At 38.5% G+C, this 144,179-nt stretch overlaps 2 protein-coding genes across 2 annotated transcripts; one reads left to right on the plus strand and one right to left on the minus strand.

The window, feature by feature from the left end:
- The first annotated feature begins 53,836 nt into the window (after positions 1-53,836).
- GALNT5 (polypeptide N-acetylgalactosaminyltransferase 5) lies at positions 53,837-98,941 on the plus strand. Its single transcript, XM_046659638.1, has 10 exons — positions 53,837-55,473; positions 73,055-73,221; positions 74,916-75,035; positions 83,496-83,631; positions 84,210-84,329; positions 86,791-86,908; positions 87,922-88,245; positions 92,865-92,945; positions 95,843-96,004; positions 98,801-98,941. The coding sequence occupies exons 1-10, from the start codon at positions 54,020-54,022 to the stop codon at positions 98,939-98,941; spliced, it is 2,823 nt and encodes a 940-aa protein (XP_046515594.1). The 5' UTR covers positions 53,837-54,019.
- An 8,821-nt stretch (positions 98,942-107,762) lies between these two features.
- On the minus strand, positions 107,763-112,166 carry ERMN (ermin). Its single transcript, XM_046657893.1, has 3 exons — positions 111,926-112,166; positions 111,185-111,277; positions 107,763-108,283 (listed from the first exon to the last, which is right to left on the minus strand). Exons 1-3 carry the CDS (start codon positions 112,164-112,166, stop codon positions 107,763-107,765), a joined length of 855 nt encoding a protein of 284 aa, XP_046513849.1.
- Positions 112,167-144,179: the final 32,013 nt, after the last annotated feature.

The raw sequence follows: 144,179 nt of genomic DNA on the forward strand, positions 1-144,179 counted from the left end.
TAAAGAGGAAAAATCACATGATCATATCAATAGAGGCAGAAAAAGCATTTGACAAAATCCCACATCCATCCATGATAAAAACTCTCACCAAACTAGGAATACAGGAGAACTTCCCCAACTTGATAAAGAACATCTACAAAAATCCTACAGCTAACATCATATCCAACAGTGAGAAACTCAAAACTTTCTTATTAAGATCAGGAACAAGGCAAGGACATCTCTTCTTGCCACTGCTTTTCAACATTACTGGAAGTCCCAGCTAACACAACTAATAGCATAAGACAGGAAAAGCAAATAAAAGATATACAAATTGGGAAGGAAAAAGTCAGTCTCTTTGTTCACAGATGACATGATCATCTATGTAGAAACTCAGAAAGAATTGATGAAAAAACTCCTAGAACTGAGAAGCAATAATAGCAAGATTGCAGAATACGAGGTTAACATAGAAAAGTCAGTCACTTTCCTATACTAGCAAAGAACAATTGGAATTTGAAATTAAAAACACATTAATTTACATTAGCACCCCCCCAAAAAATATATAGAAGACCTATATGAAGAAAACTACAAAACTCTGATGAAAGATATCAAAGAACTAAATAAATGGAGAGATATCCCATGTATGTGGGTAGGAAGACTCAGTAATGTCAAGATGTGAGTTCTTCCCAAATTGATCTATAGAGTCAATGTAATTCCAATCAAAATACCAGCAAGTGATTTTGTGGATATTAACAAACTGATTCTAAAGTTTATATGGAGAGGCAAAAGACCCAGAGTAGCCAACTCAATATTGAAGGAGAAGAATAAAGTCAGAAAACTGACAATACGTGACTTCAAGACTTACTATAACGCTATCGTAATCAAGACCACATGGTATTGGAGAAAGAATAGACACAAAGATCAATGGAACAAAGCAGAGAGCCCCAAAATAGACTCACATGAATATAGTCAACTGATCTTTGACAAAGGAGCAAAGGTAATACAATGGGGAAAAGAAAGTCTTTTCAAGAAATGGTGCTGGAACAACTGAACTTCCATATTCCCCCAAAATAAATCTAAACACAGACCTTACACCCTCAACAAAAATTAACTCAAAGTGGATGACAGATCTAAATGTAAAATGCAAAACTGTAAAACTCCTATAAGATAACATAAGAGAAAACCTAGATGATCTTGAATATGGCAGTGAGGTTTCAGATACAACACCAGAGGCACAATCCATAAAAGAAACAATTACAAGCTAGACTTCATTAAAGTTAAAAACTTGTGCTCCGTGAAAGGCAAGGTCAAAAGAATGAGAGAAAAAAACCCAGACTGGGAAAAAATATTTGCAAAAGACACATCTGATAAAGGACTGTTACCCGAAATATACAAAGAACTCTTGAAACTTAACAATGAGAAAATGAACAACCCAATTAAAAACTGGGCAAGAAACCTGAACAGATACCTCACCAAAGATATCAAGTAAGTATATGAAAAGCTATTCAACATCATATGTCATTAGGGAAATAGAAATTGAAAGGGCAATGAAATACCACAACATACCTGTTAGAATGGGTAAAATCCAAAATAGTGAGAACACCAAATGCTGAAGAGGATACAGAGCAAGAGGAAATCTCGTTTCTTGCTGTAGGGAATGCAAAACAATACAGCTTCTTTGGAAGACAGTTTGGCAGTGTCTTACAGAACTAAACATATTCTTATGATACAATCCAGCAATCGTGTTTCTTGATATTTACCCAAAGTAGTTAAAAAAATTTACGTCCTCACAAAAACCTGCACACAAATATTTACAGAAGCTTTATTCATAATTGCCAAAACTTGGAAGCAAGCAAGATGTCCTTCAGTAGGTGGATGGATAAATAAACTTTAGTACATCCAGACAACAGAATAGTATTCAACGCTAAAAGGAAATGAACTCTTAAGCCATGAAAAGACGTGGAGGAACTTTAAATGTGTATTACGAAGTGAAAGACGCCAATCTGAAAGGACTACATACTGTATGATTCCAACTACATGACATTCTTAAAAGACAAAACTATGGAGACAATAAAAATAGATCCGTGGTTGCCAGGGGTTAGGGAGAAGGGAGGCATAACTAGGCAGAGCACAGAGGACATTTTAGTGAAGTGAAACTATTCTGTATAATATTACAGCAGTAGTTAAGTGTCATTATACATTTGTCAAAACGCACAGATGGTACTATACCAAGAGTGACCCCTAATGTAACTGTGAACTTTGGGTGATGAGGTGCCAATGTAGGTTTATTGATTGAAATAAGTGTACCACTGTGGTGCAGGGTGCCAATAGTGGGAAAGGTTTCAGGGAGTGAGCGGGGGCCTGTAACGGAAACTTTCTGTACTTTCCACTCAATTTTGCTGTGAATCTAAAACTGCTCTAAAAACTAAAGTTTATCAGTTAAAAAAAAGACATATACCAAAAAAAAAAGGAAAACCTCCCTTCATCAACTTCTCAGTTACCCTGAGATGGAATTCATGCAAAGAGCGAAGATAAACCTACATTCTTTCCCTTTATGTACCAGTTAGAATGGTGAGATGTTCTCTTGCATTTTCCAAAGGTTCGCTGATCTTTAAATACTAATTTGAAAGACAAAAGCAATAATATATATTAGATACAGTCCATGTCCTTACTTTGAAACAGGCACATAAAATTTTTTTAAACTCATAATCATCTTTCAATATTATATCTTTTTTTTGAGGAAGATTAGTCCTGAGCTAACATCTGTGCCATCTTCCTCTACTTTGTATGTGGGACGCCTGCCACAGCATGGCTTGGTAAGCAGGGCATCGGTCTGCACCTGGGATCTGAACTGGCAAACCCCACATCACCGAAGCAGAACGTGCAAACTTAACTGCTGCGCCACCAGGCCAGCCCCTCATTATTGTATCTTTAGAACAATTTGTTATGTGTGTGCAAAGCAGTTGACAGAAGGATGCAGTGAGACAGAACTCGTTAGGAGTCAAAACACCTATATTCATAATGCTAGTGATGCTACCTAGTCAGGTAACGTCTTAATCTCTCTTCACTTCACTTTCTCTACATGTAAATGGGCATAATAATATCTTCTCTACTATGAAGAGTAGACAGAGTGTATCCAAAATGTTGATACTTGACAAAAAAATTATATTATCAAGTAAGACTTCAATTTATGATACAAAATCATAGGACAATCTACTTCCTTTTTCCTGCCTTTGGAAATACAACTTTTGGAACAACTTAAGAGAAAAGTATCTATCTAATGTTTACAGATAGTCGAGATGTTTAAATAACTTTTCCTGAAAATACTGCTCTTAATTGGTTAGAAATATTCTGTTATTATATAGGACAAATCCCACACGCACTTATGCTTTAAAGAAGAATAAATTATCAGAGCCTATAAAGAAGGGTTTTTCAACCCCGGCATTATTGGTACTTTGGGCCAGATAACTGTCACGTTGTGAGGGGTTGTCCTGTGCGTCGTAGGGTGATAGCAGCATCCCTGTCCTCTACCCACTGGATGCCAGTAGCAAACCTCCCTACTCAGTTGTGACAAACATAAATGTCCTTTGGACATTGTCAAATGTCCTGAGGTCAGGTGAGGAAGGCAAAATCACTCCCGGCTCTAGAGTAATAGTGACCTTCAAAAATGTAAAAGATGAAATCATCTTGACCTTTTTCTGGAATAACCACCCTCTTACTTGGAACTTTTTCTGACAGGCTGTTTTGACCAGAACTGTCTTTGTGGTCTTTCTCTGAAACTTCCCCTAATTTTCGATTATCTGGAAGTACAAGGATCAAGGATAGGTATTAAGTTCCTTTGAACTTTTATATTCACATTTCATTTCCTTACTGTTCTACTTTTAGCAATTTGTTACAGTCATAATGATGCTAACTGTGCAGAGCAAATACACTCCAATCTGATACTTTCTCCAAACATTGAATATAATCATTAAAAATAACATTATGATGCAAAATCTCTCAAATAATCACTTTAAGTAGCAGATTATAGAACTTTTATACTGTATTCTGACAAATTTTTAAGGGATAGCTTGAAGATCACAAAAATTCATCAGTTCCCCATAGGACATCAACAAACACACTGATTCTTCAAACAAGGATCTTCTAGCAGCCCTACAAACAAATACCCCTTCTTTTGGTCTAGCCTCACCTCCAAGTCCCCATAAAGGCCTCTATCTATTGTCACCTCATATACAGAGAGTGACAAGCTTGGTCTGAATAAAAAGTTGTTTTGATTAAACTTGCAGCAAGCTGTTCACCAGAATTTCTAACAAATAAGCCCTTCTGTTCACTTGTTAGAGTTGTAATCAACAAGGAGCCAAACTGAAAAAGCTGTTAGTTCATTAGGTCCTTTAATCACTGAAAAAAGAAAGATTGGTTCCTGATCTGGCAAAGTGTTCACCAATGGAGTAGATGGGACATATGACAAAAAACAAAAATACTTCTCTAAGAGTTCATTTCTAACATCATGCTAGCTGGTTATACATTTTAACGTCCATGTCAAAGGTAAACCTATAAGCTGTTGTTCCAGGATTTGTCGTAACAAGAGGATGACTTCTAGTTCTAGGAAAAAACACATTTAAATTAGTATTTTCCATAAATCTGTTTGTGAGAAACTATTAGTATTTACTCAGCATAAATCAATCTTCATTGACCAACTACAAGAAAGCATCAAAGCAAACTTAAGTGATCCATTTGATAGATCTGAGAAAGTCAGAGAGAGAAGAAAAAAGACGGGAAAAAATGGATTTAAAATTCACTTTGACTCATTTTCCTATATGGCTATAAGTAAAAAGGAAGAAAAAGTCTAATACTAAGTTCTAGAATAAATTTTCCTTCTGATCTTCGTGGGAACTGTTTAGATATTTGTAAGTATATCCTATTGAAAAGATAAAGCTTTACAAGCAAGAAAATCCTTGAAGAGCATCATCTTGCTTTGGATGTCACTACTAATATTACTGCTAATAAAAATAATTACAAATAGATACCACTAATTTGAACAGCTGCCATATGCTTTACATATTTAATCTTCACTACAAACTTATGAAGGTGGGATTATTATCTCTGTTTATAGATAAGAAAAATTATGGCCATATTAAACAAGCAACTTTTTCAGTCACATAGCCAGTATTATCAGTTTGTTTTCCTCTGACGATTTATGTTTTTGTACGTGTCCTATCTGAGGAATTTCTGCCAAATTTGAGATGGAAAAGACTTTCCCTATGTTTTCTTATGGAAATTATTTTAGTTTTAGATCTTACATTTGGGTCTATGATCCATTTTGAGTTCATTTTCTTAATGTGGTCTGACATAAGTGTTGAATTTCATTATCTTGCATGTAGATCAAAATGTTTTCAATCTCATATATTAAAAAAACTCTTCTTTCTCTGTTAAATTACCTTAGCACATTTAGCACAAATCAGTTGTGTGAGTCTATTTCTAGACTCAGTTCCATTTCTTTGTTTAATGTGTCTTTCCTTAAATCAATACTACACTGTTTTGTTTAGAGTAACTTTATAGTAAGTTTAGAAATCAGGTAGTGAGAGTCCTCCAAAATTTGGACATTTTAAATTGTTTTGGATAATCTAGGTCCCTTTGATTTCCATATAAATTTTGGAATTGGCTTGTCAATTTCTACCCAAGAAAAACCGGATAAGATTTTGATGAGAATTGACATTTTATCAATACTGAGCCTCCTGATCCAAAAACACAGTATTGCTCTCCAGTTATTTATGTCTTCCTTAATTTCTCTCAATAATGTTTTGTCATTTTCAATATAATAGTCTTGCATATATTTTTTAAATTTTATTCCTGTGTATTTGATGGATTTTTGTATTATTACAAGTGGTATTTTTTCAATTCAATTTCCAGTTGTTTGCTGCTCATATGTGGAAATACAATTGATTCTTATATGCTGATTTTGCATCCTTTTCCATATCCATTAATATAATGTTATGACCATGTTTTTTCAGTCTTTTAATAAAGTATATCAATTGCTGTTTAAATGTTCAACCAACCTTGCATTCCTGGGATAAATCCAGATTGGTAATTAGGTACTATTATTTTTTCTTATTGCTAGATTTGATTTACTAATATTTTGTTAGTCATTTGTCTGTCTTTATTTATGACACAAATTGTTCTGTAGTATCTTATCTTGTAATGTCTTTGTAACATTTTTGTATCAAGGGATCAGGGTAATTCACTTGAAAAAATGAATTCAGAAGTCTATCCTCTCTTGTTTTTCTGGAATAATTTGTAAAACGTTGGTATGATTTCTTCTTTAAATGTTTAACAGAATTTACCAGTGAAGTGAAGTGGGCCTAGAACTTTCTTTGTTGAGAGATTTTTAACTACAAATACAACAAATTTAATGTCTTTAATGAGTATAAGACTATTCAGATTATATATTTCTTTTTGAGTGACTTTTGGCAGTCTCTATTTTTTTTTTTTTTTTTTTTGAGGAAGATCAGCCCTGAACTAACATCCACCACCAATCCTCATCTTTTTGCTGAGGAAGACTGGCCCTGAGCTAACATCCGTGCCCATCTTCCCCCACTTTATATGTGGGACGCCTGCCACAGCATGGCTTGACAAGTGGTGCATACACCCACACCCGGGATCCGAACCGGTGAACCTGGGCTGCCAAAGTGGAACGTGCAAACTTAACCACTGCTCCACTGGGCTGGCCTCGGCAGTCTCTAATTTTTAAGAAATTTTTTCCCTTTCATAAGTCATCAAACTTATGACCATAAAATTGGTCATAATATTTCCTTATTATCTATTTTATAGGGTCTGTAATAATGTAAACTTTTTTATTCCTGATATTGATGATTTCTACCTCTTCTCCTTTTTCCTTAGTCTAGCTAAACACTTATTTATTTTATTTATGTTTTCAAAGAACCAGCTTTTGGTTTTATCAATGTCCTCTATTAGCTTTCTTTTTTTATATTTTATTGATTTTGCTCTTATCTTTATTATCTCCTTCCTTCTTTTTGTTTATATTTAATTTACTCTTGTTTTTATAGAGTCAAGTGAAAACTTAAACCTTTGGATTTAGCCCTTTCTTTTCTTTTTTAATCCAGCTTTGTGGAGATATAATGGAATACAACATTGTGTAATTTTAAGGTATGCAATGTGATGATTAGATACAAATGTATACTATGAAATGCTTAGCACAGTAAGGTTTGTCAACAGGTCCTTTACCTCACGTAATTAACATTTTTTTATTGTTGTTATGGTGTGAACATTAAAGCTCTACTCTCATAACTTTCAAATATATAATACAGTATTGTTAACCATAGTCACTATGCTTTATGCTACCTCCTTGGAAATTATTCATCTTATTACTGAAAGTTTATATTTTTTGACCAACATCTCCCTATTTCCTCCATACCTCAGTCCCTGGCAACCACCATTATACTCTCCGTTTCTATGAGTTTGAAATTTTTAGATTCCACATATAAGTGAGATCATACAGTATTTGCCTTTCTCTGCCTGGCTTATTTCACTCAGCATAAGGCCCTCAAGATCCACCCATGTTGTTGCAAGTGACAGGATTTCCTTTTTCTTTACGGTTGAATAGTTTTCCATTACATATACATATATATCACATTTTCTTTATCCATTCATCTGTCAATGGACAGGTTGTTTCCATCTCTTGGTTGCAGTGAATAATGCTGCAATAAATATGGTTATACAGATATCTCTCCAAGATAGTGATTTCATCTTCTTTAGATAGATACCCAGAAGTAGGATTGTTGGGTCGTATGGTAGTTCTATTTTTAATTTTTTGAGGAAACTTTATAATGTTTTCCACATTTACTTTCCCACCAACAGGGCACAAGAGTTCACTTTTCTTCACATCCTTGCCAGCATTAATCTCTTGTCTTTTTGATACTAGCCATTCTAATAGAAGTGAGATGATATCTCATTGTGGTTTTGATTTGCACCTCCCAGATGATTAGTGAGAGTCAGCACCATTTCATGTACTAGTTGGCCATCTGTATATCTTCTTTGGAAAAATGTCTATTCAAATCCTCTGCTGATTTTTAGTTGGATTTTTTTTATTTTTTGTTATTGAGTTGTGTGAATTCTTTATATACTTTGGATATTAACCCCTCATCAAATGCATGATTTGCAAATATTTTCTCCCATTTTATAGATTGGCTTTTCATTTGTTGATTGTTCCTTTTGCGGTACAGAAGCTTTTTAGTTTGATGTAGTCCCAGTTGTTGATTTTTTGCTTTTGTTGCTTGTGCTTTGGGGATCATATCCAAAAATATCACTGTCCTTTTTATTTTCTGATATAAGCATTTGGTGCTATATGTTTACAATTTAGCAGGTCTTTGGCTGCATCCCCCCAAATTTAATATGTCATATTTTCATTTTCATTCAGTTTTAAGTATTTTCTAATTTCTCTTTTATATTTTTTGACCTATGAGATATTTAGATGTGTATTGTTTAATTTCCAAATATTTAGGGATTTTCCAGTTATCTTTCTGATATTAAATTCTAATTTGATTTTATTTTGGTCTTAACATCATAATTTGTATGATTTCCACTCTATATCATTTGTGGCATTTTTAACGGCCCAGAAATTGTTCCATCTTCATTAATGTTTCATGTAAACTTAAAACAATATGTGTTTTGGTATTTTTTTGTGGAAACATTCTATAAATGTCAGTGTGGTAAACATGGTTAATAGTTTTATCCAAGTTTTTTTACTAATTTTTTGTCTACATGAGCTATTTATAAGGAGAGGAACACTGAGTTCTCTAACTATGCTTGTGGATTTGTCTGTTTATTCTTTCAGTTCTGTCACGGTCTCTTCTTTACATATTTTGAAGCTCTATTTTTGAAGAATACATATTTAGGATTCTTAAAGTTCCTGAATTAAATGACCCCTTTATCATTTTGTACCGTCCCTTTATATCTCTTGTAATGTTTCTTGTTCTGAAGTTTGCTTTGTCTAATGCTGCCTGCTTGAGTTTCATTTGATTAGTGTTCACATGGTATATCTTTCTCCACGATTTAACTTTGAATCTACCCTTCTCTCTATATTTAAAGTGAGTTTCTTGCAGACAGATGTAGTTGGATCTTGCTCTTGTTAATCCAATTTGACAATACTTAGCTTTTAACTGACATATTTACGGCATTTACAGTAAATACAATTACTAATATGGTTGTATTTAAATCTACCTTTTTACTATCTGTTTTCTAAATGTGCTACATATTCTTTGTTCTTTTTGCCCTCTTGCTTCTGCCCTCTTTTTAGGTTAAATGAATATTTTTCTGACTTAATTTTATGTCTACAATTGGCCTATTAGTTATAGCTTCTTGTTTTACTTTTCAGTGTTTTCTCTAGGGTTTACAATATGCATCTTTAACTTCTCTCAACCTACCTTCCAAAAATGCATCACTTTAATATGTTGTAAAAACCACATAATATCATTTCCTTCTACTAATTCCTTGCTATTGCTTTCACATGTCTTACTCCTAATTATGCTATAAATCCCACAATACAGTGTTACTATTTTTACTGTAGACACTCAATTATCTTTTTAGTGTTTTAAAAAAATAAAACATGTTTTATATTCCCACATTTTTAACAGCATTATTTAACCTTGTAGATGCAAATATTCATCTTGTATTATATTCCTTTTGCCTAAAATACTTCCTTTAACATTGTCATAGTGTAAATTCACTACTAATGAATTTTCTCATCTTTGCTGAACAAGTCCTCTATTTTACTTTCATTATTAAAGGCTGTGTTTGCTTGGTATAAAATTATGGGTTAACAGCTTTTTTTTTTCTTTTACTACGTTTAAAAATATTCATCCATTACCTTCTGCCTTATTTAGTCTCTGACAAGAAGTCTGCCTTTATTGTTACCTTTGGTCTTCTATTTATAATGTTTCTTTTTCCTTTGGATGCTTTCAAGATTTCTCTTCATATTTGATTTTCAGAAGTTTGGCTATGATGTGCCTAAGTGTGTTTTCTCTTTTAATTTATCATGCTTGAGAGTCTTTTAGCTTCTTTGATCTTCTGTTTGTTGTCATTCATTTATTTTGGAAAATAATTGACCATTATCTCAATATTCATTCTGTGCTCTTTCTCATTAAACAGTATTCATAGATATGTTAAGTTATTTTATATTATCCCATAGCTATTGGATATCTTATTCTGTCGTTGTTATTTCTTCTTCTTTTTTTCTCTTGTTTCAGCTTGGTTAATTTCTATTAATCTAATTTAAAGTTCACCAATTCTTTTCACTCTTATAACCAGATTCCTGATAAGCCCATCAATTGAAATTTTCTTCTCTGTTAGCATGTTTTTCTTTTCCAGCATTCTCATTGGATTCTTTTTTTCAATCTCCATATGCCTGCTGAAATTTCCCATCTGTTCATGCATGTGTTCTTCTTTTCTACTATGCCCTTTAACATATTTAACATAGTTATTTTGAAGTACTTCATCTAATGTTCAATAATCAGGGTCACTTCTTGGTTTGATTCTGTTGACTGTTTATCTCTTGCTAATTGGTTATTTTTGTTGTTGTTGTTTTTGTTGCTGCTTTTTTATGTATTATATAATATTTGATCAAATGCAGACTTCGTGGATAAAAGAAAAATAATGGTATAAATTTACAACAAGAAATGGGCACATTTCTTCTTGTGTCAGTCTGTTAGCATGGGAGTTGGATCAATCTCAGCAGTAGCTGAACTCCATTGGATTTGACCTTTGCTCTAATTACCTTTAGTTCACCACAGACTTCAAATTCCTCCAGTGGTGGACTGTTACTACTTTGTGCTTGGTGGGAGACCTAGAGTGCTGGAGAATTTTTGTCAGTATTTCTATCCCATTCTCACCTTTCAGAAGACTCTACATGCTCCTGCCACAGAGGGAATCTCCCTCCAGAACAGTTCTGCTTGCCCAGAGATAGACTACCTGCTTTAGCTTGTTACTAACTGCAAGGCTTATGTGAGACCTGGGGATTTTCAGTCTCTTGTCCTAGCTTTCTCAGCATTTCTCTTCCTCTCGTCATGGCAGACAAACTCTGCCTTGTATCAGTGGAGTATCTTGTGCAAAACTGAGTTTCATGGTCCTATCTGATAATAGAACTCTGCTTGTTATCAGCGCAAGATCCTGTGCTCAAGTAAATTTCCTATTTGATTCCCTAGTAGAAGACAATTTTTTTCTTCTACTTCTATCCCAATGGCAACCAAACTTTGCGTGATATCAGGGGTGAGAGACTATGAAAGGTTACCTACCCTTCTCCCAGGGGAAGATCATTTTTTTCATGTAAGAAAAGGATTAAAAACAGGACCTGCCCCATGCCATTGTGGTTAAGTTCTGCATGCTCTGCTTTGGTGGCCCAGGTTTGCAGGTTTGGATCCTGGGCACAGACCCACAACGCTTGTCAGCCATGCTGTGGTGGCAATCCACACACAAAATGGAGGAAGATTGGCACAGATGTAATCTTCCTCAAGCAAAGGAAGAGGAAGATTGGTGACAGATGTTAGCTCAGGGTGCATCTTCCTCAGCAAAAAAAAAAAAAACGGACAGAGCCAGACAGTGCACTTTTCCCTCAGTAGCAGCCAGTCACCATCCACATGCTTGCTCTACTAAAGAATTTCTCTCAAGTCTCCTGCCATGCCTCCAATTGTACTCATGAGCACCTGGACTCACAGACAAGCATTGGTGAATGCTTGCAGGCTCCTTGTTGTCTGGGGCTTTCAAGGGTTCTAAACTGTCATGCAGGCTGGTATTTGGCTTTTAAGAATTTGTTAAATTTTTAGTTTGTATTAGTCAGAGTTCTTCAGAGAAACAGAACTAATAAGATGTATGTGTCTGTGTGCCTGTGAAGAAATTTATCATAAGGAATTGGCTCATGTGATTGTGGAGGCTGAGAAGTCTAGACCCAGGAGGGCTGTTGGTCTACCTCCAGTTTGAGTCTGAAGGCCTGAGAAGCAGGAGAGCTGATGGTATAAATTCCAATCCAAATCTGAACACCGGAGAAAAAGGAGAGCCAATGTATAAGTTCTAGTCCAAACCCAAGTCTGAAGGCAGGGAAATGACCAATGCCCAGCTCGAACACAGTCCAGAAGAGAGAAAGGGTACTTTCTTAATCAGCGTTTTATTCTATTCAGGCCTTCACGGATTGAATGAGGCCGACCCACATCAGGGAGGCCAATCTGTTTACTCAGTTACTGATTCAAATGTTAGTCTCATCCAAAAACATCCTCACAGACACATCCAATAATGTTAATAATAATAAAACCCAATAATAATAAATAATATTTAACCAAATATCTGGGCATCCTGTGGCCCAGTCAAGTTGACACATAAAATTAACCATCACACATTTGTTTTCTTCCTCCCTGATTTTATGGCTGCCTCCTCTTTTTACTGTGCTCTATCAGGGGTAAATTTCCCGTGGCCCTCCTCTCATTGTAGTGGTTTGCCATCCTCTGGAAGTCAGTGGTCCTAGTTGCTTTGCAGTCTCAGATCTCTGAGGGGTACAAATAAGTTAGGGTTTTGTAGATCATCTCGTATTTTTGTTGTTAGACTAAGAGCAATCTGTATCCGAAGTAGAAGCAGCTTTCCTGAAGCGCTCCTAATACTCGGAATCAAAAGTTTTTGAACCAAGACGTGTTCACTGAACACCTGTCAGTTTTGGTTGTTTTTTTAAAATGACGGGAAAGATAAGCAATGATGCAATGTCTCTACTCTTAAGGAACTACAAATCTAGTGCATGGGAATGATGGGTGTGTAAGAAATAATACTAATAGCGCAGTGAGAGTAATTTAATAATAATATTCTTTAAGCTAAAACCTAGGTCACCAAGGGATTTTGTAATGTACAAAAACAGCTACGCTGACTCATATTTTGCTTAGAGCCAGTTCTATGTTGCTCAATCTTAAAAATAATGACACCCCTCGGGGCCCGTCCAGTGATGTAGTGGTTCAGTTTGTGCGCTCGGCTGTGGCCACCAAGAGTATGCTGGTTCAGAACCCCGGGCACAGACCTACACTCTGATTATCAAGCTATGCTGTGGCAGGCATCCCACATATAAAATAGAGGTGGGTGGGCACAGATGTTAGCTCAGGGGCAATCTTCCTCAGCAAAAAGAGGAGGATTGGTGGCGGATGTTAGCTCATGGCTAATCTTCCTCAAAAGAATAAATAAATAAATAATAATAATAATAATGGCACCACTGATCTGATTACTCGGTTTATGGTGTACTTTTATATCTAGATTTTTCACATGCAGATTTCACATGCAGAGTATTTGTAATAACATGTTTCGTCTCATCTGTTATTTGTAAGAAGAAAGTTAAGCTTCTTAATTTTTTGAATGATCATTCTAGGCTCCCTAAATTTCATTCCTAAATTCTAACAAGCTAGCATCATGCCTAATATCTTCTTGTCTTTTATGAAGAGTATCAAATTGAGAGCTAAAATGCAATGGTTTTAAACAAGTGGTAAAGATGCACCTTGTTTTCTTTGCTGAAGACAAGCATGGAAATAGTAAAGTAGTTTCACAGAGATTGACTACATTTTATATTAAAGCTTTCTTCACAGCAAACACATAAAAAGTGGACCCACTTCCAACAATAAATGTTATATATCACTATCTGAGTTTAGAAAAGTAGCAATTGGTTATTTTTTTTAATTACATGTTGTAGATATGTCAAAACTTATTATCTTAAACTTTTCATTTTGGGGTTATAAATTATAAAGATGATTGATTAAAAGTTCAAGATGCAAACATCCTCTGGGACTTTGAAAAGTTGAAAGGTTCTTGGCACAGGGCCTATAAATATATTATGAGTAAAATGATCTTACTCCTATTTTCTTCCCCAAGTCCAAGGGTGATGATAAAGGCAGAGAAGATGACAAAGACCAAACCACTAATAGCATCAGTTTTATAGTTCCTAGATCAAACAATTTATAAACTAACACCTTCAGAAAGAACCCCACTACACATCCTAATAGGGCAATGGGTAGCTGTATCATTAATGGATCATACACGTCTGTAGCTGTCATTCAGACTCACATGGGGAAATACACAATCACCCAAAGCTCACTTCTAATATGTTTTAAAACGATAGATGAAGACTTTATCGTTGGAAACATTTATATACTGATAGACTATTTCTCTACTTCTGCTACAAAGCATACTGTGTCTTAAAAAGAAAATTCAGAAAAAGATTCCTGTGGGAGAGGATAATAAACTGTTCCAAACCTACAGAAACCTCAGTAGGTATAAACTACATAATAGTCACCCAAACTTTGGAGAATTCCATTACACAAGTTAGAATATCATCATACTTTCTCCCAAATATGAACCATGTTTCCACCAAAATCTCCACCATCTTTGACTATTTGTTGTTCATGCTATGGGTTCTGGTGCCCATATTCAAATTCAAATCTATAAGAATTAACCAAAGATAAGGACCTGAAAAATTAACTACCCCACTCTCATCCCCAGTAATATAGCCAAAAATGGCCTGAGCATGAAAATTAATAAAATTTTGATGCCTTAGAATTTTCTGGCATCTCACTGAAGATGAAACTCTCATGAAATAGTTGTTTCAAAAATCTATTTCAGGTTTTCTAAGGATTAATCAAGAATTATTCACTAAGTAACAGCATCGAGGAAATTTTGTGGGCACTGGCCAACTTCCCCTTGCTCTTCTCTCTCTGTTTTCCACGTTACAGGCAGTGGAAAGATGTCAGTGCAGTTGGTATTCCCTAACGGGAAAATTTCCCACTCATTCTGAACAGTTTAGCCAACTCAACACAGGATAAACTAATGGTCCTGGGTCAACACCCACAGCTCTTTGCTGTTCGTCTTGTTATTTTTTTAAATATGATATATGATGATTATCCCTTGAGTTTCAATTCTCTGAAGACAATATAACAAATTTATTTCAATGATTCTGATGTAGAAAGCTAATTAAGTAAACTAGTTCAGCAACTGATCACGTTTCACTAATTTCAACCATCTGCCTCAACATTTGTTCCTATGTGTACCAGCTTTCATAGCTTCTTTCCTCTAATAGCAATTAATGAAACTGTTAATAAGCTACATATATCATACAATGTTGTAACGATTTACCAAAGGATAACATTATGAGATAAATTATATTTAATAATTGTAGAAAAATGACTCTGATTATCAAATGTTGTACAATATCGACTAGTTTTCTTCTTAAGTTATGCTACTCAATTAATTCTCTAATTAATTTAGAAAACATTTTATGTATAATTTGCAATTTTAAACTCTTGGTCAGATTTGCCATCTATTTTTGCATGCTGACTGCTTCTATGAGACACATATTAATGAAACACAACCTCCATGCAAATTACTGAGCCTTGCTTTTATTTTCATTCACATTCTGAAGTTCACTGTGCTTTCTCATAAGGACTATTTTTAATTCTGGTGGGATGTATAAAGAGGCAAACTATACTATTTCCTAGTTTTTGTGCTATATTCAAAGAATAGTACATGCAGAAACACACATTTATATCATAATTTTAATTTTTAAAAAATTAAATTAATTTGTAAATACCTTGAATAAAACAGTGACCAAAAAGCAAAACACAAATGGCTTTCAAAAGATTAAGTCCTCCTGAACAAATTTAATCTTTTACAATAGCTTGATGAATCTGGTAACACTCATACAAATGAAAAATATAAAATATTATTTGACTTTGCCAAGGATGCGGGGTTTATTTTCATGGCAGTTGAGGAAAAACAATAAGGAAAAATGTATCAACATCTCTTTAATATATGTTTTCATAAAATACACAGTAAATGCTAAACGTTCATCTCATCACATCAATACTAAGTAGCCCTCTGTTTAGCCACTGTTCCTGTCCAAATGTACACCCGTGTACATGCGCTCACTCATACCCGAACCTGTACTCTTCTCTATGTGACCACCACCCTCTGTTTCCACACTCAAGATTATAATACTGTTATGGAGGAGAGAAATCCTGGATGTCATGACACACCCAGGATATCTCTACAAAGCTGCAAGATATAGATGACCCTACAAGTTTCTCCTCCAATGACTTGTTTGGATAGCATGGATGTAAGCTAAGAATTTTCAAAATGTTGTTACCGATTTAGAGCCAATGATATGAACAAGAAAATATATCTGAAATTATAATAGTAGAAACATATACCAAGTTTTCAAATGAATTGAGTAAAACATCAGTTTTGAATCTTAAAGAATCACAAAATGAACATTTATAGTATTATTCCCATCCTGAACTAAGCTGTGCTCACCCCATGACTCAGCGACATCAAGACTGGACATGACTGAAGGATCAATTAAATAGTAAAATTTACCAAAATAGACTTAAATACACTAAATTTACCAAAAGTCTGTTTACAAGAAGAACATCAGAGCATGTTGAGAAGCAACTTTTTCTTTTTTTTTTTTTTATTAATGTTATGATAGATTACAACCTTGTGAGATTTCAGTTGTACATTTTTGTTAGTCATGTTGTGGGTACACCACTTCCCCCTCCGTACCCTCCCCCCACCCCCCCTTTTCCCTGGTAACCACCGATCAGATCTCCTTCTCAATATACTAATTTCCACCTATGAGTGGAGTCATATAGAGTTCGTCTTTCTCTGACTGACTTATTTCGCTTAACATAATGCCCTCGAGGTCCATCCATGTTGTTGTGAATGGGCCAATTTTGTCTTTTTTTTTGGCTGAGTAGTATTCCATTGTGTATATATACCACATCTTCTTTATCCAATCATCAGTTTCTGGGCATGTAGGCTGGTTCCATGTCTTGGCTATTGTAAATAATGCTTCGATGAACATAGGGGTGCAACGGACTCTTGAGATATCTGATATCAGGTTCTTAGGATAGATACCCAGTAATGGGATGGCTGGGTCATAGGGTATTTCTATTTTTAACTTTTTGAGAAATCTCCATACTGTTTTCCATAGTGGCTGTACCAGTTTGCATTCCCACCAACAGTGTATGAGGGTTCCTCTTTCTCCACAACCTCTCCAACATTTGTCGTTCTTGGTTTTGGATGTTTTTGCCAATCTAACGGGGGTAAGGTGATATCTTAGTGTAGTTTTGATTTGCATTTCCCTGATGATTAGCGATGATGAACATCTTTTCATGTGTCTATTGGCCATATTCATATCTTCTTTTGAGAAATGTCTGTTCATGTCCTCTGCCCATTTTTTGATCGGGTTGTTTGTTTTTTTGTTGTTAAGCAGTGTGAGTTCTTTGTATATTATGGAGATTAACCTTTTGTCAGATAAGTGGCTTGTAAATATTTTTTCCCAATTAGTGAGCTGTTTTTTTTGTTTCAATTCTGTTTTCCCTTGCCTTGAAGAAGCTCTTTAGTCTGATGAAGTCCCATTTGTTTATTCTTTCTATTGTTTCCCTCAACTGAGGAGTTACAGTGTCTGAAAAGATTCTTTTGAAACTGATGTCAAAGAGTGTACTGCCTATATTCTCTTCCAAAAGACTTATTGTCTCAGGCCTAATCTTTAGGTCTTTGATCCATTTTGAGTTTATTTTGGTGTGTGGTGAAAAAGAATGGTCAATTTTCAATCTTTTGCATGTGGCTGTCCAGTTTTCCCAGCACCATTTGTTGAAGAGACTTTCTTTTCTCCATTGTAGGCCCTCTGCTCCTTTGTCGAAGATTAGCTGTCCATAGATGTGTGGTTTTATCTCTGGGCTTTCAATTCTGTTCCATTGATCTGTGGACCTGTTTTTGTACCAGTACCATGCTGTTTTGATCACTGTAGCTTTGTAGTATGTTTTGAAATCGGGGATTGTGATTCCGCCGGCTTTGTTTTTCTTGCTCAGGATTGCTTTAGCAATTCGCGGTCTTTTGTTCCCCCATATGAATTTTAGGGTTGTTTGTTCAATTTCTGTGAAGAATGTTCTTGGGATTCTGATTGGGATAGCATTGAATCTGTATATTGCTTTAGGTAGTATGGACATTTTAACTATGTTTATTCTTCCAATCCATGTGCAAGGAATGTTTTTCCATCTCTTTATGTCATCGCCTATTTCTTTCAAGAAAGTCTTGTAGTTTTCATTGTATAGATCCTTCACTTCCTTGGTTAAGTTTATCCCAAGGTATTTTATTCTTTTCGTTGCGATTGTGAATGGGATAGAGTTCTTGAGTTCTTTTTCTGTTAGTTTATTGTTAGTGTATAGAAATGCTACTGATTTATGCACGTTAATTTTATACCCTGCTATTTTGCTGTAGTTGTTGATTATTTCTAATAGTTTTTCTGTGGATTCTTTGGGGTTTTCTATGTATAGGATCATGTCGTCTGCAAACAACGAGAGTTTTACTTCTTCGTTACCTATTTGGATTCCTTTTATTTCTTTTTCCTGCCGAATTGCTCTGGCCAGCACCTCCAGTACTATGTTGAATAGGAGTGGTGAAAGTGGGCACCCTTGTCTTGTTCCTGTCCTCAGAGGGATGGCTTTCAGCTTTTGTCCATTGAGTATGATGTTGGCTGTGGGTCTATCATATATGGCCTTTATTATGTTGAGGTACTTTCCTTCTATACCCATTTTACTGAGGGTTTTTATTATAAATGGGTGTTGGATCTTGTCGAATGCTTTCTCTGCATCTATTGAGATGATCATGTGGTTTTTGTTTTTCATTTTGTTGATGTAGTGTATCACGTTGATTGACTTGCGGATGTTGAACCATCCCTGTGTCCCTGGTATAAATCCCACTTGATCATGGTGTATAATCTTTTTGATGTATTGCTGTAATCGGTTTGCCAAAATTTTGTTGAGGATTTTTGCATCTATGTTCATCAGTGATATCGGCCTGTAGTTCTCCTTCTTTGTGTTGTCCTTGTCAGGTTTGGGGATCAGAGTGATGTTGGCTTCATAGAATGTGTTAGGGAGTTCTCCATCTTTCTCAATTTTCTGGAACAGTTTGAGGAGAATAGGTATTAAGTCTTCTTTGAATGTTTGGTAGAATTCTCCAGAGAAGCCGTCTGGTCCTGGACTCTTGTTTTTGGGGAGGTTTTTGATTACCGTTTCTATTTCCTTACTTGTGACTGGTCTATTCAGATTCTCCATTTCTTCCTGATTCAGTTTGGGGAGATTGTGGGAGTCTAGGAATTTGTCCACTTCTTCCAGGTTGTTCAATTTGTTGGCATATAGTTTTTCATAGTATTCTCTTATGATCTCTTGTATTTCATTGGTATCTGTTGTGATTTCTCCTCTGTCATTCCTGATTTTATTAATTTGCGATTTCTCTCTTCTTTTCTTGGTGAGTCTGGCTAGGGGTTTGTCAATTTTGTTAATTCTTTCGAAGAACCAACTCTTTGTTTCATTGATCCTTTCTATTGTCTTTTTTGTTTCAATATCGTTTATTTCTGCTCTTATTTTTATTATTTCCCTCCTTCTACTGACTCTGGGCTTTGTTTGTTCTTCTTTTTCTAGTTCTGTTAGGTGTCATTTGAGGTTGCTTACGTGAGCTTTTTCTTGTTTAGTGAGGTGAGCCTGTATTGCAATGAATTTCCCTCTTAGGGCTGCTTTTGCTGCATCCCAAATGATTTGGTATGTCGTGTTCTCATTTTCATTTGTCTCCAGATAATATTTGATTTCTTCTTTAATTTCTTCAATGATCCATTGTTTGTTGAGAAGCGTGTTGTTTAGTCTCCACATTTTTGCACCTTTCTCTGCTTTTTTCTTGTAGTTGATTTCTAGTTTAATAGCGTTATGATCAGAAAAGATGCTTGATATTATTTCAACTCTCTTGTATTTATTGATGTTTGCTTTGGTTCCCAAAATATGGTCAATCCTTGAGAATGTTCCATGTGCACTTGAGAAGATGTGTAACCTGCTATTTTTGGATGAAGAGTTCTATATATATCTATTAAGTCCATCTGGTCTAATTTTTCATTTAATTCTATTATTTCCTTGTTGATTTTCTGTCTGGATGTTCTGTCCATTGGTGTTAATGGTGTGTTGAGGTCCCCTACTATTATTGTATTGTTGTTGATGTCTTCTTTTAGTTCTATTAAGAGTTGCTTTACAAATTTTGGTGCTCCTGTGTTGGGTGTGTATATATTTATAAGTGTTATGTCTTCTTGGTGGAGAGTCCCTTTTATCATTATATACTGTCCCTCTTTATCTTTCTTTACCTGTTTTGCTTTGAAATCTACCTTGTCTGATATTAGTTTAGCGACACCTGCTTTCTTTTGTTCATTATTAGCTTGGAGTATTGTTCTCCATCCCTTGACTCTGAGTCTGTGTTTGTCTTTGGGGCTGAGGTGTGTTTCCTGGAGGCAGCATATTGTTGGATCTTGTTCTTTGATCCATCCTGCCACTCTGTGTCTTTTGATTGGGGAGTTCAATCCATTTACATTTAGAGTGATTATTGAGACGTGGGGGCCTACCACTCCCATTTTGTGTCTTGTTTTCCGGTTTTCTTCAGTTTCCTTTGTTTCTCGTCCCATGGTTTAATCTGTTCTGATGTAGAGCTGCTACTCTCTGTTGTTGTCCTTCTACTTATCTCCTCTGCTCTTGGTTTTGTAGCCCCTTTCCTTTTTTGGATTTTTCAGGAATGAGGGTTTTCCTGAGGATTTCCTGAAGAGGAGGTTTTGTGGCAATGAACTCCCTTAATTTTTGTTTATCTGGGAAAGTTTTTATTTCTCCATCGTATTTGAAGGATATTTTCACTGGGTAGAGAATTCTCGGCTGTAGATTTTTGTCCTTCAGATTTTTGAATATATCATTCCACTCTCTTCTAGCCTGTAAAGTTTCTGCTGAGAAATCTGCTGATAGCCTGATGGGGGTTCCTTTGTAGGTTAGTTTCTTTTGCCTGGCTGCCCTTAATATTTTCTCCTTGTCGTTGACTTTTGCTAGCTTCACTACTATATGCCGTGGAGTTGGTCTTCTTGCATTGATAAAGTTTGGAGATCTATTGGCTTCTGTCACCTGAAGATCCATCTCCCTCACCAGATTTGGGAAGTTCTCAGCCATTATTTCTTTGAATAGGTTTTCTGCCCCTTTCTCCTTCTCTTCTCCCTCTGGTATACCTATAATCCTTACGTTGCATCTCCTAATTGTGTCTGATAATTCTTGGAGAGTTTCTTCATTTCTTTTAAGTCTTGCTTCTCTCTCCTCCTCTGCCTGCAACAATTCTATATTGCCATCTTCCAAATTGCTAATTCTTTCCTCCATATTATCGGCCCTACTGTTCAGAGCATCTAGATTTTTCTTAATCTCCTCTATTGTGTTCTTCATTTCCAATATTTCTGTTTGGTTCTTCTTTATCGTATCAAACTCTTTTGTGACATAGCTCCTGAACTCGTTGAGTTGTCGGTCAGAGTTCTCTCTTAACTCATTGAGAATCTTAATGATGGCTGTTTTGAAGTCGTCATCATTTAGGTTATATATCTCATTTTCTTTGGGATTGTTTTCTGTGTATTTGTTACTTTCTTTCTGTTCTGGAGATTTAATGTATTTTTTCATATTGCTTGATGTTGTTGATTTGTGCCTCCGCATGGAGATAGAGTTTAGTTGCTCCTTTCACTTGTTTCAGCTGCTGCGGTGGGGGGAGCAGCTGTTTATACTTCACCAACCAGGAACCCTGTCCGTAGTTGCTAACTGGGCCTGGGCCCCTCTTCGTAGCCACAGTGGCCCTTTGGATTCCCTCCTCTGCCGTGGGGGCCGTCACAGGGGGGCTTCAGGCTGCAGGTGCCTACTGTTGCAGCCCATCTAGATGTGCTCTCTCCTTGGGGTCTGCAACGGTGTTATGGGCTTTTCCAGCGGCCAGGGGTGGGATCACTTATATTTGTCGCTCCGTTGCTGTCGGCACCCACCAAATCTCACTTGTCCTCTATGGGTCGCAGGAGAGCTATTGGCATCTTCTACAGTCTGTGGTTAGTACACCTAGCTATGCTGCTTTTGCCCTGGGGTCTTCCAGCCTTGTGGCTGGCGGCTGGGTGCCTTCTACTGGTGCTGTGCAGAGGCTTTCCCTAAGGCTGCTGTGAGCCTGTAGGGTTTCCCCCTAGGCTACTAAGCTGGGTCTCTGGAACTCTCTCCAGCCCCAGTCCTCTCCGAGATCTCCGGCAATCCCTAGACCCACGGGGCGGGCAACGGCAGCTGGGGGTCGCCCCGCCCTCAGGGCTTCTCTCCGGGCCTCTGCCGGGAGCCCTGAATGCTGGGCGTGGCCCCTCTGCTAATGGCAGACAGAGAGTTTTGTCTGCTACCTGGCGGAACTCCGGCGCTTCCCCTCCAGGTCGCAGAACCGGCCTTTGAAAGTTCCCCCCGCCCCGGTCCTCTCCGAGATCTCTGGCAATCCCTAGCCCCACGGGGCGGGCAACGGCAGCTGGGGGTCGCCCCGCCCTCTGGGATTCTCTCCAGGCCTCTCCCGGAGCCGTGAATGCTCAGCGTGGCCCCTCTGCTAACGGCAGACAGAGAGTTTTGTCTGCTGCCCGGGCAAAGCTCCGGCGCTTCCCCTCCAGGTCGCAGAACCGGCCTTTGAAAGTTCCCCCAGCCCCGGTCCTCTCCGAGATCTCCGGCAATCCCTAGTCCCACGGGGCGGGCAACGGCAGCTGGGAGACCTCCGTGCCCTCCGTGTCTCTCTCTGGGACCCTCCGGGCGCCCCGAGCACCAGGCTGGGTCTCCCCGCCAATGGCGGGGAGAGACTCTCCCCGCGGGCTCAGGTGTGCAACTCCAAAGTTTCCCTCTGCGTTTAGGAGTAATTGCGGGGGGTTTAGGTAGGGTTCTGGTCACCTGTTTCCACCGTCACTCCTCTGTTGTGTTCTCGCTCCTGCCCTAGATGTGTGTAGATCCTCTGGGGGCGTCCGTTGGAAGAAAGCCGCTTGCGGGTACTAGGCTGCCCGTCGGGGTCGGAGAGTTTTCACCTATTTCCACATCCTCCCGGAGGAAAGTCCATCCGCCTTCCGATGTATAGTCGCGTGGGTGTCTCAGACGTCCTGAGATGCTGTCTGGATATCCTTTGTCAAGCGATAAGTGTCCAAATAATTGTAGACTCGAAGGGCGAGAGACAAAGAGGACTACTCACGGCGCCATCTTGGATCTTCTCCCCGAGAAGCAACTTTTTCTAAAGGAGGAAAGAAAAAGAGTACCAATTTGGTTCAAGTACAGAAGTTCAGCGTTGGTGAGGCCGAGAAAATGAGGAATCCTACTCGGGTTTTCTCTAGCTCACGTTCCCTGAATGTGTGTTTTATGTCATTTAACTCATGAAGAGATTGAAGTTTAAAGAGTTTCAGTTAACATCATAAAAACCAAAGTATGACCATTAAGTTATACAGCAATTTGACTGGAGACGTAACTAGCGTTGTCTGTACCCAGCCCTCCAGTTATTCATCAACATTTCCCTGCTCAGCACCCAACTTGCAGGTTATGCTTGTCCTTCCCTGTTCAACAATTTAAAACCAAACTATTGAGAATACCTAGACTTACATCTCCTGAGAAAATTGCCTCTTAGATTTTGCTTGATATTATCACTTATAAAGATAAACAAGTACATATTGATATAGTTGAGTTTGGAGTAAGGATTGAAGAAATACAATGTGATCTTAAGCAGTCTGGGTTCTCCTGTGTTTTGCATGTTTTTGTATAACTTAGCATTTCTTAGTGAAACTATTGCTATTTTATTGTTGGTATATAGAAAGAATTTAAATAACTCATAGAAGAAGAAGAAACATAATTCAAAAGTAGAAACTAGATTCTTGGAAGAATGATGAAAAGGAATTGGGAGGCATATTAGAGAGGTTAAGTTCAAAATGACAAGATAAAGTAGTCTGGCCTCCTTTAAACATGTTCATTTTTTTTCTTTTTTTTGTTATTGCAGTAATGTTGGATTATAACATTGTATAACTTTCAAGTGTACATCATAATATATTTCGAATTCTGTGTAGATTACAGCATGTTCACCACCCAAAGACTAATCACAATCCATCACCACACACGTGTGCCTAATCACGCCTGCGCCTCCTCCCTCCCCTCCTCTCCTCTGGTAACCACCAATCCAATCTCTGTTGTTACATGTTCATTTGTTGTTGTTGTTTTCTACATGTTCATTTTTATTGTGTAAATATCTTTCATTTTACTGTGACTACTCTAAGGCTTAATTAAAATAATCAGGTTGAAACTCTCCTAAACCAAAGAGGCAGGAGAACTGAGAGACACTGCCTTCTTAAATCATGGGAGAATAATTCCACCCCGGCCTGGGATTCACTGAAATTACTTTATCAGTAAATTACCTCATCAATTGTGTCCATATTAATTTCACTTCTTAAAATAAAAAATTAAAGCCATCATTTATATCTCGCATCTCATCCTAAGCAACAGTCACTCTTAAATCTGGTGCCTACAAAGCCAAAAGCAAGGCACCCTAATCACAATCCTGTACTTTCTCAGTAACTCAATGATGGGACTAAAACTGTGTACCATGGCCTGCTGAAAGAACCTGTACATGGGCCACAGGAAAGAAATTTCTCTTCCTTTTGTGAAAAGAAAAAAAGGAGAATGAAGGAAGGGAAAAAGGAAGAGAGGAAGAAAAAGCCATGTCATGATTTTATATTATGTAAATATCACACCCAAAGTCATAAAATCCCAGCAATCTGCCTTTCCCTGAGGACCGTGTCAATGATGAAGGAGTGAGAGAACAAGTCCCCGTTCAGGGCAATATCACCATAGACAAGCCACAGTGCATCTAAGGGATTGAATGTTATGACCTAGGAAAATTTGTTCCTGTTTATTGGGCACAGCTTGCATGCCTTTTGAAATTTATTAAACACATTTTCTAACATTATTGTTCACAATCACAATCCCTTCATTGTCTGCAATATTCCACCCTTTTTCCTTTCTTTTTTCTTTTGGAATGTACCTACCTTTGATCCTTTCTCCCTATTCCAAGTCTACGGAGTGCTTCAAGTTAATTTTCCATCAAATTTTACCATAAAAGACATACATTAGAAGACAAAGAACTAGCCCATTATGACTACAATAAAGGGAAAAAATAAACAATTTGGCACAACCTAAAATAGTTAGAATTTTTTAAATGTGGCAAAAGGTAGCTGCAGTATTTGAGTACCAAATTTAGCTGTGAACTCTCTTGCAACAAAGAGGAAAAGAAGAAGAAAATATTGGTTTCTGCTTGTCTTGCTATTCATACTGCTGAGACTGGAGCCTCTTGTGATGAGAAGCAGCATACAAGCAGCACCAGCAATCATAACAGAGGGCCCCCAAATTAGCTGGTCTTCTAGGCAGAACTGACTGCTGAGGTAATTTCATTCTGGTTCTATTCCCCTTTCCTAAAATCATCTCTTAATGTTGACCTCCATAACCTGGGCAGTGGATAAAGATGGAGACACACGCCACAAAATTCAGCAAGTACCACTCATTGACTGGCAAGGGGAAATCTGGTCCTAAAGGTTCAGAGATCAAGGATCTAACTCTGTGGGCCCCCAGTGTGTAAACACTCCAGACCCTGCCCCTTCCTTTGACCCCCACTCCAAACACAGCCACACAGCCTCCATATTCCTTTGTGAAGGTGAGGCAGAGGAGTCCCAAATTAAAGACTTTGCCCATTAGTAATACTTCAGTTATTTTCCAACCAAGCCCTCAAAGATTTAAACGTATTATCTGAAATACAAGTAGCAAAATCTAATACATCTGGCATTATCAGGAAAATCAACTGTTTAACGTGGGCTTTTTTCCCACATAACTGAAGCAAACCCTTTTAACAATGCCACCTTTTGAAAACCGTCTTTTTAAGAAAATTATTTAACCTTCTCTAATGACAACCTCAGAGTTATCATTTTGATCATTAACTATTGACCTATGTAAAATGAAATAATGCCCTAGGAACTCATGAGGCGTGCAAGGCTCCTTCTTTTCCCTAAATTGTCCCTAATCTGCTTCTCTTTTGCAGGAAGCGTCCTCTCTCCTTCCTTTGAAGTCAGCTGTTATTGCTTACAGTTGTCGATATGTTACTACTTTTCATCAGCTCCCTTACTCTATATACAATTGTCTGGGTAAGGTTTTGAAAGTATGCCAACCTCTCCTCTGGTGAAAGCTCTATACTATCATTTATCATTTAGAGGGCTTTTTAGTTTACTCCCTGGTTCACAGTTTGGTTTCAGATCGTGGACTAATATCTGCCTTCTGGACCCATTGAGGTTCGCCATACTGTATACATTATTGTTGTTTTCCCAGAGAGCATCATATGTTTAAAATAGATTGGCTTGTGTTGCTATAAATAGGAAATAAGAACTTGCCAGGAGTTACTATATAGCCTAACAGCCTTAGAGTAATGCCAGGAGCCTTGACGTTTCATTCTTATAGGTATCTTGGGTTTCCACCAAAGAAAATAACACTTAAATAAGAAAAATGTGTCTTATTTCCATCATGATTAGCTCTGGTTCTTTAAACCAGACCAATTCAAATACATACATATACCACAAAACCTTAGAGCAAACCTTAAATATCCACCAAGTTTTACGGTTTTTCTCATGAATGTCCTCCTACATGTTCCCAATCTATTCTCTCATTTCATCTTTACTGAGCTTCATTTTTCTGGATCTGTGACTTTTAACTTTATTTCTGCTTCCAGTATTTGAGCTTCAGCTTGCATCTGGCTTGGATGTTCTTCTGGTTTTTGACTCCATGGGTTACCTCTGGTAGAGATCCTTGCTACAGCTCTAGGAAAAACAGACAAAAAGGAGAAGCAAATGCAAACCTAGTTACAGGAGGCCAGATAGCCACTCTACACTCTAGAGAGAGAGTTTTTAGACTTCTAATTTCAAGGTCATTGTGAATTAGAGCAAGTTCGACTCCAATTAATATTTTGCAGAAACAGGAGTCAAGTTATATCTCCTGGCAAAGCGAAAGACATAGGGAATGGAGAAATGAAAAAAATTATTTCATTAATTTTTTCTTTTACTCATGCATTTAACCACATCACAGGATTAAGTATGCAGAAATTTAATCAGAAACATAGGAATGGAAAGTTTGTGATTACTTAATAAGAATATTTAACTCTTTTCAAAATAATGAAAATTGCCAGCCACAATATTCAACAACCTGCTGACTACTCTCTAAGGGAATGCAACAGAATGTTACAGGTACTTTTCCTACTGTCTTGGAAATTCTGCTGAAGCTCCAGTAATGAAAATAGTAGGCAATAATTACATTCACCTTCTGAAAAAAATACTAAATACACCTATGCTAGACTTATCTGAAGGATAGAAGGAAAGGTCTAATGATTTTATCAATCGCAACGACCCCTGCCTATATAGAGCAAAACACAAATTGGAAAGGGAGTTGAAATGGATCATCAAATAGAAAGTGCTGTGCCGTTCATTTTCCTTTACCCAACCTATAACGAAGAGAAAAAATCTGCTCCCCATCCACAAGTGAAGAAAGACTGTCAGTGTATGCAATTCAGACCAGCATTTAACTTTCCAGCTAATAAATATTTGTTAAACTAAGGAAAACTTGGGAAACCAGAAGTGAGTGAGGTGATGAAGTGATTAGAGGGTTTGTAAAGTGTCTCATAGAGACTGGGAACATAAATCAACAAAGAGATTGACATCTGCTTCCTTCTTTCCTGCTTCCTTGGAAAATTTTGAAGGCAAGGACCTAGATGGATTGTCAGAGGAGACAGTTCAACCGCAAGATCAACTTGTCCTTTCTTCAGTTCATACACTCAGAAATCTTAAGCCTCCTTAGGCTAAGTAGTCACCATTTAAAGTAGCTGGGCTCGAAGCAAATCAGTGGGATTCTGTCTAAGTTGGCTGCCTTCTGGGTTGAAGAGGTCCCATAGAAGTGGCTAAACGGGGTGTTCCCTGGGGTCAAGAAGTTAAGGAGGTCAGGCAGAGCCCACTGCTGTGTCAGGGAATGGGAGCAGGCTCTGAAGAAACTGAAAGTTTGAGGTGCCATGACCCTAGTCTCCTGGCAAAATCATCATGTGTTCTGGACAAAGGGCAGATGACCATAAACCAAAGAAGTTTTAAAATTCCAAATATTTAGTACAAATTTCAGATGATGGATCATGACCAATTCTAGAATATAAGTCTAGAAAAAAATCCATGATGGACTGTGCCACAGAAACAGGTTTAATGCTTAAAATAGCACCAAAAATCATGTATAGGAACATTCTGCCACATTTTGTGCTATCAATATTCTATGACTGATAAGGCTGTGAAGGCTGTGCAGTGAAAAGAGAGAGAGAAATGTGAGTATGAAAGTCCTAAGTCATTTTTAACTTAATGAAATAGAACCTTGATTTAATGTTAACAAGTACAGATATTTCAAGTATAACTTGGCCTTTTGAAAAGAGATATTGAGGGAGGCTCCCAGAAAATAGCATAGTGGCCTTGGCAATACTCCCAAATTGATTGACTTTACAACTAAAAAGCAAGGACACTGCAAAGTGGCCATCCTCACTCACCCACTGACAGACAGTGAAAAGCTTGGGATTTACGCCAGGGTCAACCAAAACACTAAATGTGAATCTCTCTCTCCTTTCTATAAATAAGTCTCCTGATTTAATACAGTGAACTCACTGAATAAACAAAAAGACAATCCAAATCTGATATTTTTCAACAAAAACTAAAAGCAATACTTCTGAAACTAAAGAGGCATTTAGTTCCAAGTCTGAAAGCAGGAAGATAAAGCTCAAATGTGCTTTGGTTAGAAGAGGGGGAAAGATTTTGAATTTAAACAAGTGATTTGATCACATGGTGAAAACTTTCATTTTGAACCACATGCCTTCCAATACTTTCAAAATTTACTGTTCCTTTTCTAGACATTTTCTGCCAAGTTTAGATCCTCTTCAAACGTCACAATTTTGATTTCTAAAATGATTTTGTTTAGATATAAGTCATATCTTCTCGTTTTCAAAATCTTTTAAGTTTATTTAAACTACTATGAGTTTTGAAAAGAATACCTGGAATAGCCAACTGAAAAAAGTCTCGAAATAATCTTGAAATTCACCTTGGATTCAACAATTTGGAAAAATAAAGAGGGAATAACATAAGTTACATATTTAGAGTTTTTGTTTTAGTTTAAGTCAAGACATGGTTGAATGAAGGATCTTTCTAAACCCCAAATGTAGGGAGTTCTCTGCTCTTCCTCCAGGTAAGAGATTTTTTAAAAGAAATTCTTTGTTATAATCATATTCTCATTTTCTGTTCTCCTATTTCTCATATTTCTCATACTAAACCTATAGAGGGTTGCTAGGTAATTAAAGCATGCTTCTAATTTCTGAGTCTTAGAAGTCAGTTTTAAAATGTTTCAATGTTGGAGACAAATAATATCAACGATGTTTTTAATTCATGTAAGGGTGGAAGCAAATGCTGTGTTTGTAGGTCCAGATTCCATTCAGGCATCTCCAGCATTGCTGCCCTTGTGCTGGTTAGGTATGTGTGGTGGGAAAGTTTGGCCCAGTTGTAGAAATGCAAGGCATGAGTGGATTGAAATGAGCTGCAGAATGTAAGGCTCATATGGGTCTTTCCTTTCCCGAGATCTGGTAGGATACACTGGGCAGGACAGTGTTAGAGGATAGCTGCAACAGCCAACTCCCTCTCTGAATCCTTTATAGCTAAGGATTGATTGCTTTTCTACCAACATGTCCAAATGACAAAGGAAAAGCTCAAAAAAATAAAAAGTTTGCATCTGTTAGGTACCACCTACATCTGCCTCCAGATCTTCATGACGCAGATTGAGAACACCGTGCGTATGTCACTAGGCAGAGGGGGTTGGGGTTCGTAGCACGAATCCTATTGGCAAGGATGTATTTTAGTGGGCTGAATTACATTCATCTGATAAACAACATTTGGGTTCACCACAGGGAGGGTTTGGAAAAAGAGAGGCTGCTCACAGGGAGATGCTGACACTTGGGAAGAAAGCAGCGAGGAAATGTAGCAGAACAAAATCCCATTTAACTATTGATGGGGGCTTCTCCAGCGTGAGATGTTGCTGGTCCTTGATATCTTGGAAGAAGTCACACAGATATTGAAATGCCCAGATTAAAAAAATAGGCTTGTTCTCCAAATAACTTCTTTTATTTGAAGTTATTCTTCAAATAACTATCGCTAAACCTGTAGCATTCTGCTGCAAAGAGACTATAACAAAAAAACTTCAGAGAATTTTAAAGACATTTGAGATAAAATCCTCCCAGATTCAGTTGGACTAAAACTAATTCCACTTCTGAGCATGTCTAAAATTTTGCATTTGGCTAGGGGAATTGACTGACACTTATCTTCACTGTTTATTTCAGCTCCTACCGTGTGTAGTATATACGGATGCAACTGATATTTTTCAGTTGACCTCTTACGCAGCAATCTTGCTGAATTAACTTATAAATTGTAATAATTTATTTACAGATGCTTCAGAATTTTTTATGTATGCAATCATATCATCTGAAACACAAAGACAATTGTATTTCTTCCTTCCCTATTCTCTTAGCAACTTTTTCTTGACTTACTGCACTGGTTAGGCCCTTCAAGACAGCATTGAAAAGACGTGAATATTCAGCCACGTTTTTCCATTCTTCATATCAGAAGAAAAGCTTTCAGCATTCCCCACTAAGGATGACATTTCTAGATTTTTTTGTAGACACCTTTTATCAAATTAAGAGTCCCCTTCTATTCATAGTTTCCTAAGACTTTTGCTCATGAATAAGAACAGAATTCTATCAGCAGTTTTTTCTCCATCTCTTGAGATAGTCATATGATTGTTCTCCTTTGTTAGTTTGTGAACTACACTGATTTTTTTTAATGATAAACCTATTTTGTATTCCTGGAATAAACTTAACTTAATCATGGCATATCCTTTTTGGATATTGCTCTATATTGGGTTTGCTAACACTTTGTTTAGGGTTTTTATGTCTATGTTCATGAGTAAGACTGGCCTGTAAATTTCCTTACTCATAATGTTCTTATGAGGTTTTAGTGTCAAGGTTATGTTTGCCACATAAAACAAGTTGAGGAGTGTTCCTTCTTTAATCTCTGGTAGAATGATCTAAACGGATGTATTTCTTTTTAAACTTTGATAGAATTCATCAAAGATGACAAGTGGGTTGAGAGTATTCTTTGTGGCAGGTTGGATTTTGTTTGTTGGTTTGAGTTTATTTATCTTTTTAATTCAGGATTCAATATTTTTAATAGTCAAGGGATCATTCCTATTTTTTTCTTGCATCAGTTTTGGTAAGTTTTGTGTTTTTTGGAATTCATTTATGTTCAAAATTGTTACTATACTGTTGTTCATAATTTGCTCTTTGATATTTTTAATTTCTGAGGGATCTATTTTAATTTCATGTTTTTTCATTTTTTATATTGGCTATCTCTGCCTTCTTACTTTTTCTCTTGATCATTCTTATAAAATATTTATCTATATTACTAGCCTTCTCAAAAAACTAACTCTTGGTTATGTTAATCTCCATTTTATGATTGTTTTCCATTACATTATTTTCTGTTTTTATTTTATTATTTGCTGCTTTCTGTTTTCTTGGGTTTAATGTACTGTATTTAGCTGGTTTTTTGAGATTGATTCTTGTCTCACTGATTTTCAGTCATTCTTCTTTTCTGATATATTGGTTACTTGGAAGTATGCTTCTTAATTTACAAATATGTGAGAATTTTCTTGTTATCATTATGAGCGATTTATATCTCAACTGCATTTTAGTCTGGTAACATACTCTGTTTTCATTCCTTTGACATATTTGAAACTTGATTTGCAGTCTAAAATAATGTGCTTCTTGTAAACATCATATTGTTGAATTTTTTTATCATCTGAAAATATTTTTGTTTGAAAGATTTATCCCTTTACATTTAATGCAATTACTGATATTCGTGGTTTAAATATATCATTTTACTAAGTTTATCTATTTGTTTCACCTGTTCTTTCCTTTTTTCTCTCACACTTTACCTTCATTTGGATTGGTGAATTTTTTTTCTTTCATTTTTTCTCCTCTATTAGTTTGAAAGTTTTACTTATTTTTACTATTCTTTTTGTGCTTACACTAGAAATTACAATGTGCATTGTTGACATATTAAAAGCCTGGCATGGTGCTTTTACCACTTTCGGAACAATGTAAGAACCTTGGATTATTTTAATTCAAGTCACTACTCCCCATATTATATGCCATTGTTGTTTTACGTCTTAATTCTCTGAGCATTTTAAATTTCATATTATTATTATTACCATGGGATTGTACAGTCGATTTCTGCTTAGATTTATTTATACACTTTTACAATTTTACATTATCATTACTCTTTGTTCTTTTCTGAATCTCCAAGCTTCTATTTAGGATTATTTTTCTTCTCTTTTCTCTGAAAAATGTCCCTGAGTATCTTCTTTAGTGTGAGTGTGAGTCTGCTGGTCATAATACTCTGGGGTTTTTGTTTCTTTCTTCATTTTTTTTCCTAAAGATCTTCTGAAGATGTTCTCTGAAGGACATTTTCATCAGCTATGGAATTTTGTGTCAGCAATTATTTTTCTAATGATACTTTAAGAAATTATTTCATAGTTTTTTGGTTTCATGTTTTTTGTTTTGGTTTTGGTTAAGCCTGTGGACAATTCACAATCAAGGATGATAAAGCAGCTCTTGGTCAAAGAGTAAGCAGAAAGGAAAAGTCAGACACAGTCCACCTCTCCTTTCTCAGTAGTTCCACTGAACACATCAATCTCCTGTTTCCTTGATATTTATTTAGGTATTTTCAGATGTCTGCTATTAGAGAACTTCTGGATAACTGGGACAAAAACTTATTTCATTTTGATATCCCAAGCACTTAGCAATACACCAGGCACGTGGATATTGTGGATGAATAAATGGGAAAAGAGAGAAAGGAAGGAAGATTCTTCAGATATTTGAGGATCATGAAACAGTCTCCTGCTGCAAAATTCTTCTTTCTTGAGTGAGGAAATACACAGGGACTAGAGGTTTAAATCTGGGTTCAATACAACATCTGGATATCCTGACATTACATAAGGTGGCTATTTCTGTATTAAAATGAAACAAGAATCTCTCCTTAAAAAGAAAGAAAAGAAAAAATGCACATTTCTGCCAACTATAAAGATCTCTAAATTAAATTTCCAGTAGCAATTAGTTATTATGTCATTGTCTTTTCATTGTAAAAAAAATATATCATTTTTGAAAGAAGTGAAGGAAGGTGGAAAACGTTTTTTGGGAAAATAAAATCTGTTATTTGACACAGTTCAGTTGGCTAGCTGATCATCCATAGTTTCTCACAAGGAGTCCACAAGATGACTCTCTAGATTTTTAAACTTTGGGTCCTTGGCCTAAACTCTGAAAATTATTTCTATTAGCCTGGCCAAACATTCCCACTGCAAGCACTATAGACTGAGTTTCTCTACAAATACACACATAGTCTTGGCGATTTAAACAGCATTTCTTCCTTCGAGAAAATAGTCACTTTTGTATGGATAAATTGGTTAGTTAAGTCCACACCCCTTCAACTTTAAAATACCATGAACACGTACATTTTCAACACTCGAAGATAGGAGTTTCTCATTTAAATATTGAGAGACTCTCCAAAGTAGTGACAATAGCAGAGCACATTATTCTGTGTGACTAGGAAGCTCTTCCAGCTAACGAGTGAAAGGAAAGCAAAATGGTGACCCGCTGTTTTATGTAACACAAGAGGAAAAAAAGGAGAGACTAAATCTCTCAATTTGAAGGGTTTATGGTATCTGATGGTTATGCTGATAAATTGTCTGTATAAAAGTCTGTTATACATTGACTATAAGGAGGGTCGCTGTGTTCAAAAGATTTAAAAGTAATATGGGTAATTTTAATCTACATGTAAAATTTACTTTTGCTACAAGTGGAAGCATATAATCAGGACAAAACCATCACAGAACAAATAGTCACAGCACTCTCCATCCACCCCACTCAGCCTCCTAGAGCTCAGTGCCGAGAGTGGCCTTAAGTCAGGAACAAGAAGATCTCAATTTACTCTGTTATTATGGACAATGTTATTGCAGTTTGTCAGCTAAAACATTGAGCTGAACAGGGTGTGTGAGGAGGTAGTGAAAAGCACAGGTTAAGGAAGAATGGAGTAACAGTCAAGTCAAAAGCAAACATTGTGTATTTACACACCATGCAAAGCTGCAGTATTACGCAACTTCAAGGGCACCATTCTCAAAGAATAAAATAGTGGTGCCTACCAGAATCATGCAGTGTATTTCCTCTAAGAACTTTTCCTGGTGAGCATACATGAAGTCATGGTCAGGACAATGAATGTGGCATCTGACAGGTGACGCAGTCAAGAGTTCAGTGATTACAGTTGCTGTTCAAGACATATTAGAATATTATCAGACTACACTAGAGATCACTATTTGTCCAGGGCAACTGAGGCTCTTGTAATTCTTTTAAGTAGACCACTAAGATTTATAGCAAGCTCTGAAATTGGAAAGAGTGAGAATCATTGAATTTTAGCCAGGAAATTCTTCAATATAGCAAAATCAATGACCTCCTTGGACCGGGTGGTTTAAGGAAAGGCCAAAGACCCCTCTGCTCAGAATGACACCAGATCAGCCTACAGTAATGCCATCCCATCTGCGGAGGTCTATCTTCAGTGTCATTAAAGAAGCCTTTGATAGTAAAGGTATTGCTTTTCCCTCATGGCTTATTTATTTCAATAGTCTTGTTTCAAAAAGAAAAAAGGAAAATGTTTGAAAATGATTTACACCCACACAAAAACTTGCATGCAGATTTTTACGGCACCCAAGATGTCCTTAAATAGGTGAATGGATAAACTGTGGTACATCCAGACAAGGGAGCATTATTCAGCACTACAAAAATGAGCTACCAAGCCATGAAAAAACCTGGACAAACTTTAAACGCATATTGCTAAGTGAAAGAAGCCAATCTGAAAAGTTTATATAATGTATTATTCCAACTATATGACATTCTGGAAAAGGGAAAACAATAAAGACATTAAAAAGATCATTGGTTGCCAGGAGTGGGTGAGAAGTGGGATGAGTAGGCAGAGCACAGAGAATTTTTAGGGCAGTGAAAATATGATACTGTGGTATCACAACTCTGTATGATACCACAATGGGGGACACATGTCATTATTCATCTGTCCAAACCCACAGAACACATAACATCAAGAGTGAACTGTAATGCAAACTACGGACTTCGAGTGATTATGATGTGTCAATGTAGGTTCATCACTTGTAACAAATATATCACTCTGATGAGGGATGTTGATAATCAGGGAGGCTACTGCATGTGTCGGGGCAGGGAATATATGGGAAATCTTTGTACCTTCCTCTCATTTTTGCTGTGAATCAAAAACTGTTCTGAAAAATAAAGTTTCATTAAAAAAAGATTTAAAAATATACATGAAATATTGCCAAAGAACATAAATTGGGTGTGAGCAAGAAAAGTGAAGCAATGAGAATACAATGGTGAAGACATTAAGCATAATAATACTCTTCTTGGGGAAGGTCAAGCTATTGAGGCACGATAAGCCATTAATACTTGAGAGCAAATTAATTGGTCAGATGATCTAACTAGTCACTAGGGTATGCAGGGTAATTTTGGCTGGAAGTTGTCATAGAAGGTTGAGAGAGATGGGGGAAATCCACCATGTGGGACCCAATCCTGCAAGAACAGTCTCAAATGAGAAATCACAGGGAAGAGTCTTAACACACAGGTAGATATTACATGGGCTCTTAATTCCTGAAATGGGAAATTTCTTCCTGCAACTGTCGATTATCGGGTCTCTTCTTGGGCTTTTTAGTGTGCTTTATAAGCATTATGATGATCTGGTCCCTGCCTACCCTTCCAGGTTTATTTCCTACATCTTCCCTGACCTACCACATGTGCCACATGCTCTTAAGTCTCCGTGCTTTTGCGCACACTGTTCCTTCTGACTGGAATTACCCAATCCCCTTGTCTTTCTTGATAGCTGTTATTCAATCTTTATTACTCATTCCTACAGTTATTTCCCCTGACCTTTCCAAGCTAACCAGCTGTCCTTCTGTGTACATCCATTAGCTGTGGCATAAAACTCTCCATAGCATTTATCATTTATCTGTGTTATAAATGCTGATTTATTAGCCTAAGAAACTTGATTTTAAGGACTATGTCTTATAAATTTCCACACCTTCCCTCCCAGTACATAACACAGTACTTATCACATAACATTGTGAAATGAATAGGTGATAAATAAATTTATAATGTCCTACTTTATCATTTATTTTTATTACTCTTTAGCCTGGCTCCTACTGATTATAAATTAAGGTGCATCTGTATATATACATATGCACACACATCTAAAGCTCCTTGGATACCTACATCTAAATCATAATCCAATATGGGCTACTTCTTGGAAACCTTCAAGCACAGCTAATCTCATGCATGCTAGGGAGTTTTGTGGACATTTCAGTCACATGGGGTAGTATTCTTGTATCTTGCCCCTAAAGTCTGTGGCTAATATTATCTGGGGAGTGTAGGTTTCTGCCTATTTACTATATAGCAAATTTTGAAGCCTAGTCTCAATCTTTTCTTTTTTTTGTCACTGCTGCAAGCACTGTCGTAATTGAAAACAAATGACAATACTTTAACAAAACTCATTTATCAAAAATTTCAACACAGAGATAATAATAGCAACTGCCATTAATTGCCATCTTAGCATTTAATAAGCATCGCCTGTGTGCCAGACACAGAGCTGGGGGTTTTAACCTCCTCATATCCAATTCTCACAGCTATTCTCATAGGCATCAAAACCCACCACTTGCACATGAGGAAACTGACACTCACTGAGGATACCAGGGTGCCTAAGTCCCAACACAAGCAAATGGCAGAGCTGAGAGATGTGAGTTTGAGATTTGGTGACCTCAAACTGTGTCTGCTGTTTACTATGCCAGGCTGTGTCCCTATAGAGAACTTCTTTTTGTACATGTGATTCTCTATTCAGTGTTTTCATTTCTTTGCTAAAAAATGAATAATGAGTGGGTAGTCTTATTTGAGTGTAATGAAACATTTAATGCTCAAAAACACAAACAAACAGAACAGTAAAAACAAAAGAAAACAATATAAATGATACCCAGATCATGGCTATATAAGCTAGTAACCAGGAGCACTCCAACAAACCAGTGTTACCCTGAGTAGGCCAATCACATAGCCGTGAAGATGACTATTTCTTGGCTTTCCTTTCTAGGCTGGGCCCGCTTAAAGGCAGGCAAACACAAAGTCTGTAAATGAAATTCCTTATAAAGTCAAATTCAGGTAACTCCCCCACTGGGGTTGGGGGTGAGGATATACATGAGAGAAAAGAAGTAATTTAAAATTTGGTTTTTTTGGACTCTGTATTACTCAAAGATGATGATGATGATGATGATGATGGTGATTTTACAACCCTAATCTCAATTGCAATAGTATTTTTGAGAACATAATAGATTTTATTTTTTAGAGCAGTTTTATTTTCATAGCAAAATTGAGTGGGAAATACAGAGAGTTCCCATATACTCCCTGCCCCCCACAGACACAGCCTCCCCCGTTATGAAGATCTTGACACCAGATTGGTACATGGAGTGTTCCTATTTTAATAAATTATAAGATATTTCCATCCTCTCCATAGAATTTGTTGAGTACTAGTTCATCATGTTCCAGTTCCCTAAAAACTGGTTAGAACATACAGAAATTCTCATCTACTCAACATGTAAGCTGAATCCAAATAGCCTAATCTCAGCCATTCCAGAAAAATCAAAATCATAGCTGACACTGGCTGAAGTATTTTTTCATCTGTGCTCTTCTAAGCACTTGCCTTGTATGAAGTCATTTAATTCTCATAACAAATAGTGGAAAATGAGTGAGTACACATATTTTAATAAATTACAAAATGTCTCCATCTTCTCCATGGAATTCGTGATATCCAGCACACACAGGTTATGTGTGCCAGAGGTTGATCCACAGATGCATCCATGAAAGGCAGGAAAAGGTTTAACACTTCTGAATATGTGGTCATAGAAAAATACAGTAAGTCATACCATGGGAGAATCATGTCGCTCAGTCCACATATTGTCATACGGACTTGTGTTTCCTTTCCAAAAGAGCTGGGAAGGAAATTTATTTAAACACATAGGACAGAATCAACTGGAAATACTGTTCATCAAACCAAAGTACCCACTATTAGGAAGAATCTTGACTCTGTTTTCCTAAAATAGACTTAAAATGAAAAGTAAACAAGCTAATGTCAGGAATTCTTTTTTCTAAAACCAATTTCTACAGCATTACAATGTTTTAACAGATTCCACTAAATCAAATGTGCCTGCTAGAACTAATTTATGGTAGAATAATTGTTAAAGTCCATGCCTTTGACCTTGGGATGTGGCAAATCTTGAAATGCCTTCTGAGTCAGTCTTTAAAAAGACAAAATAATGTTCATTATCAATGTAGGATTAAGAATGATCTATTGCATGAATCACAGCCTTTCCAAGCATAAGGAATTAAAGAAAAAAGTTTCAAAATTCTACAGTCCCCACATATTGTAAAGGTATGTTCTGTAACTATTTATTGAGCAAATACATAGTGACACAACTCCTAGGACTTCAAATGAATTAGCATTATTACAACTCTGTGTGTGGGTGTGTGTATAGCGAAATAGTTGGGTATGTATTTGCATATTTGTGAGGAGGAGAAGAAAGAACAGCTTTATCTTGCCAATGCTCACTGCACATGTGTGTCCGTGGTGATATCACAGCAGCTTCACAACCTCAAGGGGTTCATAAGCAACACTTTTGTGCGTACTTGTTCATTATGTTCTAGTTCCCTAAAAACTGGTTAAAGCATCTAGAAACTTCCATATACTCAACATGTAAAACGAATCCAAATACCTTCTTCCTGGTCATTTCAGAAAAATAAAAATCACAGCTGACACTAGTTGAGCGTGTTTATTTGTCTGTGTTCCTCTAAGCACTTGACTTGTTAATTCATTTAATCTTCATAACAACACAGTGAGGTGGGTGCTCTTATTACCCTTCATATTACAGATGAGAAAACAAAAGCCCAGAGATGTTAAAGTACTTGTCTAAGATCACAGAGCTAAAAATGTCAGAACCAAGATTTAAATCCAGATAGTCTATCACAAAGCCTTCACTCTCAGGTGAATAGGGTTGTCATTTGGCATAATACTTGATTAGATGGGACTGTCACACACATTGCAGAACACTGAACATTCCTTCCCTTCTCCCATTAAATGCTGGTGACAGCCTCCAGGGGTTCTGATGATTAAAAGTGATTCCCAACCCCTGGTTCTTCAAAACATCCTCTTGGAAGAGGAATCATCAACATTAAAAATGCTACAAACCTTATTCCCCAGGCAATGCCACAGCTGACTGAAGGTACACACCCACACACGCATACACACACACTCACATACTCATACGCAGCCAGTATTTGAGGTGAAAATAAAAGTTAATTGAGTTAAACATTTTTCTTCCTCATTTCGCTTTCTCAACAAATATTGTCTTCACTCTATCCCTTATGTCTAGAAGGCAGAGGCAGGATAAAAAAAATGGCTAGGAAAAGAGAACAGAAAACACAAAAATGAAAGGTAAAGAAAAGAAATGGAGAAAACAGAAATCAAATAGAAGACAGAAAAAAAATCATTATCTCTAGGACCTACTGAGGTAGGAATTCTCTACTCGTAGGTCACTGAATAAAATAAAGGCAGTCAGAAAACCAAAACCATTATCCGACTTGACTTGCCTCAGGATTTGTTTATGTATTTTAGAGAATCATTGAATTTCAGAATGGAGACCGCCCAGCAAATGACTGTAGTCCAAACCCCCACCAAATGGAAGAATGCCCCCTACAACTTTTGTGACAGATGGCCATGCAGCCTCTGCCACATGTCATTTCCAAGAGCAGACAGATCATTATCTACTTTTAGAAGGAATCCGTGTCTCTTTTGTATAGTACTAATTGTTAGGAAGTTGTTCTCATTTAGAACAGAAATCTGCTACGCCTCAGCCTCATTTCTGCTCTCTGGAACCATATGGAATGAGTTAAATCCTTCTTCCACATGATATTACTCCAAAATTTTGGAGCACTTATTATGTTGCCCCTGAGTTTCCTCTTACCCAAGGCAGACATATGCAAAACATCGGATATGGCCCCCCAAAAATAGTAGTAGGACCAATGTCCTCAAAAACCCTGCTTCATTTCTTTCTCAGTAGTGATTTTTTTCTTACAGAACTCAAAATCAGCACATCTGGTGTGTATTTGTTTGGGTGTGCTCTGTGAACTCTGCACATACATATGTATGTAACTATGAATATGTACACACAAACATAAACCACACATGGAGTTTATGTGTTTGCATATAAATATATAGACACATATGTGTGCACACGTGTAAAATATACACATTGCTCATCTTTTCTTCTTTCTCAAGTGTTTCTTCTTTGCATGGCTCCAGTCCAGCCCCAATACATGGGGAGAGTCCATCTATTTCCAGGCTTGTTTCATTCCTCTGGAGATAAGGTGAGGGCTTTAGAGCTATATTTACATTTCTTAGCTCCACCATGAGTGGACGCCTGCATGCTCCTGTCTCCTGTGTGCCCTGCTTTGAGTAGTTAATCCTCAGCTTCCTAGGATAAAGACAACACTTAGACTCTTCACATCAGAAGAGCTGAGTAATGCTGAAAATATGTGATACTGTAAACAAAATTCACATCCTGTGATAACTTCAAGCCTGACATTAATCTGAACCCATTTTTCTTTCCCTCTCTTAGTTTCATTTCCAATTAGGTATTGCTTCCACCATTTCTCAGTTAGTTTATGATTTATCTGTTTCCTATCCTATTCTCAGAGAGCAGGGAAAAAAAATTCTCCTTTGATATTGAGGAAATGTCCAAAGGGCCCCGAGTTCAAATCTTTTTCATTTCTTACATTGTAATTTGAGTTTCACGGTTCAATACCTTAGCAAGCCTCAAATGGAAGAGTTGTTTCCAGGTTATGATAACGTAATTGGATCCAAAGTCATTGTGATCATTTCATCCCACAGAAAGTTATTTTGATCTTTCTCCTGGGGGCAGGAACTGAGTTGGTGGTGGAGAGGGGGAGATATGAAGAAGCATCTAGCTCTTTTTGAAAGGCTTTCATTTCATCCCACATTTTCAGAGCACATGAAAAGTGCCCTCAAATGCCCTCCATATCTCCTGCTGTCTGCCCCTCCCACAACACTGCTTTTTCTACTCCTTCTCTCCTGTGCCTTCTCTTCTCTTCACTTCTCTCATGGATGAGAAGAGGAAGAAGTCAGGACATGTTCTGGGGCCATTGTTGGTGTAGGCACCTGGAATACAGCAGAGGTGGCTCAGGCTAGGCAGGGGGAGCTTCTTGAGTGTCAGGGCAGAGGGTTGGGCACCAAGCACTCATTTCACTTCATCTGACAATTTGGCTCTGGCCAAGCCCTAAAGAGACTCACCCAAATCTTTGTTGTCTTAACTTCAGCCCTGCGTATGAGTCATTGAAACTTTCAAGTGGGTGATAGCAGAGAGCAGCTGAAGACTAATCCAGTTTCTGCCTAAAGAGACAGAGGAAGGATTTTTATATTATTAGTAACAGATTTTTAAAAGATAAAGCTCTTAAATGCGTATGGTCATTAAAGAAGGTCTCCTTCCACCAAACAAACAAACAAAAAACCCTAGTGCCTACTTCCTACTCTAACTTGTAGAAGTTCTACTAATGCTTCAAGGTCCACTCATTCCACTTTCTGCAAGAAGTGTTGCATGACATCTTGCTCCCCATCAAGCTGGTCAGAGACCATCACTCCATATCTGCTTCCCCATCACCCTTTGTCACTCTGCTTCATGAATGCTGTGGGACTGTCCAGACCCCTACTCTATTCTATTGTCACTCAGTGTATTTCCCCCCAGACTAGAGACATTAGTTTAAATGTCAGCAGGACTCTCGAAGTTCTCTGACAATCCTTACTCTTGTTCTGAGTTAGCAGCATTTCTTCCTTTTCATAACAACTGATTGCAACCTTTACCAAGTGCATCAACCCCCTCCCACCTGCTCCCAACTCTTTACTAACTGCCTTGGCCTTATCTAAAACAATCAAAAGCCTTTGGGCACAAACTCCCTGAACTTCCCTTCCTTCCATCTCCACTCACCCTTATCTGTCCTGGAACAGGTACAATTACAAAATGAAATGTGGCCCTAGTCTTCTCTAAATGAATTAAATAATCCCCCTGTGTTCTTAAGCCTATTTCTTGTCTCCTCCCGGACCTCACTTTTATCTTCAGTCTTACTACCTCTATGCCTTAGTCCCAAAAACATTCAGGTCTTCTCTACCCTCAAATAAAAGACAGTCTCACCAAACTACTGACTAATCCCTTTCATTTCCCTGTTGGTAAGAAAATTTCACAACAAAATACTTATTTGAGACGTTACTTACTCATCAGAAAAAGTATTCATTTATATATGACTTATTTACAAGAAAATTATACTATAAAAGTGTGTGTTTATGGGGCTGGCCCCGTGGCCGAGTGGTTGGGTTCGCGTGCTCCGCTGCAGGCGGCCCAGTGTTTCGTTGGTTCGAATCCTGGGTGCGGACATGGCACTGCTCATCGAACCACGCTGAGGCAGCGTCCCACATGCCACAACTAGAAGGACCCACAACGAAGAATATACAACTATGTACTGGGGGGCTTTGGGGAGAAAAAGGAAAAATAAAAAATCTTTTAAAAAAAAAAGTGTGTGTTTATGAGAGGCATTGTAGTGTATAGTGCATGCATTTTTCTCAATGAGGTGATGTTGCCCTCAAGGGGGCAAAAATTGGTAGTTGGGGGGTAAAAAATTTTTAGATATTACAATGGTTTCTGGCTCTCCAAAGCTCAATACTACTCAACAAAATAGTATTTTGTGGTATTTAATTCTTCTTTCTTTAGGAAGAGTTTTGATTTAATTTTTCTCTCAAGGAGTGGGACCTGATAATGAAAAAGCAATTGAGAAACACTGGTGTTGTGGATCCAGGCTACCTGAGTTCAAAGCCCAGACCCACCACTACTTGACTGGTTGTGTGAGCTGTAGCAGCTCTCTTAACCTCACTGTGTCTCAGTTTTCTTGCCTGTAAAATGGGGATATTAGCAACTATTTCACAAAATTGACTTTTTAAAAAGACTGCTTGAGGTAATATACGTAATGTTATGAATGCTAGCCAGCTTTCAAGCAACTCAATTATATATACAATAAATTGGCTATGAAATCTGGCCCCTGTCCGCCTCTCCAAATTTTTCTTTTTTCCCCCTCGTTCTCACTCATCCTACTCCAGCTCCACTCGTATTTCTGCCAATCCCCAAAACTCCAGACTTGTTTCCAGTTTCAGGTATTGGCTCTTTCTGTTTTCTCCATCTGGAATCTCTTCCCTTAGATTTCCTCATGGCTCATTCCCTCCCTTGATTCAGGTTCCTGCTCAGATGTTATCTCTTCAAAGAGACTTCCCTGATTTATAACTCCATTTTTCTCCCTCTATTCCATTTTATTTGTCTTTCTAGCATGCATCACTACCTGAAATTATACTTTTTATCTGGTTATTTAGTTATATATCCTCCACTAGAGTGTGAACTGCAGGAGAATGGAACCTTCTCTGGTTTAGTCACTGTTGTATTCTTGGTGCCTAGAACATTGTGGAAGGTAATAGTAATTGAATGCTAGCTTCTAAGGATATAGTGGTGAATAAAATAAATGCAGTCTTTGCCTACATGGAACCTAAAATTGGATGAGGGATCAGACATTAAACAGGGAAATGCTCAATTTATGTATAACAGAATACCAAAGTTCTTAAAAGAAAAGCCTGTATTTCTCCTATTCAGTTTCTCACTATTTTACCCTCACAGCTCTTTTTAGATGATTCACTTAACGTCATGTATAGAAATTAGCACAAAATGGATCAGCGACCTAAATATAAGAGCAAAAATCATATAACTCTTAGAAAACATAGGGATAAATCTTCATGACCTCAATTTTACCAAAGAGTTTTTAAATATGATACCTAAAGCACAGGCAACAAAAGAAAAAAATAGACTAATTGTACTTTATCAAAATTAAAAACTTTATGCATCCAAGAACATTTTCAAGAAAGTGAAAAGAAAAGACAACATACAGAATGGGAGAAAATATGTGCAAATCATGTATCTGATAAGAGTCTAATATGCAGAATATATAAAGAACTCTTACAACTCAACAACAAAAAGACAAATAACTAATTTTAAAAATGGACAGAGGACTTTTAATAGTTCTCCAAAAAATTTGTGCAAAATGGCCAAGAAACACATGAAAAGATGCTGAACATCATTAGTCACTAGGGAAATGCAGTTCAAAACCACAACGAGATACCATTTCACACCCAGAAGGAGGGCTGGAATAATAATTTAAAAAATGGAAAATAACAAGTGTTGACAAGTATGTGGAGAAATAGGAACCCTCATACATTGTTAGTGGGAATGTAAAATGCTTTGGCTGCTGTGGAAAATGGTCTGGCAGTTTCTCAAGAAGTTTAACAGAATTACCATATGACCCAGCAATTTTAGTCCTAAACATATACTCAAAAGAATTGAAAACAAGTACTCAAACAAATATATGTACATGCATGTTCAGAGCAGCGATATTTACTGTAGTCAAAAAGTAGAAAAAAACCCAAATGTCCATCAACAGATGAGTAGATAAACAAATCATGAGATAAACATACAATGGAATTTTATTCACCCATAAAGAAGAATGCAGCGCTAATTCATGCTACAAAGTAGATGAACCTTGAAAACATTATGCTGTGTGAAAAGAATCAGACACAAAATGTCATATGCTGTATGATTCCATTTATTTGAAATATCCAGAATAGGTAAATCCATAGACACAGAAGAAGATTGTGTTGCCAGGGACTGGGGCAGGGAGAGCCTGGGGAGAGAGTGCTTAATGAGTACGGGATTTCCTTTTGGGGTGACAAAAATTTTGGAACTAGATAGAGGTGGCAGTTATACAACATTGTGGTTGTATTAAATGGCACTGAACTGTTCACTTTAAAATAGGTAATTTTATGTTATATGAATTTTACCTCAATAATAAAAAGATTCACTTAAAAGCCACCAAAGTACTCTTAACCAGCAAATCTAAAGGACTATTTTTAGAATGCATTTTGCTTAACTTCTTAGAAACATCTAATCCTGTTGACCATCTTCCATCCTCTCCTCCCTGGGCTTTTGCGATGTTGCTCTTTTTCAGTCCTGCTCCCTCTTCTTTCTCAGTCTCTTTCTTATTCCTCTACCTTCTTTATACAACTTTCCCAGCCATTTTCTTGGCTTGTGCTCTATGCGGTGTCTGAGTAATCTTATGTATGCAGTATCAAATATATGCCTATAACTCCACAAAGGCCTTAAGACCTGGGTTCTTTTCTAAAATCCAAACTAACATTATTTTTTGACAAAGGATATGTCTAACCAAATATCTCACTGGCACATCAAACTCAAAAATAAACACAATCAAAATCAATCATTCTCTGTGAACTTATTTCTCCTCTAGGCTCCCCATTTGCAGTAAAAGCCAATGTTTCTCAAAGTGTGGTCCCCAGACTAGCACCATTAGCCTCAACAGGGAAGTTGTTATAAGTGGAAATTCTGGGACTTCTCTGCAGACCTACTCAATCAGAAACTTTGGGAGTGCTGCCCGGCAGTCCTCTGGGTGACTCTGGTACATGCTAAAATTGGAGAACCACTGGATAAAAATATTCACCCTGACACCCAAATAGAAATCTTGAGTTTGTTCTGTACTCCCTGAGTTTGCTCAGTATTCCCTGTCTCACTCACTGAGAAATTCTAATTGATCACCAAACCCTCCTAAGCAATGAGTCCCTCTGCCCCTGTCCACTCTCACCCTCCTCCTACTTCTAAAGCCCTCACCATCATTCTTGGAGAGGGTCTCTGACACAATCTCCACAGAGGCCTGGGGCCTGGAGTCCCCTCCACCACTATACCCCACAAGTACCATATATTAGAAAGATTTTCTTTAAAAAAGACTGTTATTCAAGCCTATAGGCCTTTGTTATAAATGTTATGCCATTCAATTTTAATTTAGATGGAATGTTTATAGCTGAACTCTAAATTTGTGATTAGCTTCAATTAAATGCTTTTAAAAGACTGGAGAGTACTTTATGCCCAGGCACCAAGACTCAGAAGTGCATTTAGCTGGACTCGTACAAGGAAAGACTCAGGGCCTGATCTCTCAGACAGGCTGAGGCAACACGACACAGTCAGATTCTGCACTCCCTTGTTGAGACTCACTGACAGAACTGCAGTTTCTTCGTAGGATAAGAGAGCTCAGGACCTAATTTCTTGGGGAACTACAGGCTGTAATAATGGCCCCATCCACCTTTTTCCTACCTGGAGTGGTAAGAAACTATCACACTGAACCTGTGCTGTTGTCCAGAAATTATTCTTTCCTTAGACTTTTTTTCCCCGAACGCCTTTATTGAGTACAATAGACAGACAGTAAACTGCACACTTTGAGGTGTACAATTTGATAAACTTTGGCATTATGTATACACCTATGAACCCATCACCAGGATCAAGATAATAGACATGTCTATCATCCCTAAAACTTTCTCTGTGTCTCTAAAGGATAAAAAAAAACCAAATCCATTAAAAAATAGGCAAGACATTTGAATAGACCGTTCATCAAAGAAATAGGCAGATGGCCAAGAAGAGCGTGAAAATTTTTTCATAATCATTAGTCATTAGGACAGCATAAATTTAAAACTACGAACAGATACCACTACATACCCACAAAAATGACAAAAATTAAAACGCCAATTGCTCATGAAGATGTGGAGCAACTGGAACTCTCACATACTGTTGGTGGGAATACGAAACAGTACAAAGGCTTTGGAAAAAATTGGGGAGTTTCTTAAAAGTTAGATACACTCTTGGCTTTTAAACAGAGAGGGCAGCATTTTTATTTGTACATTATCTATATTCTAAGAGTCTCTGTCTTTAAAGGGCCCATTCTTTCAGTAGATGATCCTGTTTCCGAACCTCCCTCTAGGTCTAGAAAAATAACTTTTTTTTGAAAAAGATTAGCCCTGAGCTAACATCTGCTGCCAATCCTCCTCTTTTTGCAGAGGAAGACTGACCCTGAGCTAACATCCGTGCCCACCCTCTTCTACTTTATATGTGGGACGCCTACCACAGCATGGCTTGCCAAGCGGTGCCACATCCACACCCGGGATCTGAACCAGCAAACCCCAGGCCGCCCAAGCAGAACATGTGAACTTAACTGCTGAGCCACTGGGCCCGCCCCTAGAAGAATAACTTTTAAATAGACTAACATAACACCTACAATTAAAGTTTAGATTTTATTCCGTGTCTGATTAGATTGATTGAAGAAGGGCAATGAATAGGTAGCATTCATACTAATTGGTCTCCAACCAGTAGCTTACCTACTACCAATCCATTCTCCACATGGCCACCAGCTCTCTATTCAAAAACACGGGAGTATCACACGCCAATTTTAGAAAGTTCCAATGGCTTCTATTCCTTAAAAGATAAAAGTCCTAAATGCTCACCTGACCTATGGGCCTATCACAACCCAGACCCAGTCAACCCTCTGTGCCTCATTGCTTGGCAATCCACTGTAAAATCTAGTGATATCAAACAAATTACAATTATTCAGCCACTTCATTCCCATGTCTCTCAGTGCTTTGAGCCAGCTCTTCCTTCTCCTAGAATGCTCTTCCTAAATTGCCTCTCCTTCTCCATCGAGCCAGTTCATTCAATCATTTCCGCCAGGAAACCCTCCCTACCACCCCAATAAATTAGTTGCTTGTTTCACCTTCCCCATTTTAATGTTAATATTTGCCTCTGCTACTGAACCAGTGAGCCCCAAAGTGTGGTTCTCAGTCCACCTGTAGCAGAATCATCTGATTCTCTAGTTAAAAATCTAGATTCCAGGGCCCTATATCCAACCTTGGAAACTCTGAGGGTAGAACATGGGAATCTGTGTTTTAACAATCCCTCTCCATGAGACTTTTGGTGCACGAAAACATGGAAAACAACTACACTAAACTATGAGCTTCGGCTTCTTTGTTTTCCCCTAGCCCAGTACATGGTTGGTACTCAATAAATATTTGTTCAGTATATACATGGTTACATAATCCACATATATTTCAAATCCAACATATGTAAATCTTTCTCTTTTCTTTCAAATTATCATTGCTTCCCTTATCTTTCCTGTCTAAGTTAGTGAAGGCTTTATCAGAGTCACCCTAAGCTAGTTTCCTTTTTACCCCCAAATTTATAAATAAACGATAACAATGGCTCTGTTAACTTAGGATTTGAGTTATAAGTCTTAGGCTCATTGATAACTTGTCCTTTAGGGACATTTTCATTTTCTTCCTTCTGATAACTAGCACAATTCTTTGTCTAAGGAAGATACTCAATTAATATTACTTTTAAATTTATTAAATTTTCTCTAGTCAAAATAAAATATTAAAAAATTAAAATTGGCCAGGAACCTATAAAGCACAAATGTTGGCTTGTCTCCACTCCTCAAATATCAATGAAAGCTGAGGTCTGAGTACAGTATATTATCTTTCAAGGATAGAGGCCTCGCTTTCTTTAACTCAGGCTTAATTGATTGTGATTTAGCACCACTAATATGGGGAACCCTTTTCAAGAACAGATGTCTAAGACCAGATCATCTTATTCTCTGGACCTTAAGAAGTGAGACCATTTCTTAACCAGCTTCCAAATCTTATAAAAAAGGAGACATACACCAATGCTTAAATGGCTGCCAGAAGTTATAGTCATCCATCTTTATTGGAAGAACTGGTTAAAATGGAACAAGAGTCTCATTTGTGTTTTTATGCTACCCACAGATTTTGCAATAACCCCAGGCTTTAAGTTATGATTTTCAAACTTCTCTCTTTTCTTTGTGGATTTTGTTCACAGGATAATGTTATCCTGCTGAATAGAATTTGTCTTTTTCTCAAAAAAAAGGAAGAATTTTGAAAGAAAAGGGACCATATTAAAATAAGAAAGCAAGATGATATTTAATATTTACTTGGCTTTCCCATTTGAATTTCCAAAGTGGATAATATCCACATCCCATATTGTCTTTAACTGGAATCCCCAAATTTAAATCTAAATTCAAATTCAGTGATGTACCTATAGATTATCATTATTCTCTGTAAAATATACGTTTAAATATGTTTTTCCTGTTATATCCTTTATAATTAGGAGTAGGCAATTGAGTAAATATGATAAAAGAAAATAGATAAGAAGCATTAGTGACTCAGAATATACTTATGTGGTCAAGAAACATTCAAATGCCCTGAGAGAGTAACTTTAGATGCAAAGCTGGAGAATTAGAACCAGTACTTCTAAGATTCTGTGTTCCCACTGAGGAAATTTGAAGGATAAAAACAAAAACATGTTTATTGAACTCCTACTAATTAACAATAAGGAATATTCAGAGATATGTGCCATGGAAGTGGAACAGGGTACAGATTTGACTCTAGTTATATGCAGATCTATCTTACTAAACAGTTCACAATCTAGTCTGGGAGAATCTAGTGGGAGGCACTCAGTAAACTCTCAATAAATGGTTGCTATTAATATAATTATCCTGATAGCAACCAAGTAGAGTAAAGGGCAGGTCCTCCTATTAATATACCCATTTTACAGAAGAAGAAACTAAAAATATTTTTTAAATTTTTCACTACACAGGTGGAATCAGAATAGAAATTAGAATAACCCCTCCGAAAGCCTCCCAAGGATCAGTTCATGACTTTAGAATTTTAGACGAATATCTACTCCTACTATGTATGTGCAGATTCCTGCGAAATTTGACCAGCTAAAGCTACCATTTGGGATGACAGTCATAAGTACCTTAAACAGCCAACCCACCTATATATTTAGTTTTCTGCTGGAAACATGGAAATTAATACAACTAAAATAAAAAACAGCATCATTTACTTATGTGAAAAGTCATCTGTTGGGCAAAGTGTGTGTTGACTTCTTTTAAAGGTAGAATTTCTTAATTTCTTTGTTTTCTATTCCTTTTTATCCATATTTTGCCATTGGTATGAACATTATATGTGTCCAGACAAGAGAGGAGAAAAGGAGAGATGGTGGGGCCACCAGAAATTGTTGCTGGGTCCCTGAAGATCCATAGAGTTGAGCCTGTAGTGTTCCTTATAACCAACTTCTGTCATCCTCATGGATTCTCACAGACTCCCAGGGGAGAAGATGAGGGAGAGGCTGGGAAGAGACCCTTAGCGGAGTTCTTTCATGTGCGACATGTCTGTGGTCATGTTTGTTAAAGGCCAAATCAGCACTTTAGACCAAGTCTGACTATCAATCCACTCCTCCTTTTGTAGGGAACTTGATCAGATTTCTTTCCTCTCTTAGGTACTCTTCTTGTCTTATTCTGAATTCTCTACCATCTAGAACTGAAGACTAAGCTGGAGCTAACAAGTAACTTTACCTAGGTTAGATAAGCCTACTTTAATTTTGTCAACATTTTCCTCTCCTGTTACAAGTAATTTATGTCATGACCAGCAAGGACAGACCAGAAAGAGAGAAAGAAATCATTGTTCTTACATCAAATGAATGCAGAAGGCTTATAATGTTTTTCAAACAGTGTTTTAAAGCTGTCAAGCATAGTTAGGATGTAACAAGTGTTAACTTTTCTAAGAAGTTTGAGTAATTCCAGCTGTCATTTGGGGTGGGGAAGCGGTTGGACAAGACTTAATACTGAAAAAAATTTCTCACATTATTTCTGAACATAAATCCTCAATAGTTGTGCTATATTTTGTGTTGAAGATGTTCTATTCATTGGAGTTTTAAGGTCATTAGGGGCAGAAACAATGTCACCCACTTCATGTTTTGGGCATGTAGTGAGTTCTCAGTGAACAATTGTTCATTGGTTGAATCCATAATAAAAGGAAATAGGAACAACAAGAAAAAAATTAAATATATACTCAGATATACTTTTTGACCCATTGCCAACATCATGTTAGTCATCAGTCTTCTATTTGATTTTTGGGAAGAACTAGTGTGTTGTTTCCCACAAGCACGTCACATTCCTATCACAACAAAGTGTCAGCAACAGTATTAGTGGCAGTGACTATCATTTATAGAGTGCATTCAATATAACAAGAACTTGAAAACATTTTGTCTAATCTTCACATTAGCATGCAATGTAGAAATTATTTTCGTTTTTTATTGCTGAGTAAACACATAAAATTAACTAACTTGCAAGGTCACACAGCTAGAGAAGCTGTGCTGTGTCATATTTAAGCACATGGACTATAGCATCATACAGTCCTTTATTCAAGATCCAGCTCATCCAATCTCTATTGCAAGTTGCTTCACCTCTCTAAGCTTTTGTTTCCTTGATTACATAGTGATGGTTAGAATTGTATCTTCCCCATTGGATTGTTGAAGATTGAGTGAGAGACAATGCAAAGACCTTTGCAAAGTGTTTGGGACATATTGGGTACACACACACACATACGCTCACACGCAAGCTAACACCAAAGCCTGTGTGTCCAATCATGATGGTTCTCAGAAATTTGTCTTCCCCAAAAGTACTAAACTCTCTCTTCATTTCTATGTTTTTGCTAATTTATCTGCCTTTCACCATCCAACTAATATTTCTTTTCTCGAATCGCAATATGAGCAGAGATAACTATGTTCTTATTCAACCCTCAAGTCTAAGAGTAGCTTCTTCAAAAATCATCCGTGCACCCGAAAGCTAAGCTGCGTCCCCATAGAATCCAAGATATTATTCTCTCAAATACTTATTTTGTGACATTATTTTCTCAAATACTTATTTTTTTACTTATTGTGTATTGTATATGTGCCTACCTATCTGTACCCACCAATAGATTGTGAGATCTCAAAGACAAGAACTATGTTCTTTTACTCAGTATCCCTCAACACCCAACACAAGGCCTGAGCCATGGAACACAGTCAAGCAGTATTGGAAGGGTGGATGAATCGAGGCAGGGATGCGTGGAAGAAACGGCTGAGCTACCAATACTGCTATCCACATGGATATTCCAAATCAGAGTGAGCAGGCACTGAATAAAAAGGAGAACCAGGGATTCAAGAAACATGTTCCAGAGCTACATTTATCTAGGTTCCCTCCCTTGGGGCAAAGTTCAAACTTAAAAGTCAAATGCTGCAGACGGCAATACGTAAGTATAAAGAATTCACAGGGCCAACCCCATGGCCAAGTGGTTAAGTTCACGCACTCTACTTCGGCAGCCCAGGGTTTCACCAGTTTGGATCCTGGGCATGGACCCAGCACCACTCATCAGGCCATGCTGAGGCAGCATCCCATATAGCACAACCAGAAAGACCTACAACTAGAATGTCCAACTATGTACTGGGGGTCTTTGGGGGGAAGAAGAAGAAGAAAAAGAAGATTGGCAACAGATGTTAGCTCAGGTGCCAATCTTTAAAAAAAAAAAAAAAAAAGAATTCAGAATCTTTCCTTCTTCCCTTCCCAAGTCTTCAGGAGCCTAACTTTATCTCAAAGGATGGACACTATATCCCTCTAACACTAGAGTAATAAGTGGCACCACTGTCTGCAGGCCACTCAGAGATCCGCTGAGAACAGCGCTCCTGGGCAGTCCTGCTCAAACGTTGCAAAGTTTATAACAGGTGATGTTAAAATGCAGATTCTGACCCAGTTGCTCTGGGAATGTATAGATTTTATTAGATTTTCCTGTATCTATCTGGGAAGGAATTTCACAAAAAGTATGGGCAATGTTCAAAAACTGAAAAAAAATAATAGTGAGGCATTTTATTCTAGACCTTGTTTCTCAACTTTGGCTATACATTAGAAAGACCTTAAAAATACAATACGAGACCAGCTGTCATCTCTCTCCCCTGACCCCATCAATTAATCAGAACTTGGGGGCTTCTCCAGAGTGATTCCAGCCTAAAGCCTGTGTGGGGCTGCTCTTGTCCCAGTCTACCAGCACCACTCAAAGTCTGCTCCAAGTCCTGGAGCAGTCCGCAAACTGTTACTGGTCTGTGACGAGAGAAGTACCGAAACTGAGAGTAAGTGCTTTTACAGCAATATGACAAGTTAGATTTATGTCCAATGAATCTAATAAAAATAGATGGACCAGTGTTTTTAAAAAAGAACACTTGATTTACAAAGAAACATTTTGACACCCCCTCAAGGAAGGCTTCCGAATAATTCAACATCCCCATCTGGTATGGAGGTCATGGTGGGCCCCTTCTTTAAGCTGTTACCTCTGAAAGCTGAAACATTCAGGTCAGTGACTAATGGCAGGGCCAGATCATTCAGAGACCTAGGTACAACAGGGTTAATGAGCAGGAATGGGGTAGGTGGGGTCACAAACCAGGAACACATGTCATCCAAGTTAGATAGCTTTTTTTCCCCATTTAATTGCCCTGAAAACACACACGCTCTCACATAACACGGAAGGTGAGAGCTGAATGAAGTTTTCTGGGTAATGGCTCGAAATGTTTTCCTTATGAGAAGTGGTGTTGAGTTACAGCGTGCAGACTGAGAACTGGGAGGAGAGAAGCAGCAGCCCCAGCCCGGCCCCCACCTTTTCTTGGGCTTGTAGGAAGGTGGACATGGGCTCACGGAGACAAGACGAGTGACATGTTGAACTGTCTGGTGGCTGCAATCGACTGCTCCCAGAGTGACCTAAGGGCAGTGTTTAGCAAGGTTTAGCCAGGGGCCAGCTGAGCAGGCACAGATGCTGTGCTGTGAAATGCCACGCAGGCAGAGACTGACAAGCGGTAGGAGCTGAGCTTTCCCCTTGGACTGCTGTTTCCTGCTGTGTTCAGGGGAGGGGGGCGCTTTCTGGCAACTCTGCTGCTGCTGCTGCTGCTGCTGCTACTACTTCAGCTCCCTCTCCACTCAAGGTAAGCAGGCTCAAAGGGAGGGCAGGCTGCAAGGAAGCCTTTGTACCATGAACAAGATCCGAAAGTTTTTCCGAGGAAGTGGGCGAGTCCTGGCATTTATATTTGTAGCTTCTGTCATCTGGCTGCTCTTTGACATGGCAGCTCTCCGCCTCTCATTCAGTGAGATCAACACTCGGGTCCTGAAGGAAGACATCGTCAGGAGGGAGCGGGTAGGATTCAGAGTTAAGCCAGACCAAATGAAGATCATTTACAGCAGCATAAAAGAGATGAAGCCCTCACTGAGGGGACATGGGAAGGGTGTATGGGGCGAAGAGAACTTTAGAAAGACTGAGGAGAGTATGCTCAAGGTTAAGGATAATTTGGACCAAGCTGAGAGGGAAAGAAAAATGCAGAACACCCCAGGGAGGGGCAAAGTTGTGCCTTTGTGGCATCCTGCACGTCTGCAGAGCTTCCCAGTGACTTCTAGCAAGCAGAAGACAGAGGGACGAGACATCAAACCTGAAGCTTCCTCTCACCACATGATGCCAAAGCAAACAACAGCTCAGGGGGCTCAGAAAACCCCATTCATAGCACCAAGAGGAGCTCCATTGGCCCAAATATCTGTACACACAGGACCTGTGGGTATACACCAGGAAGCCCTGAAGAGTCATAGTCTCAGCAGTGACACATCAAAACAAGTAGCTGAAAGGAACCTGAAGGTGACCATTAGTCTTAATACTGACAGTTCAAAGCAGCAATCACAGGCAGTAGCAAAGGAGAGGACACACCCTGCCAGCCCACCAGTGCCAAAATCTGGGGAAGCCATAGCCTTAAATAAAACTGAGACTCAGAGTAAAGAACTAAATGCTAATAAACAGAAAGCCAGTAAGGCCCTTTCCTTTTCCAAGCTCAATGCCAATTCAAATCACTTAAAGAAGCAATCTATTAATGAGACACAGTTGGGAGGCTTGCCAAAGGCTGATGGAGCCCAAGTGGCTGGTGGGAAGAAATTCAATTTCTCTGAAAGCCATGTTGTGATTGTAACCAAGGAGGAGGAGCTAAAGACAGACACCAAAGAGATCCCCAATCCTAAAGACAAAACTATATTTTCTCGAGTATTGGGTGAGAGCCAAGGAAAATATATCTCCAGGAATAGAAGGGAGACGTCTTTTTCTTCACTTGCTCTACAGAGAGCAACAGTGTCTCAAACCAATCAAGCCTTAGCTGGGGGGCTAGATCTGGCAAGAACCAACTTAACTGCCAAGGTCCAGCCTGCAGAACTCAACCAAAGTCATATAAAAGTCCTTTTACCTGAAGACAGTGGAATGCACCATGTGTTAAAAATTGATGTGACACTTTCCCCAAGGGACCCCAAAGCTCCAGGTCAGTTTGGACGTCCTGTGGTTGTTCCCCATGGAAAAGAAAAGGAGGCAGAAAGAAGATGGAAAGAAGGAAATTTCAATGTCTACCTCAGTGATTTGATTCCAGTGGACAGAGCCATTGAAGACACAAGACCTGCCGGGTAAGCTGCATTTCTCTTCTCTTTCTTCAACCTCAAGTATTTTGGCTCTTATTTAGAGAAAATTTATTTCTAGATAACTCTGTGTGATTTTTGGCCACCTAGAGAATTAAAACAACATTAATTATTAGACACAGTCCAAATAATCTACCATCCACACAGAGAAAAGTTCTGATATCAGTTTCCCCACTATGTTCTCTTTCTGAACTTTCTACACTTATTTCTCTGAGACTTTGGCTCTCATTCTTGTGAGCTCATGTTTCATTTCCTTTCCTCTATGGAAAACCTTTTAAAATGATTAGATGAACTCCATTCCTAATAAGATGTATGTGAAAGGTAGAGCTTAAAATGTAATTCCATTAAAACAGTGACAAAGAAGTGAATTCCCAACTTTGAAACTTTTCATTATTAACAAGTTTGTCAGGACTATATTTGGGAAAGGAGGGAGAGAAAGAGCCTTCTAGGCCTCCCTGGAATCACATCTTAACCAGCAGAATTCTGCCTAATCAAGAGTAATGATCACCACACTAGCAAGTGAAGAAGTGAATTTACCCTCTAAAACTTAATAATCTTTGTAGATGGAGATAGTAGACATTTCAGGAGTTCAGTTATACAGGAATAATAATGTTGGGAAAATTCAATCAGCTAATAACTGGAAAACACCTGCAGGATGTACAAGAGTATAATAATAACCACTTAAATTTCTAGAATTTCACCTGCATACACATCACATGAACTTTATGAGTCCCAGAAAGGAGGTTGCAGATGCTATAGGTTCAAATTAACAGATGAGGGTACTCAGAAATTTTGTCACTTTCCCAAGGTAACACAGCTCTAAAGTTGCCCTATGAGCCTTCATGAGCCAGTTCTTCAAAGAACTAAATTCCTATAACTACATCACTGGAAAGTAGATCAAGTCACCTATATTTGATCTGATTCAAATACAGCCCAGTTCTCTGCTCTTTTTGGCCCTATCATAAATGACGGTACTTTGCAGCCATATGTTCACTATCCATTAATTGATAGTACAGCTCCATGTACACCTTGATATTCTATTCCTGAGCCAAACAATGTTTGCCTAGAAGTTGGAATTAGAGAATGTCAAAACTCAGACATAGCACATTATGTAAACCACGGCCTTGTTTGGTCTCTGTAGAAAACTCTTCTTTGTGCTCCAGGTAGTCAACGTTACTAGGAGGAAGGCAGATAGAGATGTGCCTGGATTCATATTAGTAAGAGGAGTCTCTCCATTGTGATGTCAACTATGAGAAGGCCATTTTCGGCTCTGTAGGCCATTGGCAGATGGCTATCAGCTGTGTGCTAATAGCCTGCTTAGATCAAGCACTGTGCCATTCACGTCCCTCAACGTGGTAAAACTCACAACCTTGAGGAGAACACAAATGTACCCACAATAAAGATGAAGAAACTGAGGCCCTGGAAAGTTACATTGTCTGTGGTCGTAAGACAAATGATTAAAATCCATGCTCAAAATTATGCTGTGCTGTTTATCTCCCATCTCTTGCTGATTATCCTCAAAAAAAAGATCCTAAAACTTATGTTGGGCCAACTCAGATCTGAGATCCTGTGTATCACATATATTTATGTATAATTTATATATATACATGTGCATGTATACGTATATATGCCAGCTTTGAACACAGAATGCCAGAGAATGAAGTAGTAGTTAAAGTAGCCTTATTTTAACATCTCTTTAATGAGCCGGCAGACTGCTACAGAGTCTGGGGAAGAATCAGCCACTGCACAGAAGCACAGGCTGCACTTCCAAACCAGAGAAAGAGCAATTGTGTGAGGGCCAAAAGCAAGCAACGATGATATTATCGTCCATGTGATTTATTGAAGGGCCGATGGCTCTCAGCGCTTGTTAGTCTCCGAAATTTGGTCTGTGGAAGTTCAGGATTGCGGCCCAGGAAAGTCACAGTCAGGCTCTGTCTTCTGAAGGAGACTGTCCCGACCGTAGGAGAAAATGACACGTGTGCTTGAGGATGAGTCAGACAGCATGCGGCCAGGCCCCTCCCTCTTATCACACAATCCACCTTGGTTAAATATAGACACTCCTGCGAGCTGCCTACCTAATGCCCTACTCCACCAACAGTTTAGCCACCAGGGGTCCTATGGACAGACCCCCTGAACTATTTACAGCCCTTTTGGGCCACTCTGCTTTGAAAGGGGATACATTATTTTTCTTTTCTTTTACTCAAATACTCTGACTACAAATATGTGCAAATTATATATTCCCATGGATAAAGATTGGAAGAAAACGCAAATGAAAAACATGTGATTCATCAGGTTGGCAGGAACTGAAGTTTCTTTACTTTGATTTTGTTTTCAATCTTACTCAAAAAAGCACATGAGATGGCTTATAAGAATACACACAATAACATTTTTCAAGATAATAAATTTTAAAGGTCAGCATAAGGGGAAAGTTGTTATAGAATCTAATAAGAAAATGTGCGTATGAGAGAGAGAAAGAGAGAAAGAAAGAAAGAAAAAGAAAGACAGGAGGGCTGGGCTCCAAAACTTAGCTATAGTAGCAGCCCCCTCAATCCTTTAACTTTTAAGAGTTCTGGGGGATATCTCTCTTACGGCTCTTTACATTTCCCAAAAATCCACCATTATGGATTGATTAACACAGTAACTGACCTATCGTAACTGCCTAATGAATATACAGTGAACTGAAAAAAGGGTAAAAACCATTGATGGGCTAGTATGTTCCTTTAAATTCAATTCTTCTCAGTGAGGATAGTAACTGGAACTAGTTTTCACTTGACTGATAGGCTTGCGTGAGGCTGGCATTGGGGAGGCGAGGCGATGAGCAGAGTTCCCGGAACTACTTCACCTGTTCTAGATCTAAAATCAGACTCTCTTTTCCAAAACTGCTCTTCCCTTCTCTTCTCCTGAGTCCCCAAGAACCCTTTCTAAGATGCTGAGATGCAATCAGGGCCTTTCCCACAAGCACAAGAACTCCTTTCTGTCAGCAGCATTGTTCTCACTGTCCTATTCGGTGCCACCCAGGTTTCTGCCCCTTGCAGTGTAGCTAGAGCTTTCTGCATGTGACATTCTCTCCAATGCAGGCCTTCGGCGTTAGGAAAGTTAGCCTCATTACCCTTTTCTGCACATCATGTTCACCACCATCCACCGATGTTTTTCGGTGCACTAGTTCCTTCCCCAGCCTCCCGCCATTTTCACCTTGCAGGATCCTCACCATTTTCTCCCACACATCTGAATCCGACTCTGCTCAAAACCCAACTGTAGCTTACCTCCACCTGGACCGGGATTTGACTGTGACCTCTAAATTCCAAGTACCCTTCATGCACCCGTGGTTACTGAAACAAGCCTTGTCATGTGCTTTTCACTGACTAGAGCCTTGAGAATCTGCTTTGCCTTCTCAGTGAGGTTATAAGCTTCTGAAGGAAACTCTGTCTTTTACTTTATTTTATACCCCTTAGCACTGAGCACAGCGCTGTACACTCAAAAGGTACATACAGGTTTATACAACATGGTTTTAAAAGAGATGTTTCTCTGAAATGACTTTTGAAAATCGATACTATGTTTAAAAAATAAATGAGAGGTGACTATTTTAAATGAGGCCTGCAATGAGTCTTTTTATCAGTTAATATTGACTTCCTAATTTTTCATTTTGAATATGTTAGTATCTGGTTTAAGGTAAATACATTCTGTTCTAACACTATAATCTCTTCATTAATTCGTATTTATTCTTTAGTTCATATTTTTGTTGTTGTTTGTTTTTAATTTTAATGTTTTGACTTTCCAGGCAGGAAACTCTTTTTATTTTACATTCAAGAATGTATTATGTCAGAAAGTAAAATACAGTTTCATTTTTGCCTAGAACTTTTACCTATAAAATATGCTTCAAATAAAATGCTTTTTTGACAGTCATTTTAAAGTTCCATATTTAATCTTTTCTTTATAAAAAGCTAACCCTTGCAGTTCTTGCTCTTAACTATGAAGTTTGTTTCAGTCAGCAATAATCAATACACACATAGGTTTTGCTAAATACACACAAAACACGCATAGGTTTTCCTAAAACATGGTCCTATCTACTGACAATGCAGGGCAATTCTACTTAGAGACGTCTGTCTCTAGGCCCGCGCCTATAGTTAAGTGAAACTCCAAAAATAAGCTTATTTTAAGAGTGTACTTCCTGAATCTGTATTTAGAGAAAAATGACTCAAAGAAATTTTTGCTGCCAGCCTTTAGTTTATAAAGTACAGAAAGAATTACAGCACGCTCTACTACACTGCTGCGTCGTCATGATGTTCCTAGATGGCTTAATTTAATGCTTTGCTTTTCCTACAAAACTCTGGCAAGTCCCTCAATAAAGTAATTAAAACTGGTCTTTATTCTCCTAGCCCGGAGCTGGGAGTGTCAACCAATCATTTGATTCCTTCCTACACAGCTAACGAGAGTTTTCTTTTGGCACATATGAAAAGCAAAAGATAGCACCATGCATTTGCCACAAACCAGACTAAATTACTGAGGGGAAGGGAAAACCTTTCTGGAACCTGAATTTCCATCCCTCCCCTCCCCTCCCAATCCTAGTAAGGATAAAAACTGTAACTAATGAACTGCTGGGGGAGGAGCAGCTAGGAGAGAGAAAATAAATTGACCACACATCCTTCCAAACTTCAGGCTTCTACAAGTTTATCAGGCTGTGAGAAAAGAGAAACTTTAAAGTCAAATGAAGTTCAGCTTTTTTCATTTTTACATGGGATGAATATTTTAATTTATGAAATGCGACTGCTTTTGAGTTTAATCATGATAGGTGAATGTCAGCTAAAATTGGCTGAAATAGCTATGAGACCTCCCTGAGAAACAAAACAGGGGCAGAGAAACAAAAATCTCACAAGATGGATTTAAAAGGATCATTTCCAGCTTTTACCTCTATGGGTGTACACACTGCAATGGTGCTTTTGAACTGTGTGTGTGGGTCCACATTCAGGCATATTTGTGTATTTGTGTGTGTTAGAGCATAGTGTGCTATTTCACTGAAAAGTCATGGCCAAGAGAAGAAAATAAAAAGCAAAATTTGTTTAAAAGGTGCAGGCTAGACCATAACACAACAAAGGTTAAATATGGCCAAAAGATGATTATAGATCCTTTCGATACTTTTATTTATCATATTGTCCCCATAACTCAGGGAATAATAAGGAGAAAGATGATCAAAGGACATAAAACACATTTCTGCTACTAATTCAAAGAGAAGGAAGCAGTTAAACAGTGCCTAATTAATGTAAAACTGAGAAATGTTAAGCAAATCAGCAACTGTTTCTCCTAAATACTGCCAAAGACCTAGAAATATTTCTGGAAGAGAGTAATTAGCAAATGTAGGAATTTGAACCTATTTAAACTTCTTTTTTACACATCTGATCCAGAGCCCAACTTAATCATCAGCCTAGTTTTATCAAGTTCTTGCTGTAATATTGCCTTGTGTACTCTTTTTTTTTTTTTTGAGGAAGATTAGCCCTGAGCTAACTACTGCCAATCCTCCTCTTTTTTTCTGAGGAAGCTTGGCCCTGAGCTAATATCCATGCCCATCTTCCTCTACTTTATACGTGGGACGCCTACCACAGCATGGCATGCCACGTGATGCGATGTCCACACCCGGGATCCGAACCCGTGAACCCCAGGCCACCACAGAGAAGTGGAATGTGCAAACATAACCGCTCCACCATGGGCCAACCCCTTCCCTGTGTACTCTTGTTTCAGAAAATAACTTCCTATTGGACCGTTCTGGGTAACCCATTCAGAGCAGAGCCTCTCAAGAAAGAACATTTTTGCTCAATAATCAGAAAATTCAGGGAAAATTAGTAATGTTTTTACAGGCCCTGTTTTGTTGTTTGCTTTCAAAACGAAAGAATTTTTTCAGAGTCTCCTCTATGTTTAAAAAAAGATCTGTATTATTCCAAATTAAGCTATCTTCTAAATTGGCCCTGCTTCTGAAATGTTGGTATATGGACCTGTATGAGAAATAGAGTATTTACAAGGGTCTTTATGACTTGTCTTCTCATTTGATCCTTAAAACCATTCCTCAGGGCAGGTACTATCATCGTCCCAGCTTTACCTACAGAGAAACCAAGACTTGAAGAAGCAGCTGAGGTTTCAGATTGCAGCAGATAATTCAGAGGGAGGCAGTTCATTGCATTCCACGTGCTATTTGCTCGCTGCCTATCACGAGCTGGGCACACCATGCCAGGCAACTGGCACCTTTAGTCCTTCACATGCATCATCTCATTTGATCCTTACAACAACCATGTCAGATTGATAAAGTGTGACATCTCCTTATTAACAGATGAGGGAAAAAAAAACACAGGGAAAGGTAACTTGCCCTGGGGCCCGCAGCTCACAAATGGCAAGGTTAGGACCCAACCCTTAGGCTTCTGGTTCCTCCCCACTCAGTGATAATTCTCTTACAGCAGGCTGGCTCTCTCCTCGACTCTAGTTACTCTTCTTTCACAGTGGCCATCATCACCTCCACCTCTCCTGGGTTGGCCAAGGCTCTCTGAATAAGGAGAATCTCTCCCTTGCTCAGCCTCAACAAAGAAGTGACTATTTAAGTTCCAGGCAGTGATATATGTGTGTGTGTGTGTGTGTGTGTGTGGTGTGTAGATTTTATATGTGTGTGTGCTTTTATTCTAACCAACCCTCACAGCAACACTGTGAAAGATATACTATTTCTCATATGATATACAGAAGAGAAAAATGAGGCTTTATAAAAACACATGTTCTGCTATCCCAGAAAGCCAACAGCAGATTTGAGATTCAAAAGAAAATTTTCTGACTCCTAATTTTAGTGCTCTTTCCATAGGATACAGCTCCTCCTTCCTTTATTTCCTCATAATCATAGGACTTTGGCAGAAATTAAAACATCTCTTTTCCTTAAATACAGCTCAGAGGTGTATGAGGGGAATTCGTTTTGCACGTCAGATGCCACGTCAGATGCCACGTCAGAGAGAAAATTAATAGGAAATCATTTTCTATTCAGCACTAAGCAAATGGTCCACCAACCGCAGTTCAGCAGCAAGCAAATATCTCTGGGCTCCTGCTATGCAATCTAACATCTAAGATGGCCTCTGCCTTCAAGGCATGTGGAGCAAAATGTTATACAGAAGCACAGGGTACTACTGGAGTGAGGAAGAGAAAGGCTGCACGTGGCTTGAAACAGGGCAGAGGCCTTTGGGCTGCAACCCGAAAGAGTAGGGAGTTAGAGAAGTGGGGAAAGGGGTAAAAAGAGGGGTCCACTGAGAAACTGAGGGAAATCTGACATGGAGTTGTGGGAGCGGTGAGGGTGGAAATGAAACCATAGAAGTAAGCAGAGTCCAGATCACTCAGGACCTTCTAAGAGCCAGGGGAAAAACGTCAAAAAATGTAAAGCCATGGAAAGAATCATTGAATTTATCTTTTCTCAGGGGTCTTGTGACCCAGAGGGAAGCACTTATGAGTAAATGCGGCTAAAGTTGCGTAGACAATCACGGAATGTTAATACTGGATGAAGCTTTGGAAGTGATCTAATCCAGTCCCTTGTGTTACAGAGAAATCTGAGGAGGGAAGGGACTTACCCAAAGTCATACACTGCAGAAGAGCCAGGGCTCCCCCCGGGAGCCCTGACCGCCACCCAGAACTATTTCTGCCACATCACACCACCTCCTGCTCTTCTCCCTCCCGCCCCAGTTTCACTCTGACAGCTGCCTGCCCAAAATAGGCTATTGTTAAAGCGGTGAATGTTGATGCTGGTGGTTTATATTTCTAAGCCTGAGGTCAGTAGCTTTGATGGCTCTACGGTTACCTCAGGAACCACAGCTTCAGCGAGTGAAGGCCTTTGGCGTAGAGGTGGTGAGCATGACTGAAATCCTCTAAATTAGCAGTCAGGAGATTCTGACTGAATGTCAGGGGTAGTCTAGCCCAGAAAGAACAAAACATGAAAGTAAAATTTTTATATAACCATACCCTTTTATCAGTCAGAGGAAAAGAAGCCCCAATAACGCTAAGGTCTTGGAGAAAAGAATATAATTCTGGACACGGCTTGTCAGCCAGATGCTCCTTTCTCCTTCCGATCCTTTCAAAGATATCAGAGCTCAGGGAGTGGAGGCCCTGAAGGCTCACTTGGAGGCAGTAGTTGAATTGCAAATAAAAGCTGAGAAAATATTCTCCTCAACCTTCTGTTCAAACCCGAGAAGACTGAGACTTGACCCACATTGTACGTTTTGACTGTTTTGGAATAAAATGAAAAATTCATAGAAATGAGAGAATGTTATCATGCCCTCAATCTTCTGATCTGAAACCTTCTTTATTTGATAGGCGACATTCAAATCAGGTTAGTGGCTGAGCGCTCAGCACACACAGCTGAGAAAGCAAAACACATCACTGTCCAAGTCTCTTGATAAATGATGAGCCCTTGATAGATTTGGATTAAAGACGACCTGGAAAAAGGCAGTGCACTCCGTCGAAATGTGTACATTTGCATTGTGGGTAATTATAGGCCCTCACACAAGGAGTCCACAAAATTGTGTTTTTTTAATTTTTTTTTTTTTGAGGAAGATTAACCCTGCGCTAACATCTACCACCAATCCTCCTCTTTTTGCTGAGGAAGATTGGCCCTGAGCTAACACTCATGCCCATCTTCCTCTACTTTATGTGTGGGACGCCTGCCATAGTATGGCTTGAGAAGCAGTGCGCAAGGTCCGCACCCGGGATCCAAACTGATGAACCCCCGGCCACCGAAGGGGAACATGCAAACTTAACTGCTGTTCCATCAGGCCAGCCCGGACAAAGTATTTTTATATCCATTGTCTCATCAAATCTTCACAGACATTCTGTGATGAAGGCAAAGGATTCTTCATCCCAAAAGTGAGGATGCTGAGGTTCTGGAAACTTCTGTGACTTGCCCAGGTCATGCAGCTAGTAAGTGTCAGAAAGGACTCAACACTTAGTCCACTGTCATCTTTCTCAAGTCCAGAGTCTTTCTGTCCCACCACAGTAGCATATCAACTGTGTGCAGGACAGTGGAACCCCCACATTACAGTCCCCATTTTTCAGTAGTTCGATTGGCTACAGTAATCTAAGTCTAGATTTCCCCCAAACAAAACAGATGGAGTTAATTTTTGAGTATAGAGTGGAGCCCACAGACTCTAAACACCTAACTTGTGTAATGAATGGGCATATAAAGTTAAAATATGATTTCTTATCCTCAAAAAAGATTACAAACCCAGAAATACCCTGCATTTAACTTAGACTTTACTTGAGCTGCAACTTCTCCCCCTAGAAAGTAGGACTTTCAATGGGCAAATTGGAAGAAAGGAAATTTGCTTCAGTTGCATCAGTGTGGGATAACTTGAAATAGTTTTTTACAACCTGTGTTTTTACAACTGGGTGACTCTCAGTATGCAAGAACAGTTAATAATGCAGAAAGAGTTAATAATGCTGAAAGCCTTTCTGGTCTGACCCACCATGCCTTTGGACAAAACAAGCATGTTGCGTTTTCTAGACACCTGGAAACGTGTTTCACCTGATTGGTAGTGCAGGGAACCAGGGGCCTGTAGATGTCAGAGTGGCCTGACACCCCGGCCGCCCATACCAAGGCACACTCCGAAACTTTGTATTTGAAACCTCACAATTTCTCCTGTGCCCCTCTCTCCCATCCTTGAATGTGGCCCTTTTTTCCAGGCACCAATATGCTCTGTACAATAAAATCTTCCATAGGGTCTTCTTCAGTGTGATTCCTTAAATACACCTAAAATATAAGTTTGTCAATAATTGGCAGAGGTTCTCCTTAGTTCCCGGCATATTGCATCTATTAGAATTCCTCATCATCTACCCATATAGGTCTCTAGTGGTAAAATTAGGGCATCGTGACAGGTTATGAGGATGGAGGATCAGATATTTGGTGATTCGGAGGGGCCTGCCCCAAATCTCTCAAATCTTGGAGAGCTCTTTCTCCCTCCAATTTCAAACTGGCTAGCATTACAACAGTTCTTAGAACTTCCTTCTAAAGGAGACTGAAGATCTACGATTTATATTATAAAAAGATTCATCTGCATTAGCCTGCTTGGTTAACTCTCCCCAATGTATTTTTATGTGTAAGTAGATGTTTCTAAAGTCAACCAAATTTTGGTAGTAAAGAAACTCCCAGAACTTCACAGCTGGGCTTGTTGGTTCAAATGACTCAGACAGAATTTGTGCAGCTGACCCTTCCTTTTTAGAATTGACTTATTTTTTCAGCACCAAACATCGTAAAGAATATTTAACCGTGAAATATGCATTTCCTGTTTATTTACATTATAAAATTAGAGATGAGGACGTCATAGGAAGTCACTGATGTCTTCTGTATCATCTCTTTCACTCAGGCTATTAAATTCCTCTTGGCTTTACTTCCTCTTTCCCAACTTAGAACCCACGATGGAACAATTGAATCATTTTACACGAGTACCCTCAAAATCCTCTATCACTTTTCTTTCTACCTCATTTGTTCTGATGACCCCTCGACTTGGATTAATCCAACAATCTGCTTTCTCTCCTCCTACACGCAGGCTGACAGACACTGGTGAAGCAAATGACACTTGCATTTTGACTAAAATTTGGGGGTCTCCAAATTCAGGGAATTGCTCAATGCCCTTCAGAAATCCTTTTCTGTGCAGCTGGCCAGTACTCTTCCCCTTTTCTCATAGTGTTCTTACCGTCCAAGGAGGGACATCTGCCCACCTCAAGACATGCCAACAGTCAAGAGGCAAGGAGGTGTGAGAGAAAGGACTTTATTATAGCTTGCTAGCAAGGGGGAAGATGGCTGACTAATGTCTGAAAGAACCATCTTCCAGAACAAAGATGACAGGCCAGTTATGTAGGAGGCTGCTCGCTGGGTGGGGGCATCCGTCTAATCTCCAAGTGGGGGCAGACATCTGGTCTTAATTCCTGATAGTCTTCTGTTTTACTGGATATGCATCAGAGACTGGAGCAACGCCCTACCCTATACCCTGATCTTTCAGTTGTCATTGATGATGGCTATCAGCATAGAATCTCTGCCCAGCTGTCATCACATTCCTGAGGAACTCAACAAAGTTATCAACTTGTAGCAACTGGGAGGAGCCAGAAAATTTACAGAGTATGTCTGAGTTAGTTAATCAGAGGTCATTCAAAGTTACAGTATGTTTTCTTTTCTGCAATATAGCTTCCCTTATATCAACCTTGTTTTGAGCAGGTATCAGTGTCTGTCTCAAATATTCCCCATTCTCATCAAGACCCTACCTTATTACATTAGCAAAAAACCTTTCCTCCAATATGAGCTAGAAATTCTTTCAACTTCTTATCCCATAAGCATAAACTTGTTTACATAAATTACCACATTTTTCTCTTCCTCTCTCAAGGGAAAAGATCTCTTCTTCTACCATTTAAACTTTTTATTTCAGCTCCATTCCCTCTCCGTTCATCCATCCACCCATTTAATACATATTTATCAAGTATTTGTTAAGTGAAACTGTTCTAGAAGTTTGTGGCACTGTAGTAAGCAAGGTAGATTTGCCCTGCCCTTAGGAAATACTGGGTACAGAAGATAAGGAAATAAAACCAATAAGGTTAATGCCATGGCAGAAATACAGGTGACTATGACAGAGAATAATAGGAGGGTTAGCTAAATTTCAGTACAGTAGTCAGAGAAGGCTTCTCTGTAGAGGCAATATTTATTTAAGCTAAGAGCTAAATGAACAGAAGAAGCCAGCCATGAGGACACGGGGAGGGTAGCAATAGTGCTGGAAGTTAAGGAAACAATAAATGCTGAAAGGAGTTTAATACCTTTCAAGGAGCTAAAGAAGGCCCATGTGGCTAGGTGGAGTGTGAGGGGATAATGGAATGACCCACAGCCAATTGGAAAGATGGGCTGGGGCTACGCCATAGGGTGTCCTTAAGGCTATGGTAAAGAATTTGGATTTTTAATTTTTTTTTTTTTACTTTGTCGCATAAGAGTTCAATGAAGGATTTTAAACAGGATAGTATTGTGGACGTGGTGAAGAGTGGAAATAGAGAGGCCTATTAGGAGACTTCAGCAATAATCCTAGAGAAAGATGATGGAAGCTCAAGAACTAGTGGTGGCAACTGTGGAGATATAAAGAAATTGAAATTGAGATATATTTTGGCAGTACAATGGGCAGAAGTTGACAATAGATTGGTTTTATCGACTGTCAGGAAGAGGGTGAATCTAGGATGACATCCGTATTTCTGCAGCAAGGTGGCTGATGATACCATTAATTAAGAGGAAAAATGCAGAGGACTGATTGGATTGGATAGGGTGAAATCAAAACATCTGTTTCAAATGCTCATGTGTAAGATGCCCATGCAATATCTAGAGGACATATCAGGTAGTTGCTTGGATATGTGAGTTTGGAATTCAGAGGAGAAGTCTGACTTGGATGTAAATTGGAGGCTATAAGACTCAAAGCTGTGGGCATAGATGAGATCATACAGTGAGATAGTACATAGAAGAAAGCAAAGCCTAGGACTCAGCTCTGAGAATCTTCTGTTTAGAGATAAGAAGAGGAGGAAAGAGATAAGGAGACTAAGGAGTAAAAGCCAGTGAGTAATGGTGAAAACCAGGAGAAGGTATTGTTTACAGGACAGAGGAAAAAAAGGAGAGTGACTCAAGGAGTCAAGACTTATCAATTGAGTCAACTGCCACTGTAAGGTTGATTAATGCAAGGAGAGAGACCTTGCTCCACCAATAATCCTATCAATCACTGATTCTTTTAACTCTCAACTCTATTTGTACCTTCCCTGAAGCCCATAAATATGATTCTGTTCCTTCCTTCTCAGGAAAGGGAGAGGGAACAAGGATGACAAATTTGTCCTGCATCCCACATGGTTATCTTCTCTCTTTCTTCTCCAGGTTTCCTCCCAAACTAGTGTACAAAATAGTTTGCACTCTCTCATCAACCCTTTACTCTTTAATCCATTGTACTCTATCCCCACTCATTTCCTCTTGGCAAACTTTAGTCTCATCACTTCTGGTCCTTGATGTTCATCACCAGAGATGCTGAGAAGTTAATTCTCACATTAGAGACATTTTTGCATTGTGAAAAAAATTCCAGAGTTTAAAGTTTGTCTAATACCAAAATTGTCCTTCAATTGTTGGATTGTCAGTAATTATGCCATCAAATACTACAATATTCTATTTAATGCTTGGAAATCCCTCCATTCTTATTTTGTCCTCTCTTTTTCTAATTATTTTTCTTTTCTATAATTGAATTTTAATATTATAATTCATAATTTGCTATCACCAATTAACACTTCCATGGTCTTCAATGCATAAATTCCTAAACTTCAAAGAAGCCATAAATATAGTAAAAAAAAAAAAATTATTCCCTTACTTTAATAATTCTCTTAATTCAAAGCAAACCTACCTTTTCCTGAGGGGCAAGGATGTCACTCACCCATTCAAAGAAATAACAGATGTGTCATCTCTCTCTCTCAAGAAGTATATTTCTTTTTTTTTAGAATTATTTTATTGAATTCACATTGCTTTATAACATTGTATAAATTTCAGGTGTACATCATTATATTTTGGCTTCTGTATAGACTACATCATATTCACCACCAAAAGTCTAATTTTAATCTATCACCAAAAGTGTATTTCTTACTTTAACTTATTAGGCCCTTGTGGCAAGCTGAAAGAAATGGCCCCCCAAAGCTATATTTGCTTCTAATCTCAATAACCTGTGAATATTACCTTACATGGCAAAAGATTTGATTAAGTTAAAGAGCTTGAGAGAAAGAGTTTATCCTAAATTATCTAGGTAAGCCCTAAATTCAATGATATATATCCTTATAAAAAAGAGCCAGAAGGAATTTTCACACAGAGACACCGAAGAGAAGATGATGTTGTAGGGGAGGAAGGCATTTCCTCCACCCACTCTGGGTCATTCTGGCTCAGCTACGAATTAAAACTCATGAGACAGAATAACAGGAGAAAATTAAACAAAGCTTTATAACATGTATACTTGGGAGAGACTCGGGAAAACTGAGCAACTTGCCAAAATGGCAGAGGTTCTCAACTTAAATACCCTCTTCAGCTAAAGGCAAAGGAGGATGTTGGGGGTGGAGGGAGTCAGTTATAGGAGGTTACCAGAAAAGCACAGTAAACAAGAGTAAGGTTATTATGCAGATTGAAGTCCTTGCCTTCTGCATTGATAAGAGTTTCTAGAGACAAGGTCATCCCCCTCCTTCCTGGTACAGAGAGGGAGACACCTTTACAGATGGAGATTTCCTTTACAAATGTAAATGTCTCTTTACAAAGGGTAACTTCTACATTTTACAGTCTCTCTCATGTCTGCAGTCTTTAAAAGTAAGGAGCCCAAAATAATCCTCATGCCTAAGAGACATATCTTGGGGTGGCCAATTCCAGTCCCCCACAACGTGAAGGCAGAGACAAAGACTGGAGTGATGCAGCCACAAGTCAAGGAAGGCCAGCAGAAGCTGGAAAAGGCAAGAAACAGAAGTTCCCCTAGAGGCCCTGGAGGCAGTATGGCCTTCCTGACACCTTGGTTTCAGACTTCTGGCCTCTAGAACTGTGAAAGAATATGTTTCTTCTGTTTTAAGCCATGCAGTTTGTAGTGCTTTGTTATGGAAGCCACAGGAAACTAATGTAGATTTTGGAATCAGGAAGTGGAGTGCAGCTGTAACAAATACCTAAAAATGTGAAGTATTATCCAAATAATGTCCAAAGAATTGGATAATGGGTAGAGGCTAGAAAAATTTTGAGAAGTATGACAGGCAAAGCCTAGATGGCCTTGAAGAAATGGTTGGTGGAAATACGAACGTTGAAGATGCTGATGATGACAGTTTAGACGGAGATGAGGAGCACCGTAAAGGAAGCTCCTATCATCCATAAGCATACATATATTGTCCTGAACAGAATGCTGGTAGAACTATGAGTATTCTAAGTGCTTCTTGTGAGGGCTCAGAAGGAAATGTGTCATGTTTCATTGAGAACTGGAAGAAAGGTGATCTGTGCAACGTAGTGGCAGAAAGCTTGGCTAAATTGTATCCTACAGTTCTGTGGAAAGGAGAACAAGCAATGAGCTTGGATATTTAGCTGAGGAGAATTCCAAGCTAAATGTTGAAGGTGTGGCCTGTTATTTTCTTTCTGTTATAGTAAAATGTGAGAGGAAAGCGATAAACTGAGGAAGGAACTATTGAGCAAAATTTTTGGTAATTTGTTAGAACGGTCACAAGAAATTAATGCAGCCCTTAAGTGAAGTCAGGAATGTCTCATTTTATTCAGAGATGCCAATGCATGGATCCTTGGTGTAGAACCAGACAAATTTAGGCTGCCTGCTAGTTTATGTTGACTTTAGATACCTAATCACTACATCAAGATACCTGACCAAATGTGTTATTTTACATCACTTGAAGATTCGGGACATGCTCCTATCAGCCCTCAATTTATTTTTTTAAGATTAGCCACAAATGACAAGGCAAATAAATCCACTTTGTGTTAGAGCTCAAGTTCCCAAACTGGCCTCTCAACAACTTGTGTGTCTTTTATTGGTTGGTTGTATTCTTGTTTTGTTTGTTTGCTTTTTAAGAGAAAGTTTCTCAGAGCCTATTCAGACCTCCTGAACTGATTTTCTGGGGCTGGGGACTGGATATGTATGTTTTTCTAAGGTTTCATGGGTTATTATAGTAACCAACCATTTCAAGAACCCATTGAAATCACAGACCATAGCTAGATTCCCCTACCTTTTCTTAAGTACCTGCTGTATGTCAGATATATTCTAGGTGAGTTTTATATAATATTTGCATTTAATCTTACAAGTAGACTCAATCTCTGTTTTGTACTTGGCAAATTGAGGTTCAAAGAAGTTCTATACTTTATCCAAACCATTAACTAGGGGAACTGATATTCGACCACATCTCTCTCTGATTCCAAAACCCATCCCCTTAGCACGAGAAAATCAGCATAGTGCAGTGAAATGAAAAATATTTGTTCACATTTCCATGTACGTTCTTTCTGGGCAAATGATGTGTTGGGCGAGTCATTTAACTTCTTGAGCTTCGGTTTCCTCTATTGGAAGAAGATTATAATGATATGTATCTCAAGCAGTTGTTATAAAGATTGAATTTAGTCATGTACATAATAGTACTTTACCAACTGTAAAGTGCTATGCAAATATGGTTTTACTATGGCTTTTACTCTTATCTACTTCTTAGTTACAGACTAAGCGAAGTGTAGCTATATTATCTGGCAGAAGTGCCTGCCCCCACAAAATGTTACATCTGCTGCCAGCTGCTTTTATTCTTGTGGACTTAGGACTTCTTAAATGGTTATTTCTGGAGCCAGACTAAACCAGAGTTTGAATCCCAACTCCACCATTTACCAACAGTATAATCATGGACTAGTCTCCCCATGATTTCAATTATTCATCTATAAAAAGAGGAGGAGATGCTATTGGTTTGAGGTTTGAATTGAAATAATGCAGAGTGCCTACAATATTTATTGATGCTCATCATAATTTAATAATTGCATTACTAACAGTAGCTGTCTTAAGGGAGGACAAATAGTCCTTGCCAGGTTCCACCGGGCACCATCCCCTGAAGAGGAGCACAGGTGGGAGATGGAAAAATGCCAGCAGTGAGGCGGTCTGCACTGCAGGGTATGGAAAAAACCCAAGAGCAATTACAACCCACGTGAATCCCAACTCCCACTGTAGCCTTGTTCTCATTTCTGTGCCAGAACATAATTGCAACTGTGGCTACTCTGTAGCAGAGATAGGGTAGCGGAAATGGTGAATCATTTGGCATAAATACACACCTAATGTATATACATTTCCATAAACACCTTTACAGGCAGAGTGGGAGAAAGAACGTTTCCTTTGCCATTTGGCAGAAGGCCAGTTGGAAAGGCATTCATAAACTACTTAGTAACATTAAATAAGTCAGAATGTTCTCTTGTGGTATATGATCTAATTAGGATAACAATAGCTCCCATTTGGTGAATTCCTGTGCCAGAAACTGTGCTAGACATTTTATGTACATTCTCACTAGGTTGTTAAACTTTCTTAAATAAGAATCATTACCTCATATTACTGATGAGGAAACTGAGATACAAAGAGATTAAGTAAGGTATCAATGGATAAAGATCTGAGAAATAGCGGTCGTGGGATTTAAAATGGCTTCTAACCACCTGCAAAGCCCACATCCTTTCCACCACAGTGTGATGCCTCCACAGGAAGTTCTCGTGTCTTGCCTTGCTAGTCCTTTTATAGCAACTACTGTAACTGGCTATTCTTCCTCTGCTCTTTCATTTTGCTTATTCCCCTCCCCAAGAGAAAGCAGATGATAAAATCATCACTGATATAGATAAATGGATGGATGGATGGATGGATAGACAGACGACTGGATGGATGGATAAATAAATATATAGACATACAGACAAAAACACAGACAGATGAACAGACCATGTGAGTGTATATGTGTATACATACAATCACACTCTGTGACTTTTAAAACCATCTTGTGGATCTTGTTAGCACATTGCTTGTACTCTGCTTGTGTTCTGGCCCAGGTGTGCAGAACAGCTAGTTCACAATAACCTCCCAACCACCAGTGTCATCATGTGCTTTGTGGACGAAGTGTGGTCCACTCTCCTGAGGTCTGTTCATAGCGTCCTCAATCGCTCTCCTCCACACCTCATCAAGGAGATTCTGTTGGTGGATGACTTCAGCACCAAAGGTAAGAAAATCACTCCTGGAAAATCATAGCTTGATATGAGGCAATAGTAGTTTGGATGGAGGGCAAAATTATAGAGTAACTTAACAAAGTATAAACGTTTTACAAATGCCAGATCATTGTTTCATGTGGTACCTTAGAGGCCTGAGTCCAAGCGTCTATTGGATACAGAAAGTCATCTCTAACTATCATCAGGCTCTGTTAGGTTAGCTGCCTTAGACTTCCTTTCAGCTGTGACTTCTCTGCAATGGAGGAGTGATTTTCTAACTGCAGCTCCTTGGAGATGGGCACTTTGAAGTTCCAGAGACCAGAAGATGTTCTCTGCAATTGCACAAATATTCTTTTTATGTCTAGTACTTTTTTTATCTAATAAGCAAATACCCCACAATTAATGGGATGCCTTTCCTACCAGTAATAATTAAAGTAAGAGTTAGATTCTATGGAAAACAAAGAAATGGAAAGCCTATGGCTTCGTCCTCAAGAGCAAAGCATATTGTGTGTTCAGTTAAGTGTCAGGAAGACAAATTGCCAATGGGACTGGAGAGATGAGATTCCAACAGAGCTCAAAGGCAGAATCCACCATGATCTTTATGTTTGTTTTTGTTTATTACAGTGAAGAATCTCTCTTTGGGTTGTCAAATAATTTGTGTATGCAAGTAGTTCCATGACCACCAGAGGTCCCATCACCGCCACATTACTAATTCCCCAAATGCAACGCACTTCAGAAAATTTCGGAAAATAGCAGAGAGGGCAACCTTAACAGAACCGTTTAGCTTTGATCATGACCACAATGACATGGGCCAGTTTCCTCAGCCTCAGTGTCCCAACCAATCACCCTGAGCTCCAGGAGCAATGAGATGTCTAAGGAAAACTAGTTGAAAACTTTAAGAAATGGCCTTGAAAGCATAAACAGAAATAGTATATAGTTACCAAGCAGGTAATAGTCCCTTTATGAATGGTAGATCCAGATTTCCTGGGACCTGAAGCTTATATGGTTTTCAGGGTCCTCTTTAAGAAAAAGAACACAAAATTAGCAGGAAAGTGAACAGCAGAAGGGTCCCTGGAATCCCCTTCTATCTGGGATAACTGTCAGTAGCTTAACTATACATAGAAGGGACTGCAAGCTACATAAATATACCCCATAAAACCCCAACAAGGTTCCTTTAGCTGGACCCCTCTTTGCCTCCCTCATGCCTCCAGCAAGAGAGGGAACATATGACAGAGTGGATGTCACCACAGGAAGTCACAGTGGTCTTACCCAATTGCAGTTGCAATATCTTTCTTTGGCAAATTTTTCAATTTGCATACAATGCTTAGCCTCTTCCCTGGGTCTTGGAAGAAGACCTTGCAATCTGGGAATTTTGTGCAGAAACCTGAGCTTCATTTATTTCAGGGTAAATGTGTCCCTGTCCTGACAAATACTCAGAAAAGATGAGCCCTCCCCTGTATAACATGGCAACACTGAAAAGAAGGATTTGGGATTTAAGAAAACAGACAGCTTAGAGTGTTGAACCCAGACAGAAATCCATCCAAGAAAAATGATGTCAGAAAATAAAATCACAGCCCAAGGGATAAAAGTTTGTGACTGTAGTAATTGTCATAGTTTTTGGAATTTGAAGTTGAGGAGTCATTGCTTCTGGTATTATCCAGACCTAGCTAATTAAAGTGTTATCTTGTCTATCCTTACTTGGATACAGACTACCTGAAAGATAATTTGGATAAATACATGTCTCAGTTTCCAAAAGTTCGGATTCTTCGCCTCAAAGAGAGACACGGCTTAATAAGAGCCAGGCTGGCGGGAGCGCAGAATGCAACAGGTAAGAAGCTGCTAATTTTTTTGTTGTGTTTACATTTTTGTTTTCATTTAAATTTTTTTCAACATACAGCAGATTTGAAATAATAGTACAGTGAACCCCCATGTATCCATCATTTCATTCCGCGAGTTTTAACTTCTTGCAATATGTGCTTTAACACACACATACACAGACACATGTTTATAGACGCACACTTTTTTTCTGAACTTTTGAAAAGGAATTTACAGGCATCATGACACTACACCCTTAAGTACCTCAGTAAGTAACTCTGAAGAATAGAGACATTCTCTTATATAAGCATAACTTTCATATCTAAATATCATCCAGTATATGCTCTTTTCAAATTTCCTCATTATTTCCAAAATGTTTTTTATAGCTGCTTCTTTCTTTTGAAATTTGAGATCTAATTAAGTTTCATGCACTGCATCTGGTTGTTTGGTCTCCTTAGTCTCTCAATCTAGAATAGTCAATTCCACACACATTGTTTAGTGGCCATTGACTTGGGTTTTTTTTTTTTAAAGTTTAGGCCATTTCTTTTGTGCAATTGACCATGTTCTGAAATTTCCTCACTGTTTCCCCATATCACATTCAGGACAAATGTTTTTGCATAAATACTATATAGAATTCTACTACATATGTGATAGGAATAATGTACTTCTTATTGCTTCAAATCAAGAGGTACGTGATGTCAGGTTGTCCCACCATTGGTGATACTAATTTTGAGCACTTGGTTAAGATGTTGACCGCTACATCTTTCTTTTGGGGGTAAGAATAATCTGTGGGGTGATATTTTGATCCACAAGAATATTCTGCTTTCCTTACAACATTTTACCCAATGGTTTAGCATCCATTGATGATCATCGCTTGAATCAGTTTTTACAGTGAGGGCTGCAAAATTGTTTTTCTAACTCTATCATTCCTTCTTTTATTAGCTGACTTCCCTCATAAAGAAGAAATCTCTCTCTCCCTCTCTCTTTCCCTCTCTCTTTCACCCTCCTTCTCTCTCCTCTCCCTCCCCTTTCTCTCTCTCTCCCTCCTTCCTCCTTCCCTCTCATGCCCCCATCACTATGGATTTATTTTTAAAAAATTCAATGTGTATATTATCAGCATTACTTTTTTAGTGCTCAGATGGTCTCAAATTTGACCAGCAGAAGCCCCTGCAATCATGTGCCTTTTTGACCTGACCTCATCAGTATTTGAGGACTTCAGAATTTTTGAATTTTCTCTTCCCTGACCTGTCTGCTCTTCCTCTAGCCCCTTCTGTCTTCCCAAAGAGCAACAGGTGTTTTTTTTCTCACCTCTTTTTAACGTGTGGATGTTGGTGGGTGAACGGGAGAGGCAAATCTTTTCAGTTCATGAGCATTCTAAAAATAACATCAAACATTTTGGTTTATTTACACGTCTTACTATGGAAGGACCCCATAATAATAGTTGAACTTATATATCAGACATCATTCTAAACACTTTCTATACTAATTGATTTAATCCTCGTAATAACTCTATGAAATAGATATGATCATTTTCCTCATTTTACGGATGAAGATATGGAGGCACAGTGAGGTTAGTACTTGCCCATTTTCTCTCAGTTAGTATAGGTAGAGCCAAGATTGGAACACAGAAACCTTGACTCCAGAATCTGCCTCTTATCTACTACATTTTGCTGCCTCTAGACATTTAGCTGCCACTCTGCCACCATAGGCCATGGCTTTGCAGACCTCCACCAGCTTGTATTCAAGCATGTTCTGATGGTGAATTATCTGCTCACTTGAGTTTTACTTCCCTGTACAAAAAATAGGATAGTGAAGAAATAGTCCAAGTAGGTAACTTTTGGACTGAGATCTGAGTGAAGAATATTCCCAGGCAAATGGAACAAGAATTGCAAATGTCCTGATGCAGAAACACGCTCTGTATATTCAAGTTAAAGAAAGAAGTTTATTATGGCTAATGGGTGCCGATCATGGAGAGAGTGGTAGGAGGTTCATTTGGAGAGAAAGGTAAAGGTAGGCTTTTGTAAAGTTCTATGCATCATTTAAGAAGTGCAGGCATTATTCTTGGTATAATGTGAAGCCAGTGAAGGACATTAAAGAGAAGAATAAAAGTGTCTAACTTCATTTTAAAAGCTCACTCTGGCCACCTCATAGAGAACAGATATTAGGGAGATGAGAGAGGAAGTAGGGAGACCAATTAGGAGGATACTGTAACTGTCCAGGCACTGGGAAGGTGCCAGGGCATGTGGGGGGAGTGGTTAGATTTAGAATGTATTGTGGACATGGAGCCTACAAGAGTTACCATCAGATTAGATGTGAAGAGAATAACAATGGGAAAAATCAAAAACGAAGCTTAGGATTGGAATCTGAATGATTTGATGGGTGGTGGGGCCATAAGCAGAGGAACAGGTTTGGGATTGCAATTGAGTTCGGATTTCATCCAGGTAGGTCTGAGATGAAAATTAGACTCCATGTAGAGAAAGCTGATGAGCACAGAACCAAAAAAGTGCTTCTTAAAAAATTTCTCTCTGCCGGCGTGGAACACAAAGCACGCTGTTAATGATCTCTAGAACAGTCTAAACTGGTAGACAACATGGGAGGCTGTGTTCAGATGGAGTGCAATGAACTTGATCAAAGAGTTGCCTAATTGGCCTGCTTCAGTATTTTTGGTTACAACCATAAAATGATTTCTTTGAATTTAGTAAATCCAAATGCAGAAATGTATATTTGTGTCTCAGTCATTCATTAACACCCTTGAGCACATTAGTTCAGTTTTAGCTGAGTAACTTTCAAACTATTTTGACCATGACCCATGTTAAGAAATAAATTTTACTTCACAACCCCATCCATGTACAGGTTACACGAAAAACTACCGTCGACATTTCAAGAAATAACGAGTGCCATGAATTCTACTATCTTCTTTTCTACTGTACTTATTTTTTAGATTCTGGCCAATCCTACTCAGCTGTTTTAATGACTCACTAAAGAGTCACAACTCTTAGTGTGGAAAGCCCCAGCTAAGCGCATCTTAGTTGCTCTCCACTATCTAGTGAAGAGTAGCTTCTCATAGAACTCTTTTTCTAATTTCCAAATTTTTGTAGACCTATGCTTTGTAAATTATAATAAAAATAAATTATCTAAAAGAGAAATGGGAAAAAATAGAGATATATGCATAAATATCATAGATATATGCATAATTATATTTGCATATATCTATGTATATAAATATATACATAATTTTATAATTATGTTTATATTATGCATATATGTTATTATGTTTATATTTATGCAAGTAGCTATGATTTTGTAATGCTCACAGCAATGTCAAGTTTTTTGCTTGGGGCCGGCCCGGTGGCGCAGTGGTTAAGTGCACATGTTCTGCTTCAGTGGCCTAGGGTTCGCCGGTTCAGATCCCGGGTGCGGACATGGCACAAGTTGGCACGCCATGCTGTGGTAGGCATCCCACGTATAAAGTAGAGGAAGATGGGCATGGATGTTAGCTCAGGGCCAGTCTTCTTCAGCTAAAAGAGGAGGATTCGCAGCAGTTAGCTCAGGGCTGATCTTCCTCCAAAAAAAAAAACAGTATTTTGCTAAATGCCATGTCATGAAGGAAATGAGAATCTGATCTCTATTCCTACTCTCTGGAATGTATGTACTACTGAACCTGCCCAACTGCAGGCTCCTCTTGACAGAGCAATAATTCACTCAGTCCATTCAATATTAGCATGAGATCCAGGTGGTCGGCTTATTCCTGTGGACCTCAATGACCCCATCTCTTTTTACTTCTGTTGCCTTCACATTGGGACCTTCCCTAGAGAGCCATAGATTTATGAATAGATATATGCATAACACATAAATATATGCATAATTATATTTGCAATATATCTATGTATATAAATACATAATTTTACTATGTACAACGTATACATATGTATATGTGTGTATATAATATATATAATGATGTTATATATGCACATATATGAAATAGACAATAAGTTACTTTGGCAAACTGCTATAAAGTTTTAAAACATATGTTCTCAGTTTCTGTTCGTACCTCCCTGTAGACAGCAGGGTCTATGGCCCACACTTTGAGCAGCATTGGTGGAGGGCCAGTACCTGGGTTTGGAAAGAAGCAGAAAGGGATATCTCGATGAGATTAATAACAGTCTTGCCTAAGGACACACCCAGCTGCCCTAAAGTGTGCTCAACCCCTATTGGGAATTCAAAGGGATTCAGGATCCTGTACCAGCTTTAGCCAAGGATATAATTCAGGGATCATCACTGAGCGGGGCTGACCAGCCTGGGTAATACTTCTAAAGCTCCCCTGGGCATTCCCCAGTCCTCATGAGTAGAGCCTAGTAGGAGGCTCTCTGGGCCTAAAGGATCTCTGTAATCAGAAATCAGCAAAGGTATCAGGGCAGAAATTTGCTCTAGAATGCCTTAGCCAAACAAAGAAATCAAAGATAAGAATCTGAACTCAGGATTTGACAGGCCTTGACAGCTATTGTTCCCTAAAGATTTACCCTTAGGATAGCATTATTAGGCTCTCTGAAAGTCTAAAAAGTCTTCTACAAGATAATAAGGACAAAACAGTAACTCTCTGACCACTAGCAATGTCCACTGTGCATTCAGGTTCTAGGGCGTGACAGTTCTTCATCTGAATCTGATTCAGACAAAAAGATCAGGTCCAATCAGTTGTTTACTGGGAATAAGGAGTTAGAGAGGCCAGGCAGAATTTCAAAATTTGAAGGGTAAGCCAAGGTCAATGGCTCTCTAGGGAAGGTCCCAATATGAAGGCAACAGAAGTAAAAAGAGATGAGGTCATTGAGGTCCACAGGAATAAGCCGACCACCTGGATCTCATGCTAATATTGAATGGACTGAGTGAATTATTGCTCTGTCAAGAGGAGCCTGCAGTTGGGCAGGTTCAACGCTACGTACATTCCAGAGAGTCAGAGTAGAGATCAGATTCTCATTTCCTTCATGACATGGCATTTAGCAAAATACTTGACATTGCTGTGAGCATTACAAAAAATCAGTTGGCTGACTTTAAGTACATGGACAAGAAGTGACATCTAGCTCCTGGCCAACTCTGAGGTCTCCTGAAGAGCAACAGTCCTTCTGTGAATTTCTACAATTTGTTTCTGCTGCAGATAAAACAGGTGGTTTCCTTAGCCTCACTTATAAATCATTATGTAAAAGTAAGTGGCGAGCCAGGTGCACATGTCTCAAGGAACCCTAAACACAACACTCCAGCATTAATTGGTGCTGGCAGCAATATCCCAACCTGGTCAGCTAAATATACGCGGGGGTCCATGTTCAAAAAGAAGCCAAAGCTGTTTGACACATTAAGCTGCTCTGAGTTGACCAAAATAGAAATAAATAAATAAGCCACAATGAAACCCATTGCAAACAGTCCAGCATTATTGGACCTACTCTAATGAAACAGAAAAACTTGCCATGTGGCAATCAAGATTGAGTTAATTATTCTGAGCCATAACTTAAACACTCATTGAAAAACAGTATACAATACTTGCCATTTATTAGGAATTTAGGTATTAGGTAGATCCTAGAAATATCCCCATAAGGTAAGGCTCAAAGAGGTTAAAAGTAACTTATCCAGTGAGGCTAAGAGAAAGGAAGCTGGGATGAAGGTAGTTCTGTGTGACTTCAATCCTGTGTTCATTTCACATCCCTCTCAGCCTCTCGGGGTCAGGAACAGTGTGTAAAATGTCCCATACAGTATCCAGAACAATCAGAAATCCCATCCAGAGTCAGCTACACAGACAGCTCCCTGTTCTGATTTCTGAGATCTTACTTACAAATAAAATGTCTGAAAGTGGAGCAATGACATTCATACATGCGAAGATTCTCTTCTCTCCCAAAATAAAACAATATAGAATTCCAGCCTATGTGTTAGACAGATGCTGCTTCCCTTTGGTCCTGGCTGCAAGTGAATGAGAACCTTTTTGGGGATGTGGGCCAGGTGGGAAGTGAATGCAAGTTTGGGGACCCATCCTGCTGCCCTGGAGACTGAGGAAATTGATCCAGGCCCCTTTGACCCTACAAGCCTGCTATGGGAATAGCGACAGAGTCTAGCAGACACTGCTCTGTAAACTCTTGAGTCTGAATGGACCAGGAGTAGGAGTGGTGAAAGAAACTAGACCACTAGCCAAGTGGGACCTTGGCAGACCATGCTCACATATCCTTCACACCTAGATGACCCCTGCAAACCTTCCCTCAACAGAAAGAGGGCTGTGTAAGAGGACACCCTTAGGAGAAAATGACCTTCCATTATCAAACAAGCTATAATTCACTGAAACTAGGACTCCCCCATGATCAGGAGATGTAACTGCTGTCTCCCAGACTAGGGGACTGGGGTGGGAGGTGACCTCTGCTTAGCACAGCCTGGTTGCATCTAAAGAGACTTTTTAAGAACAACCCCCATCCTGGCTAAGACCTTGGCTAAGATCAGTCCCTTTACTTTCATGCAAAACTTCCATTGTTGATCAGATAATTAATAAGATGCTGAATTCCGTTAATTCAGAGGTTGCTTACAGATCTCAGTGGATCGTAATCTGTCATCCACATATCTAATTTCACCTTGTTCTTTGACTGCTACTATCTTCTGCTTTTACTTTAAGCATTCTCATACTCATAGCTCTGCCTCTTTCTGGCTCCCCCCCCCCCCCCGAGAAATGAACAATTGAATGAACTGTTTCCTAATACCAGCCTCCCATTTAGCTGTACAACCTTGGAAAAGTTGCTTAAGTTCTTTGTTCCTCTTAAATGGAAATAAAACTTAGACCGATATCTCTTATCTCTTAAATGGGAATAAAAATTAGACCTATACTTCAGGTTTGTTGTAAGGATTAAATAAGATGACCGTGTGGAATGCTTAGAACAGTGTCTGGCATGGAGTAATTGAAGATAATTGATGTTATCATAGATTTGTCAGGAGGTGACAAGAACAGCCAGGTGTCAGAGTGGTCAATTAAAACAATGAGCCAAAAAGAAAATAACAGTCAAGTCTTTAATAACTTCCTGCAATCGTATAAGTAAGAAGTAAAACAGAAGAAAGCTCTGACTCCCCCAGTGTTCCACCGTTCCACAGAAAAATGGGCTGGTGGATCAGAGCCGAGACGAGGATCATCTCACTGCCTGAGGAGTCCGCTCCTGTTTTATGGCCCCAGGGGGCCAGGATGAGGGAAAGGGAGAAGATGTGGGAAAGTACTGAATACTGAGTCAGAGTGGAGAAAAATGTCCTGAAGATCCACCCAGCTCCATAAGGAGAGGCAGAGATCTTAGCCTGAGAGGGGCTTTCAAATGGGGGAAGCTGGGCTAGGAACGCAGCTATGTGGTAAAAGCACGTCCAGCCCAAGGGCAGGGAGGACCTGAGGCCTTGACTGCAACTCCCTTCAGAGTCTGCAGTGTATTGGCTGCGAAGGAAGCCTGGAGGGGAGAGCAGCTTTCCCGCATGAGGCCTGCCAGGTAAGTCTTCGCAATTGTCTACGGTCTATGGTTGGGCCTGAAAGATCACACATAAGATTTTGGCCAGGGTTCAGATTCCTTCGGTTATTATTAATCTCTCTCTCTCTCTCTCTCTCTCTCTCTCTCACACACACACACACACAAAATTTACTTGTATAAAATCACTTGGAACAATGTAGATGCTACTGAGATTTTCATTGGGGAGAGAGTGTTACCTCACACACCTAATAAAAAAAAAAGGAATACTTAATAAGTATTTCTGGCCTCCAATTTTCCTCTTTTTTTTTTTCCTCCTGTAACTCGTTTAATTTTGATAAAATATATATAACAAAAAATTCACCATCATACCCATTTTTTAAGTGTACAGTTCAGTACTCTGAAGAACATTCACACTGTTGTGCAATCAATCTCCAGAACTCTTTTCATCTTGCAAAAGTAAAACTCTTTATCCATTAAACAACTCCCTATTCCCTCTCCCCTCCCCCGTGACCCTTTTAACACACCTCGTCCTCGATGTCTTGCTGAGTCCTCCGCCTTAATTTCTTTTCACCACTATGTTGTGGAGAGATTTTTCCTCTTCATCATTCCTAAGGTCAAACTTAGAATCTCAAATTCCTCTTGGTTTTCTGCCAAACGAAGTCCTCATTCTCCACCCTCTGAGTTAATGGCACCCACCCTCCCTAGAAGGGACATAAGCAACCACCTTTAATACTAAATATTCCCTTCACAGTCTTGGCTACCCATTCTAAGTGGCTTATCAATTTTTTCCAAACGTAAATGTTGCTTGCCCCACAGCACTGGCTAGAAACAAAATTTCTTTCACTTCATTATAGAATGAAATTATAGGGATCAGGAATTTGGTGAGAAGAAAATACTACCGCCTTTACAACCACATTTCTGGAGCTATCTCTGAGACCTTCGAACATGAAGTACACACACTCAGTAGGTCTCTTTTTCAAGTGATTGTTTTTCCTCTGGCTCTCTAGGTGATGTGTTGACATTCTTAGATTCTCACGTGGAATGTAACGTTGGTTGGTTGGAACCTCTTCTGGAGAGAGTTTATTTAAGTAGAAAGAAAGTAGCCTGTCCAGTAATCGAAGTCATCAATGATAAGGATATGAGGTAATATTGTCATACTCCATAAGATACTTCTGAGTCTTTAACCAGCAGCAACAGAAAATACCTGGTCATATTATTAACATGTGGGGTGCAAATCTAAGAAATACATACTTTATCTATTTAAATAAATAGAAATATGTGATAGATATCTTGGGACAAGAGCAGGTCAATCCAATAATTTATTTGATCATCAATCAAATCATCATCAATCCTTAAGACCAGTAAATCCTAACACTCATTGTCCAGTTCTTTCCTCTTTCTGTTCAGCTGAACTCCAAAATATTTATTTTCCTTCATATTAGTTCTTCTTTTTTTGGGAAATATATGTATGCTCCTAAATTGTTTTTTTCCCCTGAAAAGTGACCAAAACATTATAAGTTAAAAGTAAGCAATCCAGCCATTTAGTCACTAATGAAAATTGTACTTATAAGTTTTCTTGAAATATTATTTAAAAGTTTATGATGATCTAAAATCATATGCATAAGCACTTCTTTCATTCATTTGAACACAACATGGCGTCGGGTTGATTAAGTATATGGATATGATCTCAGGTAGCACTTTTGGTTTATTTCCTGGATCAGTTACATGACAGTGGACAACTTTCAAAGAGGCGTCTTTGTGTGGCCCATGAACTTTGGTTGGAGAACAATTCCTCCAGACATTGTTGCAAAAAACAGAATTAAAGACACTGACATAATAAGGTAAGTGTGTGAAATTTAAAATTAGGAAGCAGTCAGGTATCTTTTTATAAAGGCGTAGGAAGCAATTCCACAAACAAATGTTTTCATTCTGTCATTCTATAGAGCGTCAAGAATTACAGTTCTAGCCAATAGATGACCAAAAGCAAAGTTTTCCTGAGAAATTAGTTTCCGCTAATAAAATGCATTTTTTCAAATGGTCAATTTCTCCCTATTCAGCCCTGAACCCAGAGAAATTCGCTAATACTATTCCTGTTCTCTGGGATTTACAACCTAAGAAACATAAGCTAGTTGAATATGCTGCATAAATGCTGTATAAACACACATAATATGAAAGTCTACATGAGTGAAAATTAAAAGAGTAAATAATAGTAATAGAAATACCATTATAATGATAGCTGCTGTTAGGATTTTCTTTTCGAGTTTAATCCTACTCCTTCCATGGGAGGGATGCCAAGTTCTGTGAATAAATTGAGAAATAGACACAGAAGCCATATATGAATTAAAATTGGGGCTTTATTGCTGGAGAAGCAGGATTGAAGAACACAGCTTAGAACTGAAGCCAAAGTGGGAGCTTCCTAAAATTTCTCCCAGAGTCCAGATCTATGAGACTAGCACACAGCCAGCTTCAGGCAGAGCAGCGGGAGTCCTGAGCTTTCCTCTTGGAGAGAGAACTTGAGTAGATGCAAGCCAGCAAGTCCCAGGAGGAAGCTGGAGCCCAGACTGTGCGTTGCAGCATGGCTTCCCCGAACTTACCCCTCAATAAGGCAGGCCTCCTCCTTGCCAGGTGTGATGCTTTCAGAATTGATACTCCTGGCAAGTGAAGTGGGAGTACTATCATTTACTAAGCCCTATGCATTTAACCCTTTCTACAACCCTAGGAGAGAGGTGGTAGCATTCCCATTATAGAGATGAGGACATTGAGATGTAAAAGAGTTAAGTAATTTTCCCAAGGATATACAGCTAGTTAAAGAAGAAATTGCGATTCAAACTCAGATCTGTCTGAATTTGACACTCTTTTTCTAATTCCACACCTAAAGAAACTCTTTGCCTTTTTCAGACTCCCATTTTGAGAGTCAATGTAGTGGTTGAGTTCAGATTATATTCAATATAAGGTTAGGAAGAGAATGCATGCTGGCTAGTCTGGAAAGGACATTTGGGATACAGATCAAATATGTACATAAATGGTGGGGCAAGGGAGACAGGTGTGGGGCAGGAACTACTTTACCCTTGAGATTGCTGTATACCCAGGACACAAGGCAGGACCTCCACACAAGCCACCTTCAGCTGGCTGACCACCAGTGGTGATCACCATGGGGGGTGAGTACCACCTTGTCTAACTGCTGACTCAAATGTCGTGTCTATCCTCCATGATCAATAACAGTAGTGAAGGCTCTGGAGTCAGACTCTGGGTTTAAATCTCAACTCTACTACTTACTAGTAGTCTGGGCTTTAAAAAATGACAACCTGTTGAGGAAACATCTGTTTCCTCATTTTTACATTAAGACTAATTTATAGACTAAGTTACCTCTTAGACTGTTTTGAGAATTAAATCAGATAATATATATAAAGGGTTTTAAAAAGTATTCACACCTGCAACTAAGATATACAACTGTGTACGGGGGGGGGGGGGGGGGGGGGGGGGTTAGGGAGATAAAGCAGAAGAAAAAAAAAAGATTGGCATCAGTTGTTAAAAAAAAAAGTATTCGCCACATGAGCTGTCAGTAAATCTTGTCTACGATAGAGGCAGTATAGCAGAGTGCGAGAACAGAGCATTAAGCCAGAACACCTAAATTTGAACCCCAGATGTACATCATATTAGTCCGTGGCCTTGGGAAAGTTTCTCACTTTTTCTATGTTGTAGTTTCTTTTCTTTTTTTTTTTTTTTTCCCGAGGAAGATTAGCCCTGAGCTAACATCCGTGCTCATCTTCCTCTACTTTATACATGAGATGCCTGCTACAGCATGGCTTGACACGCCATGCATAGGTCCACACCCAGGATCCGAACCGGTGAACCCCCAGCTGCCAAAGTGCAAGGTGCGAACTTAACCAATGCACCACCGGGCTGGCTATGTTGTAGTTTCTTAATGGTACACACTCATGGGATTTTTGTGAAGTATGAGTTTTTATATATATATATAATACCTACAACAGTGCCTGGTACTCCCTTAGCACTAAATAAGTGTTGTTAAAAATAACATCTCTGGAGAGTTTGTGTCAGAGAGTAAAGGACAAATAAGAATCCTAGGTCCAGGCCCCATCTTTGACCCTAATCAAGCTCTGTCCTCATGAACCAGGGAACTCATCACTTACATGCTCTTTGTGACTCCATTCCAACATCTCCCTGCGCTTGGTAGCTATTCTGAAATGCCTCCTAACTCCATCACAACTGCACAGGGGACCCACTCTAAAAGTTGAGCTCCCATGACATGCAAGTTTAAAAAGCAAACTTTTCTTCTTGTAGGTGCCCTGTCATGGCAGGTGGATTATTTTCTATCGATAAAAACTACTTTTTTGAACTTGGAACTTATGACCCTGGGCTTGATGTTTGGGGTGGAGAAAATATGGAGCTCTCATTCAAGGTATTACCAGGTGTTTCTCAAATTCTGTTTACAGTTAAGAGTTTATCATTTTTAAATGGTTTCATTTTACTAATACAATCACATTTGCGACTGCCTCTGAGAGGAAATTTCACAGAAATTTCAACGCTTCTGGATTAATGGTTTCATATCCCATATTGAATTTGGAAGAATCAGCAGCGCTCATGAAATTTACTAGAGTTCCTTAATATTTCACAATACTATTTCTGCCTCTGAATATAGAGGAAATAGCTGCCATTCAGTGTAAATGCTATGGGATTCTTACTTGATGCAAAACAACTCTCCCAGAACACTTTTCTAATGTATTGGGAGTAATGAAATTATTCAGTAATGGGTCATCTTGGAGAGTCCAAGCAACAGAAGTACAAGAAGTGCCTCTAGAGCAGGCCACCAACAGGGGCCAGTGCACAACTTTGGGCACCTCAGACAACTCTGGGTGTTTATGCAATCATTGGTTAACACCCAAGAAAGTCGCAACAGCAGCCATACTGGGGAGTGTCCAAACAGCAACTGCTCTCCCATGGAGTGGGGTGGTATATAGTAAAAGGGGTATTACCTTGAGCTCCTGATCAAGAAAAATGGTTTTCGAGTTGTGTTCCACAAATCATATGGATCATTCCAAGATGTGAGAAAGGAAGGTTGAAAAAATGGAAATATATACTCCTTTCCCTGTTTCAACCAAAGCAGGAACTCATGTTATGTATTTTATTCATTGGAATTCTGTGAGAATGTCTTTAGCGAAAAGGATTTACCCTGCGGGGTATGGAAGGAAAAATATATCTATTTTACAAATCCTAAAATGATCCTCAGCAATATATAAAACTAAATAAACCTGTGAGTTTAATTTTCTATTGAAAAAGATTTTAGAAGTTAAAAATCCTACTTCAAACGGGGCTGGGGGCGGGGAGTCACCAGGTGGTTTCTTATTGTTGTTAATTGCCCATGAATTGTGGACAATCATTTGATAATTGATGCTTATCATCAAACTATTCCAGGTGTGGATGTGTGGTGGTGAAATTGAAATCATTCCCTGTTCCCGAGTGGGTCACATATTCAGAAATGACAATCCGTATTCCTTCCCCAAAGACCGGATGAAGACAGTGGAGCGGAACTTGGTGCGGGTTGCTGAGGTCTGGCTTGACGAGTACAAGGAGCTGTTCTATGGCCATGGGGATCACCTCATAGACCAAGGGTTAGATGTCGGAAACCTCACCCAACAACGGGAGCTTCGAAAGAAGCTAAAATGCAAAAGTTTCAAGTGGTACTTGGACAATGTTTTTCCAGACTTGAAGGCTCCCATTGTGAGGGCTAGTGGTGTGGTAAGTTCAAGCAGCAATTTAAAATATCACTCTAAAAAAACAAAATGCCAAAGCTCTTTTGAAAATGTGTGGGAAAGAATGATTTATTACGTTATGAATAAACACCAAATATGAGTGCAGATGAAACAAAATGTGATTGAGGATTAAATATAGGTAAACTTGTGGAAGGCTTCCAGGCAGTCATGTTCATTGATTAATTCAGCAAATGCACATTGAGCATCAATAAACCAGGCAGTGTTTCAGCATTGGATTATAGGGTGATGAATTAAGTAGACCTGATCCCTTCTTTGTGAAGCTTAAAATTGAGTAGGGAAGAAAGATAATAAACAAATAAGCTAGTAAAGTGTAAATAAAAAATATAATAGCTCTCGTTTAGGGAACTGGCCACAGTGATGAATCCTTCTAAGTTAGGGGAACCACCTGAGGGGCTTTTGAAAGCCAGGCCTGAGAGACGAAGTGTCTGTCAGTCAAGCGCTAAAGCAGAGAGCTCTAAGCAGAGGACGCCCCTTGTGCAAAAACTCTAAGGTGACAGTTTGAGGCAATCAAGAACAGGAAATTAGATGAATGTTGTTGTCAGGGTGTGAGGGACAGAAGAATGGTACCAGATGAAGCTGAAGAGGGAGGAAGAAGAAAGATAATGTAGGTCTTTCTAGGCAGAGCAAACATTCTTTCTTTCTCTTTATTTCTTACTTTTTCTCTCTCTCTTTCTTTCTTCTTTTATGTATTTCTTTCTTACTCTTGCTTGCATTCTTCTGAACATAATAGGAAGTTATTGAGTAGGGTTAAGCAATGGGTTGCCATAATTTAACTAGAGTTTTACAGATTTCAAAGAGGTGTTGAAAATAACAAATATTGTCAGACAATGGCAGAGAAAGTTCCAGGGCACAAGGTAACATACCAAAAGGGAAGAAGCCAAGCTAGATAGATTGGATGGTAGTACAAAGCTAAGAAGAAAACAAGGATGAAAGGCATTTCAAACCCACTCTAGGAGTGAGGCCTAATGTGAAGAAGATGGCAAGACATGAGGACATTTACCATAGAATGGGTTTAGGGAGGTTAGTCAAGCTTTGACCTCAAGTTCCTCCCCAGGCTTGCATATTTTTGACTCTCTTTTATTGTTTTATTTCTCATTTAATTTTACTCATAAAGATTCCCAGTCTTGTTTCATTTTCTTTCAGAGATTCCTTTTTCTTCATGCAAGGGGTTCTCAGACTTGACCATCAGTCAACCTGCTCTTTTAGGCCAAGTTTCTTCAGTTCTCCCCACAAGGTGGATTGTACAAACCAACCACTCTCTGCCTAGCAAATCTCCCAATGACAAGGCTTTAGTAAAGCCATTCTCCTTGACGGTAGAGGGAGATCTGGGAAGAGTGTGAAAGAGAGGAAACTAGTCCAAAAATTTGTTCTGTTTTTATAAAATTCAGCTGACAAATAAGTCTATGTGACCTGTTTGTATGTAACATAATGTATCATAAAATTGCCCTCTTTATAGATCAAGATAGAACAGCAGCTACTTCAGGCGGTTCGACCTGATATTTTATCCCATGTAACTCTTTAGGAAGAATACCCTGGATTTATACACCATTCAAATAACATGTCTGTAAAATAAATTTACATTTTTAAATTCTGTCTCCTGAGCAGGGAAAAAAGAAAGAAATTTTCGTTGTAGTAACTTTTCCCTCTCAACAGCACAGAATCTCAGCAAGAGCATTACTGAACTTTAGCCACCAGAGGGAACTAAAAAACTACCTTTCGCCTCCTCTGCAAGGCTGACTTGGGTTAAGCCTGCCCAGGACATTTTTGAAGCGTTCTCCAAATGAGACAGCTGTCTGCTGATGTCTGGGCTATAATATATCAAAATGCAGAAAATATCTTTTTAATGATTTTAACAAATCCTTTCCTTCTATTACCTCACTGTTTGATGCCTTCCTTAGACAAATTTAAATAAAGATGTCTTTTGCTTCCTTCTAAGGAGCCAGGGGGGAGCAGTATCACTATTTAAAAAAAAAAATGGGACCTTTCTCCAGGCAAGTCAGAGTGAGATTATCTAGATCATTATTTTGGATAGACAATCGTCAAAAGTTCCAAGAAAATAAACTCCACAATTTTTTGTTTCTTGTTCCTGTTTTCTCTTCTTTCAACCTACACACAGGAATCTAAATCCATTGAAAGTTTTATCTTTTTTGAGTGAGAACAAATCATTTCTTATTTAAACAAATATACTTGATACGAATAAAATAATGTCACAAATAATTTATATTATATATTTATATTGGATTTAACTCTTAGCAAACAGCCTATAAGCTAATGTTTAACAATCCTATGATAAACTGTGGACACCCACCTCCTAAGTTGGAAAATAAAATAATTCAAAACAGATCATTTAAAATTTATATACTGTCCGATTTTTTTTTTTTTAAAAAGATTGCAATGGCTTACAATAAAAGCATGGATACAATTCTTTAAAAATAAAATGAAAAATCAATTTTGAAAACAATCCACAATGAGATAAAGAATAACAATTTCTTGGCACTTCATAGATTATTTCTATATGAAGAAAAGCAGTTTCTACAGTAATTTCCCGTCAGAGAGAAGGGAAACAGATCTTCACATGAAGTGAAGGCAAGGGATAGAAAAGTTTTCTCTTTCCTTCTGCTGTCTTTGAGTGCTTGGAAGAAGGTATTGTGCAAAATAAATGCAAAGAAATCAGTGAAACTAGGGGTTCCCAAACACTGTTCTAGGCAATGTTATTAGTTGTGATGACATAAGTAGGATTCCATGGTCAAATACGTTCGGCAAACTTTCACACTACATTGCCTCTTAGAGCAGAGAACTAAAGGTTAACTTCCAGAAGGTTCTGGAAGTTCTGGAGTAGGACAACCTGTTCAGCTGTGTTGAAGCCAGAGGTTTCCAAACCCATTTGAAGAGAGAATATTTTCTGTCTAATCTACCAATACAGGAGCTTATACTGATCTCTGTGAAGACCCCGAGAACAATTGGAACACCACTTTCTTCTTTACACTCCAGGATTATTCTACCTGTGTACATTTCTATCAAATCTCCTCTCTGACGTTCATGGTCATTGATTCTTTCTGTGCATTCTGACCGCTCTCCTTTACTGACCGTGGATTGTCTCCTCCCATATTTTTCATTTTAAATTGTGAATAGAGCTTTCTTTGAGAATTTCTGTTGGAGATTCTGATCTTCTAGAATTGTTTTGCTTGCCAGCCACACCAGAAGTAACCAACCTGGTACAATTTTTATGTTTCTTTCTGTGCTTTGATGGTCTGTCATGGTTCCTATCCAATGCAAGCAGTGCAAATTTGCATCTCTGACCCAAGCTAAGGTTGGCGTAAAGTTTTATATTCCCATGGGAGAATCTAGCTTCCCTGTTATCTCTCTGTACTAATGGGTAAACTGTTTTTCCCAGTACACCGTTCCATTGAGGGTCTAACTCTTTAGTTTTCCACCTTTATGTAGAAGACCTCAATTCCAACTCTGGTTTATCCATGCCCAAGTTTTTCTCCTGTCCTTACAATATTGGCCCCTTGCTTACCAATACTTGAAAATTTCCCTCTTGCTTTTAGATTTTCCTGCATTTTGTAGTGCCTTAAGATTCTTCTTACGTTCTTGCAAGCTAAGCTATGCATGTAAAAATGAGGACCAAGCCGCTGAGCAGACTGTTACAAAGTTTGGCAACTCTGTGAGCGACACAGCCTGAGTCATACAGCACCCCAGAGTTAGAGATCTTTGTTAGGCACCAGGAAACAGGAAGGACCACAGATAATGTCCCTGGCAACAAAAACCTCACCACCTCCCAGCACAGGAGGCTTTCTGAATGTAGACTTGCTCTACACAACTCTTCCAGAAATCTGAGAAGTCTAAATCGCACCGTTAACCCACCATCTCGTTAGCCCTGCTCAGAATGTCAAAGGGGGCAAGGGAATCAACATTTTTCTGCATTAAATGGTGACTTATAGAAAGCTGCCTCCATATTTGACCCTGTAAATCCATTAAAAACCTGGGGGCCTGCCAGAAAGTGCCTTTAAACTTGGCTCTGTATCAACTTTCATGACTTTCCTGTAATGAATTGTAGCTTGCCTGAGTCATTAAGAAGATTCTGACAGGGAATCAGCCTGAATCTGCTGTTCCTGAAGGACTCAACTTATCTATGATTCAGTGCCTAAGCAGTCAAATAGCTTGGAGGGGTCAGCCAGGGAACACAGCCCACAACTGTTGGTTTGATTAAATTGCACATATGTGCATTGACTTTTAATATATGCATCAGACAAACTTGAGACAAGAAAATAACTACTTTTCATGCCACCTTTTGCTCATTCTCTATTCAGCATTCTGGGCAAGGGTTAATTACAAGCTTCTGTTTGTTGGCTCTGTGGCTGAATCACAGGCCTAAATGGACAGATTGAAGCTGTACTTTAGCAAGATTACATTATGTCTCTGTTAGAGATAGCAACCAATAAAATCGTAGTGCTAAGTAATGCCAAGCTATTAACTTAGCCATCTCTTAACCTTATTATATTTATATTCTGTGTTTTCTGAATGTCTTGTTCTACTTTAAAATATTTTTTCTGAATGCATGTTTTATATTTTGCTTCCTAGCTTATTAATGTGGCCTTGGGTAAATGCATTTCCATTGAAAACACTACCATCATTCTGGAAGACTGTGACGGGAGCAGCAAGGTATGTTGAGCTGGATTTTCTCCCTCATAGGAGGTGCAGCTGATAGTTGGTACGGGTGTAATTGACAGGCGCAGGGTACAACATCTTCATTGCTCACTTGAGAAATTCATTTTTACCAATGGAAATAATAACTCACTTCTAAACTTCTATGTAATCATAAGGTTGGTGCTAAGAGGGTCCACCACTAAATGTACAGACAGCGACTGAGGGAGTAAAGGTGTAGGTACTGTAGTCAACCCCTTCAGGGACCCAGTTCTGGCCCCATCACTTGTTAAAGTGTGTTAACTTTGCAAATTCCTTAAAGTTTAGGTAAATGGCAGTAATAATAGTGCCCACCCTAGAGCTGGCATGAGGATCGAATTAGATAATATGTATGAAGTGTGGAGAACAATATCTGACACTGAGTGCTCCACAAATGTTCACTGCTACCAGAATAAAGACAAAAATGTGAAAAGTAACACATTACATATAAAGATAAAATAATACAGAAAATAAAGACAGCACATGTTTTTAAATAATTAACCTAAGGGAGCAATTTTATTTCTGATTCAGTTGCCCCTCCCCATTCTGCTACATCTTAAGGAAGTAATGCAAATCACACTTTCATGATCCATGGTAGAAAACCCGACAGCAAAACTCCCACAAACTCAGAGCACAATGGTTGGAGGAGGGAGGAGGGCCGGGGAGAACAGAGCAGGGACTCCACAGTGCTGGCGCTGAGCTCTGGGTGACGGCACCTCCCTCTCCAACATACGTTTCCCACCTGTTCTCATTCTGTGGGGACAGTTACAGTATGGGTGCCAAATAGGACTCACAGGAACATCAATTCATCAGTAGAACTCAGTCCCGTAAATTGCAGATCACTCTGATAGAGAAATTGTTTTGAGATGACAATCTAGGCTTGTGTAGACTTATTTCTTTGCTTTAACTTAGAGATGCTGCTTATATTTTCAAGTGCATCTCATTTCTAAGATCTTAATTCAAAGGTGCTACTAGAAGAAAAGGCATTTTTGTCATCTCTGTTGCTGTAATTCAGCCGTGGATTACAAAATTGAGGCTAAGAGAATTCTTTCTTTTTTTTTTTTTTTTTTAACTCTTCTCCTCAAAGCTCCCCAGTACGTAGTTGTAAATTCTAGTTGTGAGTGCCTGTAATTGCGCTATATGGGACACCGCCTCGGCATGGCTTGATGAGCCATGCCATGTCCGCACCCAGGATCTGAACTGGCGAAACCCTAGGCCACCAAAGCAGAGCACCGGAACTTAACCACTCGGCCACAGGGCTGGCCCCTACGGAATTCTTTCTTAATTAGGAAAGAGAGTAAAATATTAAATAATGCAATCCTTCAAGACTCATCATTTTAGTGATTTCCTGTGCTTGATTAACCAGTATTTTATTGGAAAAGCCAAGTTCTGATCTTGAAAACTGTTGCATCTCTAGGGGATGCTGGGAGGCAAAGGTCTGAATTACACAGCCCGCGCCTTCCACAGAGGCCCATCTTTTTCGTCTCATTACTCCTATTTAGCTTCTGCTTCTTATGCTTGGTTTAAGTAACAAAAAGTAAAGAAACATGAAGGAAGTTAACTTATGTGAGGCAGAATTAATAAGGCTTAATACCAAGCCAGTGACTATAGCATTCCTCCAAAAAACCTCAAAAGGAATAAAACACTAGGATTCTACCATCATGCCCTATCCGTCACCTTACATAAAAAGTCTCCTTAGTTATTAACTTTTCAACCAGCTGAGATGTTTCTTTTCAAGGGAATATCTCACTTCTCTTAGTACTAACATAAATTCCTTGTGTGATGACATACATCCATGCTTCTCAAATTTTAAGGTGCACCTGGGGAGTTTGTTACATGGCAAGTTCTCGTTCAATAGGTCCACGGTGGGGCTGAGATTCAGCGTTCCCAACTAGCTCCCAGGTGATGCTGATGTTGGTCCAGGGACTACCCTTTGAGTGAGGAGGTCTAACCCAATGATGCACTTGATAATCTAAGTTAAATCTCAATTACATTATAAATGATTCACCAGATGAAACCATTCAGATAAATTTTGCCAACAGTCTATTTTTTTCTAAAATGTTTACATTGGTGCAAAAACAAATTGATCACAGATCCAGAGCCTTAGAGTTAATTGACCAGGTAGATATTACTAGGTTGTAAACAACTGGAGAAAATATTTACAAAAATTGAAAATGTCGTTCCATTACCCAAATCAGTATTTATTTTAGACATTGGCAACTCCTTAAAACTGGACTTCTCTGAGAGCACTTCCTATGAACTGGAGGATGCGAACACCCCAGCAACCTGATGATTCCTTGTGCTGTTGGCAAAGAAAGACTTTAGCCTTTCCTACAATAGAACACAGCCTCTAGGAGTCCAGTTGTCTAGACAGTCCAGCAAAGAAGCATAATAATTTCCACCAAAGTAACTTAGGACCATGACTTGGACTTCCCCATAGCCCCAGTGGCTTAATCATTAAAAATTGGAGCCTTAATCATGTGATGGTTTGAATGTTCCAATACCTCAAACACCAGTGCTGTCTGGGATTCAGAGCCCTTGAAATGACATCCATTTGCATCTTAGTACTAACTATACTAAATAATTTTTATTATTGCAGCTAACATTTATTGAGGGCTTACCATGTGCTAAACACTTGACAGTCATTACCCCGACCTTCTGAGATAAACGCTATTGCTCTCCAACTTAGAAATGATAAAAATGAGATTAGACAGGGTAAATAATATGCCCACACTATCAGAATTGAAAGTGGATTTGAATACAAAACATCTGCCCAGGGTGCCCACGTTCTTCACCACTGCTGTCAAAAACCTTTGACCGGGCTCCTACTTGTGTTTGCTGCCTGAAGTGACCTTCTCTATTCATTTCTCCCACAGCTTCAACAATTTAATTACACCTGGTTAAGACTTATTAAACATGGAGAATGGTGCTTAGCTCCCATCCCTGATAACAGAGCCCTGAGGCTGCACCTCTGTGATAACAGAAACAAAGGGCTAAAATGGCTACATAAATCAACATCAGTCTTTCACCCAGAACTGGTAAGCAAAATATCTGTGCTTCTTCTTTACCACAAATCCAACTTTCAATTAAATAGGACATAGAACCCCCATTGTCAGCTTCCTCAATCAGAAGCTTTAAATGTGTTTGTGACAGTAGAGGCAGTGTAAAAGTTCATCCAGAGAGATGAGCAGATATTTTTGTTAATTGTTAAGTCCTTTTTTTTCTTTTACAACATTATTTCAAATCAGTAATTTTAAATAGAAGTCACCAGGTTCTTTGGGTTATATTGCCGTCAACATCTTTGTCTCTAAAAGTCATTTGCTTCAGTCCATTAAAGCCAAAAGTCAGGCTTAGTGGCTACAGTTGGTTTTCACTGGTTACCAGAAAAGTTTATAAGGAGAGTATATGAGGAAAGCAAGAAGCAGTGTGGTTCCTACAAGCCCTGCCCTCTAGTATGAATCTGGTTCCACATTGTGCCTCCTTTCCACACAGGGAGACTTTTTCTCATGCCATCTGGATCCCAGAGACCTAGGCTCTCAGGGGCCTGCTGGAGCCAGCTCCAACCAGCTTGCAGGAGCTGACTGTGTACAGCACTTGCCCCCCTACAGTGGTAGCTTGAAACCAGCCATGATGGGAGTGTCACTCCCACACTACCAATCAAGGGATTTTTTCCAGAGGTCCAGTTGTTCATATTTACTAGAACACACTTGCTCTATCCTATTCACTCTCAATGTCCTCTCAGTTTTTCCCAATTATATTTTAACAGGGTACAAATCCATAAGCATTAGTGTAGGACCTTGGGGTGGCAGAAATAATTTGAGGACTGCCTTCTCAAATTTGCCACTATCTTACTAGCACGTGGCCACCAAATCCACTGAATGCATCGAGTATATGGAAATCATCATTTTGCTCAGGACCGGCCCCAAAATGAGCACACTTTTTCCTTGAAGTGCTTTCAATCTTTTTGGTGTCACAGCCAGTGACTATTCTCTTCACGACATTTTTCATCCTGCTCAGGATCAAACTCAGGACCTGAGTAACACATTCTCCAATCTTCCTCCCCATAGATCCTCCCTGTTATATTTCATTTCCTTCTGGACAATTTTTTTTCTCTTTGGTGATAATTTTATCACCAAAAAATTAGAAATTACTAGCGTATAAGCTGCTAATTTTATGTTGCATAGTGTTGGGGAAATCCGTAAACATCTATTGAATAAATTACATCTTACCTTCTGCTTTCTTAACCCTGTGCTAAAGGGGAGAGAGAGAGATTGAGAATCAGAACACACCCCTCATCTCCAGAAGTGAATCTGTCACCAGAAAAAATTTCGGGTTGATGAGAAAATGTTTAGGAAGAGACAGTCTTTAAATCACATAGGGCTTATTTACCAGCTAGATTGGCCCCGGAACTTAAGCCTTCATTAGCTGATATTTGTATAGGCTCAATTTTGGTCTCCTTAAAAGGTAAGCCAATTTGTAAGAAGATAACTTAATTAAGATGGCAAAAGTTAGAAAGCTGCTCCCCTACCTTGTTTGTGCCTGCGACATTGTCACATGTTACATAGCTGCCTTCTGCGTTGGGTTCCCCTCTTCATGCTGCTAGATGTTATGGAGATGAATATCTTGACAGTCATCTTTTTCCTTTTTTTCAGTTTTTGGTAGTTTTTGTACTAAAGCTCCCAAGTGCTCAAACATATGTGTGTTAAAAAACAAGAGAAATGGTGAATAAGGCTATAAATCACAGAAGCATCTCTCTTCTTTTAGAAAGCATTAGTAATTGAGAACTTCAGGGATGGACAAAGGGTAGTAGTGAGTTTGACCCTGGATACCAATGAGTTATTAAAATTGTACATTTCTAGATCTGCATTTAAAAGGCGTCCTCTAGATCAGCCCTCCCCAAATGCACTGGATTGTGACCATCTAAAAGGAAATACTCTCACAGGTGGTGTCTGTGATTGGGACATGAAATGCTCCTCCACCACTGGTTCCCACATCAAATGTCTTTAGGCTGGGGACGAGTTATTTAGTTACCTCTTTACAATCGACCAGCAGAACATTGTAGATAATCCAGAATGTTTTTGCTCAAGTCCAGCTCCTTTACAAAACCTTGAGCATACTCAATCGCCACATTTCCAAATTCCTACAAGGGGAGCGATGTTTTTGTAGGAGCATATTTAAAATAAATTATTATGAAGTCACCCTATTCGATCATTTTTTTTAAGTATTTCAAAACAATATATATATAATGAAGATTATCTTTGTCACAGTCATGGATAATTGAGAGCATTGATGGGTGAAAAAAATTATAAACCATGAACACGTTCTAAGTAGGTTATCGACCATTTCTAGGATATTCAATAAATATTAAGCAAAATTGCACCCTTTGAAATACCTTTGACTTTTTTCTAATTACACGTTGTATTCCAAATTTACATTCTGAGGCATATTCTTAAGAAATCAACTAGCTTACTTTTTGTGATGGTGTATTTTTTCTTTACCACCATCAGTGAGGGAACCAGGTATCAAATATAGTAAATGCCAATTGGAATTATTTCCTTTAAATAATACAGTTATTACCCATTATCATCAGAAAATTCATCTTTTGTTTCCTGAGGAGCTAAAAGTCTTGTAGCTTAGAGAAGTATGAGAACCTAGTTTGAGACAGAGAAAAAAATACTGTCCAAAGCCTGTGTTTATGTTATTAATTTAGTTCAGTAGAATTCCTAAGGAATCAAAAATACAATAAACTATCTTTTTTTATTGGTCTCTATTTCTTTGCATCTCAGTTGTCCAATTCAGCCCACCGCTCATTCCCAGGTTCCCTTTCTCTCCAGGTGAACCACATTGTTTTTGGAAACTATCACCAGTTGTTATGCTTGGAAGGAAATCTTTCTCAGAAGACCCTGAAAGTTGCTGCTTGTGACCCAGTGAAGCCAAATCAAAAGTGGAAATTTGAAAAATATTATGAAGACTGAAGAGCAACTGATATTTTTATCTAATAAACCCGTTAGACACTGTGAAAATGACAGTGAACTTGGTGACTATATTTCTCCAGGGTTGTTTAAAAGTTTCAAAATTATTAACATTTGAATGGAAGATTTTTTTTTTTAAATCACAATATTTGAGACAGCAACAGTTAACTCAGGGAAACAGTCCAACATTGGATTGGAGTCCTTCTTCAGCACCTGGTGGCCTTTTAAATTGCCTGCTTCTTCCCCTTATGCTGGAATTCAGCCTGCAAGTTTCCCCATGCCATCTAAAGGTAACCGGAAATGAGTTCAGAAGTATTTGGGGAAACACATTGATACTAAGGATGACTGTTTTTGTTAATAACTAACTCTTTCAGCCCACAAGTAGGTAAAATCAATGAGAACCTGGTCTTTTACTTGCTATTTCTTCGTCCAAAAAAAAAAAAATTTACTTGAGTTGCTATAGCTAGAAGACCTCAGAAACACAAAGTTATCACCTTGGTGAAATCCCGCTGGACCACAAGCGTGTTTACCCAACAGTGTGAAATAGTGTTGATGTAATACTCCTTGATGGCAGGATTTTGATCTCGACACTGCGTAATGTTTTTTCCCAATCTGACTCAGTGGAAAAAATTTTAAGTGAGGAAGTCAAATGCTTATTCAATTCTAGATATGGACATTGTTTCGATTCATTTTCTGCTTTTAAAACTACACTTTTAAAAAAAGTCATATACTAGTAACTTTCTAGCTACTAGTTGTGTGGATATTTAAAGAGAAAGAAAAAAGGCAAAGAAGAAGAGGCCGGGTCTCAACACACCGTAGCAACCAAAAACACATTTAATTGTTGAGCACATTCTAGTGGGGGGTCAAATAAGAAGAGTTGAAACAAATAAGGCAGAAATAGAGCACTGGAAAAGTATTCAGGTTCTTTTCTATAAAATACTACTTTAGATTTAGCAGCAGTCACAGGGATGAAGTGTGCTAAAAATGGGCTCTAAAAGATATCAAAGTAGAAATAAAGTGAAGGAAACCTAGTAAAAAGGGAAAAGAATGAAGTAAACAACCATCAGGAAGAGAGTTGAGAAAAAATTGCCCTACACTTGGCCAAAAAAGAAAGGGGATCTGACACCTCTGTGGGGGGAAAAAATAATAAAGCCCCAGATGTAGGCCTAATGATAACATTGATAAATTTGGGGGAAAGTCCAATAATTCTTTGATCCAAGAAGAGCCCCTATTCTTAGGTATGCCAATACTTGCACATACCAGAAGAGATCTTAGAAATCCTGATATCCCTTTCATTCATTTTGGCAAAAAAGTTGATGCCCAGAAGATACATTACCTGTCTAAAAATCCCAGACCAGTTAGTGACAGAATCAGAATTAGAATTTGCATCTCCAGAGACAGGGCTCGTTCAATTGCCCCAGGCCACCAGCCTAAACAAATCTGTTCCGAAGCATTCCTCTGAAAGAGATACATAAATATTTTTGCTGGGGTGTGTCTCTGGAGGACATCCATGCTATATGCTTATTAACATAAAAAAGAAAACCTTTGTTCAGTTGAGCTGATGGTAAAATTAGGCATCTTTAATTCTGACTTCCTGTTTAAAATGTAATTTGGGGGCCAGCCCTGTAACTGAGTGGTTAAAGTTCAGCACACTCCACTTCAGCAGCCCAGGTTCACGGGTTCAGATCCCGAGTACAGACCTACTCCACTCATCAGCCATGAGGTGGAGGTGTCCCACATACATAGTAGAGGAAGACTGGCACAGATGTTAGCTCAGGGCTAATCTTCCTCAAGGAAATGAATAGGAAGATTGGCAATGGACATTAGCTCAGGGTGAATTTTCCTCACCAAAAAAAAATAAATAAAAAACAAGAAGACAAAATTTAATTTTAACTCCCAATTAATTACACAAAAGTAGAGCAAAAACTAAGAATCGGAAGGGGAAATAGTTCTGCATATTTGCATCATATTTAAGATGTTTTATTTGAATCATTGACATTGCAGATGAGATAAAGAATGGCTAGAAAATGAGATAATTCTTCTCAAAACAGAGCCATATGGGAGAGAAAACACAAGTCAGTTGCCAAAGGACTAACTGAATTGCTGACCAAACTCAATATGCTGGATGCCTCATGCAATTCTTCGTGTAACTGAAAAATTTTGAAAAGTTTTCCACCAGTCTAACGACACTCTTTTTATTCAAAAACAGTACCCACCAAAAACATCAACTCTATTCAGAAAAAGATAAATTATGTCTTGGATATATTTACCGTTGGGTACACTAGCTGAAGAAATTTGAATGTTTTTCTCAAAAGAACCCTCAATGGTCTGTTCAGTGTATGCTCTTCCTGACTTTACCTTGACATACTTATTATATGAAGCTATATTTGAATCTATACTGTCAATGTAACAAAGGACCGTTTTCATACATCACATATTTGTTCTTGGATAGAATTTTAAAAACAGCTTTTACCATGTGTTTGCTCAATTACTCTGAGGTACAAGGAACTAATCACTAGTTAAGAATCTTATGGGTCTAACCTTAATAAGAGCATTGACTAATTGTATAGTCTACTAATAACATTTTTTAAATCATTGCTCTCTAAATTTTGTTTTCAGAAGACTATAATAAAGGTATATATGCTACTGGGTCTTCTGGCACTTCTAATGAGAAAACCATTGAGGGGACACATCAGGGCTTCTAATCAGCCCTGAATTCTTTAATAGGAGGCTGTGCTGTTGGGGACTTCAGAGTTTCCCCTGGATTGGCTTGAGTTCTTGCCTTTTCTTAGAATAAGGTCTATGTTGTTACCATAAACACAGGCATTGTTTTGATAATCTTTTACAAGGCTTATTTGATCAAAAACTAAGTTACCAAACCATCTGAGTGCTTCCGAGCTTTTCAGCTTGCACAGTTCCTTTCTCATTTTCAACAGTCACCCAGAGCTTCCTCTAGTCTCCTGAAGGATGGCACAGCTGTTGTTGGTACAACCGTGTTTTATCACCAGCATCAAATTTGCTCAGTTCTGCTTGCTGACATTCAGTCAGCTGTCATTCATAGGATCAAAAACCACGATGTGCTGTGATCACAAAGTATTGTTAGCTTCTCCATGATAATTTAGAAATACTCTCTTAGATATTAAAACATTTTGCTCCTATTATTGCCGTAGGGGTTGTAGAAGGGCAAAGATATCAGTTATAGTGCATAAATGAATTCAATTTCCCCAGTTAACCTTGATTCCATGAATGACTTAAAATGATTTTCAGGGGGCTCTCATGCGAGAGAACGGGGTTAAGGCACACTGGATAGTGCCATCTTTATTTGTTCTAATGTCTTTAATTTAACCTCCACATTTAAACACAGGACAGAAATTATGCCTCTCATGAAGTCCCCCATATCTTGGAGAAAAACATTGAAATTACAAGGAGTAAAAGGAAAAGTGACAGGAACTAATTATCTTTGAGTACCTACTCCGTGCTTGGCACTGTTTGTGCCCCATCTCACTGCTGTGCACAATTTAGTGAGATGAGTTCCATTTTCCTCATTATGCAGACAAGGAGGATGGCTAAGAGAGATTGGCTAAGGTCATCTCACTAGTAAGCAATAAAACTCAGTTTCCATTCTATCTGGCTTAAAAAAAGGAGAGGGAGAGAGAGAGTCTCTTTCACTACACCCTGCTGCTATCATTCTTTTTTTTTTTTCTTTAAGTACAACTATCAACTCAGGTGGGCTCAGTTAAAATCCCTCTGCATGGAGTCAAACCTCTTTGGTCTCTCTCTCTCTTGGATGTTGTGTAGACAGGAAATAGAGGCTGCCTCCCTCTCTGTTAAACTGAAGTATAGGCTTAAGGGTGGCTATCCCCACGTGCTTTGGAGTGGTCTGTCTCCTTGACTTCATGCAGGATATATTCTTTTCCATTTCCTAAAACAAATATGAGAGGGAGATCTGAATATATAGAGATTGCTCCTCTGTGAATAATATTACCTTGGCTATCTTCCCCCAACAGTTAAGCAAAGCTGACAAATTGCTCAATTTGAACAAAGGTGGGAAGTGAACAATTGAAGAGTCCTTTAATTTAAAACACAAACCAAGAGTTGTAACTTTTACTCCATTGTGTAGATTGTCACTATAGTGCTTTGTGGCAACTTTTGCATAGGTTACTCAATAATTGCTATAAGTCAAAATGTCTTGAAATGAGTAAAGGAACACTAACTAAAGCTTATATATATAGTATTTATTTTTGGCAAATAGCTATATCATGGCTAACTCTGAATAAGTGATATAAAGTATTATATACACCTGATGAGGTTTAATGGATGATATTTCATGTGTTGATGGTGCCTGTGTCTAAAAGAAAGAAAAAAAAATACTGTTAACCAAGCAGATCTAATGCCTCTGTTTTCAACCTAATGGGTCAGCTAACAGTTACCACTCCAATTAGGGTCTCTTTGCAAGTTTCTGTGACTCTTTGCTTTTCAAAAGTACACATGAAAATTCTCATTTTCCAGGAAGCAGAGCAACTTCTAATATGCTGAATTCCTAATGATGACAGTTGTCATCAAATAAGTAACAAATAATTTCTTTGAAAACAGAGACTTTCTATCTTATTATTGATTAATAGATATTTGCCATTTAAAAATATTGTTCATAAATATCTATATAAATAAAGCCTTTATATTGATGTTGAAACTAAAAATTTGATAGCATAAATAGATTGTCTTTACTTGACCATTGAAAAGCATATCCATCTTTGTAAACACAGATGTATACATATATATATTTATATATGTATGTGTAAATATATGTCTCTATATTTTCTGCTTTGAACTGGGAGAAAGTAAAACCAGGAGTTTCTACTTACAAATAAAGAAAATTAAGAAATGTTTGGATATTTTTAGCTCTTTTAAGCACATAGCTGTGTCTGTGTCTTTCCTTCTGGACGAAAGTATGTTAGGTGGCCTTTCACTGTGGGTGTTGTTTTCCAAACATGAGAGGAGTAACCAAACTCTAAATTATCAGGATGCTTGATATTCAGTTTAGGATTATGCATATGCCTTCATTCTTCTCTTTCAAACAACTACCCAAATGTTGCTAGTTTTATACGTATTAATTAGAAGAGGTGGACGTAAAAACAAGAGAAGGCAAAGGTCAAAGTAGTGAATTTGATATTGATTACTTGAAAACATTTGTTAATAGCAGAACTAGATTAAAACCATGGAGTATAAAGGCATTTGGAGTTACTTTGAACATTTTTGAGTACCCAGTATTTCTACCTCTGACCAACTGAAGTTATTATAAAGAAGGAATCAAATATGTAATTTTAAGTTTCTAAGTAAAAATTCAAATTACTTTCCAAATTCATTTCCAGAACTTTCCCAAGCCGGCAGTTAATTACTAGACATCATCTTTTGATTTTGGGGTTTGTAGTTCACCATGTATCTGGGGGGTTTCTGCTGCTCATTACTACCTGTGTCCTTGTGTTCATGTTGATTGTATGGCCTAGTCACCTCGTGTTCTTCATGAGCTGTATACACATTTTGGTATTCATATTTATTATGTTAGTGTCTGATATTTTAATATTGGCAAATGTTTGCTATAACTTTTGACATTACTTTTTATAGCCCTCTTATTTTTATAGAGCAATGAAGTTCAGGCTTTAAAAGAAGTCATTGCTTTTCTCATATGGTCAAACATATTTCTTCTTAATGATACTCTGGTGCTTTGGCTTTTTCCATAATTCTCTATTATTTCTTATTTTAAATGATTTTTCTATCACTTTGAAAAACTTAAATGTCCGTTCTCCATTTAAAAATGTGCCAAAAGTCCTACCCCATGTAAATATGCAGAAACAATTACTATAAAAGTGTCAGCATAGTTTCAATGTATTACCTTGATGATTACAAAGATATTTATATGTTTTCCAAGTTGTTGTAGTTAAGATACATCTAAAACAATAGCTCAGTTTCTATAAAAGTAATAGAAATTATTCACGAACATTATATATCTACCCACCAGAAATTATTTTTGCAATTTCATACACAATCATTTTAAGACCTTTTTGAAATAAATAATTTAAATGAATCAAAATGTGTTTTCTTGATTTCTGAAAGCAGTTATTAATGGTCTTAATAGCTACTCATATGCAAGGGTTCTTTCTAAAAAGTAAAAGGTAGCCAAAAAAAAAGTCTAGACACCAAAAACAAGTACACAAACTTTTATTGAAAGCAAGTCAGACACAGCAGCTCTTTATTTACATTATTGATAGATAGATATATAGATAGGTCAATTGATCAATCAACGGATTCTGATATATTCTGTGTCTTCAAAGGTAGCATTATATGAAAGGCAAATTTTATATTGACAGAGAAGTAAAGCTGTTATTAATTTCTTTTCACCCAGCAATTAAGGAAAATAAAAAGTCATATAAGAAGTATCAGCATTCTCACAATAAGTCAATTCTCCCTCCTACCAGGTAGCACAGCCCTTCTTTCGCCCCTGAATCGTGAATCACAAAAGTGATAAAGCTTCTTGTATAGTTACCAATTTGTGTTCTGACGTGTCCCATATGAGTTTCAAATGTGTTAAATATCCCTCATGCAGTCTGAACCACACCCTTGTCTTTCTTAGGTTACAAAAAATCAAGCAAACGCCCATCACCATCTCATTACTTATGGTCACTTAACTCCCGGGCCTTAGTATAAGATGGCAATGTAGGATAACAGACGCCATTACCAAAGAATAGTTTCAGTGATCTTTTGCAACTACGTGCCCCATCTATGGGCGTTAAGCATTTACCCATTGAACACACTCTAAAATAAAGTCTTTGTGGACAAAATCCTTCATGGTTGGTTAATTGTCTGGTAAGAACACAAAGCTAAAAAGGCTAGGGGTGCTATATATTGGGGCCCCATAAGAGCAGCTAGTTGCTTGGCTATGTCACATGGCCATAAGCCACCCACCTCACTCAAGTTCCACAGGCATTCATCACCTCTGCTGGAATAATTCAAAATACAGGCTCTGTGGATGGAAGGTTAACAATCTGGTCCTGTTCCATGATGGATAACACAACACTGTGCTTTGAAGTGAAGTAGAAAATTGTAGGGGTCATCAGTAAGCCAGAGAAAAAAATAGGTTGTCCAGGTGGGAAGAGTTAGAGGGGCTAAATAAACAGGAAATTGTCCTAGTGCATCAATCTTCTACCTACATTTATCAATGAAGACCTGATTTCCCTGGCTTTGTTTTGAAAACTTGCATTGTCAAGAAGAAAATCTGTAGGTTCTATAGATTGATGGTGACGGAACTTTTACATGGTCTGCAAAGTATCTGAAAGAATAAAATGAGCACTTCAATCTTGAATTCAAATTCGAGTCTTGTAAACACTAAACAATAGTATATGATACTGTGGAAATATATGACCAAGAGGAATTAAAGAAATCGCCATTAGAATGTGTGGGATTTGTTACACATAAATAAGCAATAATCTAAGAAGGGCTAACCCAGGGTTTTTCACAAAATGAAAGAGAAATAAACAAAGGGTTGAACAGTACAATGAAGACTGTATTACATTCAGACAATAAGGAATTGTTTTTTTATTTGCAAGACTGAAAATTATCTTTATCTGTGGTGACAGAAAGTTCAGGGTAATATATACGAAAGCGTGAAATGAAAAATTACAGAACTATCTAAGAATAGAAATGTAGACTCTCCCTTTTCATAAATATTCAATACATTATTTGACACATTGGTTTGAATGAAGCTCCACAAGCACAATTTTAAGCATCTCGATTTGGGCCGAGGTCCAATAAATTATATATTCCCAACAACTTATCAGAGGTTTCTCACTAAAAATGCATGCTCACACTCTACTTTGAAAATATCCTAAGATAATTATTTCCATTTTCATAGTAACTAGTATAGTTATGATTAGAGTTGTCTCAGGTTTCTAAGGAAAGAAAATTATTCTGAGATACTGTTAATAAGAGAAAGCGTGGTAATAGAGAGGGGCATTTTTTTTAAATTGTGCTTAAGATGTCATTTTCATTTTTAATGACTTTGTGCTAGACAAGATTTTATTTTCAGTCACAGAAATAAACTACCAGATATAACTCTTTAGTCTATTGCCCACCAATTTCCAGCCCCTCCCTGTATCAACCTCACAATGGGTTTAATTCATCTTGAATGCATAAAACCTACATTTGGTAAACAGAATTTTCCTGACTGACAATTGCTCAGTCCTTCTAGTGAGAAAATTCGGTGAATGGTAACACCTAGGAAGGAGGCCTATACTGAATTTTTGCTCTGTAGATGCCAAGGAAAACCACTTAAAATGTTTTTTGAAGATACTGGGGAAGCCAAAGGATTTTGGAAAATTTATTGCCAAAGTCTATAAAACTCTGTTTAAAAGTAAGAGAGGTTTAATATCAGACATTTTAACACCCTCAATGTACAGGAAGAAAGACATCAAAAGAAATACAGGAATCGTTTCATATAGTCCTCTTGCGTTTGGTGACTACATTTCCCAGCACTGCTACCTTAAAGCCAGATTCGCCGGGGGTGCTGGCTCTTTAGTGCTTGTTATACAACGCTATATTAGTGAAGTTTTAAAAAGCAAATGTCCAAGAATGAGTCTAAAGCTTTTTGATTTGAGGTTACCAGACTGGATTTTGTCTAGAGTTATTTCCACATTATTCCACAGTAAAACAGAGAGTAAGCTTCCACATCTTTAAAGGGGATGACTCAATTAAGGCATACAAAGAGGCATCTCGGGAAAATAGAATTAGCTTTTGCTTTAATGGGCGTGAGAACTTCTCAGTTCCAGTTAGTTCATAAATGCATCATAGACTCGAATTCATCAATTCTTTGCTTGGTATTCCCCTTCCTGATTTTCCGATAGGATATTGTATTGTATCTTGAATAAGCACTTCTGGAGATATCATTCTTCTTCCCGAAGGGTGGCTGCTCATCAGGTGTCACAGGTTGGGAACTGGGGCTGCTCAGTGGGGAGTCCTCACTTGCATTGCCTTCATCTTTTGCTTGAGAACCCTCTTCATTTTTTTTCTTGAATTCTATCACTCTAATTTCGTCTTCGTCATCATTGCAATCATCATCATCATCATTGTTAATTTCTTCATCCCAAACCTCTGGCTGCTCATCATGTTTAGAATGCAACACATCAACTTGGCTAGGTTTCTGACATCCCAGCCATTCAATTTCAGTTGCCTGGTGAGTTTTGTTCTTCCTATCCTCATCTTCTCTCTCTTCTAGAGGATGTTCAGCAATGCTTTCTTTTGGTCTGCTTATTTCCTGGTTACTGCTGCTCAGAGTAGTTTTCTCCCACTGATGCCCTGTAGCAAAATCAATTGGTAGTTGAAATTCCAAATACCCAGCTGGTTCCAAATACCCAGCTATTATTCTCCGAAGTACTTTTCTAAACAATCATTTCCCAACTTGTTTTATGGGATATTATTCTGTGGGTTATGGATACATTTTAAACAGTAAAACAGGCTACACTAGCAAGTTAGTCTGGAAAATACAGTTAAGGGAGCTTTTTTTAGAATTTATCTCAACCTATAAAAGGCTAATGAATATTGTAAATCTCTGAGAAAATAGGCAACCCAACCTCATTTGCCTGTGGAACTTTTTTTGTTGTGAACTACTGTATCCAGGGAGACTGGTATTCCCTGAGGTACACTTTTAAAATCCTGTCTAGCCTGTCATGACTGGATAAGTGAATACATAAAATAAAATATTTCAACCTATATTTTACACACGCACACACACACAGTCCTCAGGGAAAACTAGAAAAATATCTCACAGGGAAAAGAAGGCTTTCTTCCAATAGTTAAAACAATGCTTGCCTATATGTGGTCATGCTCAGAGTAGCACATTCAATATTTGCCACCATGCTTCTCAGAGTTGTCCTAACGTACCAACCAGCTGCAGGAGGAGGAGTGGGGGGCCAGAGGGGGTCAGGAGTCGTGTGCTGAGCTAACTGAGACACCAAGGCCACACAGATATACATAACATAGTCTAAGATCTGCCACTGATTCCTAAAGAGCCAAGACTTAAAAATCATGTTGAGATCATATCAACATGGTACTAGATTAGCCCATCATTTTATACATGTCCCTAATGACAATGAAGTAACTCACATTGTTTAGTACCATATAGTGACTTTTAAAAGACTTAATTCATCACAAATTTCACTTTGAAGCAATTAGCTCATATCAGCATATCCTCAACAGTATTTATTGAGCATGCTAAAAAGAGTTAATTATCAGAGAGTAGATATTCTCTGGGCTTTCACCCCTAAAGGACTTCTGTGGGAAGCTTCAGTCTGTAGTGTGCATGACTCAGAAATATTGTCTGCATCACATCCCTTATCAAGCCTGGGGTTCACTTTGCCCTTCCAACCCCATAAGAATCTTTAAATAAAGTGAGAGGTGATATTCTTCTTTGCCCTTCCACTCCACAATTTTCTACTTTCACCGAAAGATGTTCACAAGTCCATTTCTATCAAAGATTTTTCATTCTCTTTTCATTTTTTTGTTTTCCCAACTATAGGAATCAGATTGCAAACTTACAAAAAAGAGATAGAAGCAAATGTGAGTTACCACTCCTAACTAGTTGTACACGGGTCCTATCAGATCATTGGGGTCTAGTCCATGTTCTTTACATTACAAATAATACTCATTAGAATGTTTGCTATAACTTAAGCTTTGTTTTGTTTTCTTTTTTACCACAAGAAGCAAAGAAACTGATCTTTTTGCTCATATTCATGACTCGGGCATGGAGTTATGCATGAAATTACTTCCTGAATTTAAATTATACCTTTTCCTCAATGTTTTTAGCGTCTTATTTTTCAATCCGGGCATATTCTCTGTGGAGACTTTATAGGTATTTGCCATGGTGAAAATAAAAGACACCAAAATGTGTACCTCTATCCTAAAGGAAAAACATATGCTCCACCAAACACAGAAGGATCCATTCAGGGAAAATCCACCCTGAGACCATCTACTTTGAAAATCCAGACTGCTTTCATTTTCATTCTGTGTTCGATCAAAATGAAAGATCCTAGAAAACTGTTGTTTCCAGTGGACTTCCTGATCATTAATTTAAAAAGGGTTCTAGATGGAAGATTGAGATCCCTGCCTCTGAGAGCTTGCTACCTTGGAAACAGAAAGATTAGTGCAAAGAGATAATTTACTTCATTTCATAGGGGCTTAAGTCTTATAAATTATCTCTGATAAAGTAAGAGCTTGACAATGGCTTTAGCTTCCTATGTTCCTCCTTAAGTGTCTACACAGTAGACCAGTGCATGTGGTCAGCAGACATAGTCTAAGAGGTGTCCAGGCAAAGGGGACAAACCAAGGATATTTTCAAGCAAATCCATGTCTTGCTTGGGCATTTAGTATTTTGTGTGATGTTCTAACATTTTGATCAAGAGTCTCTTTAGTATTTTGCCTAAGATCCTGACTAAGCTGAATTGCTTAAGTCTAACAAGCTGACATCAATTTTGGGATAAGACATTTTTGGCTGCAAGAGAGGAAACAAATGATTAATTAATAGATTTTTATCCTGCTTATTTGAAAATTGCTTGAATGTAGGAGTCTGCTTAGAAGAGAAATCTAAAAGATTTTGTCTCTTAGTCTCCTGAGTTGATCTGAAATATAATATAGTCACTGAAAAATCGACATTCTTTTTAGTCTCCCTTTTTCTGAAAGAACACAATTAAAATTAACCTCATCACCCAGGGAGCTTCCTTTGACAAGAATTAGAAAGCCATTTTGTGCTTACATCAGAAGTCTAGAATTTTCCTATGGATTAAATAAATTTATAAGATTATTTTAAATTGTATGTCAATGGTAAACTTTTAGGATAAACTGATTTTTGCAACATTTACATTTCTCAAGGTGCCTGACACAGATCTGAAGATACTAAGTCAAAAAGAAAGGTTGATTTAGTGAACTAACTTATTAAAAGACAGATACTATATCAGCAGGTCAAAGTATGCCAATCAGTTATACAAAATCATGTGGTTTCAGTCTTGAAGGTTCTGGAATGCTTTCTAAGGTGGAACCCACAAATAAGTCCAGAATCCCTTATCTGCCTATAACAGCTTTGAACGTTTGAAGGCGTTGCCTGGATTGCTTTTTCAACACCACACTCACACAACATCCCGTGCAAACACTGTCATCCATATCCAGTCAAACAATTTCTATATACAAAATGGAAGTTCCTCTTACCTTCTCTGAATGTCACTTCATCAACACCTGTTTCTTGAAGAGAAAGATCTGTGATAGCTTTATGAACAATGAAGAGATTCTCTTCTGGTTTTTCTGGGGAAAAAAACCCACAAGATTAATATTTTAACATTTAAGTAGTTCCAGGGAAAATAAATTATCAATTTAGACTCTAACTAGGTAGATTTCTTTGATTTTTAACTGTAATCACTAAAAACTGTATTTCACTCTTCCAACTCATTTCTTCATTGGTTCCTTTCATTTATAAACATAATGATAACCTCTCCTTTAATATCTATATAAGGTATAGAACCATGAATTCAGACACTTTCAGGTATGTTAGAAGGAAAATTTCAAATTCTGAATTCCTTTTACTCAAGTAATGGGGCTGTCCATAAAAATAATAAATAACAATAGTTAACATTTAACCAACACTTACTAATCCTTGCAACAACCCTACAAATGTCAGTGCTATTATTCTGCCTTCTTTTGATGAGAAAACGAAGGCTTTTAGGAGGCTAGGAAAGTTGTCTAGGGTCACAGAGGTATCAAATAAATTAGCCTGGATTTGACCCAAGGCAGAGATTTAGTCCCTACGTAATGCAGCCCCTGTAGAAAAAGGGGCCACATTTGAACAGCAACAGGGGTGGGAGGATGCACAGCTCATTCCTGTCATAATAGTTTATCAAAAGAATCCTGTTACAAATCAAATCAAGCAAACTGAAGAGAAGGAAAATGCTTTACCTTTTAGAATCTTCTCATCCATGGACCGGTTGAGCAGCATGTTCTCTTGTGATTTTTCACTTTTCTCCTGATTTCCTTCTGTGGGCAAATCTTCAAGACTAGGTTCTACCCTATGGTATGGTGGAGGGCCATCCACATCACTGGCTTCCTCATTGATTTTAGTGATTGGTTGTTGATCTTTTTCAGGTCCTGTATCCCCATTACACTCAACCTGACTAAATGTCACTGGAACATCTGTCATGATGTACAGTTGAGTCCAACTTGGAGAGAACTTGGGGAAATTGAGTGAACAGATCCTTGATAAGATACGTTCTCTTGCCTTCAAGTCCTATAGTCCCAACTCCTACTTCAAGAATATAGTTTACTTTAGTACATAACAAGCTTCTTTTCCTAAAGGTGTCCAGATAGAGCTTAGAACAAAAGCAATGGGATTTGTCGGATTTGCCACCAGCCCATGCGCAAGAATCCAGCCAATCACCACCTTCTTTGTTGCTTAGCAGTCCCATTTGCCGAATTAATGGCAGTCTTTTGATTTACATACACAAACAATCTGAGGCAATCAGGCTTTTGTGTTGGCCTGTAGAGGAGGACTTTCAGCTTGTCAGTCCCCCTCTGGGAACAGAGATTTTTGTCCCTTTTCATAATGGCCCTTTGTGATTTTCCTTGTAACAGGAGCCACAATTGTTCCACAGCTTTAATCCAGAGAGAATGACCACCTTGAGGCATATAACCAGCTTAACATTTCCAAACAGATTTTGTTCAAGTAAAACCTCAGCTATTTTATAGGAGACAATGGCATGGTTTCTTATTTATTAAAGAATAAAAACAGCTTACCAAAAACCTGTAAACAAGACAACTTTATTGTAAGTGGTTCTGGCGGCAGATTCCATGGTATGCTTTCAGGAACCCAGAGAGAGGACCTAAGAAAAAACAAATAAAAAATTCTGCCATCTTGTTAATACCAAAAATGTTACAATGTCAGAGTAAGTCATTTGGTCTATAGCTTCTTATTCTCTAGTTTATTGATGTCTATTGAAGCCCAACCCATCCTTTAAAACCCTAATATAATTTCTTCCATGAAGTTTTCCCTTCCCCCAATCAGAACTAATCTCTATTTTCCCTATCGATATTGTGTGATGCTGGGAAAATTTACAGCACCAACAGAGTCAGCCCTTGGAGGAAACAGGTGATTATGTAAAACAGCTGCTACTGACCACTCCTTCTTTTTAAAGGAAGACAGTAATTCTCCTTCTCTTTTGGATCTCAGATAGGACTTAACAATTCCAGAGCCTTTGGCCATGCTGCTCCCACTGCTTGGAATGCCCTTCTCTTCCTCAAGGCCGAACCCCTGGCCTAAGCAGCTCCTCTAAGTTCTCAGCTCTTAGGCTAAAATATCATTTCTTTAACGACACTTTCCCTGACCCACAGGATTAGATGAGATACCTGTTACACATTATCTTCATCCTTCAAAGTATTCTTCACAATTGTAATTAAACAAGTAATTACAGACTTATCTGTGTAATGTCTTTTTCACAAACCAGAATCTAAGCTTTATCTGGGCAAGGAACCATGTTTAACTTGCTTACATGTGTCCCCAGCATGTGGCATCTGCCTTGAAATCAGTAGGTACTCGAAAAATTATTGTTGAATAAATGAATAAATTTTACTCTCAGGAGCGATAAACAAATGGCAAGCAATAGGATATATTGGAGTATGAGGAAGCCATTTGATATAAACCTAATTCCACCTGATCTTGTTCTTTCAAAATGGCCTGATGTTGCCAGTGAGCATGCATGATATATCTGCTTTAAGCATTTGCTGTGTCCCAAAGACAAGAACAAATGTCCTTAAGATAAAGATGCAACTTCCCCCCACACTGGCATTTCCTTAAGCATAAGCATCTCTCCCTAGGCTAGGAACTGATTGCTGTGCTCACCCTGTGACCACCCAGCTTGAGATAACAGACCTGCTATCCTGCTGTGTCCACCAAGACAGCAGACCTACTATCTGCTATGTCCATCAATTGCTGTGCTAACAAAGCAATCTTGTGACCAATGTAAAAGGGACATTTCAATCATATGTGATACATGCTCTTTGATGGTATATAATCACTCTGTACACCCCACTTCTTCGATGCCCTTCCTTCCTTGGGGAAGGAAGGCCCAGGCTAAGCTAGTCCTCAGATCTGGCTCACAATAAACTCACTCCAATTTTCATTTATAGATTGGTTACGGATTATTTTCATCAAGAGGAGAATACATTTCAGATCTTTTCTAAAGGGAAGAAGAATAGAGGTTGGAAAGTAATTGCAAATTTATCGCCTTTAAGATTGTGTCTCAGGCTGAGTCCTTTAGACTCTATATCAGGGATGACAAATGCATGGCACTCTGGCCTCATCCTCTTCTCCCATGTTCTTGGAAAACATCTCTAACTGAATCCAGAACTCTCTCCCTTGTCATCAGTAGCTCTCCTCTACTCAACACATTAATTGTTTGTTTGTATAGGGGAGGAAAAATAATTTTCCCTCTACCTTCTGAGTTCTCAGGTGAGACTCCTGTAATAAAAGACAAATCAGCAAGAGGAAAAGGAACAGAAGCTTATTAACACACTGTTAAAAGATCAATTTAGGCATACTAAAAATTTTAAGAGTTAATTGGAGGAAGACTCACTTCGAATTGGGCAGTGCCAGACAGGAAGTGGTTAGGAGTGCTCCACCGACAGCAGCTCCAGGAGAGACTTTACAGAGAAAAAGCAGAAGCAAAGTAGGGAAATTACTCATCGGCCATAATTTCAAGCCTAATTGATTGTTTGTGATTGGTTGTCTTCAGCGTTTTGATTTTGTAACCTGAAGGCCTTTACAGGCTTAGGTGTGGGTTTGCTTAGGTATGCCACCACGGCATCAGAGCCACAGCAGGCTAATGGACGCTTTGTTTAATTCATTTAACAATGCATGTCTTGTGTACACACGGTAGTTACCCTGAGAAACTAACTCTAAGCCACCAACTTTAAACAGCATCTTTAGCTAAAGACAAAAGAGAGAAAAGGGGGGGAGGCAGTTATGAGCAGTTACCAGGAAAAGCACAGTAAACAAGGGCAAGGTTTGTTATATAGATTTGAGTGGATGCCGCCTTCATTGATAAGATTCTCTTGTGATTTACAGTCATCCTTCTCTTCCTGGTACAGAGAGTAAGAAATGGAGATTTCCTTTATAAATGACAGCTTCCCTTACAACAGGGTAACTTTCCATTTTCTGAGCTTCTCTAGTGTCTGCTCTTTCTCAAAAGTAATCCTATGCCATAGAGGTATATTTTGGAGTGGCATATTCTGCTACCCTTCATTTGCTTGTTTTTAATTTTTTTACAGCATTTATTATATACCAGGTACTGTTCAAATAGTAATAGTAATACATTTGATCTTCATAATAATCCTGTAAGGTAGATGCTGTTATTATCCCCATTTTACAGACTAGAAAAATAAAGCGAAGAGAGAGTAAGGAATTTGCTCAGCGTCACACAGTTAATAAGCCTACTGTTAAGAGTTCACAGCATAGATGAAGCTGAGTGCCATCCCTGGCCTGGGTGCTGATGTTTTCTTGGGCTAGAGATCCCACCAGGCTGCAGCCTGAAGAATTAGCTACCTTGGCGGCAAGGTGTCCAAGAAGTCGTTGTAGCCAGGAAAGGGCAGCAGAGGGCCTGAGACAGTATCAAGGCCTTCCCAAGACAGACGCTCCAGCTGCTGAGCACAGCGTTGGGAGGCTGTGGGAGCTTCCTCCCACCAGGAATGACAGAGCTATTCACTTAATTCAAAGATCAGAATCTGGAGCTTCGAGGCCAGGTCAGGCTGCCTCACTAACTTAGACTCAGAACAGCTCAGCATCTGGAGCAAGAGGACAATATTGAGTGGAATAGATGAGGGAATGCAGAAACTAAGACCAAAGCTAGGAGCACATGGGAACATACTAGAGTGTGAGATCTTTCAGGGCAGGAAGTGGCACTAGTTCAACAGAATTCCCAGCGATCCAGTCACTCCGAATTCCCTTGAGACTGCTAAGCACTTCAGTTCAGGGACACTAACCTAGAGAGGCCAGCTTCTCTCTCCTACTCCTAGATTTCCATGACCCTACAGCAACCTGCAACTTACAGCTTAGTTTTTACAGGAGTTCAGTTTTTTTTATTATCTTCTTTCTAATGCCATGCTTTGACATTTTTTCTGCCGTTAGAATTGCTTCAGATTTAGGAAGATAGAAAAATAATGCAGTCTCAGCCAACCAGTGTGTTCACCTCTATAAAAGCAGTGATTTTATGCTGTCCTCCTAATGGAGGTCAGGTAAATGGTTTGTAACATTTATTATTCTTCCTACAAGTAGATGGCAACATGAAATATATTTAGCACCAAGATGAGTCTACCTAACTACCAAATAAAACAGGGTATTTTGTCTATAAAGAGGTAAGTTGTCACCCATTGTTTGTATCAACCTATGACTTGTAAAGTATGTTAGGATTTGCACTAACAATCCTTAATTCAAATAATATCGCATAATCTCCACTGCATGAAACACAACTTTTTTTAGATGACTTACTAGAGTATGTGTCTTTTTCTCTAGTTATTATTCTTGATGGTAAAGGACGTCATATAAATATAACCGTTATCACATCTATAACAAAATATGATAACAAAAGGATCTTCACTAGGGAATGTAAAGCATCAAAATGAAATTATGTAAATATCCTCATTTCACTTGTCAAATGCCAAATGCTTAATGTTAAGACTACATTAGATCCCCAAACAAAATTTGGGGAAAAGTCATAAAATCTCAAGCTTTAATAATATGTGAAAAGCCAAGCCCCAAGTTAATGTCACACCTAAGAAGTCACCAAGAAGCACTGAATAAAAACAAGAAATAAATTTAAAAGATGAGTTTTTGATTCGGGTAACTTGGAGCCAATTCTTATAGACAGAAATTTGCATACTTGGGACAGGAGTGTTGTATCAATCGGGGTTGAAACAGAAGGATAGAACCACTAAGAGATCTACCGATGGATCTATCTATCTATCTGAAGGAGCTTGACCTTATACAATGGTGAGTGCTGCCTAAGCCATCTCTGTATGTCTGTTGTTAAGTCTGGTGCCGGAGCTTGAAGTCTACCGGGCAGAAAGTTGGGAAGGAAAGACAGATGTAAAGGGCAAGAAAAAGCTGAAGACTCAGGTACAAACTGGGACACACAGGGGCAAGCTGAAAGCTTACTGCCTCTGACCTTAATGATATGAGTGTCCTTCAGGAGAAGTTGGTCCCCTTGTCAAGGGCCAGGAAGCAGGGAAGCTGAGAGAAGATCCAGGGGCAAGTGGAGCACTTGCAGGCCCCATGCTGCCCCATGCAACTGGTGAACCAGCAGATCAACAGTGGGTGTGAGTTACAAAGTACCGCTGCTTGACTTCTGCCCTACAAGTCTCACACAAGAATGTCTCTTACAGCCCTTGTTTCTTTTTCTGGAAATATTCAGGGAGGGAATTCTGGGAAATGTAGTTTAGACGGGTCAAGTTGACACATAACAACATCACCACTATGGACCTCCAACATCTCTCTGAAGCGGTGTGGTACTACGCAAACTTTCAGCTCAAAATCCTACCAATAACCCATAGAATCTTCTCAAGGGAATGTGCAACCCTTGAATGACCCTGAGGAGACAGAGTAATCTGAAGTGGTTCACTTAAGGTATTACCATTCCGAATTGAATGGACAGTCCAGCTAAAATGAACTTACATTCATTTACAGAAATATAAAATATTATAACATAATGAAATCTATCAGTATCCATTTATTTCACTTCAAAAAACAATAATTGTCTGCCATTTAGTATAAGTAGCTTAAGCTGATTATCTTGTGCCTTATTAGTACTTTGTGTTTATATTTATGCCTAGTGTGAAACAACAGCCGTCATTTTAGCAATGTAAGATTTTGAAGTAAAGGATGCTTTCCTCCAGGAGGCCGATAGTGAAGTCTATGGGTAGCACATGAGTTTTAAGAATGTAATGTAAGAGAATTTGAAAATTCATCTGCACCTGACAAGAAGCATGCTCTCCAACTTCAGAGGTGAGTTGGGGTGCAGGGAAGCGGGGACGATTACCCGTTGTCTCTCTAAAGACAAAGCCTCTCTCATACCCCAGGAAAGGTGTATCTCTTTGTGGTCCTAGAATCTGGGGCCTGGCCTCCCAGTGAGTCACTGTCCACCATTTTAAAGGAAAGTACTGGAACAAACAGGCCAGATATTTGGTGAGGATTAGAGGAGAATGTAGCCCTGAAGAAAGGACTCACAACGTAAGTCCCTAGAGCCAAGACAAGCATAGGTAGGGGATGAGGAGGGACAGTACTGACCTACCTTCCCTCAGACAGAGGACAAATGAGCATTATCATCAGTGACCCCATCAAGAGGATGGACTCAGGCATGAGATAACCCAGCCCGAAATCCTAGCTCTGCTGCTTTGTGACCCTGAGCAAGTGTATGAACCAGGCCTGTTTGGGTTGCAGATTACAGAAACTCAATTCAAAGAATCTTAAACTCTGTCGATTTAACAGATCATTTAATTACAAAGCCCAGAGTTGGTTTTGTGCTTATTTGGATCCAAACGTTTAAACAACATCACTAGTTACCTTTCTCTCTCAATTATAGGGAAGGTGAATATTAGGAGGTATTTGGGTGGACTCGAGGGTTCAGTCTTTTTCTGGGCCACATAATATCTCCAGCTGAGGGTGGTAGGCTGAATGATGGCCACCCACAATGATGTCCAAGTTCTAATTCCCATAACATGTGAATTGTTACCTTACATGGTAAAAGGGACTTTGGAGATATGATTAAATTAAGGATCTTGAGATGGGGAGATTCTCCTGGATTTTCAGACTGAATGCTATGTAACAATCACCACGGTTCTGATCAAAGGAAAACAAGAAGTCAAAATGAGTGATAGGAGATGTGACACAACAGCAAAAGCTTGGAGTGATACAAGGAAGGGATCAGGAGCTAATAAACGTGGGCAGCCCATAAAAGCTGAAAAAGACAAGAAAATGGACTCTCCCCTGAAGCTCTAAATGGAACACAACCTTGCCAACGCCTTGATTCTGGACTTCTAACCTCCAGAACTGAAAGTGAATAAATTTATGCTGTTCTAAGCCACTAAATTTGTGGTAATTTGTTACAGTAGAAATAGGAAACTAATACACTGAGTTTCTTGCTTCTCTGACTTCATTTTCATTGACTGGCCAGGGGCAGAAAATTCAGCTTTTCCAACCATTTGTGGGATGTGTATTTTTTAATCTCAACTATCTTGGATTGCTTCTTACTGGCCAAAAAGACTTCTCATAATAAGGTTGTACTTTTTTCTCTCTCATCTTTCTGACAGTACAGGTTTGTCTGAAACTTGTAGCAGTTTACTAAAAACTATAAGAACATTACAAACTCTCCAGTATCCTGATATTTTTCTACTAAGTCTCCTAAAATTCAGTCTTCAGTAAGCAATAGTCTGAATCAAGATTCAAGGGGACAATTTAGAGCAGTGATGGGTCAACTTCACAATCTCAGATGAGAGAATTCTCACGTCTTCTCACCACTCCTCCAGTGATCCAATCCCACATTTTAGGGTCTATAATCTGCATCACATTCTTGGTGTTCATTTCTTTGATATACAATGTTTCATTGATTGAGAGGAAAAGATTCAGTTCCAAACAAATTCCACAGAAATGGGAATTATTCTGGTTTCTAGAAAGTTTCTTCTTTCTCTCCCTCTATGTCTCTCTCTCTTTGTTTTACGTTCCTCTATATTGTCTTTTTTCTCAGGCAAGTTATCCATAGCTCATAGAAAATATTCCTCTGGCAACCCTAAGCTTACATTATCAAGATAATTAGTGATATGAAAGAGGGGAACATTTCTTTCTCATTAACTCTAGCCAAAGTCTCTGGACTGGTCCTCATTGGGCCGGACAGGGATATGGGTTAATTCCTGAGTCAGTTTTTTGACTAGTGAGATAGAATCCTCCAGTTGACCAGGTCTGGACAAGTGTCCTCTCCTGAGCAGAAAAATGAGCATAGAAAATGAATGGGACTGTAGGGAGGACACACAAAAAACAAAAAGTAGCAGGTGCCTCCCATGTGAAGAGAATCAGATCCCTCATCTCTAAAAGATAGATTCTAATGTGATATTCCTCTTAGAACTGTTGTAAAAACTAAATGAGTTAATCCAAGGAAATTGTTTAGCACAGTGTAGCATAGTAGGTATGCATTCATATTTGTGTTGTTTTACTGTTGCTTAGTCATATTACTATTATTATTACTACTAGCCATATAGCTTTGGAAAAGTCACTTAACCTACCTGAACCCCATTCCTTCATCTTAATAGGAATGATGACAACATCCCTTGTCACATGACAATGAAGAGTGAGTTAATGTGTACAAGGGACCAATCACAGGGCTGGCACATCGTAGAGACTCACAAAGAGTGGATATTATTTTTATTGTTATTTGAGGAGGAAAGTCTCCTGAAGGAAAGGACACAGGTATTTCATCTACATATGCATGAATTTGTCTAGAAGCCAAACTCTGAAATATGACTTCTGAGATGAGTAGAGTTAGATCACTGAAAGGCTCTTTTTCACTCAGTTGGAAACAATATGGGGAGGGTGACATGCCTGCTCCCAAGACTGGAGCACATATGTGGAGTTTAGATCTAATGTGGCTTCAGTCCTGTCCCTTCCTAGAGTCTCCAGGAAAACTGCAGTCATTGGCATCCTTTAGAATGGCTTGCTGTCGAGGGTCATTGTGGACAATGATGGCATCTGTTACAGCCAAATAACACACACCTGGGTGAGGACCACGGCTTCGTCCTTATCTTGGATTGGGATTAGTGAGTGAGCACCAGCCTACCGTCACTACAGATACCCCATTGCAGTGACTTGGTAGAAACTGATCCTAAAAGAGTATGAAATAGCAGGATGAGTGTAGCTCTTGACCTACAGCTCTCTCTCTCGCCTGAATCCGTGTAGTATTGAATGAACGACGTTTGGACTGTTGCAGAGCAATTGCACAGGTAGGAAGGGAGAAGCCTCACAAAATAAAATCCTTCCACTATCTTGACCATAATTTTGAGAGCATAATATCCTAGATGCTTAAGGGGGTGTCCCCAGTGGGCTGGTCTCTCTAGAGGTTTTAGCCAGACAATTAAAATTCTGTCTTACTTACAGGGGGATTTTTCTTGATGCATTTTAATGGAAAGAATGCTTTCTCTATTCACAGAGACTTCATAGTGTTAGCTAGATAGAAATGGAATCTGTGCAGGTGTTTATAAAACCACAGAAAGAGAACTTCTAACTGTATATGCACACACACTCTTGTGGCAGTTTGAAAGCACATTACTCCTGGGAAAGCAGAGCTGTATGAAAGCAACATCACTGTCAGCAGCATCCCTCCAGAACTATTTTGAATGTCACCAGGATTTTAAGGTAGCGTGTTGTTTTTCAGGGAAGAAAGGCAACAAAATAATTAAACACATTTTTCCTTAACGAAAAACAAGTCATCTCTACTTTTATAGGAAGGTGATAGTGATGTGACCGTGAACAAATACAATTTTTCCTAAGATGCCTCTGATAATTTAGCTCGGTAAACTTTGTTTCAGGGTAAGCAGGAAAAATTCACAAGCTCTCAATGAGTGAAATTACGCTGCAGGTAAATGAGAACCTCTGATAAAGCCTCTGCGTTGAATCCAAGAAAGGAACACTGGACAGTGCAGATTCTCCTGACCTTTAGATGAGGAGAGCAACGATTTTAAAGCTCTGTTTAATGATTAGCTCACTCACTCCCAAGAACTTGAAGCCAGACAGGAAATGCACTTCAGGAGCCGCGTGACACAGAGAAACGTGGGGAGAAGAGCCGCATAGTCACTCAGTGGAGGCTACACAATAAAGTACATTTGGGCTCTCAGAATTGGTCATGTGGACCGCTGCAACAGTCTTCTAACTGGTCTCCCATCCTCTGTCCCCCACCTCCAAATTGAGATGCTATTATAAATCCTATAGTACATTAACTCATTCGTAGTAGATGTTCAATAAAAAAAATGAATTTTTAAAAGATTCTCTATTTGCCATAATCTCCTACACACACACACACACACACACACACACACTCAACTTTTTCCCATTGCTCCATTGCTTGTCATATCAAGGACAAACTCCTTATAACACCATCCAGCTACTTTTCAGGTTTGTCACTCAAAATTGCCCAGTTCTTTTTTCTGCCCTCACCACAGAGAACTATTCCATATTAGCAAACATGATTTCCCATTTCCACGTCTTGGCTTGATCTTCCCCCATGTCTGGAACACCTGCCGCCTCACATCGCCTAGCATCCTCCTCACTCTCTCTACAAAAGCCAGAGCCATGTTTCAAGGCCCATCTCAAACACTGCGTCCCCGACAAGGTATTTTCCGGCACTTTTACCCAAAGGCTCTACTTATACTTTTCTTCGAGCCCCCTTAGCAACTTATCTTTCTGTTGTTTTAATGACACTTCATTATTTTGCCTTGCGTTATTATTTGTGCCATTGTCTTACCTCACTACCGGGAAAGCTTATGTTGTAATTGAAAGACCTTGACTTATATCTCAGTTCTACCACTGAAAAACTATATAAACTTAGGCAAATTACTTAATTTTCAGAACCTCAGGGCATCTGGAGAATGCTTACCACATGGAGTTTTTGAAAAGATTAAATTACATGACAAAATATATGTGGATCTCCTGGTACAGTGCCTGACGCATAGTGACAGCTGAATAATAGTAACAACGCTATTTATTAACATGTTGTCAGGTTCCCGCAGGCTTTGTGTGACTCATATTTGTGCTTCTGTGTTCAGGGTCTATGCTTTGAGTTGGCAGTAGAGGTTTCTGGCATTAGAATGTGACAGTAAAATTTGTTTGAACAAATCCCTAACCCCTTTTTCCATCTTTCCTTTATAAATCTGTTCTTATCTGCTTAAATTAAATATTAGGGGTTCAGGATCTAAGCGTAGGGTTTTCTGCAGTGTAGGATTGTGGTGTGAATTTAGAAGACGCCACCTACTGGCCGAAGGGCAGTGTTTAAGTGAGAAAATGCAATAAACACATAGCTCTATGGCCCCAGAGAAGACTGTTCTCCAAGTGTTCTGATCTTCACCCACCCTCTTGGCTGTTCCCTGGACAGACCTCTCAGTAGAACCTACATTGGCTGGTGCAGTCTTCATGTGGAGGGGATTCTAAGTCAGGCCTGGCTACTCAGAGGTGACTATCCTGGGTCAGATTTCCTAGAGCAGAAAGCCTCAGCAGAGGAGGAGCCTGTGCTCAGACATGTTTAGGAACTCCAGATTCCGCCAGGCAGACCCCATCCCGTCCCTCGAAGTGCCCCTCACCAGCAGATCTTGGGCAAATCATTTAACCCATGAAATCCACAATTCCTATTCTGAAAAACTGAGATCATCGTAAAATCGCCCTCAGAGGTGTCTCGTGAGGATTTAATAAGATCCTGTCCAGAGAGTTCATTGGCTGGTGTCCAACATATGTTCTAGAAATGGACAGGTTGCTGTGATGAAATAAAAGTAGGCTAAAGGAAGGCTTGCTTTACGCAGTTGTCTTCAAACTTCAGTTTGTCTCCGAATCTTCTGGGCATCTCATTTAAAGCACAGGTTTCCAGGCCACTCTCCCAGATATTCTGATTTAGTCGAGGCACGGAGAATGCATTACAAACAAGCACCTGGGCGATTCTCGTACACGTTCTCATAAGTAATACTGCACTTTCTAACCTCCAACACAGACCTAACCAAGAAAGAATAAAAGGCAGCAACCCTCTTGGAGGACAAAACTTTGTCATTATTATTATTCATATTACTTAAGAACTTATTCATATTACTTAAGAACGTAAAGCCTTGGGACAAATAAAATTCTGGGAATAACAATAATGATAAAAAATAACAGTATTAATAATAATAACCAACACACTCTAGAATCTATTATGCACCAAGTTTGGTCAAAGAGCTTTTAATACAATTGCCCTTTAATCTTCACAACAACACTTTAAGATAGGTAACCTTGTCATCATTTTACAGATGAGGAAACTGAGGCACTGCAAGTTTAAGTAACTTGCCAAGGTTACCTATTAGGTAAGGGACAGATCCGGGAGCCAGGCTCTGAACCAAGGAAGTCTGGCTGTAGACCCTAAGCTCTTAAACACAAATCTGCCCTTTATTAAAAATACGGTAATATTCACTACCCAACCCAACCACATGGACTAAACAGCTGTTCTGCAAAATAAGGCGCCCAGTGTTCTCTAGAGCTTTCCTGTTTGATGGAGGCCCTGGGGAATGGGTGACTAATGATGTAGTCACAGGCCACCTTTTAGTGCATTCCACCATCATGTGTTTTGTTTTGTTTTGTTTTTTAATTTATCCTAATTAGGTTGATCTCCACTTCTTTTACTCAGTTTGGTCTCTGTGTGTGTCAGTGTTCTTTGAGTAAGACTGGAAAATGTCAGCTGTGATGCAGATATGTCATAGTATGAGAAATAAAAAACATATGACTAACGAATAACACTAAGGAACAAGAGTGGGTTCCTTTTTGGTGGCTAAGTACAAGTGCTTTGGCCTGAAACCTGGTCATAAAAGCAGTTAAAGGCAATACGTTTTAAAATAACACATAGCACTGGTTCAGCCCCAAAAAACATGAACAGAAAGTTTTTGTTCTATTCCAGCTATACCTTGTCTAAGAGCAAACACTGTGTTTCAGTGAAAATATCTAACTGTAAATTTTTTTTAATTACTTGCAATGCTTCCATCTGTGTATATGACATGTGACCACTGTTTTGTGTTGACAGCATTGCTTTACACAGTTCTTGTATTTGAAAGGAATCTGAACCTTTGTGCATATTATTCTTACTGTACTATTGCAGTGGTGTAAATAATAATTACCTTTTCTTAAAAAAAGATATACCCCAATATTGGGATATCCCCATGTTGAGTTCCCATTGTTAACATTCTTTAGTCTGGCAGTCATGGATTGACTGGCAAAAATCTTTACACGTGCTCTCATTTCTTATTCAAAAAATGAGCTGCCTGATAAAACCAACCCATCCTTACTAAAAGTCAAGGTTCAGAGAGACTGAAGGGATGAAGGAGTCCTGGGCAACCTCTATAAAAAGCAGGGTTTGAAGGAAAGAGCTAATGTACATCTAAAAGCCTAACGGTTATACCTGGTTTTCATCATCTACAGTAAGAGACGTGATTTAATGGGGAGTGTCTCCCAGGCTATGTTCTCATGAGAGTCTGTGGCCGCGAATAAAATTCATGCCTAGGGCTGGCTTTTGCAACCAATTTTAGGAACAGCTTGCCACTTCTGACATCCAAAATCCCGAGGGAGAAGAAGAAAGAGAGTAAGAGAAAGACAGGGATCAGAACTCATTGTCATCCTTGAGGGGAAATTGGTGGCAATTCAAGAGTGATTTGGTTCCCTCCTCATTTTGAACCCCTCATGCTCTTTGTGCTCAGGCTTTTGGATAATAACAATATGCGTATAGACGGAGCATTCCAGCATTCACAGTCTTTCACAACCAGTCATTCATCTGATGCAATTGAAGAAAATCATTTCAGGCTGAGTCCAGTAATGAGTTTTTGAAAGGCAATGCCTGGCAACCCAGGATCACAGACATCTTGTCACTGATTTGACATGGGCTTCAAGACCCTGAGAGTGAGCAAGGACCTGTGTCTTTGCATCACACATAGAGAACTAGCACAGCACCTGCCGCCATGTATGCACTGCATAAATGTTTGTTGAATGAATAAATGAAGTATCTTACCCAAACCCCTCTTTTTATAGATGAAAAACTCAAACCTTATAGAAGTAGAAAGTTTTATGAAGCAGAAGTTAAGGTATGAGAGAGGCAAAGGTGCTGGGCAAACAAAAGAGAACATCCTTCTGCCAATTACTCTCCTTTTCTCTAGCTCTCTCTCATCCTTCCCCTGTATGTCTCTGAATCTTTCTTATCTTCCTTTGGTTCCTTGTTCACCAAATTAACTGGCATTAATATGTAACATATGTTGTATATGTCTTGAATTAAGGAAAATTGGAACATTAAAACACACTTAAAAAATAAGCTGACCCCAGTTAGGTTTAAGTTGTTCTGGACATGTCCGTGATAGTGAACTGCTTCTACTTGTCTCTCTTTGGGCTGGTAGCCCTCATGGGCAAAGAAGTTCTTGGCTCAGAGCCTAACTTACCAGCAGCTTATCTTGCTGGCTGACTGATGTAGTTATCTGCTCTCACTTTATTTTCGGGGCTAAAGAGGGGGAATAAACTTGACATCACGTATATAAGCTGTTCACAGAAATGGCAGAATTACCACTGAGAAGTCCTGCCTCTTGGTCATGGAATCAAAGATGTTCAGGGATGAAGGGATCTTTGAGTTGACTCTATGAAACTTACTACCCAATAGTGGAACCTTCTCTACAACAGCCCCTCCAGGCATGTGACTATTCTCTTTTTGAGCATCTCTAATGGAGACTTCAGCATTTTATGAAGGCAGCCATGCTTTCAACTGCTCCGAGTTCTGAAGACTTACTCTTGTGTGGAGCTGAACTTTCACGCCCTAAAGCTTTCACACGTTAGTTGTTCTTGATTGAACTGTTTAGAGCCACACAGAACAAGTCTCGTCTGTCTTCCACCTGACAATCCCTCACATATTTGCAGACAGCCTTCATGACCGCCCTTTTCCCCAAGTCTTCCCTTTTCTGGAATAAACTTCTCGGGTTTCTTTAGTTATTCCTCATATAACATTATATGGAGTACCTTTAAGCTGTTAAATCTCCTTTTCTGAACATATTCTCATTTGCCTACGTATAGAGCTGATGAGGGCAAATACGTACTAGTATAGACACACTGTGTATTAAAATATGGAAATAGTTTCATTGTAATCAATTAAAGGCCATGGTTCTAAGTCCCTCCGTGAGTGTCCACCACTGCCCTTGCCCATCTCCTGGGACCCTCCTGACATCTCTATAACCAATAATCAAGGGTTGTTCCCAGACCAATGCCTTGTTAATTGGTAAATGGCCAAATCATATTAGTCGCTAAATGTTTTAAATATGACCCATTCTTAAGTATCTTTTTGAAGGTCATGCCCAGAAATAGGAAAAAAAAAAAAAAAACTTAAAAAAAAATCCAACATTTACTTAACACTTCTTATGTGCTCAGCACGATGGCAAGTGTTTCCAAACATTATTCTCATTTAATTGTCATAGCATCATTGTGAAACAGTAATCATTATTCTTATCCTATAAGTGAGAAAACTGAGATCCTCAGAGGTCACATATCTTCCTAGTGTTTCACAACTATTGAATGCCTAAGCCAGGATTCAAAAACAGATTGATGGTCAAATAAATTTGGGAAATGCTACAAGTTCTTTATTTTCATGGAAATCATGATGAACTTGATCACATTAAAGATTCCAAAATTTCTTCAATAAAGAAAGTGGTTTAATCCAACATATTGAAAGTTTGATCTGTCTTTGTCTAGTAGCCATAAGCACTTTGGTGAACTGATGCTTTAATTATTTTGGAAGCTGATCCTCACTGTTGACTCATGGTAATCTAAATGATGATGAAAGCTGCAGGCTTTTTCATGGATGTCATTGTTAAAGATCAGCTCCCCTCTCCTATCCTTGAAAAATGTGTTTGGAACCCAAGGGCAGGAACTTAACCTTATCCCTCTTATATTACCTTGGGTTAAATTCATGCTAGTGTTCCAGCTTGTCAGTATCACAAATCTGCCATCCTAAGTAGTCACTATTCCTCTTGGTTTAATTCATCCTCAGACTGGCTGACCATATTCTCTACATCTTCACCTAGAAGAATTATAAATCTTAGTCATAGAAAAACTGAGGACTGCCAGTTTCAGCTCCAATACGTAAATGAGGTTGCAAGTCATCACTTCCAGTCTTACAATTGAAAAATCTGCATAAACTGAAAATCAATACCTTTTCTTGGATCCGTCAGAGAACTGAGGTTTCAGGGCAAAAGATTACTCCTAAATCTGGAGAGACAGGTCTATCCAGAGAGACACTTGTTGATATAATTTTACATAGACCAAAAGGTGCTGAAACCATAAACTGTTAGGAACACTTACGCAGTAATTTTGACAAATTGCTAGAGGCTGAGTGAGGACTAGTGTGAGAGGAGAACTGCCTAGAGATCACAGTCTTAAATGTGCCCCTACACATGTGTGAGCTTTACCTCCAGGAACCAGCCAGGTTCTCATGGTGAAGATCTCAAAAAGATCCCCTACTGGTCCCGGCGGGAAATGGGGAAGAATATCATCGTGAAATATCCCCCTGAGTCTTCTCTGTAACAGAGCCCTACTCTCCAGAGGGAAAGACTTTTCTTGAGCCTTATTCCACCTGGAGGAGGGCTTCCTCCCACTCTAGCCCCCTCTAGCCTGCCTGCGCCTAAGGGAGAAATTAAAAATCTATGCCCCTGGAGAAACAGTTGTAAAGGTAACAGCCCAGAGACATAGGCCCAAAAAAAGGCTGAGATTTAATCATAAAACTATTGAATGCTTCCCCAAAACACACCCCTTCCCACCACCGCAATGGGGCTCCAGTACAATAACAGTGTATTACAGCTGAAAGAGTTGCCAGATACAGACTCTCTCAGAGGGAAAGTACGTAGGGAGCCCAAAGTCATGAGAGAAGACAAATTAAAGAAGAATTTGAAGCCTCTGGCACCTAAAGCTATAGTGAACATTAAAAACAGCCCCTCTGCTGGCCAGATTAACATAAATCCTAACACTAAAGACCGATTACCTATTTGGCTCTCTGACTTTCCCCCAAAATTACAAACCACTCCAAAAGGGAAACAAGAAACACAGTCTGAAGAGACAAAGCAACCATCAGAACCAGACTCAGATATGACAGAGATATTGAAATGATCAGACAAGGATTTTATAACATAATATCTATAATTAATATGTTAAAGTCTTTTTTAACGAAAAAAGCAATATGCAAGAACAGATGAGTGACACTAGTGGAGAAACAGAAACTCTAAAAAGGAATCAAAAGGAAATGCTCAAAATAAAGAAAAAAACGCTAGTAGAAATAAAGAATGCCTTTGGTAAGCTCATCAGCAGACTCAACATAGCTGAGGAAAGAGTCAGCGAGCTTAAAAATAGGCCCATAGCAACTTCCCAAACTGAAATGCAAAGAGAAAAAATAATGAGGAAAAAAAATAACATAACATTTAAGAACTGTAGGACAGTTTCAAAAGTCATTGGACTGTCAGGAGAAAAAGTCGAAAGAAGCAGAAGTAATAATGGCCAAGGACTTTTCAAAATTAATGACAGATACCAAACCACAGATCCTGGAAGATCAGAGAATACCAAGCAGGATTAATAATAAAAACAAAACAAAAACCTAGTTATATCATATTCAAACTGCAGAAATCAAACACAAAAAGAGAAAATCATGAAAGAAGACAGAGGGAGGGAAAAACACCTTATCAGAGGATCAAGAATATGAATTACAGCTGACTTTTCATCAGAAACCATGCAAGCAAGAGAGTAGAGTGAAATATTTAGATTGTTGAAAGAAAACTCCACCAAGCTAGAATTTTATATCTTTTGAAATTATCCTTCAAAAGTGAAGGAAAAATGAAGACTTTTCTCAGACAAACAAAAACTGAGGGAATTCATCACCAGCAGAACTGCCCTACAAGAGATATTAAACATGGCAGAATCCTGGGAAGCAACATTAAGAACCTCTTCTTTACATGACATCATTCTGTTAAACATCCCTTGTTCAAACACATGAACCATCTTGCAATGGGGTATTTATCATTGCGTTAAATCCATTCTCCTCCATCCTTTTGCTAGAAACTTTATGAAAGAAATTCCAACGTGCCTGTGGAATATCAGATATACAACAGGCAATGTTTTTTGCTAATAAGTGATGTTATTCTGTCATAAATTGATCAGAGTGAATCTTACTGGATCCTCTTCTAGGATTTTATGAATCATATCTTTAATAATTCATTCTAGAACCTTTCTCAACATTAATTTAAAGCTCAGTAATCTGGAATGGCAGAGTATACTCTGGGTTTTTTGTTCCTCTTTTTAAAATGTGAATCTACATTTGCATTTTCCTATCTGTCCTTTTCCCTTTTATCCTTCAAATTTCTTCACATATCACTATCCTCATCTGCACTCTAGGATATTGCATTCTGGAGTTTGGTTTGCCCATAGCAGGAATCTTGAACTCATTTTTAGGAGCAAGGTTATCTCTTAATACTATTTTATCCCATCTTCATCTTCTCTTTTTCCTTAGCAATATTTATTCTGCACAGTTTAGTGCAGAAATCAGTTTTTTTCACTGAAAAGACAAAGTAGGAATTAAAGAATTCTATTGTTCTGTGTCAGCCATCAGCTTTATGTCCTAATTGTGAAATACCCCCCTACTCCTGAGCCTGTTCTTTTGATGGTCTTATTCTTGTCCTAAATGTAACTAAAATCTTTTGGTCGTCCTTTGTTTCATCATAAATTGCAACCCATTTTGAACCTTAGCCTTTCTGAATCTGATCTCCAGATCTTTGCTTCCTCTCTGTTATCACCTTAATTTTTCAACATTAGGAGCCCTTGTTTCCATTGCTTTAAATCTGAAGTCATTGGAGAGTCCAGTATATTTTCTATACTGTCACCCAGGTCAAATCTCTTCCTTCTCTGTATATCTATTACGCTATATACAAATGCAGATGAATAAAATTTACTTACCAATCTAGATTCTTCTTGAAACAAATCACCAGCAGACACTGAATATCTCTCTAGTTGACAAAATGCCTATTATCAGGGTATTAAAATGAGGAAAATCAGTTTCCTGTTTCTTAATGAAAAAAATTTGATATTTTCTATTGTTACTTATTTGAAATATTTAATAATAAAAGAGCTTAGTGAAATGTCAGACAGAGAAAGACAAATACTGTACGATATCACTTATATGTGGAATCTTAAAAAGCCAAACTCACTGAACAGAGAGTAAAATGGTGGTTGCCAGGGCCTAGGGGGTGGGTGAAATGCAGAGATGTGGTCAGAGAGCTCAAACTTCTAGTTATAAGATGATTAATTTCTGGGGATTTAACATACAGCATGGTGAATATACTTAACAATACTGTATTAAGCATTTGAAAGTTGCTAAGAGAGAAAATCTTAAATGTTCTCACCATAAAAAAGAAATGGCAATTATGTGACATGATGCAGACATTAGCTAAGGTTACAGTGGAAATCCTTTTGCAATAGAATACAAGTGTATCAAATCAACACAGTGTACACTTTAAACTTACAAAATGTTATAAGTCACTTATATCTCAATAAAGCTGGGGGGGAAGATCTTGAAATAATAGTTGTATAATATATAATAAAAGTGTATAATAATAATATAATACAATGATTGTACAGTGGAAAAGGGCTTTGTTTCTCAGAAATCTGGATTTGTGTCTGTATCTAACACTGACTGAACACAGGGAGGTCTTTTAACCTTTTTGTGCCTTTGCTTACACATCTGTAAAATTGGGTTAACAAATGAATATGCTGTTACTGCCAACCTCATAAGGTTCTTGTAAGAGTAAATGAAACAAAGTACATAAACTTGACCTTGGAGTCTCAAGGTAGTGAATTCCAAAGTGTGGAAGATGATTTTACGTGGCTGGTGGACATGTATTATATAACATTAAATCACATAGTAAGAAAGTCATTTCAATTATTTTTTAATCCTCCTAATTATGTAAAGAATAAAATCTCTGTTTGGTGCTAGCATGATTTCACACCTTTCTAGCACTTGGTAATCTCCTGGTTAAACAAAGGGAGGGCAGGCCACAGGCCTCCTTTCAGCAGGCAACATCATTTACCTAGAACTTAATTACATTATTTTGTTTTATTTGCACTTATTTTTACAATTAGTCTCTATTTATGACAAGCAATATTTGTTTTCGATTCCCCATTTCTTTTTCAAATAAACTAATTTAAACAAAAAGAAAATTGACATTTTAAATAAGTAAAAACTAATACGAGTGAGTTGAGGTTTGGCAAAAGTCATGAACTTAGTATATAAAAGACTGAGGAAATATCCTATGATGCAATGTACACATGTTTTAATGTATTATACTGGTATTATCAATGATGTTATAATCTCAGTAATTATTACTACGAAAAAAAGAATTCTTTGAAAAACTGGAGCTTAGTACAGGTTCCTAAGCCTGATTCCCAAAGCTTCTTACAAAGAATTTTAAAAGGATTCATCAATAAACAATAAAAATTCAACTTGCACTTGATAGCTGATATTATTTCCTGTAATTTAGGGTTAATATCCTACCTCCTTTGCATGTCCTACAAAAACAGCATCAAAACGCTGAGTGCACAATTGCTGCTACGTAAATATTCAAATCTGTGAAATTGACGTTTAGGTTTATCAAGAAAGTTGTTCTATGTTTAAGATATCAGTGTCTCCCCAACTGTTTTCAACGTATCTCCAGATGTTAACTACCAGGACAATTTCCACACCTGACTCCCACTCTCAAATTTGACCTTATAGCTCAGATAACGTAGAGACAAAAGTACGCAGTCAGGCTCACAGAATCTTTCGCTATTTGTTGATTCCGTAATGTCTGCCAGTACCCTGTAAGCAGGCTGTGATCCAAGACTAGATCAAGGAAGCATGCTTTTCTCCGTAGTTTATATGTGCTCAGTCCTTTTCCGTGCTATAGTGTCTTCTCCAGTCCCTTCTCAACTCAGTCTCTGCTCCCTATCATCATGACAGTGCACATCTTACAGAGAGTCTTCCGCAACAGTCATGTGATGAGAACTTTTGACGTTTTTCTTCAGGGATCTCATTTGCATCTATATTCTCTGCTTGTGGGCTCCTGACATTTTAGTGTCTGAAAAGCCTGAATCCTATGTAACCAAGAGGAAAAGGAGAATAATGCCTCTACGCTCCAGAAGAAGGTTGCTCAAAGTCCTGAGCCAAAAAGGAATGCAAAATGTTTCCCGAATCTCATCCTGGAAGATATTTAAATATTCAGGAGAAGTATTATTTACCATTAAAATATCTGATCGGAAATCCAAAGTCTGCAGAGGAAGGCCCACCAGATGTAGATTTCAACCCTCTGCCCTTGGAGCTGGGTTAGTAACGCTCACGCCACTTCCATTTGGTTAGCTGCTTCTTTAAGCCTATGTAAGCCTCTCAACTAGTACTATGCTTTTCCTTTATTTCTGACTCTTGGTCTCAAGGCCCTTAATAAAAAAGCGACATGGATGACTGCCAAAATAACACAGTTGGCTGGAATCCAAAATTCTGACATTTTTCTGGCATGCTGGGTTATTCATTGAAGCCTAGATTTCTGAATCTTCTGAAATTGGGCTGGCTGACTGCTAGCTGCTAAACTTTCCACCAGTCTTCCATCTGCCCTCGAAAAGAAATCTGGTGTAACTACTTTGTGAAAGACTAAGCTCCATTTTGTCCTTTATATATGATTTCTCCCATCACCCTCCTAACAACCCAATGGGATAGTCTTGCCTTGTGTGTTGTATGGAACAGGAAACCTGAACGTAGAAAGCTAAGTTACTCAAGGTTATGGAACTTGTAGAGGTCAGAGCAAGGTTAAAATCCAGGTCTGTGTGACTACAAAATCCATTCTCTTCTCTTACTCCAGCCAGCTCCAGAAGAGTGTTACTTATGATGTCAATCTTCAGAATTCTTTAGAATATTAAAAGAAATATTTCAATTGACTTGCATCCAATATTAGCTTATCACTTTCCTTAAGAAGCAATTATTCTTCCTTATCTGTCCAATCAGATATTCAACTCTCAATGGATATTTAGTATCCTTTCTGGTAACTTTTGATGGTAAAACAGCTTCTCTGTTCAAATGCTATTATTGCTACTTCATACATATGTGGTTAGAACCAAAGATGGCTGCTATGCCCCTGTCTCTTCTGTGGAAATCACAGAAGATAAATGCACTTCCACATCTTGTTAATGCTTGTAATTGGGCCATCATTCAGACTCCAAAGCTTCTATTTAAATTCTGATTTTCTATTTACCTTCTGTGTTTTTGTCTTTTATCACTACTAACTTTTGACTGTTGCTTTTTTATCAAGTTGAAGAAAGCCATACCTTCTGGAGCTCATTAACAGTATTTTCTACAGGCGGACAGCACTTGGAAACATAATAAGCATGAGCAGTCTGCAAATAACACTCTTCCCATGTATGGATAGCCAAACCTTGGGGAAATATTCTGTGATCCTTTCAGCTTTCTCAAACAACATAAGCTTTCACCTAGAGCAAAACTAAGTTTGGGACAATTGGCTGCCTGCTGAAAGCTTCGGTATAAAAGTCTGTGATTCTCAAATTTTCTGACCAGTAATGCATGTTGGCATCTGTTTATGGGAAAAAGAGGCAGCCTAGGGTATATGAATTTTATATTCATATGTATTTCTTCATGTTCCTAAAGAGTGTTTTCTTCCTTCACCATATATTTAGATCAAAACTCTTTCTGTTTACTCTTTCCAAAACATACCCTCCTCCTGTGTTTGAGCCACCTTTCCCTGAACTTTTCCAATAAACTAGTTGTTAGAAGAAACTCCAGTCAGATGTCCTACCCCAAGAACACTTTTATGAAGTTCTAGAAGCCCTTGGACGACAGTTTTTTGAAATATAAACAAAATAATACAGAGAAAGCCCTCTATTATTATCATTTAATGAGGGTTTATTACCACCGCTCCGCAGTTCCCATAGAGAGCAGACTTTCGCATCTCTCTGGAGAGAAAGCAGTGTGTTTTAAGTCATATGGAGCCCTCTATATTCCCCACAGTGGTTTGTATTTTTCTGGGTGAACCCTGACTAATATAATGACCTAATTTAACAAGAAGTGAGACTGAGAACCTATGCTGTCTGGCTCTGAGCCCCATGCTCTTTCTACCAAGAAATAAATGGCACACTAGCAAAGGTAAGGAAATTTCTATCACCTTGGATATGTATACTACCCTTGGTTAACTAAAGTTTAGCTTACTATTGGAGGGTACCTTAGAAGTCATTCTGGTCCAATGACTTCATTTTACAGATGTGAAAACTCAGGCCCAGAATTATTAAGAGACTTAACAGAATCACCCAGATGGAAAGTGGCATAGAAATAACATGAACACAAATCTTTCAGTCACATAAAAAGAAATTTATTTGATTAACTCATTAACTTCCATGTCACCAAATAGGAAGAAAGAGTCCTGGGATTAGATAGAAGAGGTGGACAGGTTGGGGGTCTTGCTAAGAAAGGGAGGACAATCTGGATGAGCATGTGCTTTATGGAGGAAATGAGGAGTAGAAGGGAGTGTTAAAGATTAATGCTGTCTTCTCCAAATTTTTCCAACATAATTCACAAACACACAGACATACACACACCAGTTATTTATCAAAATCATGTCTATTTATGGAAATGAAATTGTTGGCCTAACACAGCTTTCCTTTTAAGATTGAGGAAATAAGTCTGCTTTGAAGTGGTAAAGGAAGCTGTGAGGCATGACAAGATAAGGGTACAGATGACCTATCTGTACTTGAGTAGGACCTGGATCACCTGCATCCACTACCTGGCAGGTGAAGAGCTGATGGATGATGCGCACATGTAAAATTCTCCAGAGCAGTGACACCCAGGCTAGGGACTACAGCTTCCCCAAAGGAGAGGAAAGTGTGGATTCAGAGTAATTTCAAGAATTCTGCCAATTGCATAAGTTCCTAACATAGCATTTTTCTGAAGACTAATTATTATCAGAAGAAGGCAATGAAAAAATAAAGTAAAATGAATTCTAATATTCCAAATGATTAGGAGATGTCTTTGCATGTGTGTGTGTGTGTGTGAGGAAGATTGTCCCTGAATTAACATCTGTTGCCAATCTTCCTCTTTTTGCCTGAGGAAGATTGTCCCTGGCTAACATCCATGCCAATCTTCCTCTATTTTGTATGTGGGATGCCACCATAGCATGGCTGATGAGCAGTGCACAGGTCCATGCCTGGGATCCGAACCTGGGAATCCTGGGCTGCCAAAGTAGAGCATGCAAACTTAAACACTGTGCCACTAGGACAGCCCCAGAAGAGTTGTCATTTTAAAGCAAATGTGCTAGCTCAGCCACATCTCCTCACTGGCTCTTGTCCCTTCACCACCTTGCTCTTTTGTGAGTGGCTGCGCATCACAGCTTAAAGTCGGCTGGGGCATTCTCTGGGACTGCCCCAGACACCTGGGTAGGGAGACACGGGGGAGGCAGTTCTACTTCTCTATGAAGAGAGGACCCACCAAAACAGAGAAGTCACAAATCTGTTGCAAATCTGGTCCTAATCCCTGTCTCATTTTCGGGTGTTTCTTTAATTATCCTTTCAATTTCTACCACAGGCAAAATAGGAGAGACAAAAGAAAAGAAAAGAAACACCTGAGAAAACTTTGCAAATATCAGCCAAGATCACTTTGAGATTGAGTTCTCAAATGAAATAATTACATTGTTGCAAACAGCTATTCATCTCGGTGGGCAAGAGCTGTGCGGCTGCTTTAGAGGCCGGGCTGAGACAAAGAAAGTCTGAGAACCCCTAAAGGTAATGTGATGGCGCCCCAAGAAGTGAGAAAAGGGATGGAGGGAGAACGATGCCTCAGGATGCATGGCAAAGAAGGCCAGGGTCAATATGCGGAATTCTCAAGAAACAGCTGTTGAATTGAACTTCAATAAAATCGGCTAACAAAGTAGAAATTCAATTTGATGTTTAATAGAAGACTAAAATAATTCTGATAAAAGTACACACTATAAAGAACAGAGGAAGAATCATACATGAGTCTGGTAATTCCACTGAAAAACTGAATACAAACGTAAACAATTTGTGGACTTAGATGACTAAATATAGCAATATGTTAAGAAAAATCATAGCTAAAAATCTTAACAAAAGAGAATTTAGAAAAGGAAACACTGAGCTCTTTCTATGGGTCAAATGCATCACCTCCTTTAACAATCTTGATAACTTTATGAGACGAATATTATTATTTCTACTTTATGGATTAGGCCTTTTGGTTCTGGAAGATCCCTAACACGCCTGCAGTCACAAAGATACTTGTGCTATTGCAAATGTTGGTAAGTGTCTACAAAAAGAGTCCCATGGTAAGTAAGTTTTGAAAAATAACTTATGCTATTTCTCTCTTCTAGAGATTAGGCTCTGAGAGGTCATGCAGAGATAAACTTTTAACCTCTCATTAACCCAGAACTTCTCAAACTTCTAACATGATGGGAAATGTGTGTGTCTGTGGCTCTGTGTGTGTGTGTGTGTGTGTGTGTGAGTGTGGGTGTACTTGTAGAAGATAGCAAAAGACTATAATAGAGCTAAACCAATAAGATTAAATTTAAATCTAGCATTGGATATTTTTGAAGTTTGATTATGTAAGAACAAAATTCAGGCTAACAGTGTCCTATAAAATGTCCAGGAGAAGGGCTACCAAGAAGCAAAAGATGATGGCAAAGCTACAAGTTAATGAAATCTTAGGCTACCTTAATAGAATTAGACTGTCTATATCAAGGGAGGTTAAGGTGTATGTCTGGCCCTGGATGAAACCTTGAAATAGAATGTTGACAAACTAAAGGAGAATCAGGCATTGACAATGAGGTGGAAACTTCTAGGAACTATGTCACATGGTAATTTGGGAATATTTTAATTGATGTAAATATTTGGCTGGAGGTTTGGGGTTGCTAAGATGAGGTAATTGTCTGCTCATTGTTAACAGATTGTCATGAGGTTAACGGTATAGACTTTGTTGGAGTTTTTCTAGAGTTCTGAACTAGGACTAACAAATTATAATTATAAGGGATTAAGTTTAGGTGTAACATAATAAAATGATCCAATAAGCTGTCTTAGAAGAAAATGGGCTATGAAAGATTAGGCTTGTTAGATAGTCTCTAGAAGCTGCCAAGGAACAGAGGCATTTTTCTGTTCAATTCACTTAGTAGGGGTTCATTCTGAAAATTTATTAGAGAAAAAGGAAGTCTCAGAAATCCCATAGCTGTGTTTAAAGAAGAACTAGAAATTTATTTATTGATGCCCAGAATTCAATAGCATCTTTGATTATCAAAGAACCATTCTGTTGACCCAACACAGCGACTCCAGTCACTGACTCTGCTTGCGACTGTGCTTCTCCCCTTTGCTGCTCTAACCGCTGTGCCTTGCCCTGTGACTGACTGATTTCTTTACTCCTCGTGGCTTCTCCTACTCATGGCTTCTTATGCTTCAAGGCAGGAGAACCTGCCCAGAGTTTCTCCGTGTTTGGCTTCTGACATCGCTGCTATCTGATGATTTTCTCTATGTCTTACCTTAAAACCTCCTAGATCAATCTTGTTGGATTGGCCTGTAAATTTCCAGTGTAGCACATCACTGTTAGATTTCCCTCACCAGCCCGTCTTACAGATTGCTTTCTCCACAAAGCTGCCCTCAGGACAGCTACTCAGCCATAATCTACTCAGCTGTGGCCAGGGTGATGTGGTTACATGATGACAAACACTGCAACCTACATGAAGGAAGTTCTTATGAGCTATAATGGCAGACACTTTGTGGCCTATCCAATACCACCATCTCCCAGGGATGCTTTAGAAGGTGCTTCTGTTTTAAATAAGTTAAATAAGATCCCCTCTACAGTCTCTTCCAACACTAATATTCTATTATATTGGAACATAACTCTAAGACATTATTTTTTCTTCATATTGATAAACTAAATCTTAGGTCGTATGGAAATAATAGATTTACTGTCACTGTGCTTAATACAAAGCATAATTGAACATAATATTATTTCTTCCACCAGAATCCTCTAATCTAGACCATTTATTAACAAGTGAGACAAAAGAGCAATGAGAATAAGATGTAAATATAGGCAGACACAAGTACCTATTTTACACTTCCCACCCTGGTTCTTTTTTTTTTTTTTTTTTTTTTAAAGATTGGCGCCTGAGCTAACAACTATGGCCAATCTTTTTTTTTTTTTTTTTTCCTGCTTTATCTCCCCAAGTCCCCCAAGTCCTCCCTGGTACATAGTTGTATATCTTAGTTGCAGGTCCTTCTAGTTGTGGCATATGGGATGCTGCCTCAACGTGGCCTGATGAGCGGTGCCATGTCCGCGCCCAGGATCCGAACCAGCAAAACCCTGGGCCACCGCAGCGGAGCGGACGGACTTGATCACTCTGCCACAGGGCCGGCCCCCCACCCTGCTTCTTATTTGCTGAATTTAAGCAGATCTCAATCTCCCTGAAACTCGATTTCTTCATTTGAAAAATAGACTATCTCCTGACTTTCAGGGTGTGTGGCAATCGAATTTTATAACGTAAGTATGATAATTCTTCATAAATTGCAAACTTTAACCAATAATCCAGAAATGATTAAAATCACAAGATTCTGTTTCCCTCAGTATTTGAAGTTAGCAAAGCAGGTTCTTTCAAGCAAGTATAGAGTACCTGGTTGGGCTCAATACAAAATTGGGCATTTGGAGTTTTCAAATGGACAACAAAATTCAGGCATCCTTCTCAGGGATGAACAAGCCAGCAGTTCTGCCTTGATTCTCACCCTCCCCTTCCCCACTTTCTACCATGTGATTTCCCTCAATGATTCATAAGTATAGAACCACCAATTATTCTATATTTCATATTAATCTCTGCAAGCCAAAATAAGTTACAACTTAGACAATAAATCCTAGGGGAAATACCCAAGAGACTGTCTTGACACATTTCTCATTCTCTGGCATAAGCAGAGATAATGAAGAATCATGTGACATATCACTAAAAATAGATTTCCTGTGTGGTTTTTATCATAAACATATCTAAACTTTTTTTATGTTTATTTTAATGTGCTACACATTTCGCCTCTGGGAATCATTTCACTGAGTAGCTGGGAAGCTGCAGTAAATTCTTGATCACTAAAATGACAAGTGGATGGGTATTTAAATATCTTCATGTTCACAACAATAGACCTGTTTGAGATCAATCTTCCTGTTGTGGCTAACTCATGAAGAACTCACAATTGAAATAGGAGATGCCATGCATCTTTTTTTTCCCTCAATGCTTGAGTCTCTTTAGATATTCATTCACTCCACAAACATTTGTGGAGTGTCTGGAGTGTCTACAGAGTGCCAGGCACTGTTCCCAGGGCTGAGGATACAGCAGTCAACAAGACAGATGAGCATTCCGCTCTCATGAACTCACAACTCTGTTTTAAGAAGGCAGACAGTAAGCAAGGAAATAAATGGATAGATAATTCTAGATGGAGATAGGTGTTATAAAGAAAAGAAACTGGGTAACAGAATAAGGAAAAGCAGAAGAGACAAGACGAGGAAGAGCTTATTTAGATTGGGTGGTTATGGCAGGCTCTGAGAAGTGAAGAACGGAGTGACAAGAAACCTGCCACTTGAACACTAGAAGGAAGAATGGTTAAAAGCAGAGGGAACCACAATGGAAAGTATGACGTGTTTAGGGAAGAGAATGGCCAAAGCACGGAAATCAGAATGTGGTTGGAGATGTGGTCAATGTGATAGACAAGCGCCAGATTCTGCAAGGATGTGCGCACCATCATGAGGACTATGAATTTAATCAAGTTCAATGTGAAGCAATTGGAGAGCTTTTAGCAAAGGAGTAATAGGATCTAATTTACATTTTTAAGAGCTTCCTCTGGTTATTTGGTGGATAGGAATGGAAGGAGGGAAATCACTTAGACTTTGAAACATTCAGTGATACAGACATAAAAGGCTGATGGCTTGGACTCTTGCTGTAGGCAGGTGGGGAGAAGACACAGTGACTGTGAGAGGTGGTCAAATTCCAGATATATTTTGGAGGTAAAGCCAATGGGTTTTTTTGATTAGTGTGACGTGAAATAAAAAAGAGAAATCAAGGCAATAATTATGTATTTTATTCCTCAGTCCATTTTATACTGGTTTCTGCATTGCATGGTAGGAGTTCAAAGTTGGTATTAAACATAAAATGTATCCACATAACAGAAAGTTGGAGAATAAGGAAGGGTCTAGTAGCTGCTGGAGAATTACAGAGCAGCGCACTGAGACCCCCGGAGAAACAAACGTAAATGCTGTCTCTAGTTCTGTGATCACTGTGGGAAGACCAGAGATTCTGCATTTGTGGAATTTTCCATCTCCTTACTCTATGATAACAGGTTATTCTACTTCTATTTTTACATTTTATGGAAGAATATAAATTTTGCACAATGTTTCACTAAGCACCGCAATCCCATTACCTAATTTTGATAAAATTTGTCCAGCATAGATGTGGACAATGCAAAGAGAAAGCAAAATAAAAGTGAAAAAAAAAAATGGAAAGGCCAACAGGATGGAAGAAATACAAGGGAAAAGCCTGAAACATGACTGAAAAATACAAAGAAAGTTCATTTCTAATCATCAGCTCCTGTGTACTTTTGAACTGAGGAAGTTTTGAACTGGGTGAGTTCAAAAGGTGGTTGAGACTGATAAAGCATCTTTGTTCGCAGAAAAATTTAAACTGAGTCTACTCGACAGAGGCATGTTTAGAAGTCCTCTAATGAGCTTCTCAGTGGAAAAAAATCTGAACGCAATCTTTTGGTTCAATAAGTTAGTTCTCTTAGTGAATGAGGAGTCTGGTGAACCAACTTTTATGAAACATTGAAAGAAAAACTCTGCAGAGAATTGGGGCTCCAAACCATTGAATATCAGGCCTTTTCCCTCTATTTTTTTCATCCTCTTTGTTGGCTTATCTAGGAACCATTCGTCAGGCTGCCAGGCAATGCAAAGGTCTGAATTCTTTGTGATGGGAATTTGAAATAATCGCATTACGTCTGTCAAAGCTTTGTATTTGTGGATGTGAACAGTACAATCAAGAGAAAATGTCTACAATCTGTATTTGTGTCCCAGAGATAATGCCCAAGACCCTTTGTACTTAGTGGAAGAATAGCATGGGATCTCAGGCTAAGTCCTTGAAGTACAAATATGACTGTACAAGGCTTCCCATGGAGAGCTGCCTTGAACTTCATGGCCCTTGGTATTTGGTAAACCTCGTTTCATAACCTTGTAAATGATACAAGGGAATTTCAATAAGCACATCATAAAAGTAGACTTGGGTTGTAGAAAATTTTATAAAGCTTTACTTCTGTAAGTCTCAAGGTAATTGTAAGCATCCAATTTTACCAGCTCATTCCATCTGAGAAATAGTCAGTTCCTTTTAGTCGTGGAATAAAGAGCAGAAGAAATTTAAAGGTTCTAAACTCTTCTAACTTGATTTTTTAACAGTTACAGAAGATATTTTGTCAACATGAATAAATAAAACAAAGTGGTGCTTAAGTTAAAATTGGAAGTATTGCTTTACTAAATAAGTGTTTGTATAAAACTTTTCATGGTAAAATGGCCAAGGCAAATTAGATAATGGGACAGGGGGTAAGGAAACCTTATTTTCTGTGATATAAAAGTAGAGAATAATTCTTTTCTTATTGGGAATCAGCAAGTACCAGTGTGCCACTCTGGAAACAACATTTTCCATCAGTGGAGGAAAAAGGACTGATACAAATGAGTGGTTAAGGGAAATCTGGAAAAAAAATAACATCAAAAGCAAGATCATGCATTGTAGCTTAACTCATGTATTTAGGCTACTTTATTGGAAAGCCATATGCTATTGCAAAAAAAGCAGAGTATCTTAGTAAAAAAGACATATTTGCATCCATACTCCATTACTTACTGATTCTCAATGTTCTTAACTGTAAAATTTAGATTCAAAATTTAATCTCATGGAGCTGTTGGAAGACATAAATGAGACATCATCTTAGAAGCATATGATCCATGGTAGATATCTAGAACACCTGCATATCTTATTCACAATGTCTTCATTAGTATAGGTAGTAAAACTTTATTGATTTGTATTTAAAGGAAATCAGCATCTATTCAAGAAGTAAGAAAACTGAAATAATTCTATGTTTTTATTTTCTTTAAAATTTTGCATTCTTCTCTGTAATTATACTGAAGCATTTTATTAGTGGCAATGAGTTAATCATCTCTTTACACAAGTACACTTCTTCTTGTTACCTTAGAAGCTCAGGACAAAGGATAATGGCAAACTTGTCTTTTTCACAGGCTTAGAGACAAAGGGAATAAGTTAAGGTAAGAGGCTAACAAGACAGGCAATTTCTTCTCTCTCAAAGGCATTTTTAGAGAAGAGATCAGAGTTTCTAGAGAAGCCACCAAATGTGGATTTATTTAAAGTGAATTTTGTTAGTTGGAAAGTAATGATCTGAGTTATAGAAACTCAAGTAGGATTAGCTATTAATAAAGAAAAATTCTAGAACCAATGAAAGAATTTCTCAACTTTCACCCTCTTAAAAGAGTTATGGAGATAGATGTCAAAGTGTGGCAATTTTTAAACATAATTAGCATTTACTGAATCTTTGTTATGGACAGGCACTGTACTGAGAGCTTACATGAACGATCTCATTTAATCACCCAACAACTTTGTGAGGTACATAACATTTTGATCTCCATTTTATGTATAAGAAGATAAGCCAGGATCCTACGATTATTAGACAAAGGACACCGGCATCTGATTACAAAGTCCAAGCTCTCAAATACTTTGCTTCACTCTTTGACAACGCCAGTAAATCTCATAAGCTTGTGCTCAAACATTCCACTAACCAATCACAGCCTCCGACTGTTTAGTCATACGTTATGGGATTGAATTCTTCAAAAGGACCAGTATAATACAAGATGCAGTCTGACAATTTGTTATTGTCATTTTCTTAAGGAGACTGTGAAAGTCACCATATTGGGCTTCCTATTTTTTTTTCAAGAAAATTTATAAACAAAACTATTCCAGTTTCTTTTCCTCTAGTAAGTATCACTAGGTCCCGACTTTGGTAAACCAATTGTCAGACTGCTTTGCAGGAATTCCCTCCTCTGATATAACTCCTGCTTTCAACAGAGATATGAATTATTTATTGTTTTTATAGCTAGCATTTATTGAATGCTTCCTATGTGCCAGGCATTGTGCTAAGCTCTATACATACCTTATCTCACTTAATCCTCACTTATTTAATCTTTCCTCATTTAATCTCTAGAGATAGATGCTACTAGTATCTCCATGTTATGGTTGAGGAAACTGAGGCTCAGAGAAGCTAAGTGTCTTGCCCAACATCACA

This window comes from Equus quagga, chromosome 4 (assembly GCF_021613505.1).
Source record: "Equus quagga isolate Etosha38 chromosome 4, UCLA_HA_Equagga_1.0, whole genome shotgun sequence".
Lineage (NCBI taxonomy): Eukaryota > Metazoa > Chordata > Mammalia > Perissodactyla > Equidae > Equus > Equus quagga.

What these genes read in the sequence shown, in the direction of transcription:
- GALNT5 (XM_046659638.1), top strand. Translation starts at nt 54,020, where the DNA reads ATGAACAAGATCCGAAAGTTTTTCCGAGGAAGTGGGCGAGTCCTGGCA. An exon ending in ACTGTGACGGGAGCAGCAAG is followed by an intron (nt 92,946 to 95,842) that starts GTATGTTGAGCT and finishes TTTCTCCCACAG; the next exon opens with CTTCAACAATTTAATTACAC. An exon ending in CAGTCTTTCACCCAGAACTG is followed by an intron (nt 96,005 to 98,800) that starts GTAAGCAAAATA and finishes CTTTCTCTCCAG; the next exon opens with GTGAACCACATTGTTTTTGG.
- ERMN (XM_046657893.1), bottom strand. Translation starts at nt 112,166, where the DNA reads ATGACAGATGTTCCAGTGACATTTAGTCAGGTTGAGTGTAATGGGGAT. An exon ending in GGATGAGAAGATTCTAAAAG is followed by an intron (nt 111,278 to 111,925) that starts GTAAAGCATTTT and finishes TTTTTTCCCCAG; the next exon opens with AAAAACCAGAAGAGAATCTC. An exon ending in TGAAGTGACATTCAGAGAAG is followed by an intron (nt 108,284 to 111,184) that starts GTAAGAGGAACT and finishes ATTTTGCTACAG; the next exon opens with GGCATCAGTGGGAGAAAACT.